Source organism: Podarcis vaucheri, assembly GCF_965113315.1.
Source record: "Podarcis vaucheri genome assembly, chromosome: 13".
In the NCBI taxonomy this organism is placed as follows: domain Eukaryota; kingdom Metazoa; phylum Chordata; class Lepidosauria; order Squamata; family Lacertidae; genus Podarcis; species Podarcis vaucheri.
This window is the reverse complement of record NC_138751.1, coordinates 27886425-28020472: the sequence shown is the minus strand read 5'-3', so window position 1 is coordinate 28020472 and position 134048 is coordinate 27886425. Positions and strand designations below refer to the sequence as shown.

The following is a 134048-nucleotide window of genomic DNA, read 5'->3' as shown; positions in this document are numbered from 1 at the left end:
CTTGTGCGATTGTGGGTAGTTGTGAAGATGGCGGCAGGCACGGTCTCGTTTCCAGGAATATTTGCTAAGTCCAGCGTGGCGGTGAGGTCGTGCTTACTGCGAGGCGGCAGGTGGCGGTGCTGTGGTGTGGTCTTGGGCCTCTGGCAGCCGGCGGGAACTCATGTATCCCATCCTCGTCACCAATGTTAAATGTTCGGAAGAAGTCAGAAGCCCAAGGCAATATAAGTTCCTCAACTACGTTTATTTAACATTTGTCAGCGACAACAGCTCACTCATAGGAAAACAAGAACCGAACTGACTGGACAACACAATAATCTACCGAGCAAGAACTGACTGTTGACAGTTGACAGTTGAAAGTCCATGCGCTTACTTGCCATTAGAACGTTCGTCTGCCAACGCTTACATGATTGGTTAGAACACGCCTTGTAACATAAAATGTGTTAAACCCAATACATAACACCCAGTAATAATGGTTGCAACATGTTTTGTCTTGGGGAGTCTTAATGTTCACCCACCCAGTAATTTGAAATCTGAAATAGAAAGTTGTACATATTAAGCCAGTCATAAATTGCTTGCTTTGTCCCAAGAGCATAGACTTCCCACTTGCTGTTCTAGCTTTGCTGTTTCCAACCTTCATTTCTTGCATCAAGGAAATCGGTTACACAAGCCCTGCGTTCACCAGGAGCAAACTACCAAGCCTCCAGCATCTGCTCAGTCCTCAAAATGCACAATGCCTTTGATTTGAAAGCAGAACAGAGCGCAAGTCGGAGGAGATATTTTGGCAGTGAGCCCAAAGCCTTGATGTGCCAGCTGCCCACACACTCTGGGGATGCACCTGTCGGAGTATAACTTCTCAAAAAAGTACAAACTTTTAATAGTTCCCAACTTGGGCTAATTAACCAGCTGCCTCCCAGGTAGGAAGGGGTGATGTAGAAAGCTCTCCTTCGGGGGTTTATTTACATGCTTAGGCTGAGAAATGGCTGGAGACACCTCTTTAATCAATCCCTAAGCAAGCTACTACAATTAAAGCTCATTATCTACAGTTCTGCCCCCAGGCCTGTTCCCCTTTGGAGAGATGTGGTTACTACTGAGAAAGCGGAGAAGAAAAAGCCTCTGGGGTCTGTTAGCCAGCGAAATTATGTCATCCAGCCTGCCCCAAGGGATGGTTGGTGGCAAGACACAGGATATGCCTGGACACGGATACATTATGAAAAGCAAAAAGATCTGCAAAAGTATTGTGGAAGAAGGAATGGACAACAAATTGGAGGATAAACAAAAGGCTTCCACTTGTGTTCTAGGATGTTTTCCACTGGTATTTGATCTTCTTATACTATAGATAGCATATTTTATATTGCTCTATGAACTGGTGAGAAAGGCTCTCGCATGCATTCTTGAAATCCTTAAAATACTTTAGATAAGGCAGTCTTCTTTTTACCCAAGCACCAGAGGTGGGGCAGATAGTGCTTTGTCAGAAAGCCACTGAGTGAATTTGTGGGTGGCTTGAGAGGACCCAGGAACATCCCGATTCATAACTCAGAAACTATGAGACACCTTCTCACAACTGCCATCATGCCACTGATGCTCTGTTCCCAGTTGGTCTACGGACCCCAGGGGCTTCACAGCGCCAATCATAAATCCTACAAAACCTGCCTTAAAGGCTTATTTTGTGTATGAATAGGGTAGGCCTGTGGCATGGATTCGACAACTAAGGAATTTACCATCTCCAAAGACTGGCTCAGACTGACCAGGTAATGCAATCAGTGATCATTATCAGCTGTCTTGTCAGGCAGGACACTCTTGTCTGTTGTAATTTCTGTTGTAGACCGCCTCTTTGTATGATGCTTTGGGGTGGTCTTTGGCTAAGGGGCGGGGCAATTTCTAAAGTCTTTAAAAGCTCTGGCACACCTTCTTGCAAGGGTAGAGGGGGACTCTGTTGCAGCATAAAAATAAAAACCTTCCATGTTTTCACTAGATCCTGCCTCCACTCAATTTTCTCTGACCGAAAACGGACTTGTGGGGGGGACGGGACAGGACACTGAATTCCTTGATGGAGAGTTGGGCTGTGTAATGAGTATGGGTTGCTCGTGCGTAAGTTGCCGCCTCTCCTGGCTTTGTTGCCTGGTTAAACCTTTCTGTCTGGACAGCCCTTCACTTCGTGGCTGCCTCAGTCGCTAGCAGAATCCGTCAGTGGGCATTTCTTAAACCTTTTCCAACATAAAAGTTGTTTGACGCCAAGTCTCCTCCTACTCTCCGTGCGCGGAAGTCTTCTGCGCAGGGAGGGCGTGGGTAGCGGAGGACCCGTGCTCTCCCCGCTGGTGTCCGGTGAAGAGTCCTGGAGCCCTCTTGCCGATTCCCCCATCTGCCCCCCTTTATCCCTGGTGTTGCGCTGATTTGCTTCCCCATCTGTTGAGCTGCCTCTCTCCCTGCTGGGCCCTTCTCCAGCATCATTTGAGAGCCTTCCCTCCGCCTCTAGCTCCGATGTCAGTTCCCTGACAGGCTGTAAAAGCCAACCCCCATTTTTTCCTATAACAGTGTGCAACCTCTGGATAGCGAGTGGATTATCTATCTTGCCATTCTTCCAGAAGAAGAATGCTGTGCAATATTAAAATGTAGCACACTCTTACACCTACAAAAATACATGGGTTTTTTTGTGGGGGGTTTTTTGTGGCTTTGCATTTCTTGGGGTCACCACCATGACAAGAAGTTCATTCAGCCCTGATTGCAATAGGTCTCAAAGGATGGGCTGTGGTGGGACCGTGACCAACAAGCTATGGCTCCCCCTGATGGGGGATGAAAGGAACTTTTACAAAGCCGTTTTGATGGTAATTCTAGACTGGAGCAGAGCTGGCAAAACCCTTTTAGGCCTGTGACCCCTTTTGCAAACCAGATAAACTATTACGGGCATCACACAAGCCCGGCCACCAAGCCTTATCTCAGGAGGGGTAGGGGACCCTGGGGAAAACTTCTGCAGGCACATATGCATGCTGGTGACCCCTACACTGAAGGCAGGAATTTCCCTTAAATGACCTCTGTCCATCCCTGATTAAAAGAATAAAGGTAAAGGGACCCCTGACTTTTTGGTCCAATTGCAGACGACTCTGGGGTTGCAGCGCTCATCTCGCTTTACTGGCTGAGAGAGCCGGCGTACAGCTTCCGGGTCATGTGGCCAGCATGACTAAGCCACTTCTGGCGAACCAGAGCAGCCCACGGAAACACCGTTTACCTTCCCGCTGGAGCGGTACCTATTTATCTACTTGTGCTGTGACGTGCTTTCGAACAGCTAGGTTGGCAGGAGCAGGGACTGAGCAACAGGAGCTCACCCTGTCGCAGGGATTCGAACCGCCAACCTTCTGATTGGCAAGCCCTAGGCTCTGTGGTTTAGACTACAGCGCCACCCACGTCCAGATTAACAGAATAGGTTGTACCTAAACTGGTAATGAACTGAGCATAGCCCATAGTCTTAAGAGGAAAGGAAATACTGGAGAGCACCATCACACATTTGACGAGCTATGGGTTAATAGGGCTGTCCCTTGCCAGCTGAGGATTGGCTTTACTGGGACACAGTATCAGGAATTACTGGCTACTGGGACAAAATACCTCCTGAGATGTGTGCAAACCTGGTAGCCACCTACCAGAAATGTCTGACCTCTATAACTGCCAACAGGGGATTTGCCACCAAGTACTAAGTCATCTTTTGCAAAGGGATCAAATACTTATTTCACTCATTATAATGCACATCAGTCTCTGACTTTTGTCTTCTGGGTTTCTGGGGGTTTTCCTGCTGTTATTCTGTCTCTCACAGCTACAGTAAACCTACCATTAAAATTATGGACTGGTCATTTCTTTCTCAGAGGGTAAACGGGCAAATTTAGCAGGGGATCAAATACTCCCCCCCCTCACTGTATGGTCCTGACATGTGTCTCCCAGAAGTTTGCCTAACCCTGTCCTAAACGGTGCCACAAAACTTACCTTACATCATAGTAGAACCACCTCCTAACTTCTGGTACTTTTTAGGGGGCAATGACTGGCAGTGACAGAATACAAAGTTGCCCCTTAACACATCAGGACCACATGGGCAGCAATGGAAAATGTAGAAGGATGCCGGAAAGAGGGAAAGATAAAGGCCATGCCAAATGGCTGTGGTTTGATAAAGGTGGCATGTAGATCGGCTCAAAGGCTGGCCCTTATATGCCACACCGTTCACCTGTTCAGTGGCCCTTTGGCCTCCGTTGAGTTACCTGAGCCACATCTCCACTGTAGGGCCTTTGCAGAGCTGCTGCAGATTTCCTTCAGCCTTTGGCAGGAATCTTCTCCCACTAAAGCCAAGAGTTGCAAGTGACACCACTCCCCTCTTTGACATCACACAATGAGGCTATTGTGATGTGGTGGCTTTGCCTGAGACACAGAGAGGGAGGGGGGAGAGCTGTGATTGTGAGGCAACCCTTAGCTTCCCCACTCAAACCTCACCTTTGAAAATTCCCCCCTTTGCCTACACCCCAGGCCAAGCCTCCTCCTCCTCCTATTATCTTTCTTCCCAAATCTTATTTCAGCGCATACCCCAGATTTCAGGATGTGACTCCAAAAGCTATTTTCCATCTTGCCTATTGCCTATACCTCATGGGTAGGCAAAATAAGGCCTGGGGGCCGGATCCGGCCCAATTGCCTTCTAAATCCGACCTGTGGACGGTCCAGGAATTGGCGTGTTTTTACATGAGTAGAATGTGTGTTTTTATTTAAAATGCATCTCTGGGTTATCTGTGGGGCATAGGAATTCATTCATCCCTCCAATAAAGTCCGCCCCCCCCAAGGTCTGAGGGACAGTGGACCGGCCCCCTGCTGAAAAGGTTTGCTGACCCCTGCTGTAACTTGTGTCTCTTCTATCACAGAATAGAACTCCCCAGTTGTGTGTGTATGTGTGGAGCAAGACTACCACACAATGAAGTCCTGGACCACAGACTTGGATGGCTTTCAAAGTGGGTTAGAAAAATTCATGTTGGGAATTACCAGTGGGAAGCTGGCTTATGTGAGAACAGGATGCTGCACTAGATGGGCCAGTGGCCTGATCCAGCAGGTCTCTTCTTAGGTTAGTGGAAATCAGGACACCTGAGATTGAATTGGACTGGGAATGCCTGATTTCATGTTCCTCCTTGGGGGCTTCCCAAAGGCATCTGCTTGATCGTTGTGAGTACTCAAAATGTGCTTATAAAAGAGACGGTGGAAGAAGATTGGAAGAAATTTAAAATTTATCTTAAGAAATATTGTAAAATTAATGAGTGTTAAAATGTTTGGTAATAGAAAGTAAGGGATTACAGCTGTAAAAGATTAAGTAAAAGAAAAGAAAAGGGAAAATTAGATAAAATTAAGGGGGAGAATTTGCTGAAATAAATTTGGGAATTGAAGAACAATTCTATGAAACAGTGGGTATATCCGGAATCACTGTTCACTACGTCTGTTTGTGGGACGCGGGACGCGGGTGGTGCTGTGGGTTAAACCACAGAGCCTAGGACTTGCCGATCAAAAGGTCGCGGTTCGAATCCCCGTCATTCAGTTTCTTGCAGAGAGTAAAGAGAATGGCCAATAATGACAGGGGAGTGACTCAATGAGCTATGCTTACAGAGTGTGCACAAAAAAACTGCATTGGAAAAAAAGGAGAAATTTGGGAAGTGCTGAAAAGTGCTTTTAATGCGGCAACTCAATCAGATGCGCAGCATATAAATATTATTATTATTATTATGGCTTTCAGCAAATCCAATGAAACTTGTTTTAGTTTGGATTGTTGAGACACTTCATTTCGAATCTGCTAAACAGAGCAAGACAGAAGATGATAGTGGGTGTCCTGCCCCCCCCCCATAACAAACCCTGGCTATACCCATGGAGTCCAGCAACAGTTGCAAGGCCACAAGTTTCCCATTCCTGTTCTAGATTCTCCGAAGCCTAGTAAGATCTGAGCTCCCATTGCAGCCCACGCAGCTAAACAGGAAGCATGGAAATTATTTAAACAGGAAGCTGTGCTTGAGGTCATTTCCAGGCCGCTGCTGGGATCCATAGCTAAAGGCGAACGAGGACTATCTTTTAATGCTGCCACAGTGTTCCAGCACATATGTTCTAGTTGTGGTGGGCACGATGGTGGTGTCGGAGGAGCGCAGCGCCCTGGCTGCAAGGGAAAGGCTCCTCCTCTGTGCATGAGACAGATGCATGGAGTCGCTGGTGGCGGGTGAGGTGGGAGCTTCGGCTAAAGCATTTGTGGCACTGTGGGCAGGCGTAGGGGCGCTCGCCCGTGTGGGTGCGCTGGTGCTCCAGGAGCCGGGCGCTCTCGCAGAAATGCTTGCCACACTGGGTGCAAGCGTAGGGCTTCTGGCCGGTGTGGAGGCGCCGGTGCTGCGCCAGATTAGAGCTCCAGGAGAAGCACTTCCCGCAGCAGTCGCAGGCATAGGGGCGCTCCCCGGTGTGCATGCGCCGGTGCTGCCGCAGGTTTGACAGCTGCGTGAAGGCCTTGGGGCAGTCCGCGCACCGGTATGGCTTCTCCCCCGAATGCGTGCCCAGGTGACGCATCAGGTGCGAGCTTTGGCCGAAGCCTTTCCCGCACTCAGTACACATGTAGGGTTTCTGGCCCTCGCTGGAAGAGATGGGGGCAGGTTTGGTGGGAAGCACTAGGGCAAAGTCTCCCACAGCCAGTCTCCCACGACTTAGTTCCAGGCCAGGCCTCTGGGGCTCCATCCCTCCAGGGATGTCTTCTCTCGACAATGTGCTTTTGGAGACAGAGGTTTCCTGCTCACGTCCCCTCCTGGCATCTGCTGGGACGACATCAGTGGATCTCAACTTCAGGAAAAAGTAACAAGACGTAAAATTAGATGCAGAGAAACATGGGAAGACTGGTTCACTTAAGTACATGAGAGCCCTGCTGGATCAGGCCAAAGGCCTGTTCTCATAGGGGCCAACCAGATGTGTGTAGGGAGCCCACATGCAGGAAATGAGAGCAACAGCACTCTCCACTCTTGCAGTGCCAAGCAAGTAGAATTCAGGCAGTGCCACACTGCCTCTTATCTTCCATTTTATTTTACTTTTTCCCCCTGAAATTGCTCCTCGGTGCCAGTGGCGTAGCGTGGGTTGTCAGCACCCGGGGCAAGGCAAGTAATTTGCGCCCCCTAGCCTGTGGATTTGTGCCCCCTAACCCTAACCCCCAGATGTTGCGCCCGGTGCGGCCGGCCCCCCCTGCACCCCCCACGCTACACCACTGCTCGGTGCACAATGACAGCAATATAGTCATACCTCGGGTTACAGATGCTTTGAGTTGTGCGATTTCAGGTTGTGCACCACGCCGAACCCGGAAGTACCGGAATGGGTTACTTCTGGGTTTCAGCACTTGCGCATGCACATGTGCAGACGCGCCACTGCGGGTTGCAAGCGCTGCAGGTTGTGAACGTGTTTCCTGCACGGATCATGTTCACAAGCCGAGCATCCACTGTAATCTAATGCATTAATAAAAGCAAAATAAAAGCCATAAGCTCACACACACACACACACACACACACCTTCAATAAAAACTAAAAGACAACTGCTAAACACCAAACACAGCTCCTTCAAAATGACAGGGCAAGCAAGGAAGTCTTAACCTGATGCCCAAAACAATGTAATATGCAAGTCGAGCCTCTCTAGGATGTTCCAAAACCAGGGAACTGTTTCAAAAAATGCGCCCTCCTTTGCACAAGCATAACACACTTCAAGTGATGATTTATTTTGGGAGGTGGGGGTGGTCAGGACACCCACTGGTCCTCATCTTCTGGCTGTCTAGCAGATTCGGAACGAAATGTTTCAACAACGTTGTTTCAAATCACTTTCTTTTGACCCCAAGTGCTCAGAATGAGCTCAAAATCTTGCTACAATTTCTGCTTTTAGTTCAGTATTTTTATTTATTGCATTGATGCTGCTCCCCCGCTCCCCCCTGGCTATGCCCATGCCCCCTACCCCTGCCACATCCTCCCTGAGTGTGCCCAAGCAGCCCCTGCCTCGCCCCCCAGCCATCTGCAGAAGGGGACGTCTTCCCTTTCCCCGTGTGCCATCAATCCCTCCCTCGGCACTCGCATCGGGCACCGCTCTCCGCCAGCTTCGCACAGTCCCTTCTGACCTCGCTGCTCAAAGCGGGGCTTGAGCTGGCGCCTCCTTGTTCCAGCAGCAGGGGGAGGCAGGGGGCAGCCCAACCTGCATCTTGTTTGGGGGGCGGGGGGAAGGGGGGCATTGGGGATGACGGCGGCCAGGGAAGCGGAGAAAGGAATTGGACCATCTGCAGCCCAGGGCTCAACACAGGCAGCCGCTCTGGCCACAGGCAGGGATGGCGCCTGGATTGCTCCATGGTTTTAACCCCTGGTTTTCTCCCTAAGTCTGGGCATGCTGTTTTAATTTTTTGGGGGGAAGGATTTGAATAAGGTGCTGCGCTTGAAGCAGCTCAACGACAGGCAGACATTCAACAGGTGTTGTGTGCCTTTCCTGCCCTCCCCCTTTCCCTCCTGCCCCCAATCAGAGAATTGTAGACTTGGAAGGAACCCCAGGGATCATCTAGTCCAACCCCCGGCAATGGAGGAATCTCAGCTAAAGCATCCATGACAGATGGCCGTCCAACCTCTGCTTAAAAGCCTACAAGGAAGGAGAGTCTACTACCACCCCCAGAGGGAGACTGTTCCACTGTTGAACAGCATACTGTCAGAAAGTTTTTCTGTATATTTAGTCGAAATCTCCTTCCTTGTAACTTGAAGTCGTTGGTTCGAGTCCTACCCTCCAGAGCAGGAGCAAACGAGCTTATTCCCTCTTCCATGTGACAGCCCTTGAGGTATTTAAAGATATCTCCTCTTTTCCAGGCTATACATACCCATTCAACCGTTCATCATAAGGCTTGGATTGCATATTGGTTTCTCATATTAATGAATTATGAGAGTGTTGCAGGAATTTATGTATAGGTTGGGGGAGGGTTGCCCCTCCAGCAGATATAATGCACATGCAGCCCACTACCAAAATCAGCATAATCACTTTTGTGATTTGTCCTCACAAAACACTTTCTTCATATCTATTCAAGGGGCCTTTGCTGCAGGATACCAAATGTAACAATTCACTGATAAATGTATCTATGTACTGGCTCACTGGGAAAACTTCAGAAATTCATGTAGGCATGTGAGCTCAGCTACTCAGCAGCCCCTCTGCCTGAGTGATAATCCCTGGCATCCTGATACCTGAGTGCCAGACAGGTAGCCATTCCAGAAATAACAAACCCAGATGAAGACAAAAGGGTGTGATTAACTTGGCTGGGAAACAGGGAAATGTAAATATCTTTTTTTGTTACACTTGATGGGTGTTTGGTGGAGGACGATGGGGTAGGGTCCAGGATGCTCAGATTACTGCCACCAGACTTCCCCTTTCATGAGGTAACTGTGATATATGAGTGATGTAGTTTGGGGGGTGTAACATGGGGATTAACAGCTGATAAAAGTTTGGGGACTCTTTTGTTGGGGCTTCCATCTTGTTCCACCTTGTGGCAGGTGGGAGTTCTATCGCAACAGTCTTCAATAAAGACCAAGCCTACTGGCTGCTGTTTTGCTCTGGTATTCCTGTTGTTTTTTTTTGTCCAAGGGAGCCCTCAGATTTCTCCGTTAACAAGAGCTGTGTTGAATATATGTCAGGGAGGCAGGAACCCTACCAGGGCATAAAAACAAAGCAACACACCGAAAATGGCACAGGGGTTGCTTTTCCAGATTGTGAGAGGGCTCCTGTACCCATCCATGCCCAGAGGAGGGAAAATTCTACCAGATGCAACTTTTCTCATATGAAGGTCTGGAAACAATCCTTTTTCAATGCAAGTTGTTGTTGTTGAAACCTGTGTATGTGGTTGTATATGTATGCACAGGGCCAGTCCCACTATTAGGCAAGCAAGGCAGCTGCCTCATGTGTGCCACATTGCCTGCCCCATGCCCACTAAGTGAATGTTACTGCCTGCCAGTGCAATAGGTGGCACTGCCGGTGCAGAAGCAAAATTCAACTGTAGGCCCATTTGGCTTCCATAGGTGGAATTGTGTGTGCTCCGTTCTGTTCTCCACAGGCAGCAAAATGTCTTGGGCCTTTCCCATCTGTCTATGTATATTTCACACACCCAGATGGGTGAGCCAGTTTGATGCAGTGGTTAGACAAGGACCCCAGGAGACCAGATTTAAAATCTTCGCTCGGTCATAAAGCCTTGGGCCAACTCTCAACAGTCTCTCAGCCAAACCTACCTCACAGCATTGTTGTGTATGTTGTGGGGAAGTGTGAGTGGGTGTTGAGGGGAGCCACCTTGAACTCTCTGGAGGAAAGGTGGGGTACAAACAAAGTAAATAAGCACAGCATCCGTGTACGCACCATACATTTAAAGCACACCACCCTCAAGGAATCACAGAACTGTAAGGTTGGAAGGGACAGCACATCATCTAGTCCAACCCCCTGCAATGCAGGAATTTTTTTGCCCAACGTGGGATTTGAACCCACAACCCGGAGATCAAGTCTCAAGCTCTACAGACTGAGCTATCCTGGAAGCTGTAGGTTGGTTTTTTTTAAGGTGATGGGAATTGTAGCTTCTGTAGAGGGGGTAAACCATGGTTTTCATTACCGTATTTTTTTCTAGGGGCAGGATGTGTTTTAAATGGGCTTGAAATGTATGACTTGTATGCAGCCACACACACACAACAGATAGCTCTGTTGGAGGGTATGAGAACAGAATTGCATCACAAACCATTCATCTGTCAGAGGAATGCAAATATATTTGCAAGGATTCCATTTTTAAAAGACGAGCTTTTTTAAAAAGAGAACATCTCTTTCATTTCTTCTAATTTAGATTGGTTAGTCCATGGGTAGGCAAACTAAGGCCCGGGAGCCAGATCCAGCCCAATCACCTTCTAAATCTGGCCCACGGACGGTCTGGGAATCAGCGTTTTTACATGAGTAGTATGTGTCCTTTTATTTAAAATGCGGCCTGCCTGGTGTTTTAACATGAGTAGACTGTGTGCTTTTATTTAAAATGCCTCTGAGTTATTTGTGGGGCATAGGAATTCGTTCTCCCCCCCCCCCAAAAAAAAATTGAGTCCAGTCCCCTACAAGGTCTGAGGGACAGTGGACCGGCCCCCTCCTGAAAATGTTTGCTGGCCCCTGAAAATAGTCTCTTCCCCACCCCAAGTGGTGGAGCTTCAGATTCTACCTGTGTGACCCACCCAAAACTCTCCCCGCCTGGGGATAGGTTTTTCCAGGATCAACATTACCCTTGCTGCTTAAGCAAACCTGGACCTCCAGCTGCTTTTCGTACTCTGACTGTGAACACCACGGAGTGTTTAATGGAGAGAGAAGGGGCAACTAACTTGCAGTCCAATGCTATACATGCCCACTGAGCAGTAGGCCCAAGTTCAATAAGACTTCTTCTTAGCGGAGTATAGAATTGCAGCCTTAGGAAAGTAGTTTATTTAAGGAAGTTACTTACTAATTATAAGTGGGTAAAATATCTGAGCTTAAAATAACTGTTCTTATTCAGTTTGTGCATTTCTAAATGCTAACAAGTCATAGGCCCTAAACAACACACAGGCATTTATTATATGGCAATAGAGTGAAAGAAACTGCTGGTCGTTATGATGAAATCACAGGTTTTCCATCTCCTGGGAGCCTTCTTCCTGGTGAGGAAGATTGGCTTCTCCCACGTCCACAGTCCTGGATTCAAATTGTCAGCCCACATTATTCTCCAACCTGCCGCTGCTTATAAACTGCAACTATTTCCCCTGCAACTTGTATCATGCAAATTGCAGTTCTGAAACCACCTCTGGTATTGCGTTCTGCTAACTACCTAAAGCCAAGGGAAGGCTCCTTCCATTCGCTGGCTAGCACCTAGCCTTAGCTTTGCTGATGGCTTTCTTAATGGTCATCCCCCTTCCCTTTGCCCTCTTATAATGGCCCATCCCTTCAGTTTATTGAACACCGAAAAACTGGTTTGGCCTGTATTTTGATGCTGCTAAATTCTGCCTTCTGGCACCCAGGAATTACAATGAAAGGAAATCTCACTGTCACACATAAACCTGCCATCTCCATTAGCAGAAGCAGGAAGTGGCTGTTAACTTTTGAAACAAAGGAGCTAATGAGAAGTACCAATCTTTTGAGTGGCGTGAATTACAAGATATTCCCTGTGGAAAGATGGAGTATGAAGAATAACTATACAAAGCCCTAGCCCCTTTTCCTTTGCCCTCCTTTTATCTTGAACATGTTTATTACAGTCAGTGGGCTTGTCCACATTTCCTATAAAGCCTGGGTCTGAGTGGTTTTCTGCTTGCCCCATGCTTTCTAGGCATGAGTCCAAGTGCTTTTGTCCTCGCCCCACTATGTTCTCCTGGAAAACCCATGGTTTAGCGCTAAATCGGAACCAATGGCAATATGCAGAAAACCCAACTGCTGCTTGTTCCAATTCAGAGCTAAACTGTGGGTTTTCCCTGGGGGCAGAGGAAGTGTGGCTGTACCCTGTGTTAAGTAAACCAAGACCTTCAGCAGCTGATGGGTTAAAAATAACCACACAAAACACCCCTGCAAAATTCTCTGAACTTTTAATATGCCTTGAATGAAGCCATGGAGATTACAGGGTGAGATGTTAGTGAGAGATTTGTGCGTGAAGAAATATAAACGACTGTTGATAATAAGGGAAAGCTACAGATGGAAAGGAAGAGCACCTAAAAACGGCTAAAATTCCTGTTAATTGAAGTGTTTTGACTATCTAACAACATCCAGACAATTAGAAATGAAACAAAAACGGGTGTTCTCCTTAGTGCTGTCGCTCTGCTTGCCCCAATCCAGGGACAGAGGCACCAACATGCTGACCCCCAAAGAATGAAGGGAGATGATCTGGGCTTTCCAGATCTAGGCCAGAGATCGTGTGCAAACTGAAGAGGAGCTCTGCTAGATCCACCCAAAGTCCCATCATAGTCCAGCATCCTGATCTCAGTGCCCAGCCAGATACCTATGAGAAACCGAGTGCAACAGCCTTGAGATTTTCTGCAAGTGGTGTTCAGAGGCATAATACCTCCAACAGCGTCCCTTTAAAAGCTAAGGAGTGTTGTATCAAACCAAAGACCGATCTAGTCAGGAGTCCTCTTTCAAGCAGCGCTGGCCAGATGCTTCAGGAAAGGCCACATGCAGGGCTCAAAGGCAAGAGCATCTCCCCGCTGTCATCTCCCAAAGGCTGGGACTCATGAAGCACGCATGCTGCTTTGGAACATGGATGTTCAAGGCATCCCCTGATAGGCTGTTCCTCCATGTATTTGTCCAATCCCCCTTGAGAGCCCGTGGCAACTGGCGTCATGCAACAATGAATTCTGTACGTTAAATGTGAAAGTTATTATTTAAGTCCTGTGTTTCTTCTGCTTTGCATCTTCTACCAATCAGTTTCACCGGATGACCTCAGGCCCTAATGCTGCCAAAAGAGAAATAAAAACCTATCTGCCCACTTTATTTACACCATGCATAATCTTGTAAATATCCACCGGGTCCGCTCTCTTAGTCTCCTGTAGCATCTTTCCTGTTCTGAAATCTCCCCCATATGAGAGCAGCAACTTGCAAGTGATCTCAGAGCCCTCAAACTTCCTATTTCCTTCAGGACGTCCTTGGTGAATCACTGAGATCCCCTGGGGTTACTGGGCAAATTTCCTTCTCTCTTCCCTCCTCCTTCAATACTTCATACTCCAAATAGCCTACTTTCCTGGCTCACCACCAAATTGTGATCCAGAGTTTCCTCGCTGTTCCTGCTGAACCTCCCACATGGAAGTGATACAGTGGTACCTCGGGTTAAGTACTTAATTCGTTCCGGAGGTCCATTCTTAACCTGAAACTGTTCTTAACCTGAAGCACCACTTTAGCTAATGGGGCCTCCCACTGCTGCTACGCCGCCGCTGCACGATTTCTGTTCTCACCCTGAAGCAAAGTTCTTAACCCGAAGTACTATTTCTGGGTTAGCGGAGTCTGTAACCTGAAGCGTATGTAACCTGAGGTACCACTGTACTTCCTTTTCTATCTATCTCTGTTCCTTCCAAATTGATGCTGCTCCTGTGGCTGCTCCCCCAACCTTTGACCCTAGATGTTGCTGAACTGCATCTCCCATCAGCCCTAGCAACAATGACCAATAGCCAGGGATGATGGGAATTGTAGTACGGAGGGCTGAACGTTCCCTGCACCTACTTTATATAGTATGCCAAGGAGGAACAGCACATCCCACACAGCTGTGAGGCTCCGTGGAGACAAGGTTCAGTTGCAGCCAGCCTTTGACAGCCATCTTTCTTTCCTGACAGAGCTACATGTGCGATTCCATTCTGTGTATCTGCTGAGGGCCCCCTCTGTCACTGTTCTCTCCCACTTTCTGCTGGAGTAAAAACAGCATTGCAGTTGCTGCATTGGCTGCAGAAGTTGAAAGAAACTCTGGCAAAGGGACCAAAGGAGTGATGGGATGGGAGGTGATGGTTCCGGCAGTGGTGCAGTCCGGTCATTTTAGCCTTTGGGCTTAATGGTCTCTTGGGAACTCCTCTCTTTAGATAGTATAAGGGTAACCAGATGTTCTTCAGATGTTTCTGGACTCCAACTCCCATCAGCCTCAGCCAGTACAGTCAATGGCCAGGGATGATGGGAGTTGCTGTCCAACATCTGGAGGCCACCACATGGGCTGCCCCTGGTGTATAACTTCACTGAGTCAAAACTGTGGGAGGAACATCAGAAGTGCCATGCTGGGTCAGACCAAAGGCCTTAATCCCCCACTGTGTTTTCACATAGGAAGCCCATAAGCAAGAAATGAGCACAACAGCACTCTCCTCACTTGAGATGCCCAACAGCTGGTATGCAGAGGCAGACTGCAATCCTGGAGGTAGCACACAGCCATCATGGTCAAGAAACCACTGATTGCCCTCTCCTCCATTAATTTGTTTAATCCCCTTTTAAACCACCAAGCTGGCAGCCACCTATACATCTTCTAGCAAGCCAGCTCTTCTGCCCCATCTACTGAGTAAGGCTGAGGACTTCTACCCCCAAATCCTGCCACTAGCTTTAGGACTTTTAAAAGGACAGAGCAGGGCTCTGAACACAATGTATATTTAAAGCACCTGACTTATCCCCCCAAAATTGTGGGAACTGTAGTTTAAGGGGTGCTGGGAATTGTAGTTCTGTGAGGGCTAAAGTACAGTTTCCAGGATTCTTTGGCGGAAGCCCTGTGCTTCAAACGTATTATGTGTACACAGCCTGGATCTCTACGTTGCAACCAGGCAGCCTTGCTGTGCTGGGATATTTTGTTCTTATTCTCATTTCTGTCTTTTTAAAACACACAAACACACACAGGAAATGTGTGCTCTGGTTCTAGCTCTGGACCACAGGGAAGACACACCTTTCATCAGCATCCCATTTGTGACTGATTATGCTCTATGCCGCTCCTCAGCCAAAGCCCCCCAAGAAAGCTCACAATTGTACAACATATAAAACCACCACCAATCACTGTATATAACCCATTGAAAACAACAAGCTAGAAAGGAGCAACTAAGCAAAAGAAAACGTTTACAAAAATGGCAGAGCATTGCTGTGGAGAAGAGAAGTCTACCCAACTCCCTTAACCTCCTCCTTTCCTTTTAAATTGTTACTGGAACATTTTCACACTTGAGGACCGCTCGGGGGGGGGGGGGGGACCGATCTAAGTTGGCATTGGCGATGTCACGGGAAATATCCGGTTAGTGTCTGTGACAGTTTCCACAAATTGCATTTCAGACAGCCCTCCAAACTGCTAGCTTGGGAAAGAAAGCCACGTTCCCCGTACGTAACACTGTGTTGTGGTTTGAAAGAAATATCACCCAAAGCGGAAGTGCTTTTTGGAAGGAACATGTTGGGATCTCATGAATGGCCCTAAGTCAACTGTGGTGGGAGGGTGGCACCCCTGAAGTACCTTTCGCATTAACAGTGCCCCCCAGCCCCCCACAAGTCTCCAACGAAGCTCATAAAATGCGGGGTGCCAGCCAACTCTCCCCTCCTTCTATCTGTCTGCAGCCACAGTCTCTTCACTGAGCAAAGCGTCGGGCAAGAAAAGCTGGTAGTTTGCGACCCAAAGCTTGGTTCCCTCTTCAAGGCGGGCACTTGTAAGGTCTCACAAGGACCATGTGGGTTTTCTGGTGTGTGCTGAGGCCAGACCTTTGCCGGAAACTCTTCCCACATTCCGTGCAGTGGTAGGGCTTCTCCCCTGTGTGGATTCTCTGGTGGATGGTGAGGTGGGAGCTGACGCTGAAGGTCTTCCCGCACTCGTCGCATTTGTAAGGCCTCTCCCCGGTGTGGATCCGCTGGTGAAGGATGAGGGTGGAGCTCTGGCTGAACCTTTTCCCGCACGCTTGGCATTCGTACGGCTTTTCCCCCGTGTGGACCCTCTGGTGCTTGGTCAGGTGAGAGCTCACTGAGAAGCACTTCCCGCAATCCACGCATTTGTAAGGCTTCTCTCCGGTGTGGATGCGGCGGTGGAGAACGAGGGTGGAGCTCTGGCTGAACCTCTTCCCGCATTCATTGCACTCGTAAGGCTTCTCACCCGTGTGGATCCTCCGGTGGATGGTGAGGTGGGAGCTCACGCCGAAGCTTTTCCCGCAATCGGAGCATGGGTAGAACTTATCGGCAGGATGGGGGGCTCTCTGGGGCTGGGCGACGCTGTGCCGAGTTTGGGCAAGGCTCTCCCCACACTGGACACACAGGCTTGGGCCAGGCCCCATATAGACCCGGGGCGGGAGACTGGGGTTGCCTTTTGGCAATGGAGGAGGAAGAGGCGGCTTGGCCCATCCTTTCCCCGGATCTTCGCTTTGCTGCCCAGCCTGGTTCTGGCCTGGGTAAAGGGAGCCTTCAGGGCGTCCTGGAACCTGCTTCTGTGTCGGCACAGCCTCTGCACCTCCAGGCTGGGGATTTGGGTTCATGGTTCCTCCATCTATCAAAGGAAAGAGAGTGAAGCAAGCATGGGAATATTTCCACCCCCTTTTTGCTTTGTTTCAACGTTTTATATCTGAATGGTTACCTTACCTTGTTGGTTTGATCATTTGCTGTTTTAAGTGGTGTTACCAACCTGAGATATTTTGATGGATGGATGGGGGGCAAGGGGCGGGTCAGGAGTCAAAATAACTAAATAAAACCCATTTGCTGGTGCCGCGGCTTAAAAGCATCGTTCCATACAATAGGTGAACTAGACCAACCCAGACCCAAGAGGTAGTGCTTCTAATTAGCACTAATTAGCTTCTAATTCCTGACATTCCATAGCTAACCAGCAGAATTCTATGGGAATTCCACCAGAGTTATTGGGTTTGGCCTCCACAACTATCAAACGCTCCAAATATTTCTGTGATGTAGGACTGCTGACTATACAGGGACAGGAAATTTTCTCATAACTTTCTATCTTCTCTCCATCTACCACAAGATGGAGTAATTCTAATCTTCTGAGGCTTTTCTGTGAGCTTACTAAAGAAGTGTCCTGACATATTTTCATTGGAGAGAGTTTTGCTGGCTTAGCAACACGCAGCCTTCTAGATTTCAAAGAAACTCTCCTGGCCTGATCAAGAGTTCCCTGTAATTCAAAAGGCTGCATATTCTTAAACCAGCAGAAGTCAATGTCAATGGTGCCATACGTTTTGGGACCTCTGGGATCTCAGGTTTGCAATAGCCATCTTTACTACTTAAAGCTGATTTTATATGAATTTTTTTTAAATATAAAAAAGAAGTAAAAAAAGAAAGAAATAAAAAGAAAAGTCCTTACCTAGTGAGAGTAGAGTCCCATAATTGTCCTGCACAATGTCCCTGTAGACAGGTCTCTGGCATGGGTCCAGAAGGGCCCACTGAATCTCAGCAAAATACATCAGTCACTTCTGCAGAAGGCTGTGGCCTCTGAAAAAATAAGTTTCCCCTGCTCAGAATCCATCACCAACCCTGCGGCTTTGGGCCTGTAACGTGGCCTTTGCTGGACAGCATTAGCCCCCCTGATCTCAAAGCTACAGGATTCCTGCGGCCCTCCTCTCTCTCCCCCCTGCAATATCAATCCTGCTGCGCCTCCCGTCTCCCTGGCAAGGCTGGTGCACTTTTAACAACTTTGGGCGACGTGCAGAAATTCAACAGGTGAAGAAGACTTTCCTGGGCCGATTTCTGCACGGCGGGCACAGTTCTTAAGAGGCACACGAGTCCTGCCAGGAAGGCGACGGCGGCGGGTGGAGGAGGAGGACGACGAGGAGCCAAGCTTTCCTACTTCCTCTTCCAACCCAGCCCAAGGTCTACGTCATTCTCACGTCTTGAAAGCTCTCTTCTTGTTTATATACACGTAGGGGAGATCCGGGTGTGTGCCCCCCCACCTTGTTTGCGGGGGGGGGCGGTTCGTTCGGAGAGCAGAGGCGCTGATGGAACAGCGGTGCGTTGGCTCCCCGCTGTTTGTGATAGGCTCCCCCTCCCCTCCCCGCCCCCCCTTTTTTAATGAGGAAGTTGCCTGGCTACGTTGCTGGACTTTTGGCTGGCTGCCCAAGCCCCAGTCGGCGGGAGTTACCTGGAAGTCTCTGGCTCCAGGATCGGGTCCCTGAGAAGCTGCAGAGTTCGCGATCTCTCCTTTAAATGATAATATTGAAAAGGGTGGGAGGGGAGGAGAGAGAAAAGAAAGAAGTGGGGGGCGGGGGAGAGAAACGCAACCGAGGCTGATAAAGGTCTCTCTCTCCCTCGAGGATGCGGCTGGAGAACGAGGAGATTTCTGAAAACTGGAGGCTCCCGCAGCCCCGTCGGGGTGGCGCCGGGTCTGGGGTTGCTGCTGCCGCTGCTACGCAAGCAGGAGGGGGAGGAGAAGCAGCAACAACAAGGCTCTCCGGCGCTGACCTGGGAAGTTCAGCCCCCAAAATCGTCAGCGGGAGCAGCAGCGAGAGAGAAAATGAGAACAGTCGCCTCTTTCTCTGCCTCTCCTTTTTTTGACAATGGCCAGAGCCCTCTAGCGGCATCGCTTGTTTTGCAACGCGGAGCAGCCGCCCCAAACAAGAGGCCGGCGCGGAGCCCCCCTTGCCAAGCGCCGCGGCGGGGGGCCTAGGACCGAAGCGGACGCGCAGCGCGGACCGGGGCGCTGGGCGAAGCCGAGGCGGCTTTCCAAGGGCTGAGCGGGATGCAGTGGGAAGGGAGGGCCGATTCCAGCGGGACCTTCCAGGTTGACGGAGGGGACATGTCACTGAGTACCAAATACCTGTGCCTGGACAACGACGGGCGAGCTTCCTGGCCCTCCGGATGCGCGTGCCTCTGGGGAGCAGGATGCTGCACTAGTTAGACGGGCCTCTGGTCTAACTGGCAGTGCATACATTTAATAAATAACATAAGTAATAAATAATCCAGCCTAAAACATCATTAGGCCAGAGGGGCATTGTGCACCCAAGACTGGCATGACATCAGAAGAAGAGAATCCCACTAGCATCTTCTTAAGGGCAGTACCCCCCTGACAATAATAAAAATAAGGCATTCCATATTTAACTTCACTCCTATATATCCCTGCCCTGCAGCTGCGCTACTCAGGCAGGCACCCTGCAGGTGCATTTAATACTTTTTTTTAAAAAAATATATATTAAATTTATATACCACCCTTTATCCGAAGATCACAGAGCGATTCGGTTTTTTATTTTAAAAAAAATGAGAACACAAAATATAGCAACAAACCAGAACCTCTGTCTAGTTTAAAAGACAAGGTGTTTTTAATTAGCCAAAGGCCTGGGGAAAGGGGGATGTTTTTGCCTAGTGCCTAAAGATATGAAATGGAAGGTGCCAGGCAAGCCTCATGTTGCCACCCTCCAGACCTTTTGTGGAGGAGGCCCACAAAGAAGGGCCTCAGAGGATGATCTCAGGGTCCGGGTAGGTTCATATGGAGAGAGGCAGTCCTTGGGGTATTGTGATCCTGGGCTGTTTAAGGCTTTATACGTAGGTCAAAACCAACACTTTGAATCTGGCCTGGAAATTGATTGGCAGTCAGTGCAGTTGGGCCAGGATTGGCGTCATATGCTCAAAGCATCTTGTCCCAGAGAGCAACCTGGCCTCTAAATTCTGCACTAGCTCAAGTTTCTGAACCATCTTCAGAGGTAGCCCTGTGTGTAAGGCACTGCAGTAATCTTAACACTGAGGTCCAGGACATCCACTGCCACACCTGCAGGTGTAAAGGAGCAGAACATATTGAAGGCTCCACGGAGCCCAAGAGCAAACGCCAAGCATCACCATCTGGAAATGATCATCCAAGTAGGACCTGAACCACTGAAAAGAAGAAGAAGAAGAAGAGTTTGGATTTGATATCCCGCCTTTCACTCCCCTTGAGGAGTCTCAAAGCGGCCAACATTCTCCTTGCCCTTCCTCCCCCACAACAAACACTCTGAAAAGCAGTGCCTCTCATCCCTAACTTGGACATCTGCTCCACAAGGATATGATGCTTGATATCAGAAACTGTTGAGAGGTTGGGAAGAATTAAAAGGGACACATTTCCCCTGTCTCTCTGCCAAGAGAGGTCATCAATACAGGGTGACCAAGACAGTTTCTGTGTCCAAATCAAGCCTAAACTCTGATTCAAATGGATCTAGAAAATCAGTTTCTTCAAAGAGTGGGTAGATCTGGTCTAGCACTTAATTTCAAAGTGTTGGTTTTGTCCTAGAAATGTGGCTCAGGGCCCATGTTTGCAGAACGCTCTCACCAAGGAACTTTGCCTGGCACCCTCATTATATATTTTCACGTGCCATGCCAAAACCTTCCTTTTTAATCAGGCCTCTGGCTTTTAACTAGGTGGGATGTTTTAATGGATACCCCCCTCACTTTAATGTATGCATGTATGTATTGTTTTTTGTAAGTCATTTTGAGCTTTGAACTGCCATGGCAACTAATAAATGTATTTTGTTAAGTTATGCGTTTTCATTTTGTATTTTTATGCTGTAAACTGCCCTGTGGCCTATGAATGAAAGATGGTATATAAATTTAATAATAATAATAATAATAATAATAATAATAATAATAATAATAGACATAATAACAATAGACTAGGCTTTCAGTGATGCAGCTCCAGCCTTTGGGATGTTACCAGCTGAAATTAGACAAGTGTCTACTACCCTAGTATCTTGATGTTTAGGCAGCTTTTTGTTAAGTGAAATTAACTATGCAATTAAAATTATAAAATTAACTATACACTTGTAGACCTGGTTTGATTGCTCTTAGTTTCTAGATTCTGTATTTTGTCTCATTCTACATCATTTCTGTAGCTTTGGTTGCAAAATGGTTTACACTGACAGCAGACAGACACCAGCGCTGTGTTCTTTCTGGCATCTGCTTAAAACATTTTTGTTTAGGCAAGTCTATCCAGACATGTAGATGTTGATGTGTTTTAATGGGTTTTTCTTTCTTTCTTTTTGCTGACCACTAGTTTTAATGCTTTCTAATCACTTACTTGTTTAAAACTGTTCTTATTGATAATTTTAATATTTCTTGTAAGCCGCCTAGAGATTTTGTTACAATCAAGCCATATATAAAATTTGCTGAATCAATCAATCCGCAAGTAAACACAACAAATTGTTGCCCTTTCCTGACACCCCTGAGGGTCAATGACACACTGTGTTTAATGTGGGTCTAGAGTAGAGTCCGAAGACACAGGGGGGCACCACCTTGATGAAACTAAGCAGGTCTGTGCCTGATCAGTTGGGAAGAGTAGACTACATGAGAACCACATATACACAGCCTTGGGTTCCATGGTAGAAGGCAGACAGGATTTCTTTATTTCTCTTTACTATTACATTTATAGTCCACTCTTCCTCCAAGGAGCTCCAACCGGTGTACACCATTCTCCCTCTTCCTATTTTATCCTGACAACAACACTGCAAGGTAGGTAAGGCTAAGGTTAGGCCCAAGGTTGCCCAGTGAGCTTCATGGCCAAGTGGGGATTAAACTCTGGTCTCCTGAGGTTCTAGACCAGACCTGTGGCCACTACGAAACCCTGACTCTTGTGTGGGAACAATGCCAAGCACAAGTTGTTCTGTATACTCCAAAGCTAAGCACTTAGGAACACTGAAGGCAAAACGGCTGGGACTCATCTTCTGCAAACCACCCAAAGATCTACCGGCACGTCCCAACCTACCTTCTGCCTACCCCCTGCTCTAGCATAGGAGTGTATTTTTGCACGTCGACACAGCAATAGACAGCTCACTGCGTTTTGCACCCACTCAAATGTCCAGGTAAGTCTCCTAGCCGTGTCAGGTTATTATACCCGAAAATACTGTCCTAGCTACTTAGGACGTCAACAAGGCATCTTGGAATCAGGAAAAGTGTTTATTTCATACAGTGAAGAGACAGACACTGTTAGTACGACAGGGAAATAGATTAAGATACCATGGGCAATACCAGGGGAAGTGGGAAGTTGGTGGTGGGCATTTCATAGGGGCGGGAAACCCAGGCTTAAGTTTGGCTACGATACTGATGCGATGGCATTTACAATTGTTTTGTTAAGGCATACCCATTGGCAGTAATAAAAATCATAGAAAGTACAGACCAAATAACCCAAAACATCCCTGCCCACAAACAATTCTAAAGCAAAGGAAACCTAAACCCCCCACCCCCAGTCCTCAAAAAGACTAAAACCGCAGAGCTCACAAACACTGAACTGAGCCAGAGTAAAACAAATACCCCAGAACTGGCTCCATAGGCGGCACCAGAGTGGGAAGATGGGGAGAAAGCTATGCCCCCTCCCGCAAACTAATAGCTTGCTCTTTGCTGGAGCCTCCTGTGAAATGGAAAAGGCTTTCTGTTATTCACTAGTAAGGAGAAAAAAAACACCACATACACTTTTGCCAGACAACACCTAAACAATATAACTAAATCATAAACTAGGAATTAAAAGAAGGCCACAATTCTAATGCATGCTTACTTGAAAGTTAACTCTATCAAAACTAATAGGATTGCAATCGCGTGAGGGGGGCATGGGACATTTACTCCAGGGAAAAACAGGACGGAAGCATGAAAGTGAAATACGCCATTGTTCCTCTTTCACAAATCTTAACATGTGGAACCGTGTTCCCACCACCCAAAATGCACTTTGCCCCTTCTGTCACCCCACAGAAGTGGTGCTGATGCTCATAAACGTGTTCAGAAGACTCAGCTGCTCTCAGGAACACCCTTATGAATGCAAGAACCTAAGAAGAGCCTTCTGGATCAGGCCAATGGCCCATCTAGTCTTGCACTGTTGTCACAGTGGCCAACAAGATGCCTGTGGGAAACCTGTAGGCAGGATTCAAGCATGAGAGCACTCTCCCCGGCTTTGGTGTCTGGCAACTGGTTTTCAGAATTATTGCTGCCTCCAACTGTGGAGACAAAGCACAGCCATCATGGCTAGTAGTCAATGATTGCCCCCTCCTCCTGAATGAATTTGTCTAGTCCTCTTTTGAAGCAATCTAGGTTGGTGCCCATCACTGCCTCGTGGGGGTGAGTTCCATAGTTTAACGATGCACTGCGTGGAGAAGTACTTTCTTTTATCTCTCCCAAATCTTCCAACATTCAGCTTCACTAGATGTCCACAAGCGGGTGGACATCTGCTCTCTTGTGGGTAGGAGTTTTAACAAATGTGAAGCACACCAATCCAAGCCCAATGACTGAACCGGTCTTCGACAAGCTGGTGCCTTTTAGATGTGTTGGACTATATAGCTCTTGTCAGCTCAAGCCAGCAGAGCCGTAGTTGGAAACATATGGAGGACACCAGGTTGGCAGAGGCTGTGAGCCAAGGAGTTCAAATGTACACTTTTAGTGGCCCCAGATCCTGGCATTTAGACACCGTTCTTGAAGCACCACAGGATCATTTTCAAAACGTCTGGTTGGAAAAGCCTGATGCAAAGAATGAGGCTGGGGGGCGGGCAGCGGAAGGTTCCTGGACCACTGCTATTTTGCACATGGAACTCAATCACATGCTAGCAAGTTCAGGTTGAGCAATTAAGAGTGGATTTAGAGCTCTTGTTCAAGACACTTAAAAAAGGAGAGCCACTTTTTAGCAGTAAGGAAAGTGATGGGAAAATGCACTGGAAGGTGTGCAATAATAACAACTGCTTGATGTTACATCCAAAAAGAAAAAGAATTGAAATAAATAAAGAAGAAACACTTTCCAGGTTGGGAATGGGAGAGAGAATGGTAATCCATAACATCACATCTATGGCAGCAGAGCTGGTCTGGCCACTATGAGCCAATTTCTGCTTTTCTCCAAGTACTGCTACTACAGAAATGACTGATTTCACCAAAGTCCACAATTGTACGGGGGGGGGGGAATTAAAAGTGTACCACCAGCAATGATAGTTCTACAATACTGCTGCACAACTTGAAAAATTATCTATATACAAGCTGTCGGGAGGTTGTTGTTTTTTTTAAGAAACTACCATTAGCAAAGTCATAGGCCAGGCATAACACAACAACATGATGGGTGCAGCGCAGTGAACTTCAGGCTCTGAAGTCGCACTGAAATCAACAGGCCTTTGGCATCCTTCTATCTGGAGTGCAGCCCTCACATGGGAAATGAGACCCTTTCCTGCTCCCCCAGAATCTACCAGTCAAAGTTGTACATGAGTCCACAGCAGACATAGGGTATATGCATGCAAAATGTCTAATGAAAGTGACCAATCAAGTGCAAGATCAAAAATACTTTTTTCTCCAACATAAACCCAGCAGAATCAGCATATTCCTTCCTTCCAAGATCAGGCAGCTGAGGTCTGCAACAAGAAACACAAGCCAGTTCCCTACTACCTGACTCATGAGGAGTCCTCTTTCTTGGATGGCAGGATTAGAATCAGGCCCTGAGCAGATGGCTCTTCTTTAGAGACCTCTTTATGCCCTACAGGTCTTCCACTCTCCAAATAATGGCTGAATTCTGCCTTCAGAATTTTCCATGCATTTGCACTTATGATAGCAAACAGCACCAAAATTATTTCCCCTCTGTACTCTCTTATACAATGGATTGGCAACAAAATGACTTGTTCACTTTAGTGTTTATGCGCTGACTTTACCGCTTAATCAAACTCCTGCTGTTTATGAGGATAGGTGCAAACACCCATAGGTTTGTGGGGTTTTATTGGCAGTGGAGAGTTGACCTCTCTGGCTGACAGCGGTTTAGCAGAATAATCAGTGGGCTGCATCCAGCTTAAATAACTTTACACTTTTAGTTTTGCTGGAATCGGTGGGACTTGATACAGTCTTACTGATTTCAATGAGCCTACAGCATGACCAAGAGTCCTATCGAATGCTATTCCTCTGTGTTCAATGGGACTTTATGCAAGATAAGAATATGGCAGATTGCAGCCCAAGAGTCTGGAGTCAACCAATATTATTCTTTTCTTTAACAGTTTGTTGTGTGGCAGAACCTCCACACTTGGGAATAGAGGCTGGCCCATTACGGTGAACAGGGCACTGCCCTACCCATCTCAAGTCTGCCCTCAGCCAGTCCTCCCTGCCTTCTTTCTTACTATGGTGCCTGGGGGGGGGGGTAACACCGTCTATCAGCAATCCTTAGTCTCTGTGTTGTCCTTGCCCAAGTCAGCAGGGAGAAAGATGGGAACTGGAATTACTTGGCTCTGCCTGTCATTGGCTGTGGCTCCACATTTTATTGATCTTACAGCCCCATGGGCAACAGCTATAACTACACACATCTAGAATGGGTGTGGGTGTGTGTAGGTCCAGATTTTTAAGCCATGGGTCAGAGGTGACATATTATTAGAAAACTGTCTTCCCCCACTCCACACATCTGAAAGCTTATTGATAGTCAGGAGGAGGACGTGTTTAAGCCTAGGTGAGGGAAGCAAGCAGTTTCACTTCCAGGAAAAGCTGCCTTCTGGTTGTGATGTATGAGGGAGCAGACCTGAAAACTCTACTCTGGCCCAAAGTGAACTGACTTAGCTTGTGCTTCTCCCTTGAAGAATTAAGGCTCAAATCAGACTCAGGAGCCTCGGCCCTAGTGGAAGGAAAGCCACACAAACTGACCACCCAAGAGGAAGGGAAAGCTATATCAGTCTCAAGTGTGTTGTTGGCAATTACCAGGGATATCCCCATTCAGAAAGGCAAAAGCCTGACTTTGGGGAGATAAACCCCTAAGGCAATTAAAAGGTTGCAACCATCATTTAGGGCACGGCAGAACATTCCAAGTATTTTTCTAGCAATTGCAGGGTCTTGGGAATCCCAAACGGAAAAAGTCAACCATCACGTCTGTACTATGCAGAATACTGAACAAATATAGGTTCACCATTTCAGTATTTCCACTGTTTGAGCACTCAGAGAGAAACCAATGTCAGGCTTAGTACAGTTTCAAATTCATAGGAAGCAGAATAAAATAAGAGTTGAAATAGAAGTATGAAACAGCTGCAGTTTTGACCCATCAACCTTAGTATTCTTTCCAATGACTCTTGTGGTTTTTGTTGCGCTACATCATGTTGGCCATTGAGATTCTGATGTACAGATGCTGTTTCTCCCATTTTATATTTAGAAAGAGTTCAGAAAAAGCAGAGGGAAAACAAGAGAGTCTGTGCCTGCATCTTGCTGGCAGTTCCCTTTGTTACGACCAACACGGGCTTCAAAGATTTAGACCTGTCATTAGGCAAACTAGTAAAGGTGTTATAAAGTATTTCTGCTCTTAGCCGAACAAATGGAGAGTTGGCAGGTTGCTGTCGCTCCTTGGCTCCTATTTCTTCCCTCCGCTGAGTTTCAATTTATTTCTTTTGTGTGTGTTCATAAACTCAAACCTTTCTCATGAGATGTTTTGCTCCATACTTGCTGTACTTCTGCACTGCTTCATCACCCTGGATTCCAAAGAGGCCACATCAAAAATGACACATGCAGAGGCCAAAGGCCACATAACTCAAGGCTGTCACATGGGGGAAATCCATGTCTTAGGGGGGCCCTGATACAAGACCATGGCTGTGCCCTTGTGCTATGTCTCTGAAGAGCCCGAGTGCCCAGGACCTTCAAAAAACCACACATCAGATTAGTTAAGAGCCACAGACAGCAAACTGGGAGACAAGCAAGACAGTATTTCCTAGGAGCGCAGGCTTAAGCAGAGAAAGTTTTGGGGACTCCAGCTAAGAAGTTTGCTGCCTCCGCATCTCTTTCCATATGTTTCAGAGCAGCAAGATATCCGACTCCCTCAAGAATCACCAAATGTCCCCTTAAATGTCTTCTATAGAGGAAAATCAGCTAACTATATTGTGTGGAAACAGCTGACAGTATCATTTATAACTTCCTCCTCCATTTAAAAAAGCACAAGTAGCTACATTAAAAAACCCAACTAATTTAAGGTTAGTTTTTTACCCTATCTCTCAACTACAACAGAGTTACGCTGTGAAATGTATCAGCAGAACTATAGTCTTGTCCAAGGAGAAGAAAACCGTTCCAGATAGGAGATTCAGCCTTACCAGGAAATGCCAAAGATTGGACCTGGGACACTATGCATACAAGACAGATGCTCTGCCACTGAGCTACAGCCCTTCTGAAGGGCGGCGGAGAAACCAACCCAAACAAACCCCAATGAGAACAGAGCATGCTCGGTGGCCACAGAACACCGAGTATCCGTCAGGTGGGGCAATGGGACAGAAAACTGGGAGGTGGGGAACAGGATGGAGTACTCTGAAAAGAGGCGTGGCTGGCAGGCAAAAGCACTGTAACATTTTGTTGCAGATCCCGCTTGCAAGATAAAAATACTGCAAAACTAGATGCACACACTGCCAAGTGCCATGGAAGAGACATAGACAAGTTCTGAGAATTGGTTCAGAAGCAAACCAATAGCCTTTCCCCCCAGCTGAAGGATACTGAAATGCTCAAAGGTCAGGCCCAGTGTTCCTGGTGTCATTTCCTGGGTACTGTGGGCAGATGAGAGTATGATATAAACTGCTTTTTCTTGGCCACGATGGCCGAAATGAAAAGCTGAGGGAAAGGAGGGTGGAAGAGTTACTCTAACTTCATTCCAAGTGAATCACCAGAATGATGCTTTTTTTCTACTCCACAGATTGGCATAATGTTTACATGCTCCCACATCCGTTGAGATGTTGGAGGTGTGCAAGGGGGAGGTGTGCAAACACCTCAAGTCTAAGCGTTTGTTCAGAGTTTCTTACTTTTGACGCACAGCATATTTCTTGATAGCCAAGTGGAAATTTTAAAAGGGTGGCTTTCATTTGCCATACTGAAGAGAAGGAAAAACACCCACCCCCACATACAGAGGGCGTCGGGAAGATTTGACACTGTCCTTCCCGCTCTGAAAGAAGTAGCAGAACAACCTGCAGTTCCAGCATTTAAAATTATCGTCATTAGGTCTGCAAATGAACTGAGTGTGAAGTCCACATTGCTTCGGTCTTTGTGCAGACCAGGGACCAACCACTGCTGAATTTGTTATCAATTCTCTCTCAAATCACAGCAGCTAAACACTCAGGTTATTTTATAGCGTGGAGAAAAGACATGGGGAAGGGGGGGGGAAGAGCCATTCTGACATAAAGACAAACATATGTCCAATACTGGCCATTTCTCACCCCCCGTTTGGATGGATATAGGACCAACCCAGCTGACTAAACTTTATGGGTTCTCTGGTGCCTTACAAGGTGGGAGGCCGCCCCAAACCCTTTCCCGCAGCTGGCACACTTGAAAGGTTTCTCCCCCGAATGTGTGGCACGGTGGCGCTCCAGGTGGGCGTTGCGGGTGAAGCCCTTCCCGCAGTCGCCACAGGAGAAGGGCTTGTCCCCGCTGTGGATGCCTTGGTGGCGCTGGAGATGTGCGCTGCGGGTGAAGCGCTTGCCGCAGCGTGTGCAGCGGAAAGGCCTCTCCCCGGTGTGCGTGCCCTGGTGTCGGGTGACGTGGGCGCTGCGTGTGAAAGCTTTGCCGCAAACGCCACACTCGTACGGGCGCTCCCCGGTGTGCGTGCTGTGGTGCCGGGTGAGGTGGGAGTTGCGCCCAAAGGCCTTCCCGCAGTAGGTGCACTTGTAGGGCCTCTCCCCCGAATGGGTCTCCTGGTGCCGCGCCAGGTGGGCGCTCTTGGCAAAGCTTTTCCCACAGTAGCTGCAGCTGAATGGCCGGTCCTCTTCCTGCACCTGCTGCCCGAGGCGCTTCCCGCCCAAGGGGCGCTGGAGCCCGGAATGGGTGGCCATGTGTCGGGTCAGGTGCGAATTGCGCCGGAAGCCTTTCCCGCAGTAGGGGCACGTGTGAGATTTCTCCCCCATGCCAGCGGCTGGTGGTGGTGGTGGAGGTAGTGGCGGCGGTCCGGGGAAGGTACCTCCGTAGGAAAAGGAAGCTCCTGCCTCAGCACACCTCACCTCGGCCTGGCCTGGCCAGCAGTGGTTGAACAGACCTCCTGCCAGCCCAGAGCAATAGGCCTGGCCTATCTCGGGGCTTCTCCCGCAGTAAGCCGTTTTGATAGTTAGGCTTTTTTCTTTCTTTATAAGCCTTCTTTCAACCACTTCTCACCTTCTCAGCCTTCTCTTGACTAACAGGTTTTGGACCTTTGCCCACACCACCTGCTCGAGAAACAGAGAAAAAGAAAAGAGGAGAGAGAGAGAAGGAACATATGAGAGTTGTGGCCAAAGCTGAGCAATAGGATGGGAAAGAGAGACAACGTAATGTAGGTCAACAAAGTTTATGAATACTTTTCACCTGCTGCACTCACCACCTTCACCCCCACATACATTTTTTTTAGTGGCTCATGTACTTTTGGGGAAATGTAGTAGATAAAAAGTAGCATTTTACATGTTTTATTACTGCACTATTGATGTGCATTGCGCACACTGTACCTTTAGATCTAGGGCATTTTAGGCTTGTTGTTAATAACACACTTCCAAAGAAATTGGTTTTTTTAAAAAAATGTCAGATTATACTTTTCAGGTAAGATCGGCCCCCAAATCAGCTTACAAGGAGAATCTACCAATGTAGAATCAGAATTCCATCTTAAAACCATGGCCAGCTGAGACACAGTGGCTTTGACACCAGTCCACAGCCACCTTTTCCTTCCCCACTCATTGTTTCGCTTACCATCAGGCCTGGTGAAGAGTCCCGGAAAACTTGCACACTATGTTGTGATGTTTAATAGTGAATGTGTATTTAGCTCCCTGCCCCACGTAACTTACGCTCTACGTTAAATCTTAAATGCTACTCAGAAAAACAAAACAATGGTTCTTGAACCTGTGTGGGTGTGTATGTGCAGGGCTTTTTTTAAACCTGAGCTCACAGGACCTCAGCTCTGGCACCTCTCAGGTGGGCGCCATTGCCATTCTAAGAGAATAAGGGAGAAGCTCGGGCACCTTCTCCCCCCCCCTAGAAAAATAGCACTGTGTATGTGTGTGAATATATGTATGTATGTATGTATGTATGGGGTCCCTTTACCTTTATGTATTTATATACAAAGAGAACAAGCCAAGCATTCCTATAACACCTCAGATACATCATTAGAAAGCCGCACCCACACAGCCTTTTTCTTTCTTTCTTTTTCATTACACGCTAAATCGCACAAATCCGATGGGTCTCAATGGGGCTTCCCCCCTCCCCCCGGTAAGTAGTTACAGGATGACCGCCTTCAATCTGCAGGAAAATAAAATAAAAAAAGAATAACCCACAACGAAAATCCCACCCGAGGTTGGGCCGCGCTTAGTCGCGGAAATGGGGCGAGTGGGAGAAAGACAATTAAAGGCAGAAATCGAGGCGGGAGGAGAGAAGCTCCCTGCTGCAAAAAAAAGGGGGGAATGTGGGGCACGGAACTGGGAGGCGGGAAGCGCCCTCCGGCGCTGGGGGCGCGCGCCGCCCTCCCCGGCTCCGCATCGTGGGCTCCGCCCTCCTCTCCGTCCAAGGCGCTCTCACCGATGCAGCCCCGCGCAGGGATCCCGGAGGTTCGCGCGCCCTTCGGCAGGCGCGTCCGGAGCTCGGGCCCTGGGAGGGAACCAGCCACCCTCGCAGCGTGTGTGGGTGGGTGGGTGGGCAGCGGCGGGTCCGGGCACAGGAAAGGACCCCTCGCTGCATCCTGTCCCCCACCCTTCGCTTCGCGCGGCGGCGGCGGCGGCAGCTCCGGCTCGATGGTTTTAACCCTGCTCCAGCCGACGAGGGAGGGAGTTCGCCCGGCTGGGTTGGGAAACAGCAGCAAGCGCGAAGGGAGCGGAGGCACTAAGGATGCGTCAGCATCATTATTAAGAAAAGGCACGACGGCAAGCTCTCGCCGCTCGTTTCCACAGACCGGAGGAAGATTTATTTCTTTCCGTTAAAAAAAAAAGAAAACCCGTTCCGAATGCAGAGGTCGCATTCAGCACCGGTTTGCAAGATTTGCTGCCGTGCGAGTTTCACAGCAAGGGCCTCCCTTGAAGGGCTGTGGTGTTGGTGGTGCGCGCACACACCGTATATTTAAAGTTCATTGCCCTCCCTCCCCCGCAAATAATCCTGGGAAACGTAGGTCGTTCAGGGTGCTGGAAGTTATAGCTCTGTGCGGGATAAACTGCGGTTCCCGGGACTCGTGCGTGTGCTTTAAATGCAGAGCGTGGTCGCAGCATCCTTATGCTTTATCCTTATCCTTATGCACTTTGAGCGCAGTAAGGTGCATAGTCTTATTAAATCGTTTGATGCGCACAGTTCGGCTTTAGCAACAGTTTTAAATATTGGCTCGGCTCCGATTTGGAAAAGGGGACAGGCGCTTGATAGCTTCCAATTTTATATTATAATACATTACGAAAGCCTAAGCTTATCCTTTTGGTAGCCTCCTTTGTGCCTCTTCTGCCTCCAGGCAAAACACTGCTCCTTTCCTTGATCCACCCTGCAGACTGCTCCCCCACCAAGAGATTTATGCTTGTCCTTCTCCTCCAATACTCCCTTTGTTCTAGTTTATGGCAGGGTTGATAAGACTGTGAGAAGGGAGGACGAGTCCACTGACCAATGCACTTCAGGAGTGATCTAAAACTGCTTTGAAGCTTCACTCCTAGAGCTCAGGGAGTGAGCAGCAGGGCCCCAGAGATATTATCTGTAACATTGATTTAGTGCCCTTTCAGCTTCAGCAACAAACCAGACTGGAGTAAGGGCATGGTTGGCTGCGTTTCTGGAATTTCTGAGTTATAAGTATTTATGGCCTATAAATTAAAATTTCTCCTCTGTCAGAAACCCACACAGATGGAATTTGTCCTGTCCCTCAAATTGTCCTATATGTCCAGTTTTCCATTTCTCATATGACCTATGCAACTCCCTCCTCCTTCAGCTAGGAGCCAGGCCATTGTCTGCTTATGTTTGGTTTTTTTATCTGTTATTTCTAGTCATTTTGTGTACGATTACTTTTCAGATAACTCTGTATCTCATGGTCTGAAGGTACATGATGCAGTTTGAAACGTAAATATGGGAGAAGGGCAGACAACAGTGAGGTGCTTTTGAAGACTCACGGTGAGGCGCCTAACTAGCTCTCACATTCCCTCCTAGTTCTCCTCACAAATAAACATATATTACTAATAGGAAGTGTACACAAAACCTTTAGTGGTTGCAATATACTTTCATAGCATATTTTCAATATATTTTCATAGCACTCAAATGAGAAAACTACTGCACCAGCATTTTATGAAGATTCAGCCCTCCTCCCCACCTTTGGAGACTATGTATTCCCTTGTCTCCTATGCTGGAGCATATACCAGTGCATATTTAAAAGAAAATAGCCAAACGACACACATTCCCAATCTAGCAATAAAATTCTCTCACTTGCTCTCTTATTGAATACTAGCTGGAAGAGCCCAGCATTGCTTGGGAATTCTAACAAGCTAATAAATACTGGGATTTATAAATGAATACTATATTTTCTTAGTTTCTAGGGCTATGCATGTCCACCCTCCCCCAACTAGGGAACACCTGACCAGCCCCAAATCAATTTGGGGGCAGGCCTCATGTTTAATTAGGATTTTAAAAAACATGATATGATGAGGAGGGGGGCAAAGGAAAGAGATGCTGCAACTCCTCCCCACCCCCCGCCTCCCCACCACACTGCAGAGAGCAGAAGGGTTCAATCTGCTGGGTGTTGTTCTGTTAGCATGTTCCCTGTAGTGAGCACTATGGCAAAGCAGACTCCTGCAGCCAAAAGGACTGCAGGATTGGTGGGAGGCTCTTGAACTGCTGATGCACATGCTCATACCTGCTTGATTTCCCCTCTGTGCCCTCCTGCCCTCCACATTGTTGCCCATGTGTCCTGACTTGTGGTTCAGGCCTCAGGCACACCCACTCCGATCACTACCACTGCCAGCATCGCCTTCTCCAACTCCCTGGCCACTGCTTATCTGGCTGCCATCATCGCTGCTGCTACCACCACATTGTGGGAAGCATCCGTCTGACCTGGACCCAGCTCATTTTCCCTCCCCATCTTCTGACTTGTGCATTAGTCATTGCCACCGGGGCCATAACTGATGTTGAGAGACCAACTAACTGACCTGCAGTGGTGGTCCAGTGACTAGGTGGTTCAGTCCTGTTCAGTTTGACTGTGTGTGTGTTCCTTTGCTGGGAATAGACACACACAGCCAAACTGCTGTGTGGGGCTGTTTGAAAGCCCTCTTGAAAACAGCCCCATGCTATTATTGGTAGAAGCCGCCTGTTTCACCTTCTTCTCCCATGACAGACCTGGCTTACTCCAGGCAACCTGACTCAGGGTGATTTGTAGCTGTCTCAACCCAACTTGGTTGAAGCTCAGATCCAAATCTGGTGCACAGCCATTTTAGTTTTCTGCCAAATTTGATTAAAATCACTGCAATTTTGAAAGGTTCAGCCCACTATCTTTATTCAAAATAGCACCCCATGATATCCAAATATAGACCAAAATGTTACCCTCTATCTCAGAAACCATTATGCCAACTTGGGGGGTGATATCTTCAGAGGTGCAGTTTGGAATAGTTTTGTCTGCCATCTTGATTCAAAAGGGGCATGGCAATTTCCAAACACAGACCAAAACCCATCTCCATCTCCATCCTGGGAACCATCACAACAAATTGAGCAATGATATCTTCAAAAGTGTCCAAATCAATGGTGCTTGTAACTGTTTGGTCTTTCATAAACCAAATCCCACTCCTCAATCTTGGGAACTGTCACAGCAAATTGGGTGACAGTATCTTCAGAAGTGCCCAAATTGATGCAGTTTGGAATGATTTGGTCCATTATTCTGATTCAGAGTGGCACCTAGTTTCTAAAAGTAGGCAGAAACTAACTCCTCCATCTTGAGAACCATTGTGCCAAGTTGGGTGGGTGATATATCAATAGGTGTATGAATGCATAGAGAACAGACAGACAGACGAACTAACTTGGCAAAATACTTGGTAGAGGGGAAAGAAGGAAGAAAAGGAGATAAAAAGCCCTGCTGGATTAGACCAAAGCTCTATCAAAGCCAGCATCCTGTTCTCACAGCTGGTATTCAGAGACATACTGCCTTCAACAGTGGACATGGTACACAGCCATCCTGACTAATAGCAATTAATAGCATTATATGAATTTTAAAGCCATTAAAGTTCTCTACCATTACTACCTCTTGCAGGAGCAAATTCCACAGCTTAACTATGTACTGTGCAAAGAATTACTTCCTTTTACCTGTCCTGAATCATCAAACATTCATTGTATGACCCAGGTTCTAATCTAGTATTAGAAGACAGAAAAACCTTTCTCCAATTTTCCCACACCATGCAAGTTACCAGGAAGATGTAGAAATGTATTTTCAAAGAGTTTTAACAATCAAGTGAAAAGGCAGGGTGACAGTGTTTCTATGGAAAAGAGAAAAGCACAAGCTAATAATCAGTTGTTCCTGATTGCTCTGTTTCAGTGTATTAGCATCTAAATGACCTATTATGTCTTGCCTGGAAAGTCAATGCAGGATTCTTCTAAAGGCTATCCAAAAAAATGTAAAGTTAAGTAGGATAGTTCAGGGAATAAATGTAATAAATAAAACTTGGGAAATCCTTCATTGTTATTCACTGATGAGAGATCAATGGAGCCACTAAAGCACTGGGCTGTGAATGAATGTGTAAGAAAGTATGTACTTGAGAGTCATTGTCGGGGGGGGGGGGGTTCCACTTCAGACTCCATTGTATGTTTTCAAAATATTGGCAGCAGAATCCAAGGCATGTCTACTCAGGAGTAAGTCCCCTTTAGTTCATTGAGGCTAATTCCTATGTAATTGGGCATAGGGTTGCAGCCTTACTGAGTAATTACTTGGGAAGAGTGGGAAATGAAATGCAGCGGTAGTTGTATTTTATGATGTCTGAATCAGTTAAACACAAATGCTGTGATCCTCTTCAGGTTTATACATGTCCCTCAAAACAGATAGCTGCTAAATTATTTCAGAGAGAGGCTCAAGCTTGGATTTTGACAAATCTGTGTGGGAAAAAGATGAATAACTGTAGGAAAATTGCTGGGACTCTCATGGTGTGTGTCTGATACTGGAACCTGGAATAGGGTCATCATGTGAGGATGGTATTGTATTTGAAGGAATATTGGAGTCACCAGACTAGTTACAAAGTAGCAACAAGAGACTCAGATTCAAAGCCCCCCATTATTGGGGTTACTTGGGGCTAGTCATTATCTGTTAGTTTTGCATACTTTACAATAATAATAATAATTTCATTATTTGTACCCCACCCATGTGACTAGTTTGCCCTAGCCACAACAGAGTGGCTGTGATCATAAAACAGACGCATGGAAAACCATGTACTCTTCCTGGAGGAAAAGCAGGATATACTGTAAATGTATTAAACAGGTTAGGTACTCTTAACAAAAACAAATAAAAGATAAAAAGATAGAATAATATATTGGAATGTGTCCTTTATTTGAATGGCTATCTGGTCCAAACCTAGTTTAAAGATTAAAAAACCCTTTAAGGACAGTAAAGAGCTTGAAGTTGCCCATCAGAATTTATCACCTGGGCAGCCAACAAAGCAGGCACACAGGTTACTTGATCCGAGTCTGCCACTATGGTCTCCCCCCCAGTCCCCCCCATCTATGCATATAAATCAGCATAAGCAAATTTTATGCAAATCTTTTTCTGCCAGTGTATTTGCATGTTTTTGGTGTTAGATAAGTGGCCACCTTAACGTGGAAGCTAGGTGGCTCAAATTAATGTTGGCCTAGCCTTCATAAGCAATAGCTGAGATGGAAAACTACAAATAAAAAAATTAAAAAAGTATTGTGACCAAGCTTCCAGTCACCAGAGTCCCCATCATGAGACACACCAAGTGTTATCTTCATTTCATATATCTAATAAAGTGAGTTCTAGTCTCGAAGGCTTATGCCATTACCTACAATATATTTACTGAACTAGGCTTCATGGGAAGGGGGGAAGGGAGGGGTAGCTGCCCCCATAAGCAATAAAAATACAGAGCTGAAGTTCTCTCCCCCCCCATCCTGGCCACGCCCATGCTAGGTTTTAAGGTGCTGGAAGATTTGTTTTTTTTTTTAAGAAAAACATGTTACTGGCTTCAATCGTACAGTATTAGGGCGAGATGTGTGTAGCAATACTTGCCAGCCGTTAGTGGTGGCAGGGACTGGCTAGCGCTTTAGGAGACATTTGTGAATCCGGAGTTACTCCCCATTATCTTTGAAAAATAAATTATCCGGTTCATTGGGCTGCCAAGGGGTTGGGTGTGTGTGATATCGGTGTCACTTCAGTGTCACTCCGAAGCAGCTACTCCAGAATTATCCTGACCTGCTTGCTTCGCTTCAGCCATTTAATGCTTTAAAGGGGAGCCTCTGTTCGGGCTTCAACATGGAGGATGAAAGGGATTCGGCTAAGCAAAGGGGCGGGGAGGCGGAACAAAAAGGATTGGCTGCTCCCAGACTTTGCTTCTTCGCAACTGGCTCTTCCCATGTCAATCCAAAGCCCATTCCCGCCTCTCCCGACCAGCTCCAGAGACTTCACGGTTGCCATGGTTTCAGCCTCTTAAATCTCCCTTCGCCCGCCCCGCTCAGGGAGAGGGCGGGGCCTGAGCCGACAGCATTCCAAGCCTTGATTTATTCGCTCCAATAAAACAGATCGGTGAAGCTGAGGTGCGCGGGGTGGACGGGGGGGGGGTTACAATTGTGAAGCGTACCGGATTTTGATTGGACGGCTATTTATTCCCTCCTTGTTTCTTGGAGGAGGAGGAGGAGGCGGGAAGAGGGCGGGCAGTTTACCAGTTGGCCGGTTTTAAGCATCGATCAAAGATTCCAATTGGCCTTGGAAGATTGTCTAGCTCCGCCCCCTGAAAAAAAAGAAGCCTGGAAGGCGCGCGTAACGGGGCTTGTATCCCTGGCCTTGTCTCCCCCCCCCCCCCAACTCCTGAAAACTACCCGTCGTTCACTCGGCCGAGTGGGCGGAGCTTCAGGAGGAGGAGGAAGGAGGGAGAGAGAGCGAAGGCAAGAGCGAGCTGTAACGGAGCCAGGCCTCTTGTCTGTCTCTCTGTGCTTGCTGCGCGCGCCGCTCCCCTTGTCTTTCTCTCTCATTCGCAGCGCGTGCGGGGAACAGGCAGGGCCCCAGCGGGTGGCGAAGCGTCTCCTTCTCGAGGCCGCCAGCGCCGCGCCCCCCCCCCCGCCAGCCTCCCACGAGGCCCAGCTTCTTCGCGCGCGGGCGCGTGTGTGCGGCTGTTGCTGCTTCTCCTGCTCCTGCTGCTCCTCCTCTCGGTGCAATGTCTGCTCCTGCGACGGCCCCTGCCCCTGCGGAAGCTGCTGGCGGAGGCGGCGCTGGGGACAAGCAGCGCTCTTCCACCGCCGCCGCCGCCCCGCTCAACGTGGAAGGCATCGACCTGCTGGAGAAATGCGGCGTGTGCCGGGAGAGGCTGCGCTCCGAGCGGGACCCGCGCCTCCTGCCTTGCCTCCACACCGTCTGCAAGGAGTGCATGAAGGTCGAGCCCGCCGCCGCCGCCGCCGCAGCAGCAGCCGGCGGCAACAACAAGGATGGCCAAGGTGAGGCTGGCGGGGAAGAAGCGGGCGGCGGGGGAGAAGGAGCCCCTCCTGGCAGGGGTCGAGGCGGAGGAAGCTTGCGACGGAATGGGAGGCGGGTGCAAAAGACGTTGGCTTCTCATCCCATCCCCTTTCTCCCTTTATCGGGGGGGGCGCTTTGGTGTGGGAGGGAACGACCTTGTTTAATCCTCGTGCTCGCTAACTCGATTTATATATATATATATATATTGCAAGAAGTGGCCTTGGGAGAGTGCGCTGGGGGAGGGGGTCAGGCGTGCTGGTATAAATGGGAGTAAAAAATGGAGGAGGAGACGTGAGAGAAAAAGGTGCATGAGAGGAATGCCTTGTTTTGTACACGTTCCCCGCTCAAGAGCATATTTTGGGGTGGGGGTCGTGAGCAGGAGGAAGCGAGGGGGAGTGGAGGAAGGGACGTTGTGGAGAAGGAGGAGGATGCGTGTATGGCGGCGGCGGAGGTGCAGCGAGGGAGGCGTGGCCACGTGCATTCCGACGAGGGGGGCAGCGACGCGTATCGCGAGAAGTGCAGCTGCTGGTCTGCCTTTTTTTTATGAGGTGGGGGAAGCGACGGGTCCTTCTCTCCCCTCCTCGCCATTCCCGCCTTTTCCAGGCCCGCCCTGGTTGCGTTGAGCATTCCCACAAGGAATTTCTGCCTCCTTATCAAGGATTTGTGGGAGGGAGAGGAAGGGAATTGTAACAGATGTTGGAAGCGTAACTTTTTGTTTTAGGCATACAGTACTTAAGGTGCCTCGTTACAAGGGGGAGCGTTCTGTGGAGCGGAATTTAATTCCCTGAGTTGAATGGGGTACGCCCACAAAAAAAGAAAGCATATGAGACTTCAGTCAAAGTTGGTGAGAGAACATATGGGAAAGCATGCATAGGAGGAGTACACTGCAATGGGTTCAGAAACATCTCTAAATGGGTTAATCAAAAAGGCAGCATGCTTGCTGTTGATGTCCCTAAGAAGAGTTTTTGCACTCCAAAAGCTTGCTGCTCAACACTGTCGAGCCAGTACTGTATGGTCATTGTTCTAGAACGCAATTCATGTGATAATTGTTTCTTCCACATTAGTGAAAGTAAACCGAAGTTACATGCCAAGCTAAGATGTGCTTTTTCTTGACCCATGCTTATATTCCCAGTTCTTGATAGAATCTGCATACCCCAAGTATATTTAGGTCATTTCACTCTAGCACTAAATGAAGGTGTCCAGGTATTGGTCATGGCTTCTCAGTTCCAAGCAGTCTTAAATGAAGTTGACTATTTCAATCCTTTCAGTTTCAGGCCTGGATATTTGATTGGAAACAGCCTCAGTCACCTGGGAGGAGAAGGGGTGCCTGCTGTTAGTTTTCCTGGACCTATTCATACCACTGACTGGGGTATCCTTCCTGGTCATTTGCCTGAATTAGGCTGGGAGGGGCACTGTTTTACAATAGTGCTATGGTTGTTGGTTTTTTTTTAATGTTATAAGCTGCTTTAGGCCTCCTAGTTCCAGAAAAGTGGCATATTTTTTTTTTAAATAATGTTTTTCTCTGCCATTGGACTTAGAGAACCTTTAAATCTGCTTTGGCCAATCTAGTCCCCTCCAGATGTTTTGGACTACATCTTGGGCTAGTGGAGCAAAGGCTTCTTTAAAGGCTTGTCTCTGGCCTTGAACTTCTTGGGATGGGGAATGTTTTGTTTCCCTTCATCCAACCTCATTCTGTAACATCAACATAGCCAAGTGTTTATGGTTAGCTGCTTGGTTTATTATTTTTTGTTTCCTGTAAATTCTTTTTAAAATACTTTTATTATTTTCCAAGTACAATTCAACAATAGCCTCATTATAACAATACCAATTTATAAATACAATTATTAATACCAATTGTTCAAATATGTTTTTCTTTCCCCCAGTTGTTGCTGTTATCCATCATGCCTTGGGAGAAGCTGATATCCCATTGTTCCAGAAATTTCTCCCTTGCTCGTCATTTTGCCACTTTTAACAGCTGCAAAAATCACTGTGTCCCAATAAATAACCTGTTTTCACCATTTCCCCTCTCAGCCTGGGAAGAAGAGTGGTCTGTCGAACTGCAGATGACTCAGTAATGAATCTTATCAGTTCCTTGGCAAGTTTGCGGATTTTTCATTTTTCATCCTTCCTTTCAACTGAAGATAAATGAGCATTTATGCTTCCAATTAAATTCCAAGTCCTCTTAGCGTTATTTAGTTCACTCACTAAATAATAAAGGGGAAGGGCCAGCTCTAATTTTCCATCATAAACCTTTTGCAAAATAGAGCTTTCCCCCCTTTTATTAACTCACAAAGTTCAGTTTAATGTTATATTCCATATCTTCAGTCCTCACTTGTACAAATATAATTTGAACTAAACATTCAGAGGAAGGTTGCCAAATCATAAATGTAGAGAAGAAAACTTTAAATAAAGAAACCATAGGCTCCCCTCCCCCCACACCGTCTTTTGCACCAAATGAAGTTTTATATCAAATTCAAATCTTAAAGTCCTTGCAGTTGTTTTTCCGTTCCAGAGTTTGTGATCTCACTTCTTGTAGCACGTGCCTGTACTTTAGTCCAATTAAACACTAATTAACAGGAGAACCTCTGCTTCATAATTGCGGTTTTGGAGGGCTTTTTGCAGGCGAAGTGCTTTTGCACTCAGCTGCTTGGTCTATCAGGCAGTCTATGCATTCTACTCCTACCTACTCCCACTTCTTCTGGCATGAAGAGGGGGACTTCTGGAAGAGATCAGGGTTTCTTTGAATTGCCTTGTGATGTGGACAACCTGATGTAGCAATTTGTGGTGAAATAAACCTAAAATGTGCCCCAGTACCTTTCTTCAGGGATCCTACTGCTTGTGAAGATGTGTGTTTCTTGATTCCACAGGAGCGCCGCATGCCAGCTGAACAATCAAATTAAGATAATGTTAGTTTATTAAGTTATGATTACTACATACAAAAGAATAAGCAATATATGCAAAGTTACTGGTTTTTATATGTAATGAACTTTTAGGACAGGCGATTTCCGATAGTGTCTTGGCCCAAATCCAGGTTCACATATGGGTTCAGTTCTTTGTCTTTTCTTCATTTGCCGAAAGCTCTGCCCGATAAATCTGTTCACATATGAGAGTGCCTTTTCTGAAAGTTTTCTTAAATCAAGTCTTCCTGTGGTGGTAACTTCTGCCCTATTCATTTCTTTGAAAAGAAAACAATGTCTCTCCCTCTCCTTGGTTCTTCTTTTTTCTTAGACATTTGTCAGACTGTGATGCTAAAAACCTTATTTTTTTGCGTCAGCTCTTTATTTAATGGTCTGGCCTAAGCATACTTTTAAGTACCGTATTTTTTGCTCTATAATACGCACCAGACCATAAGACGCACCTAGTTTTTGGAGGAGGAAAACAAGAAAAAAAAAATTCTGAGTCTCAGAAGCCAGAACAGCAAGAGGATCACTGCTTAGTGAAAGCAGCAATCCCTCTTGCTGTTCTCGCTTCTGGGACAGCTGCGCAGCCTGCATTCGCTCCATAAGACGCGCACACATGTCCCCTTACTTTTTAGGAGGGAAAAAGTGAGTCTTATAGAGCAAAAAATACGGTATGTGCCAAGTGGCATTTAAGCTATTTATTTGATTTCAAACTGCTTTTAGCTATGATTTTGCCTAGCCCTTAGAGCAGTGTTTCCCAACCTTGGGCCTCCAGCTGTTTTTGGACTACAACTCCCATCATCCCTAGCTAGCAAGACCAGTGGTCAGGGATGATGGGAATTGTAGTTCAAAAACAGCTGGAGGCCCAAGGTTGGGAAACACTGCCTTAGAGTAACCCCCTGTTTATCCAAAGTTTACCCAAAGTTTGATTGGCCTTATTATGTGAGTATGTACATCTTATTCTGATGCTGGAATAAGACAAATAATGGAAGCTATCTGCTTTGTTTTCTCGTCTTCTCCAAAATAGAGCAGGAGCGAGAGGATTCCTTTGCCCAGATGTCCTCTGGTGAGAATGCAGGAGTGGCCTGGAGCCTTGTCTGCTTACGCAAGGGAAGCATACCCCCCTTAAGTAAACAAACCTCCCTCTGAGAAATCTCAGCCTTTCTTCCAAGTCCTCTGGTAGTTCTGGAGGAAAAATGCAAAGACTTCTCTTACTCACAGAACACTTCGGATAGCTTGCTTTGCTTCTTTCTTAGATCCCTCTGGCAAACAAGAGAAACCAGAGTGAGAGGTGAGATCTTTCAGGACGCTTTGGTCAAGGAAAAGGAACATCTAGAGGTTTCTGTCCTCAGAAACTCACAGCAAACAAAGATTTATTATTCTGGTTCATTTTTATTCTGCCATCCTATCACTGGTGCACAGTGGCAGCCAGACAAGCTTTCTTAGTGGTGGCCCTCCCTGTTGTGCATGCAAATACACATAAGCAACTTTAGGATTGCATTCCTTGAGGGCACATCTTGGAGTAGAAAAGGAAGAATTCAAATCCCCCTAAACAATAAACAGTGGTGCAGTAATTTTGATGCTGGGCTTAGTGGTCTTAAGGGGTCCTTCTCTCATTAGTCAAGTGTATTGCTTCATTCACTCTAAAATGTGGTAAGCTAGCTCAGATGCATTTGGGAGTGGGACCCACCTTCCGCGCCAGAGTCCTTTCCTGACAGCTTTAATACCTCATATACTTTTTTGGGAGGGGGCAGACCTTCAAAGCAGCAGCTGGATACTCCTAGGAAACTAGGCAATTGAAAATTATTTTACCTTGAGTGCTCTTCTTTTTCTTTTTTGCATGATAAATTTTTATTGATATTTATACATATATACATATAACCCTATACAAGGTCCAATACTTAAGTTACGCATAATATATCCATTCCATGAATCATAAGTACATTTGTTTTAGGCTCTGCTGAGCCTTGGACTTCCTTCCACTCCTTTGGTAAGTATCGAATAGACTCTATAGTCACGTATTTTATCTCTTTTACATAGTAGCCTTTTACTGTTAAGAGTTATTCCAGACCCTCCAGTGTCGTTTAAATTTTGGTCCCAATATATATCCAGTATTTAATCCAGTTGTCGTGAAATTTCAGGACAGAGTGCTCTTCTTTTTCTTGACTTGAAATGCAGCTGATCTAAATGAAGAGTGGGGGGGAGTTAATTGATTTCTGTCTTTTACTGATTTACAAAAGGAAGGGTTTGATCTGCCTTTGATATGATCCTTCTGCCACCAGTGCAGCTTCAGTGAAGATAGAACTGAATTTAATTCTTGAGTAGAATGTTTGCCAAGTTGGCCTTGAATTGTGAAAGCAGAAACCACCAGCTACTCCCTCTGATAAGATTCTGCAGCAGTCTGGGAGCTAGACCTCTTTTCTCCCACATAGTCCTCCCCCCTCCGCCAAAAGAAACCAGCTATTGAATTGCAATTGGTGGGAAATGGTGGGGAAACTTAGCAAAAGTTAGCATTTTAACTGGTTTACCTCTGGTCTTTATACATTTGTGATCTCTATGCTAATGTTTTCTCTCTCCACATTTGTTTACAAACCTGGCAAACTGGGAAAGCATTGCATACATCTAGTCCCTGAAAGCTTTTGACATAATAAATTTGATAGTCTTTCAAGTACTACAAGTCCTTAGTTTTCTTTTTGCTACAAGAGACTAAAACAGTCACTCCAAAAGCTAGAATGTTATCAGTTTCCGGCTGCTATCCAAAAGAAGACGAATAGCAATTTTCGGCTTTGTTTATGAGAGTAAAGAACAGTGCTTTCTCTAAATAGGGGCCTGTTTATGTTGTATGTGGCACTGTTTTCTGATTAAGGAAGGGAGAGTATATTAGTACTGCTCTGTTTACTATAGAATTGGTAGTTCTTTTAAAGATGGAGAATTCTTAATTTTGTATCTATCCAGGATTCAAATAGTTCAGATGTATGGGAGCATAACGTTACTGTTTGCTCCTAAATACCATGCTCATGTTAACAGCTGTGTGCTTCATTACCTAAATGCTTTTTGGCTTGTATTTGAATCAGCTGTGACTGAAACCCTTTCAGCTTGCTTTGGGAGCTATTGAAAAATTGGTTATTTGGGGAAATGGAGCCAGAGAACTTCCAAATCCAATCTTCCCCATTGGGAAATGATGTTTCTGAGTGTAGTTGGGAGCATCATTCCCACACTAGTAAGATTTTTACCCTTCTGGTTAACACTCTTCCTGTAGGTTTCTCATTCCTCTGGAACACGTTTGTGGGGAAATTGGCTGGGAAGGCCAGGCAGCTATTGGAGAAACAGCTACATTTTGAATTGACCTGAATTCAGAGGTGTTTAGTTCAAAATAGGCTTTTCAAACTGGGGGGATTCAATTTGTGCCTCCCCCTGTCCCCAGTTTGAAGCTAAAGCTGCAACAAATGAGTCTATACAGTGGTGCCTCGGGTTCCGCTAACCCAGAAATAGTACCTCGGGTTAAGAATTTTGCTTCAGGATGAGAACAGAAATCGTGTGGCGGCAGTGGCGAAAGGCCCCATTAGCTAAAGTGGTGCTTCAGGTTAAGAACAGTTTCAGGTTAAGAACAGACCTCCAGAACAAATTAAGTTCTTAACCTGTGGTACCACTGTATATGAAAACAAAGGTTAGAGTGGTCTTTAAAATGTCGTCACAGAACCCCTTTTTTGCCATCCTTTGGCCCAGATGCTGGCTGCTTGCCTCTTCATCCTCCAGGCCAGGAACGGGGAACCTGTAACCCTCCATATGTTGTTTGACTCATCTCTCATTGGTCCTACTGTTTGGGGCTGAAGGGAATTGAGATCCTACAAAATTTGGAGGGGCATAAGTTTCCCATCCTAGCTCTAGGAGGTAAGAGTTTCTTAAGAACTAGGAGGTACCTTCCACTCTCCCGGTCTCTCTCCTGCCTCCACAATTTATTGTTATAGGGTCCAGGCTTAGTTGAAGGAGAAAACCTAATTTTCCTTGCCTTGAATCCATTTTGTAGCTTAGCGTATGTGCATGAATGTTAGCTAACTACTTTCAGGAGAAGTATGCTTATAGATAGTAACTATGTAGTAATCAGAATTCTGATGAACTAGTAGATTTTCTGAACTAGTCCCTAGATGTTGTTGGACTACAGCTCCCACCATTCCTAGCCAGCAGGACCAGTGGTCAAGGATGATGGGGAGTTGTAGTTAAGATGGGGACCCAAGGTCAAGAAAGGTGAGCTGGAGGAATGCAAGTAATCAGCAGGGTCGAATGACTGCTAATCTCAGAAGAATGGAATCTGTTGCAGAGGAGTTAAGTTAATGAATGAGACATTAATTAAAAGTTAATTAATAAGAATGGATGTGAAGGACTTTGAAAATTCCTGATTGGCTTCAGTTTGCCTCAGTGCGTTGTGATTGCTGTAATCTTGTTGTAGTCATATGATTGGCTAATAGTAGTGCATACAGAAATGCTTAAGAATGCTGTCTTCTCATACAATGAGCAGTCGGAGACTGTCATCATGTGCGCTCATCACAATAAGGTCTAGCTTCATTTAAAGCCTGCATCTGGCTTTCTTTTGGTGACCCCAGGCAAACGGATTCCTAATCCCCCCCCATCATACTATGATTTTAGTTCTAAAGGGCTTTGTCTTCCCAGCTAATTATTATTTCTGCATTTTGCCAATGTGGTAGGATGGTTACAGCACTGGAGTGGGAAGACTTGGGCTCAAATCTCTCTACCTGCCCATGAAGATGATTGAGGGACCTTGAGATGGATATTCTCTCTTCCTAACCTGCCTCTCAGGGTGGTTGTGAGGATAAAATGAGGGGTTGGCACACACGTACAATAGCACGAGCTTCTTGGAGTAAGATGGGATAAAAATGTAATTTAAGTGAAGCTTTTAAAAAGGTACCTTAAAACGTCTAGGACAGATAGTTTACAAGCTTGGCTTTCATTTCTCAGAAATGGGGAGCAGCCATTGCCTCTTCATCCCAGAATCCTTGGTGGGTAACCTGATACCCTAAACACCTGGGAGGGATTTGCTTATCCTGCAATCTTCATCTTGGAAGTGAGCCTACAAGCTGACCCCATGGCTACAATAGGCTGTTTAATTTTTCTACCTTACACCCTTGTGCAAATTAATTGAAACAAAGCAAAAGCATGTTTTCTATCTTACTCGTAATCCTGTACTCAAAACAAACACGGAAAGTCAGTTTTAATAATGCAATCGTTACGTCAGCAGCTACTGTATTGCATTCTGTCCGACCACTGTAGTGTATGATGCAATCATTACGTCAGCAGCTACAGTATTTCAGCTTTTAGAAACCTGACCAGATGTGATTCAACCGCTGTTTGAGATGGATGTGACACCTAGGAAACGTATGAAGATCGTAACTCTGCACGAACACACAGCTAAGACGTATCGAGAGATTGCTTCAGTAGTTGGTGTGAGCTTAGCAACTGTCAGCTGTGTCATCAAGTTGAAGCAGGAAACCGGATCGGTTTCTCCTAAACGTAAAGGAAAGTGTGGTCGTAAGTAGAAATCAACTCCTAGAGATGATGCTTACTTGCTTAGACAAAGCAAAAAGGATCCCCACAAGACGAGTGATGCATTGAATATGGATTTGAAGGAGAAAGGAATTAAAATCAGTTCCTCTACAATTCGCAGACGCCTTATTGTGGTCAAACAAAAAGCCGGAAGACCAGTCAATAAACAGCTTTTAACCAAAAAAATGAAAGAAAAGTGGTATAAACGGGCAAAAAAGTACAAGGAATGGATGAAAGACCAGTGGAGAAAAGTCCTCTTCACCGGCGAAAGCCATTTCTTTGTACAGGGTCAGCGAAGTCCACATGTTCGAAGCTCACAGGGAGAGAAGCTTCATGGTTGCCACATTGGACCTAGCCTCCTGTCACACATCGAAAGTGGTGAAGAAATTCACGGCAGAGTAGCAAATACAGGTGCTTGATTGGCCATGGAATTCCCCGGATGTAAATCCTACTAAATTCATTGTTTGTTTCAATTAATTTGCACAAGGTATATATTTCACTTGTTTCTTCCCAGCTCCTGCTTTGTGTAATATCTTGCCGAATGAAGAGTTCCAGAGAACTCTAGCATTCTGTAGTTTTGTGACATTTTGTAAAGTACTGGTGAGCTGCAGTTTGTAAACATTTCTGAATGTTCCCTAGTGTGATAGTTCCATGAAAACAGGAAACAAGTGCATGAGGGGGAAGGCTGGGCTAGAAATTGGAGTCTAATTTTTATATTTGCAGGCTTTTGTGTTTTGTTTTGTTTTGTTTGCACGAGGCAACATTCAGAAGCCGTATCCCTCACCTACAACCTGAAATGATACAATTTCTCTTCTGCCTCATTCTCCATATTTCAGGCGCAGTAGAACATGCTTTTGGGGTTTGTAGTAAAAGTACCCTAAATGTTCAGGACTGCACAAGATCACCAAGTCAACATTTAACTTTCTATTTACGCTTCATACTGGAGAAATGGAAATATTTGTAAAATATTTTAATATCTTAAGTGCTTTAAGATCAACAAAGTTCTTGTGACACTTTATGCCTTAAGAATAGTTTATTATAACATTAAGTTTTCATGGATATCAGTAGACTTCATCAGACACATGGAGCATTATCCATAGTTTCTGGTATATACATATGGTTTGGAGTGGAATTGTAACTGGTGAGTTTAGAGGGCATTAAATGCAGAAACTCAGAAAACACTCTTTCAAATTGTATGTATAAAGCAGGATGTTTCTGGCACATGGTGAAATGGACTGTAATCCATGAATGCTTGTGCCACTATTAGTTCATTAATCTTTAAGTTGCCAAAAGGTGGTTCTTTCATTTTGCTGCAACAGTATGGCACAGCTATCCCCCAAGGAAAATGCTTTTAGGAAAGGAGTGCGGAACTTTGGGCCTTCCAGATGTTATATGACTACAACTCCATCCCTATTTGCTGAGGTTTACTGTGAGTTGCAGTTGTCCATTGGCTCCAGTTAGCATTAGGAGAATGTTTAGTGGTGGTGGTCCAGAGATGATGATGTAGTTCTGCAACATCTTGTTGGGTAACAAGTTATGCAGAACTCTCTTCAAAAATGAAACAAGACTCTTGAGAAATGTGCCTTTGTTCCCTGAGCTTTCTCTGTTCCTAAAGGAAATGCCAAGGTTTTCATGTAGGGGGGTTTCCTTATCACCCAGCCATTCTTTCTCCCTGTAGCTTAAGGGCAACTTTGTGTTCCTTTAAGTGTGTGAAGATTGATGACTCCCACCTCAACCCCATGAGTTTCCTGAGAAGTGGAGAGAAAGGAGATAAGGGCTTTCCATTAAGAATTGCTGAGCAATTGTAAAGCAAATGAAGACAAGATGGGGGATTTAGCTGAAGATGAGGATATCTTTAGCCAGGGCTCCCATTCAGCTGGAGTAAATGATGTGGACAAAAGACTTTGGAATGGTCTTCACTAGCAAAACACAGAACCAGTTAAATTGAAAAGCAGCCTACAAGAGTTGTTTCCTTCTAGCAAAAGTCAAAACCAAACCAAACCAAACCCCTTCTACTCAATTAGAGAGGGCAATTTGACAAAACCCTGTGTCTTTATAAATGTGTGAACAACTTGTGCTTCAGAGAATTTATTTGGTTCTTTTTCAGTTTGTGGTATATGGATGGTTATAACCAGCCATAGCAAAACAGAAGTACCAACCTTCTTATTTGGCAGGGCTTTGTGTACAAGACAGGGAAAAGGGGGTAATCTACCACTGGTGGGCTAAAATTGTATTTTAGCACATGCCTTCTTAAATAGCTTATTTTTTTGTGGGGTGGTTGTGGTGGTGTTGCACATACCATTTGAACAAAATATATTTTTTTTTGTCCTGCACTAGCTAATTGACTTACGTGCTATTTGAACACATGGTAGCACCACACAGAATTATAGTCCTGCTGTTGTCCCTTTATGCATTTTCTGCTCTTTTCTCTCTCTTTTTTGGGCTTGCCCTCAAGCTAAAATAGAGGGCTGCTTTGTCTACATTTCAGTAAATTAGTCCTTATTGCTTAAGAGCCTGAACTAACTTTCCTATTGACGACTTCTAAGAATATAAAATAAATGTGTAAGATTCGCTCAGCTCAGGAATACTTCCTGTGTTCCACATATTCAGAAAGCAGAATTGAAGCTCAATGTAAATACAGCCTTCTTGTTATCTCAGTGGAAGAATGATGTCATGCTTGGCCCAGGGCCATTGTTTCAAAGCGCTGTTTTTTGGTCTTGTAGTCTAGCCTTTAGAAATAATGGTGAAACAAAATTCATTGAGAGTACAGACTTGCATTTTATTAAAAAATAATTGAAATGGAAAGATCCATCTCTGCTTACTATATCCATCAGCTGCCATGTACCATCATTTGTCCCCTTGAGGCTTTTGAACCCAACTACCCTGTTAGGAAGACCAGGAGGACAGTCTACCCTGGTGGGCACTGGCATCTTCTGGGGCTTTGTAGCCCTGGCTGCTGTGATGGGAAGTGACCAGCCAGCAGATTCCAGCTAGGCCCCAGATGGCCCACTGTATCCAGTATAAGTCATGCTCTGAGGAAGCTTATTGAAATGAATAGAAATAGCAAGCTTAGGTCTGGGCTGAGTGGGTTTTAGATACAATCCTGTAAGTTCGTCTCAAGGCTGTGTTACAGCTACTTTTAGAAAGGTTAGATTTAAAGCCTGTTTTTAAAGCTTTGAACAGCATGTTTTTCATCAAAGCTGGTTGTTAAAAGGACCTTGTAAACATTTAAGAATTTGTAGCCTGGCCTTGCTTGTCCTCTTCCCTTCCCAATACAGTTGTACCTTGGTTTTTGAACAACTTAGTTCTCGAACGTTTTGGCTCCCGAACGTTGCAAACCTGGAAGTGAGTGTTCAGTTTGCGAGCAATTTTTGGAAGCTGAACGTCCGATGGGGCATCCACACCTTCTGACTGAAGCTCCTGCAACCAATCAGAAGCCGTGCTTTGGTTTTGGAAGTCGAACAGACTTTTGGAACGGATTCAGTTCAACTTCCAAGATACAACTGTAATACCCGCCCCCGGTGCTTTGTGTTCTTTTTCTGAGATTGTAAGCCTGAGGGCAGGGACTGTTGCCTTGTTGTTTTGTTTGTCAATCACTCTGGAAACCCACTCTGGCTGAAGAGTGGGTTATAAAATGCTATAAATTATGTATTTAACCCTGAAGATTCAGGATGAGTTGGAGCACTAAATTAAAACAGACGTTTAACAGTGGTAGTCGGTAGGCCTTGTGATGTTAGCGAAGGAGCCTGACCTTTTCCACTTTAATCTGTAGTCCTGGGAGCATCTTGGTGTGGATCACAAAACAGGCCAGTGCAGAGAGGCCTACTTTTGAGTAGGCATAGGCAGGATTGTGCTGTGAGATTTACTACCCAAGGGCACTCCTGGATTATACCTTCATTTCAAGTTTTGTGTTGCCATGGTGGCTAGGATCATTTTCAACATAGCACATTTAGGGCTGCTTTTGGTCCATCTCTACTAGGGATTGATGCCCTTCTCCATCTCAGAAGCTTTGCCTTTAGTTTTTCTCCCCCTTTCCCCTCCACGTTTCCTCACCTCAGCTCAGCTCTGTAGCCTCATGAATGCTTCCTCCCCTGTTCATATGGTGATTGCACAAATGCTCCTGCTGCTGATCTTTTGGTTTGCAGCAATAAAATTGATAAATTAGGCTTCCTTTTGTTTCCTCTTGGTGGGTGGCACTCAAGTGTTAGAAACTCAGGTATGTAAGCTAATAACAAAATGGCACTTTAAACCTAGGGTGCAGTTGTCACCACAGAATGCCTAGGCACATTTTTTTTGGTGAATTTTTTTGGTGAAATCTATTATGTATTATTGCGGTGTGGGTGGCACTGTGGTCTAAACCACAGAGCCTAGGGCTTGCTGATCGGGAGGTCGGCGGTTCGAATCCCTGCGACAGGGTGAGCTCCCGTTGCTTGTTCCCACCTGCTGCCAATCAGTTCGAAATCACGTCAAAGTGCAAGTAGATATATAGGTACCGCTCTGGCGGGAAGGTAAATGTGCGCTTATTCTGGTTCGCCAGAAGCAGCTTAGTCATGCTGGCCACATGACCTGGAAGCTGTCTGCGGACAAATGCCGGCTCCCTCGGCCAGTAAAGCGAGATGAGCGCCGCAACCCCAGGGCCGTCCACGACTGGACTTAATGGGCAGGGGTCCCTTTACCTTTACTTTTTTATTATATATTATTATTCATTTCATTTCAATACCACTTTATATTTTAAATGAAATAAAATCTCAAAGCTGTTTATAACACATTAAAACATCAAATGAAGCAATCTAGAATGAAATGAATTCAAGCTTCAAAGAAAATATTGCTTTCCCCATATTTATTTACCGTCTTAATGTATATAGCTGCCCCATAGCAGAATTACTCCAGGAAGCCAGTGTAGTGGTTTTAGAGTGTCGGACTCAGACCTGGGAGATCAGGGTTCAAATCTCCACTCAGTCATATAGCTCACTGGGTGACCCTGGACAGGTCACAATCTCTTAACTTACCTCACTGGGTCATTGTAGGGATTAACTGAGAAGGGTGGGTGGGTGAACCATACACTCAGTGAAGAAAAAGGTGGGATATAAATGCAGTGAATAAGCTCTTCTGCATACTTGCTTAAGAAAGCTGGAGAGGCCAGCCAGATGGAGATGTCAGCCGCCAACCTGGCATCGAGAGATCGCCACATGTTCACAATTGGACCTGTGCCATGGGTGTGGCCAAGGGGTGTGTGTGTGTGGGAGCTGCCCCCCTAAATCCATAAAAACATAGCTAACTGAGGTTCTCCCCCCTTCTAACAAAAATGCTGTCTAACCCATGACCCGTGCCAATTGGAGAATGTACTTGGCAACTGGCTACTTTATAAGACCGTGGCGACTTCTGTTCTCTGGCCTGTCTCCTGAACCGAGGAGGGCAGCCTTCAGCAGGGTGGCAAGAGAACATGGGTTGAGTGGCAAACAATAGTCTGCAGGCATCATTTCTCTGCAGAACTGAATTCATTCTTGGAATCAGATGCTTCAAAGACGCCCTGAGAAATTACAGCTGATAACTTGCAGGAGAAAGCTATATATTTATCCTCAAAAGTATATAGGGCTCCTTGAGGGAGTGCTCCCCTTCATTATTGCCATACTTTTGCTTGGCGCCTCTGCCCCCTCCAAGCAACCTGAGTTGCCCACTGTTTGCATCGGCCAGATAATTCTGGGAAGTTGGCCTATTGTATGTTTCTAGAATCTTTTTGGAGGTCTCATTTAAACTGGTGGCTATTGCCCATAGTTGTATCTCATGTTAATGCTAAGCTTTGCAGAACAAAGGTTTGTACAGTAGCTTTCCCTTAAAAGAGAATTGTTTTCTAGTAATATCTGCTAGTATAAAACAAAGGCTGTGCTTACTGACGATCTTGTCTGTGATTGTGCCTGGAGAGTACTGAGGTGTATGGTCAGAACTAGCCAAAACATTTTTCCCTTAATATACTTGCTTGCATATTAGTTGCTAGACTTTCTTGTTCCAACAGGCTTTCAGGAATTGACAGCTTTTAATCAAACGGCTGGTGCTGTGCTGTTTTTATTGTAATTATTTGTATGCTTTAAGCAGATTTTATAGAGTGTTTGTAGTTTAAATTCTATCAATATTTTATTGTTTTTTTAATTACTGTCTTCCAACGTTTTTAGTGGTTCTTTTTATCTGTAAACTGCTTTCTGTCTGTCAGGGAGGAAAAAGGCGGAGAATAATAATAATAATAATAATAATAATAATAATAATAATAATAATAATTAATAGTGTATCTCAGTATGAAATAGTGTGGCTTAGCTGCCAATTGTTGTCATTCTGGCTGTTACTTGGTTTTGTAAAGATGACAACATTGTGAATACTTTGATGGTGAAATAAGATGTGGTAAATATACAAGTATTTATTGATTCTAAAAATTTTGCTTTAATGTTGGAATTGTGGTGTGAACTGCTCTGGAAATAACAAAAATTTACGCAAATATGTTTCACATTTTTTAAAAGTAAGTGCAAACTGGTGTATAGTGGTACCTTGGGTTACAAACTTAATTCATTCTGGAGGTCTGTTCTTACACCGAAACCGTTCTTAACCTGAGGCACGCTATCGCTAATGGGGCCTCCTGCTACCGCCACGCTGCCAGTGCGCGATTTCCGTTCTCATCCTGGGGCAAAGTTTGTAACCCAAGGTACTACGTCCAGACTAGCAGAGTTTGTAACCCGAGGTACGACTGTAGTTGGTTATAGGTTGTGGGGGAAACGTGGATTGTGAAATGGGCAGCTTTGGAATCTTGGGTTAGATGGATCCTTGCACACACGCATGTGTGAAATACACGCACAGGGGAAATGAATGAAAGACTTGACTTGCTTGTTGTACTAATAACTGGTTGCTTATAATTTGTATATTGTGGTCAGTGCTGTACACAAAACAAGACAGTCCCTGCCTATGATGTTAGTCTAAAAGCATGAGATGAAAAGGAAAGTAGGATAGAGGGGCACCAGTTTTTAAAGTTTCTGAGTCGTTAATATGACCACCGAAATGAAAGCAGTTGACCTAATCTTTACATGTGAGCTGCTGGTGTGGCTCTTCCATTTCATCCTCTGTAACCATTTGTAAAACAGGTATATTTGGTTATATCTTTCTGATATAGAGGGAAATCAAGGCAGCAGGGGATTTGGGGAGTGTGTGAGAGAGAGAGCATTTGCGCAAGCGAGCACCCCTCCCCCACTTTTCAGGTTGCAGTGATGGCTGCTGACCTGGCAAGGCAGATGAGTAATGGGAGAACAGTTCAGAAGCATTGACGTGTGTCTTATCATTGCTTCTCTCTTATCTGCAAACCCACCTTATCCTGAAATGGCTGCACAAATATGGCTAACAGGCTAGACAACGTAGAGGAGACTGGTTCTGCAAGGTGCTTTTGTGGGTCTTCCATTTTTATTTCTACAAGGCAGTTTACAAGCATATATCCTTTTGTTTAAAAAATGTAAAAATCATGATAAGCACAACCCCCCAACCCCCGCAGGTAGGCTTATAAGCAATACAAAACGTAGATTCTCCAAGGCAGAGACTTTTTTATCTAGCTGGAAAAGGCTGTTAAAATTAAACAAAAAATGTCTTAAATTGTTTCCAGAAAATACAGATAAGTGTGTTCCTGTGGGTCGTGCCTGATGTTTGCGTTGTGCTTCTCTTTGCAGTGGTTGACTGCCCAGTGTGCAAGCACCAGTGTTACCTAAAAGACATAGTGGAGAACTACTTCCTGCAGGATGGTGCAACAGAGTCTTTTGGGGATGCCAGAGAAGCTAACCAGGTAATAGGGTCACCCCCCCCAAAAAAGTATCTCATTCCAATGTTTCTTTGCTCGGTCTTTGGATGTTCCTTGGCTGTTTCTGCCTCTACGATTGGGGTGGTTGGAGGAAAAAGACTCTGTTGTTCTTAATGGATAATTAACCATGTGCCTTTTCCTATCAGTGCTGCACCAGCTGTGAAGACAATGCCCCGGCCACCAGCTACTGTGTGGAGTGCCAAGAGCCCCTGTGCGAGACTTGCGTGGAGGCTCACCAGAGAGTGAAGTACACTAAGGAACACACTGTCCGGTCCACAGGTAAGTTGTCAGCATAGGGAGAAGGTCTTTTGGGCTGCAAAGGTTCACTGTCATGGGTGTTTGGTGGAAACGTCTGTCAGGCTTCAGGGAATCTGCTTCCTCCCTTCCTTGGCAGCAGAGAAGCAGAAAAAAGGAAAAGGAGTCTTCTTACCAGTTAGAAACTTTTAATGATCACAGCGAGAGAACAAAGAATCCATTGGGGTGCTTCCATTTAAGAGTTCCACCCCATGACTCCCTAGTCACCCATGTCACTACTGCATCTTGTAACCTGAGCTCATACCCTCTGTGCTTTCTGTTCTGCCACCTTCTGAGCTCTTATTGTTCTTGGCCTGAGCAGAGGAATGCTTTCCAGAGACAGTTAATCTGTTAACCCTCTCTCTCCCAGTTTTTCTTCTCCTAGCTGTTCCCCATCCAGTATTTCCCAGCTTCTCCCTTCTGAACTATGTTCCTCTGCAAACCACTGTTCCAAATCTATACTGTCTTACTGTTCCTGGGAAGATTCAGGACCCTGATCAGGAGCAGGGGGAGGCTCCCACTATTCCTCCTCCGTGCGGCCCTCCTCAGCACGGTCCCCGACAATGTCCAAGGGAGTTGAGAGAAACATTGTTTGTCTGAAACTAGTGCTGCTGGCCCTGGCATGGTGGGCGCAAATGCCATGGTTTTCTCTCTCCCACCCACATCATGCTGCATCTGTTGAGGTGTGTGCCTTGCAAGTGTAAACAGGCTGTCCTCTGCTTCTTGCTAGGCTCTTCCAAATCCCAGGAGAGAGAGAAGACAGTGTACTGCTCCGTCCACAAGCATGAGCCCCTGGTGCTGTTCTGCGACACTTGCGACACCCTCACCTGCCGGGACTGCCAGCTGAATGTGCACAAGGATCACCAGTAAGCATTCCTGCTGGCTATGTAGAAACATACCTGTCAATCTAGAATGATGCCTTCTGCTGCTGCTGCCTGAGATGAACTGTGGAGTTCATCAGCCGACGCCACCCTTCTCCAACCCAGTGTCCTGCAGATGTTTTGGACTGCCACTCAAATAAGCCATGTCTGTTTGGTGCACTGCCTGGGGCTGATGGGGAGTTGGTAGCCCAGAAACCTCTGAAGGGCACCAGGTTAGGGAAGGCTGTCTTGGCTGTAAGAATGCCATCCATGCCCACATGTGGAAGTTCCATCAAGAAAAACCGGCTGCTCCTGTCTTGAGTTAGGCTTATTTCTTCACCCTTTTCCTCCCCCTGCTTCTGCTAAATTGGTCTTGACAATAAGTGGGGAAAGCCAGTGCCATATAGGTGTTGACCCCCTTCCAGCCTGAGAATTTAAGATGCAATAGGTTTTGATGGTTAATCAGAATATAGAAACGTATAATTGTAGAGGGTCATCCAGTCCAACCCTGTGCTATGCAAGAATCTCAGTATGTTTTTTCACCACTACTATACCCTGCCTTTCCTCCCGTAGGGAGCACAGAAGGATTACTGTAAAAACAAACAACAATTCTAAAGCAGTAATAAAACAGCTGAATGTTTGTCTTTTCTATAAATCCTTTTAAATAATAATTTAAAAAATTGCTAGAGAAAATGCGAGCACACCTTTTACAATAGCTTTTTAGAATCCCAGTACTGTCACCAAATGAAGGCTGTACCTTTCTCCGCAGGTACCAGTTCTTGGAGGATGCAGTCAAGAACCAACGCAAGATGCTGGCCTCGTTGGTGAAGCGCCTGGGAGATAAGCATGCCAACCTCCAGAAGTCAACCAAGGAAGTGCGAACCTCGTAAGTGCCTCGTTTGCAGAAGACCTAATTCTTGGATGACCACAGTTGGCATCCATTAAGCTTTCAGGGTCGTCATGTGGTTTTGGGTCACAGACTTTTCAAAGGATTATGGGAGAAAAAGCACTAGTAGCAGAATTGCACAGAACTTATTGGCTTTCTGGGGACCACAGCCTTATGCTACCACCTGCTTTAAATCCACAGGATCCGGCAGGTGGCAGATGTGCAGAAGCGAGTGCAGGTGGATGTGAAGATGGCCATCCTGCAAATCATGAAGGAGCTCAATAAGCGGGGCAAGGTGCTGGTTAATGATGCGCAGGTGAGAGACTGAAATGACTGCTTCTGGTTGCGAATGGGCATGGCATGGCGTGGTGGTTTGGAGGAAAAACGGGAGAGTTTGGGGTAGGGAAGAAAATTGCATAAAGAAAACTTGAATGCCACCAATCAAAGTAATCTTCACTTATTAGCGTTCAGTCATTCTTTATCTAATCAAGGTTTTAAAAAAGCAGAACAAAATCTGACTCTGGGAAGAACTGCTCTTGAGGGGGTGGCCTTATTGCACAGGTCACCATCACTGCAAATATGCACAGTAAAGGCCTTAGCCACAGTTTCCTCACATGTGGCAGCCAAAGCTTAACTATGACTATGTCACTGCCAGTATTGGGTATAGTAAGACTAGGTAAAGCTAATAGTGGCTATGATGATAATGAATCAAGTGTTCCCTTTTTTCCTTCCCCTTTACAGAAAGTCACTGAAGGGCAGCAGGAGAAACTAGAGAGACAACATTGGGCCATGACAAAGCTCCAGCGCCACCAGGAGCATATCCTACGCTTTGCCAATTGGGCCCTGGAAAGTGACAACAACACTGCCTTGCTGCTTTCGAAGAAGCTGGTAAGAGCTCTGGTGCTCTTTTCCCACATGCCCATGCAGGACATGTTGAGAGCTTTCAAGCTGTTACTTGGCACTTCTCAAATGTTTGATATTTGCTTCATGTTTGAGGTTAATCTACCTATCGATTTTTGCATTTTGGTTAAAGGAAAAGATGTATTACAAAAACAGAATTCTCTGGGTGCCTAGATCCAGGTTTGGGACAAGTACTCTTTGGTGAGAGAACCCCAGCAGAGATTTAAAATCTCAAAAGATGCAGCAAAACAAAGCGTGGAATACGGCCTGTTAGAGCTTTAAAATAGCCCCTTCTAAGTTACCGTATTTTTCGCCCCATAGGGCGCACCTAGTTTTTTTGGGGGGAAATTAAAAAAAAAATTATTCCCCCCCCCAGGTGTGGGGCTGAGGCGGGGGAAGCCAGAGCTTCCCCCGACCCCAGCCCCCAGAACAGGCTGCTATCCGCAAGCCTTGGGAGCCCCAGGCTTGCGGATATCTGCCCGAAGCCCGGGGCGTGTTCCACTGCGCTCCCCGGGTTTCGGGCTGCAGGCTACTGTCTGCAAGCCTTGGGAGCCCGGCGGGAACTCCTGCGGGCTCCCAAGGCTTGCGGATAGCTTCCTGAAGCCTGGAGAGCGAGTGGGGTTGTTGCGCACTGACCCCTCTCGCTCTCCAGGCTTCAGCGAAAGCCTGCATTTGCCCCATAGGACGCACACAACATTTCCCCTTCGTTTTTGGAGGGGGAAAAGTATGTCCTATGGGGCGAAAAATACGGTATTTCCAAAGTTCCCCATTTCCCCAAGCATAGTAAAAGATGATACATTTTGTAGTTAAAAATGGTATACAGTGGAACCTTGGAAGCCAAACGCCTTTGAACTCGAATATTTTGGCTCCCGAATTTCGAAAACCGGAAGTGATTGTTCCGGTTTTTGAATGGTTTTCAAAAGCCGAACATCCGGTGCGGCTTCCAATTGGCCGCAGAACCATACCATTACTGCATTACTGTATTCCATTACTACAGCCATCAAAACTTGTTTACCCTGTTGAATTTATCTTAATGCTGCCAGCGGTTTTAGCTGTACACAGTTATTTTCCATATAGTCAATAAATGTTTTCCAGTCTTCTTTAAACTTATGTTTTCCTTATTCTTTATGTTAAGTCTGCAAGCTGTGCACAACACAACCCATGCTGTAATTTGAGCCCTTTTATACATAACGTTAGGTACCTAAGCTGCTCAGTAACACTGATAAGGAAGTCTTATCACAAGGAGCTCTTTCCTCACTAATGGAATTGACCCATTAACTGCATTCTTTAATAAACCTGCCATGGTTCTCTGCTGTTTGCATTAAAACCTCTGCCCTCCTTGCCACTCCATATGGGTATCCATTCTGGGTATCCAAAGGCAGTGCAGAAGGATGGTGACTGACCAGCTAGACTGCACTATATTGATAGTAGTGAATGAGCTTTTAATGGTTTCCTTTTGGTACAATTAAGCTTTCTTCTCTCTCACCCACTTCTGCTTCAGATTTACTTCCAGCTGCACAGGGCTCTCAAAATGATTGTCGATCCCGTGGAGCCCCATGGAGACATGAAATTCCAGTGGGACTTAAATGCTTGGACCAAGAGCGCAGAGACATTTGGTGAGAACCGGACTACTGGAATTATTTCATTTATTAATAAGATTGTAGCCCACCTTTTCGGACATATACCTCCCCATGAAATCAATAAAATACAGCAGAGCAGAGCAACGTGGTGACCCCCCCCAGGTGTTGCACCCAACAGTTGTAGCTCAGAACATCTGGAGTGAGCTATGTTTATTACCCTGCAGTATAACGTTCCAAAACCTTCGCCTGTAAAAGCAATTAAGAACATGAAAAACTGGCTTTATTTGTTACCATTTTTAAAGAACAGTGCTTTCCATTCAAGTAATTCATGCTTTTAAGAGAAGGGATGGAGGCATTAGCATGGGATCCTGCTGTCCTATTCGCACAGTGGAATCTATGATAATAACTTCGGTTTGAAATAATTTTAGATCTCTATTTTACATTTTAAAACAGTCTTGGATTTTATTCATGGTAAGCAGTATACCATCAAGTAACTAAAATAAATACTAAACTTCTTTCCCATTTCAAGGGAGTGACTTGATTGGAACAGAAAGTAACACACTGGTTAATTCTCCCCCTGCTTCCAGGGAACCAGATTTCTGATACCCCAAACTCTTAGGTATAGTCAGTCAGCGCCCTTTTTGTGCATGGCTTCTCTGAACTGGGACTTCCTGAACTTAGAAGAACTTGCTTCTGTTGTCTGTCCTTCTCTTTAGCTACTCCATAGACTTCCTTCACACTGATGGTACAATAGTAATGCTGGGTGATGTGTAAGAAGGCCACAAAGGAAGGTGGGGAAACCATAAAAAGCACAGTGCTGTCTCCAAACATCTTGCAGATATCTGTGTTTTCAAGATAAAATCTACTAATGAAATGTGTCTCTGTCTGTCAGACAGACAGAGAACAGAAAATTCTTAAGTGCCTTTTTGGCATTCAATAGGTGGTAAGGTTTATGTGATCTAATGTACAGTGTTGCCTACCAACCTGCCCAGGGGTAACAGCATCTGGATGTGGCTCTCTTGAGCTGTTCTGTGCCAGCTGCCCGGCCTCTGTGCCTGGATGCTTTGCTTGCCTGCATCACCGTTCCGGCCCTACGTCATTGTGACAATTTTTACATTATTGCATTGAGACAAGTGTAACAAATGCCAGCCCTTGAGAGACATAACCTACCTTTTCTACCCCACCATTCCTCCCTTAGGTCAGATAGTCTCGGAGCGGAGTGGCTTGCTGGCGACCCCTAATGCCCAGACTCCCCAACAGCGGGCCAATGCTACCTCTGCTACATCTGGAGGAGTGGCAGTCAGGCAGGGCTCTGTTCCTCCTTCTCAGGTACCGGCTCTCCTTTGTACCAGTTCTTTCTCCCCGTGATTGTCTGTCTCTGTAGATCCACAACCCTTGGCTGGTTGGTCCACCTGCATCCTGGGAGTGCCTGTCTCAGTGGCGGGGAGGTGCATTTTATGCATGAAGCTGTCACAGTAACAACACACCATGCGTCATCAGTCGTGTGCCTTCTACAAGTAGATAGTACGTTGCTGCATGCCTTGGGCTAGCCTGCCGGGGCCCCCATAGTGGTCGATGGTCCATGAAATGCTCCATATCCATTGGCTTAACGTGCAGTAACAGGCTTCCTGGTCCACCTTTCCGTGTAGGGTGTCCAGCAGATGTCTCTGCAGACAAGCATATTGAATAAGGGAGCTCTGCTTCAGCCTGTGCTGCCTTCCAACAGCCAGCGGCAGGCAATCCCCGACTGCTATATCAATGATGCTAGTGCCTCTTCTGCTGGACAGGTGAGCAGGGAAGGATGAGGAAGAAAGGGTCTCTAGAATGGAGGAGGGCACCTTTCCTGGCACTGCTTACAGGAGATGGAATGTGTCTTTGTGGGTGCTGATTTCCCCCAAGCTGTGCCTTTCAGTTGTAAGCCTGCAGTCGAGGGCCACTGTCTTGCACAGGACCTGTATCTTGACGGAAAGTGGTGAGGAAGCAGCTTAAGCCTTGTGTTGGGTCTCTCCCTTGACTTTTTGCTCTGTTCTTTTGCAGCCAATGGACATGGGTGACGGCTTTGGCGTAGGTAAGCAGCATGAAGGGAGCTGAAGGGGTGTTCAGTGGGAGGGCAGGTAAAAGCTTTAAGGGCAGGCTGAGGAGCCTGTGGCCATCCAGATTTTGCAACCTCCATGAGCTTTGTTCCGTTGTCTGGGATAATCGAGGTTGTGGTTTTAATAGCTTCTGGAGAGCCACGGGTTTCTGATCTCTGCGTTAAGGGGTCCTTCCACTTCTAAGATTTAGAAGAAGCATCAGGGTGGGAGGTGAGGGCATGGGGCAGTCCCATGGATTATGACAGATTTGTTCTGCATTTGGGCCAAGGGGGGCTGATGGAATCCAATTTGGGGTGACTGTCTTCTGACACTTGTTTCCCCTCACTACAACAGAAGGATCATACTCTGGTGAAGCCAATGTTTCTGGAATGAAGAGGTAAGTGCATTCTTTTTTTATATGCTGCCATGTCTTCCTGGGGCGCTTGGGCCCCATTCTGCAGTAGTTGACTTCCAAACCACACTCCGTCTTCTCTATTCCCACACACATGTGCCATTTCAGAATCTGGTGCATTGTTGAGTGCTAAGAATCTGCCTGCTCCAAAGGAAAAAGATCTTGGCCATGGATTTGTAGATTTGTAGGCTACTGTGAAAAAGTGGAGTGGTAACTTACCTAAAATATAGAGATACTCTATTTACTGCCTCTTGACAGTAAATGTATGAGATGGTTATTGAAGGGCAGCATCATGTAGTTGCTGGGTAACTCTTTCCACCCCCCCCCCCCGGTCGCAAAATGCCTGGAACAAGAATTAAAGTATAACCTTAGGAGTTCTTCAGAATAAGACCTGAATAACCTTTTGTTGTGAATCTAAAACTGAGCCAGCAAGCATCCTTGACTGCAAGAGGTAATAGGTATTAAAACTGGTTGTGTTGCTGGACTGGAATTCTTGGTGCAAACGAGAATTTTATTTTGCCCATCCATGTGACACATTCCAATCAAATTTCCATGCAGATGGAAAGCTTGAGAGTTGCCATGTTCTGGGATCTCAGGTCTAATCATTAGGAAGTGTATTTTGCCTTGAGCTGGACTAGATAGAAGGCTGCTGTCTACTCATTAAGCATATAAAACCAGTTCCATCCTAGATAACACTACAACAGCTGAATGGGGTTGTACTCTTGCAGGAGTGTCATTGAATAGGTGTGTTGAAAGGGTGGTATCAGTGGGAGACTTTCTTTTCCCACCAGGTATTGTAGACTTCAGCTAGACCAGGGGTGTCAAACTCAAATTCATCGGGGGCCGCATCAGCAGTTTGGTCACCCTCAAAGGGCCGGTTGTATCTGTAGGACTTACAGTACAGGAGAGAAGGGTTCAGGCAGCTGTTGGATCTGTCACATCACAGGATGGCATGCGCTCAATATAAAAACAAGTGGAGGTTTCCTGAATGCATGTAAAGTGGTTTCCTGTGTAGAACGGCCGGCGCCGCTAGAGGGCAGACGTTCTCTGGCTTGTAGGCTGCCGCGCATGCACTGAAGAGTCGGCTTTCTTGTGTCAAAAAAAAAAAAAGGGAGAATAAAAGGTGAAGGCTGGCGGCCGGCGGTGGCTACACGGGCCACATGACGAGGTCTGGCGGGCCGGATTCGGCCCGCGGGCCTTGTGTTTGACACCTGTGAGCTAGACCTTTGTAATTTTTGAGGTTTAACATACACAATTTTCAACTTTAAATCTAAGGCAAGAGGGCCTAGGACCTTAAATTTCCTAGACTTTACTGTGTATACATGAAGGCCAGGCCTGCAGTTCCTAACATGGGTTTCCTACTATGCTTCAGGTCCCGTGGCCAAGATGGAGAGGGTGGCACCGTGCGCAAGGTGCCCCGTGTCAGTCTGGAGCGGCTGGATGTGGACCTGACATCGGACAACCATCCACCTGTCTTCAAGGTGTTTCCTGGTTCTTCCACTGAAGACTTCAATCTCATTGTGATCGAACGTGGGGTTCAGCAAGCTGCGGCAGCTGCCGCCGCCCATTTAGCAGGGCTGCCGGCAGCAGTGAAGGTCAGCGTTGCCCCTTTGGAGTTAGCATAGATCTGGGTGGGGTGGTGAGTATTGCTATCCTGCTCATGTAGCGATCCTGCTCACCTGTGAATACCACCCACTTTAAAAGCCACCACCATCGCTTCCTGTTCAGTCCATAAGGAGTTCCAAGTTTTGTACACAGTCAAGCAAAGTAAGTCCGTCCCGCCCACCACTGCTGAAAGTGTGGGCCAGAGCATGCTGCTGCAGTGCCCAAGGGGTTGAAGTGTGCCTGGATGAATTTGACCAGTGAAGCAGGGATGCCTGCTGCAGATTGACCGATCTGTATTCAACCTCTCCCTCCAGCTAGTAAGGAAATCTACTTGGGCATCTTCAGTCTGCGTTAAAGCTGAAAGACATAAGGAGCTCCTAGAATATCATCAGTGTCCAGAAAATAGCGCAGTCTTCTGACCCTTTGTCATCTAGGCAGTGGGGAGGCTGGATAATAGGGGGACAGGTTTAACTGGCCTGTCCCGGGCAGCTGCAAGGTGGATACCTGTCCATCGTTCTAGGAGCTGTTCAAGGAAAAACCAGTGTGCTTCTTGAGTTGAAGAATACTTGTGTGCTCCCCCCAATTTTAATGTAGGGAGTAAATTCCTGTGCGGTGTTGGTCTAGCCCAGGCATAGGCATACTCGGCCCTCCAGATGTTTTGAGACTACAATTCCCATCATCCCTGACCACCGGCCCTGTTAGCTAGGGATGATGGGAGTTGTAGTCCCAAAACATCTGGAGGGCCGAGTTTGCCTATGCCTGGTCTAGCCCAATATTGACAATGTGGACATGATCTCTGGGATGTCTCCTGCATCTAATAAAATTAGCTTTTAAATATATATATATATAATCAGTTTTCATTTTTTCCATTATGTCAGTTACACATTTTTAGATGTATGTTCAGAAATATTTCTAAAACATGAGACTATTGCATAATCTGCACCACTAAATTCATTCCAGCTGGTTTGTTCGAGCAGATTTATTTCACCCTGTTCCCTAATAATGAGGGGGTGTTCTTTATTCTTTGCACTGCTTTCCCTGCACATTTTCTCATTGTGCTTCTGTCCTGACTCCCTCTTTGTCCTCCTTCCTCCAGGAGGAGCAGATGGAGGCAGCTATTGACCACCCAGCTTCTCTTGACGCTAAAGACACTAAGCCAGTGGTGCTGCCCCAGGATGCTTTGCTTCCAGAAGGCTCCTTAGCGCCCCGGCTCATCTCCCCCAGTGGCAGCACCAGCTCTGCTATGGAAATGCAGTCTGTTCACAGCCATGATGGCACTGCCAACGGGGACGAAGCTGCTTCCTGCAGAGTCTGCATGAAAGCTGGTGCTGTGGTCATGTGTGATGGCTGCAAGAAGTGCTACCACCTGGATTGTCACCTGCCTGCTCTCCTGGAAATCCCCAGGTATGGGCTTCCCTATTCCTGAATGTCATCTTGTGCATCTTGGTGTTTCTCCCGCTGGCTCTGGAGGAGAAGACAGGGGTTGTAAGTCAGGAATGGTGGTAGTGGCACAAGCAGCAAGCCTTATGAAGATAACTGTGCCCAATATCTCTATTCTTGTAGCGCTGCAGAAGGGAAGTCCTTCAGCAAAACACTTGAGTGCTCAGAAGACATGGAAATAGATGCTCCCCCCTTTGGAAATCATCAAAATGAATTTTCCTCTCTCTGTGTTATATGATCTGAAGTTAATGCAGACTTAGTGTATCTGGGAACATTCCTTTCCTGGAGGGCCACAGGTTCCCCACCACAATTCTAGAAGGTGTTTGAATAGTAGACTTCTTCCTAAGCCACCCACAGCTAGTCTTCGCAAACGTGTGGTGGGGAGTGCATGAGGACTATCTAGATGATGGAATGGAACCTTAAATCTCTGCACAGAGATGCTTGTAGAAACTAAAGGGTGAAGCCTGTAGGCAGCTCTGATCTCTTAACTTCTCCACTTCAAAGGTAATGGGTCTGCAGTGACCAGCCAAATGGAAATAAATACCTAGCACCCTTTCAGGATTAAAAAATAATAATAATGGGGTGGGGAATGGAACCTTCTATGCCATATTAAAAGTAGCAAGAATGGAAACGAAATCACAAAATAAAAATTCCCAACGCAAGTTGTCAGGATTTCTCCCTAGCTGTACTGTAGCGGTGGCCGGCCTTGGAACAATACCTCTCTCTCACTTTGCCCCTGCAGCCAGGAATGGAAGTGTCTGTTGTGTGAGCAGCCAGTGAGATCCATTGAAGAGGATGGGACCGACTTGACTCCAGTCTCCATAGATGGGGAGGTGAAGATACTGTCAGCTGCTGACCAGCAGGTACTAGTCTGCCCTGTCTTGAGAAGAAAAACAGCTTGCTCTGGCTGATGGTGTGGGCAGAGCTGACATGGGGCTTTGGAGAGCTGAATGCTTCGTTTGGGGTTGACCTGACCTTTAAAGCAGACAAGGTCTGGAGCACATATAATTATAACAGCATCCAATCCCAGGAATGGGTTAGGATGTCCAAGTCCCATTTTCCCTGACCATTGGTTTTGCTGGCTGAGACTGGAGTTCAACATCATCTGCAGGGCGTCGCCTTGGCTAACCCTGAGTTAAACCCCTCCTTACCTGGGAGTAAGGCCCACTGAACTCAGTGCGGCTTTCTTCTGAGTAGACAGTTATTTACTAGATGCAAGTCAGCAGCACCAGGCGGCCCTGCTCGGCTAGGCGCTGGGGTGGATTGCACCCTGCAGTGTCAGGCCCAGGCTGCCACCAGGCCCAGAACTGGCAGCAGCAACAAGCAGCTGTGGCTCGCTCCCAGTCCTACCCGTTGCCATCCCACCACTGCACTTGCCTGACCTGGGGGTTCTGGATTGCAGGCTCTACTAGTTAAAGGGACCCGCCCTCTTACCCAGTTGTGATTGGCCAAGCGGATAGCCAGCCAATCAGGATTTTTTTTTAAAAAAAACCCCTACGCTTCTCATTTTCCTCTGTGGCCCCCTAAGCTCATGGTTTCACCCAGGAGCCCCAAGGGGGCCATATGGACCATCCTTCCCCAGTATGGCACCTTTTGGCAGCAGCTCCTGTCAGCCTGCATGACCCAATGTTCAGGGGTGATTGTAGAAATACGATCTGAAACATCAGGTTGAGGTCAGCTAGTCCTGGACCCTGCCAGGGCTAGGGCTACAGTGAGCTGCATAGAGGTATGATTCCACCAGCTGTGTAAGCTTAAAAACCCTAGTAGAAAGGGTGGGCAAAGCAGCACTAGCCTTCCAATATGGACCTGATTTAGCCAGCTGATTCCTGGATGTCACAAAGCACTGAAATGATAATGGAGAGGACTTGACAATAAACCTACACATCCATGTATCTTGCAGGCTTCTGATTGGCAGCTTAGTCACCTTAACTCCATTTGCCACTAACCACCATCTCCATTTTGTCTCCCACAGAGATGTGAGCAGGTTCTCCTTGAGTTACTGTGTTATGAGCCATGCAGGCCTCTCCACCGACTCTCCAATACCATAGTGAGTATGTTGTATGTGATGTAAGGGGAATGTTGAATATCTAATCACCGCAACAGTGCTTCATTTAGTTGTAAAATGTTAACACGTTTATGGCAAGTATTATCCCTTCTCCTTTCGCCCCCCCCCCCACTTCCAAAGTATTGGGCTGGTTTTATGGATTTAAATGCAATTTGTTTCCTGTTCTTTTTCAGCTCTGATCCTCCCCACACCCACCCCTTTCCTTCCATGGAGAAGGGTATTTTGCAATACAGGAGGAGCTAATGTAGCCTCTGGAAGCTGTGGACTTCAATTCCCATCATCCCCAGCCAGCATGGCTAATGATAAGGGAAGATGGGAGTTATAGTTCAGAACAACTGGAGGCCACCATGTTGGCAACCCCTTCTCTTAATGGACTTGCTCCTCCCATTTGCTCTAATAGGCAGACCTGCAAATCACCCTGGTTAACCCCCCCCCCCGGTTTCACCCCTGCTTAGCTCCAAGGACACATTGGTGGAGTTCGGCCAACTTTTCAATTTGCCTATTTCCACCCTCTTCACAGGCTGGAAGAGTGAACCAGTTAAAAAAACCAAACCCAAAAGGGGTTACATGCATGGTTTTAAAGGCCTACAAATGCTGTGGCTGTATTGCTTCCCAATTCAGCAGGGAAAACACAGTATTGCATTATATTGGGAGTGTTTGGGGGATCCCTTTGAAAGAAGATGGGGCAGAGGAATTCCCACCTGCTCTTAGGTAGCCATTCACATAACAGCAGGAGCACTCTTCCCAAAATGCCACTATTTGCATTGCAAGCTATTTGCATTGCAAGTCTTGTGGACCATGTACCTGTGATAGCTTGAGAGGCGCTGGAAGCACCTCATCAAGACAGCTTGGTTTTTATTCCCGTCTCCTTCTGTACTGCAGGAGGGGCAGAACACCATTGACTTGACCTTGATCAGAGCCAAGCTGCAGCGGAAGCTCTCCCCACCCTATGGCTCTCCTGATGAGTTTGCAGATGATGTCTGGAAGATGTTCAGGCAGTTTAATAAGCTGACAGAGGTAAGGCTTCCTCTTGCTCAAAAGGGCAGAAGGACGACAGGTTTAAGGGGGCTAGAATGGTGGCCGGGGGGGGGGGGCGGGGCGGAAACAGCTGCAACATTTCCAGCCAACCAACCTGCTACAGGACTAGCCCTAGATATGTAGAAGGTCTAGGTGTGCTGTGTTTGAATCTGGGGTGGTTGTTTTTTTGCTTACCAACGATATTGATTACTGTTTGAATGTTTCTAAATAACTTTGTAATGGCAATTTTAATTGTTTCACTATTTTGGTAAACTGCTGTAAAGTTTTTTTTAACAGTCAAGCAGTATATAAATATTGTGAAATATATAAACTTTGTAAATACTTGACTCTTCTCCCCCACCCCCCTTTCCCTTTTTAACAGTTTATATATTTCCTTTCAAAATATATCCCTGGGTCCCCAAATTTAGGGTTCCCCAAGCCAAATACAGATGGCCTGTGGTTTATCTGGATTTGTGGCTGAAGATGGGAGTTGGCACATCCACCACATCCAAATATTTCTACTGCTACTCAGTTATATTTTTATTGCTTTTTTATTTGTTATATTGCTGTAAGAGCTCCATATAATTACAATTGTAATAACAGGCAGGGAAGAAAACAATTAAGGGGTCTGCCAAGACCACCAGCAATTTTCAGGTGGTTGGGGTGGGGTGTTGAATGTTTGGGAATCATTGATATTTATTGAGTATAACAAAGACAAGGAAACCTTTGTAGTTCTCTACTTAGTGTTAACACTTCCTGCAAATGTTTTGGTTACTATAAAAAACCTGTTTTACAGGTTCATTAGTGCCCCTTATTTAACATAGATAGATAGATAGATATTTATTAGGTTTCTTACCTGCTCTTCACTATGAGGTATCGGGTTACTGGTGACACCAATTTAATAACGCGTTATTTAACACCAGTTAAAACTAACTGCAGTCATTAGAATAGGATGAGTTCTAAATGGGCTAGCTCCTTTCTGCCATTAACGTAAGTTGAACACTATTTCTTCTGCACACAAACAGGGCTGTGCCTGGTTGTGTTCACAGGTTGAATTGAGCCTGTTGGCTGACAACATTGGGCATCTAAATCTGTCAGCAGCCTAACACCGAATAGTTCAGGCAACAGTACGGCTGTATGTAATCCTGGGTGGATTCCCTCATGTGGCTTGTACTTGGAGGATAATGAACACTCTTGCATGCTGCATTCCCCAGCTAGTGTGTCAAGTGGGCAATAAATATCCCTGATGTCTCACTTTTGAGTGCTTGCTTGCTTTTTCCACACTCTGGTGGTTTTTTTCCCCTCATCAGGACAAGGAGGATGTCCAGTCCATCATTGGGCTGCAGCGCTTCTTTGAGGCCAAGCTGAGCGCTGCCTTTGGCGACCGGAAGTTCTCGGCACTCCGCGATCCCATCAATGTGGATGAGCCGCAGGAAAGCGGCCTTCCAGCCACCGACCTCGGTGAGGCCACCTCTTCTAAGCCTGATGGGAGCGGTGAGGACGAGGGAATGGCCACCTAAAAAGAAGTGAAGAAGCTGCTCCTATCAGACGGACCAGCATTCCACGGAGGAGGGGAAATGTGTGGGGGGGCATCCTCTTGAAGCTGCCTTCATTTTGTCTCTGCCCTCCACTCTTCTGGTCTTTCTTGGGCAGCCCTTCTTTGTTCCCTTCTGCACCTCTCTGCCTTTTTTTTTTGAGAGTTATTGTAGACCTCGACTGCTTAGATAATGGTTATAAATCGTCTGACCTGTTCTCTCTTTTTTTTTCGCTTGGAAAATTTTATGCCCTTGTTCTGACAGATACACTTTGTGTTTTGTTTTGTTTTTGTATTGGAATGGAAATTGATTCGGGGCAACCCAGGACCCTATAACTTGCTCTCCTCTTGTATTCCTTTCTTGCTCCAAGTGGGAACAAAGTTGTAGTTCCCTTTTTATTATTTTTTAAAATTCTCCCACTCCCACCCCCCAGTCCTCACCTCCGCACACCAAGGAGGGAGGTTGTTGTGGCCCAGAAACAAGTTGGATCTTGTAACAGAAAATCTCTGCCCCTTATAAGATACTTGACTGCTCTTGTGGGGTGCCCAGTAGGCCCCCAACTGCAGTGAGAGTTGAGGGCACAGACTCTCCTCTTCCTTGTCTGTTTTTTAAGTCTATGAATTTTTGAACATAGTGTTTTTTCTCAATTTATATGCGGTCCTAGTGAAAATCAACCTGGACATCTAATAGATGCAACTGTTGTTGGGCCTTCATGACAGCTGTTTTCTGAGGTGGTGGTGGTTTGATTATATATTTTTTTATTCCTGTGTCCAAATAGGACTCCTTGCTTTTTCTGTTGAGTTTGTTGAAGAGGAGAGATGTCTGTTTTCATAAGTCAAAGTAGTTGTAGGTTTTTAAATCCAGTTGTCCCCTCCGTGTAGCCGTACTTTTTGGCTGTACGTATCTTCAAAAGCTTTCTGTCCCAGTAGTTTATCCTCACTATCCCAAGAGCCATTCTCATGAAAATGTGCTTCTTTTTTTTTTTTTTGCTTATGTATATTTTAGACTTTGCTTCTTTCCATGTTCGAGAAAAATAAAAGATGTTTGCAACTGGTGTGTCTTGTCAATTTGGTGGTGGTGGTGGTGGGAAAGAGTTTGATTTTCGATTTTCTGCATCACAGTGGGGTTATAATACAGTGAATTTGATAATCTCTGCGCAGTTGGCAGAATTCACAAAGGCATACTCTGGTGTTGTTTAATGCCTACTCTACTGTTGTCCCCATCCTTCCTTTTCAGTTCTACAGGGGTAACACTTAGGCTGAGATGGGATCTGAAGGTGGTTCAATCCCGTGGTGGTGGTGGTGGTGGCAGCCTGAATTTTGTGAGGCAGTGCCTCACTAGCCCTAAAGAGTTGGCCTCCACTGGGCATAATGCAGTCTGAAGCTGTACTGACTGGCTCAAAAATTGCTCCCTTCCTGCTGTCCCAAGACAAGTCTTCTAAAAGTGGGGAGTACACAAAACAAACAAAACTGGCAATTCACTTGCATGCACTAAAAGCTCTCATCGTAACTGTAGCAAAAAAATAAGCCACAGTTTATTCGTGATGAAAAAAAATGAATGGCTGCTTCTGTGATTAGTGAAAGCCCCCAGTTCCAATTGTGGAGGACCAAACAAATGAGCAGAAACCTGGGATACAACATTCTTTTGGAATGTTCTGCGATCCAGATTTGGTCCTACAGGAGATGACATTGATCCTGTGGAGTCTTGACTTTATATCCAGTTTCTTGGGAAAGTGTGGCTTAAGTGCCAAAATGAGATTTCCTGGCAGTTAATGGGTGGTCATAAATATGATCTGAACAACTTGCATTAAATTTAATGAACGTGGGGAGGGGTTAAGGTTAGGAGGGAGCAGAATTTAGTGGGTTTCTAAACAGATCGGTGTGTGCCAGGTTGAAGGTACTCAAGAGAAGAGTTAATGGTCCTGGTAAAAAAATAGGCCCCTAAATGCACCTTTGGAGTAAAAATGAGTTCTGGGTTTGAAAATAACCTGCTCTGGAACACATCACTAGTGGATGATTGGTTCCCTAACTGCTTGGATTAATTTTTTGCTTGTTGAAAACACAGCTGTTAATGCATACAAGATCTTGTACAAACTTAATTTCTGTGCCAAGAAACCGATGGCAATGGTAATACATGTACAGTTATGTTTCAGAGTTTTGCTTCTGCTAGTCAGGATGGGATCAAAGAGCTTTTTTCATACTTTCTTTTTACATATTTTAATTGTTAATATCCTCGCTCTTGAAAGAAGCAGCAGGAAGCTATTTTAAAAGGAGCGGGTCAGGTATCCACCCCGCATTAGAAGTATTCCAAACTGCGCAAGAGGCATTTCTCTTAACCTTTTAATTGCATCAATTAAAACTAATACATGCGAACACGGAGCGACTTTCCTCAACGATGCAACTGATGGAAATAAGATCTCGGTTAGTAAAAGGGGGCAGAGAGGCAGCTGCGCGCTCTTAATAGAAAAAACCACCACACTAATGTGCCGATAGTGCAAAGCTGATCCACGCCTGAGTACGCGAAAATAAAGGCTATGGGTTTCTACGAGGTTTCTTCCCATGGAAGCGTGCAAAGAATTGAACCCGTGGGGATGGAACTCCTCCCCCGTTTATGCACAAAGGAGGCGGCGCAGCTTGCAGAGAACCGCCGCTTTCGCTCATGCGGCTCAAAGGGACAAGAACAAAGGAGTTCCACGCTATTCCCTTACTGCCGGTTCTCGTGCGGGTGCCTCCTTTTGCGGGGCAGGGTGCATAGCGCAGAACAGAAGGTGGGAGTGCTCGTTGCTTTGCCCTCGCATTCTTCTCCGGTAAGGTTTTAAAGAACGGAACGGAAGCTTGGACAGTGTTTCGGGGCAGCGCCGTTTCTTCGCACAAGTCAGCCAGCAATATCCCCGCGTTCAACTGGGAGCCGGACGTGCCCATCGATCCTACTGCTCGGAGCCCGAACGCCGGCCGGAAAGCGCCGACGCCGTTTCGTCACACACACCACGGCTCGTTGAGATAGGGGCGGGGGCTCCCCCCCCCCACTACCCTGAGCCTTGTGGTAAAGAGAAGAAGAGGAGGAGCCGGAAATCACCGACGGCCGCTCCGGAGAGTTCCGAGAGCTTCGAGCGAGCGTCGGGAGGACCCGAGTGCTTCCGGAGAGACGGCGGGCGGAGCTGGAGGGCGTGAGGCGGAAGTTGCCGACAGTCTTCCGGGAAGGGCCGAAGGGGGCTGTCCGTTGCCGTCCGACACACTCACACACTCACGCACGAACAGAGCCCGCAGTAGGGAAAAGCGGCGGCGCTCTGAGGCGGGGCGGCCCCGGTTTCTTGGCCCCTTCGCTCCTTCCTTCTCTTTCTCTCCTCTCTCTCTTTTCTCCCCCTCGCTCTTTCTCCTCTCCCTGCCCCGCTCCCTCCCTCTCTCCCCCCCTCCATCCCCGGCCCGTCCCTCGGCCGACCCCGGCGGGCCAGACCAGGCCAGGCCTCGGGAGCCAGGCCGGCGCCGGCGCCCCCTCTTCCCTCTTTCCCCTCTCTCTCCTCCCCCCTCGTCCCTCCCTCCCCTCCCTCTCCCCCCCAACAAGACGGGCCAGGCCGGGCCTCGGGAGCCGGGTGGGAGAGGCCCCGGCCGGAAGGGCGAGAGACCCGCCAGCCATCCCTACGCCGCCGCCAGCCAGCCAAGACAGTCAGGATGATCAAGCTTTTCTCGTTAAAGCAGCAGAAGAAGGAGGAGGAATCGGCCGGCGGCACCAAGGGCTCCAGCAAGAAAGCCTCCGCCGCGCAGCTCCGCATCCAGAAAGGTTGGGGAGGGGGGAAAGGAAGGAAGGAAAGGGGGGAAAGTACCTTGTCCTCCCCATCACACAAACACGCATAATAATAGGCACTCTGGGCTGTAGATCGGTCCTACTACGTAGTCTCTGTGCACACAGCAAGTGAGAAGAATGTTTTAAGAGGACGGTGCCCCTCTCTCCTGGGGATATGAGGGGCTTGCAATTTGGGGGGAAAAGAAGAAGAAGCTAAAATAGTTTATGCACTGCTGATAAAGAGGTGCTCACTTGCTTTATTAGTAGGACAGTATGACTAGCGTGGCAGAGCTGGGTGGGCTTTCCAAATGCTGCCTCTTTATTGTTGTTTTAGAGCATCTGTACCCCCACGGTGCAAACTACAATAAATGCCGCCTAAGGGAGTGGCAGAGGTGAAACTTGGAACTGGAGAGTGCCCACTGTCTTAAGTGACTGTGGGTAAGAGATATTGGGGTACATACTCCGGGTTGGAATTCTGAAATTCAAGCCTGAGGAAGTGTTGGATGAGCAGTGCCTCTTTGGATGATGATGCCAAAGCACTGTTTCATGCCCAAGTGGTCTTGTGTTCGTTTGAGTCCTGGGGCCCTTGATCAGACTATATATTTACTTATTTATTACTGCTTTTTTTCTATCCTGTCTTTCTCCAGGCAACTCAGGGTGGCACCCATTGTGTCTTCACATTTTTACCCCTATGGCAAATCTATGACTTCAAATAGGCTAAGAGAGGCCATCTTTAGGGAGCTTAATGGCTGAGCAAGAATTTGAACCTCATTCTTCTTGGGCCCCATCTAACAGAGAACTAAGTATATAGTTCTTAAAATAAGCTCTTCCCCCGTTTTGTCTTAGAGTGAGAAATGAAACAAATCTTCAGGTCCCCTTCCGTGTTTGATTACTCATAGGTAGTTGCCAGCTCTTGTACATACACACCCGTCACTCTTTTTAATTTTTGCATACGGTTCCATAGATCTATATTTCCAACATGCTAGCATGGACTTGTATTCAGATGGAAGCATTTCTTATTGTTCATGACTTGTGACCAGGAAGCTGATGGTATTTCTGTGCCCCCTTTTTCTAATTTTTAAAAAAATGAAATGGCACCTCATTTCAGCAAATCACAAAGATTGCAAGGCCACTGGGAAAAAGAGATAGGAATAGATTTTGATTTAAAAAGTGGGAGGTTTATTTTGGTTTTGGTCTGATCACTAGTCTCACGAAGTAGTCTGTCCCTGCAACTGACCACTTCTGCTTTTCCTCCCAGATATTAATGAATTGAATTTGCCGAAAACATGCGAAATAGACTTTTCAGACCAGGATGACCTCCTCAACTTCAAGCTAGTTATCTGCCCTGATGAGGTAAGTGAGAGAGGAGTCATGTAGCCAGACGCTCTGCTGGGGCTTGCCATTCTGTTTGTCACCATAGAAAGGCTTGGTGGGTGTGCCAGGAAACTCCATTGCATAATAGCACAATTCTAAGGTACAACTAAAGCAGGGAGGAATCTTGCATCAGTTGACAGGAGATGATATCCACCACCATGAGGTTGACAGAATTCTAAGATCTGGCTGCTTTTCTTTTTATTCTGCCTGTGTAAGAAACCTGTGCAAGGAATCTATTGTTGAACTTGCCTGCATCACCGTTCCGGCCCTACGTCATTGATTTTTCTACTTTTAAAAAATGTTTCTAGTCGGGGCTGTGGTGGCATTTTGAATTGCTTAAGGACTGTGTCTTAAGTGACACCAGTGATCAGGGATGCTCCAACCTTCCCTCTCCCATAGAACTCTCTTATGTTTCCTATTTTTAAATCTATCTTGACCTCTTTCTTACCTATACCTTTTATCCTCATTCCGTACCATGGAGGCTGTAATCTACCTGCCCAGCCTCTGTGCCCACCAGCTTGTTGCTTCTAGGTAAAATAATTGAGATGCTCCCAAAACTTAAAATATCAGGTACAAAATGCATGCCAAGTAAGTGGGTATTTTATTTTATTTTAATTTCACTTTGACATCTTACAAATTTCAGGGGCACAAGTTAGCTTCCTTGATCCAGAATACAAAAGTCCAACAATATCACATGAAGCTACCCACACTTTAAAAGATCTTTTTCAGAAGCACTGTCCAGGATCCCTATGCTGTCTAGGATCCAGAAGAGTCTTGGCCGTGGGAATGCTCTCCAGCAGGGGTGATTAACTTATGGTTCTCCAGAGGGTGATGGATTAAAACTTCCATCATTGTGGCCAGGGATGATGGAAGTTGTAGTCTGACAAAAACTGAAAGACCACAGGTTAACCACCTACCCTGTGGGAAGGTTCCTTCTCTGCCCCTTTGCTCCTCATTCTTAGATTTAAAGCCAAGATCTCTAGAATCCTGTTCTATCTGTTAATGTCTGCAAGGAATTACTTAAGTTTCTACTGCTTATTTAATTTTGCTGTTTGTTACCTTGTTTTTCCTGTCTTGTAGTTGATTGTGTGTTTTGATTGTTTAATTTTTCACATTGAGCCACCTTGGAGACCTGCTAGGCCAAAAAGAAAGGATAAAATGTTTTAATACATCCATATTAGTGCAATATATATTTTATCAGCACGAGAGGTAAGATTAACCATACCTTAGCATTTTGTAGTGCTTATTTTTTATCTGCCTTGGCATGCTGTCCCTAAAGGGGAGTTCAGCATGTTTTATACACTTCATATGTGTGTTATTGAAATGATCAAGATGAATTACAGTGAATCTTTATTTTCCTGTTCTAGGCCTTTGCTGTACTCAAGTGTGCAGACTCTCCTGGTTTAGCTAATTCCATGTAACCAGAACTAATTGGCCATATTCCCTACTATTCCGTTGCATGTTCATATGAGCATTTTTTTCAGGCAGTACTGCTTGCAATTTCAACTACATACACATACTCTGGCTGCAGTTCTCTCTTATCTTGGGCAATGGTTGATTTGAGCACAGGTGTACTAAACTTCAGACAGTGGTGTTTTTCTCTACCTGTGTGTTTGGCATTGTAACCCTGCGTGTGGTGGGTTAAAGTGTGAGCTGTGAGATGAAAGAAGGAGATGAATTATGCGTAACTGACTTTGGGCCACAGACCATCAAATCTGGCATTTGATTTGCGCAGATTTCAAGTATTGGCTGATACAGTGGTGCCTCACAAGACGAAAAGAATCTGTTTTGTGATTCTCTTCGTCTAGTGGTTTTTTTGTCTTGCGAAGCAAGCCCGTTGATGGATTAGCGCTATTAGCGGCTTATCAGCTTATCGGATCAGCTGATAAGCGGTTTAGAAAAAGGGGGGAAGGGGAAAAAAACCTGCAGGAACTCGCAAGACGTCTTGCGAAGCAAGCCCATAGGAGATTCGTTTTGCGAAGCACCTCCAAAACGGAAAACTCTTTCGTCTAGCGAGTTTTTCGTCTAGCGAGGCATTCGTCTTGCGGGGCACCACTGTATGATAAACTTGGTACATGGAACATTTTTGGATTGATTCTTATTTTGAGATGTCTGTTGATAGCACTTCATTTTAGGAAACTTCTTTCAGAATGTACCTTTTCCTCATGGTGATATGGCAAACGAACAAGGCCCGGGGTTCCTCAGAGTAGGTGTCACATAGGCGCACATTCGGTTTTCATGTTTTTGTGAAAATTACAGGAGGAAGCTGCCTTGTGTATATTTACTGTTTCAAAAACTGGGGCCATGAGTCACCATTCATTGTTGCCTTCCACCATCTGAAGCAAGCACTGAAAGTTGGAGCCCTGCTGGGGTGGCACAATAAGTAGTAATCTGTGATGATTGGTGCTGGCCATTACTGAAAGCCTCAACTAAAAAACCTGAGAATCTTTGTTTGCATTTTCAGACAAAGGGTTTTTTGCAGTCAAGGATACTGATAAGTGTTGGTAGATGGTGGAAAATAGAGAAAAAGCACCTCTGCTAAACACAGTCCTTCCACTATGGTTCAAAGTCTCTCTTCTGAGCTTCTGTGCACATAAACACATTTTAGCACATCAGAATTTCCACCCACGCCTGATTTCCCAAATAGTTTACCATTTTGTTTTCTGGTTTGGGAAAATTAGCTGTACATTCAGAATACTGGGTTTGCAAAAGTGCAGAGATTTATGAAGCGTTAATCACCTTGCTCTACACATTTAATTTTGACTGTTTGGATGAGGGATTCTAGAGTTGATTAAAATGTTTTATCATTAACTTGCCTTCCCCCACCCAAAAAGGTGAATCTTGTTCTCTTTTATATGGAGCCAAAGTTGCTTAAAATGTTTAAATTTTTGCCTTGCAGGGCTTCTATAAAGGTGGGAAATTCGTTTTCAGTTTTAAAGTAAGTAACCACCCTGTTTTCTCTTGTCCAAGCCCCAGGCTTTTAACGGGGTGGTGTGGTGGAGGTATACGTTTGGTTGTAGGAGTTTGTCTTGGCACACTATCAAACTGCCTGCTTTTCACTGCATTTTAGCCACCCTTTTTTACTCAGGCTAGTTATAAGAGGCTATATATTGTGTCAACAGCCATGTAGATGAGTAAAAGTACCAATGTGGTCGATTTTATGAACGTAGATCCAAGCATGACTGGGAATGAGGTGGGGCAGCAGGACAGGGTTTGTCCTTGTTTTTCTGCCTCAAAGCTGCCTGGTTCAGGGAAAACCGCTTGATGGGAAAGAGAGACCTTTTTTAAAAGAAATAAACACCCCCAAAAAACAACAACCAAGGGAGAATGATTGGGGAGGGATTGAAGGCATGTCCTAAATGGGCTGTATCCTGATATAAGACTTCCTACTTAGAGAACCTCAAACTGGGGGATGGTCTGTGCTTGAAGACATGGTTGCTGAATGATTTATAAATTGAAGAAATTCTGCTTCTTTGTGTAGAAGAAATTCTGCAGCTACATGCATTGTTTGGGATTTGGGGGCTGCTTGTTTGTTTGTTTTTTACTGTTGCTGCTTTTACCAAACTTAAAAATATATATTTTTTTAGAGTTTGAAGTGACTTTAGCCAAGAAATGTGCTGGATTGAGGAGCCCTTGTGGGAATTCTCTTGTTCTGCCTGCTGCCCATCAAATGTTTTGGACTACAGCTTGCATCATCCCTGACCATTGGCCATGCTGTCTGGGGCTGATGGAAGTTGCGATCTGAAAACATAGAAGGGAAAGGCTGCCCTGGTTCTGATCATCTAGTAAACATTGTTTTGTGTTTTCAAACTTTCCAGCCCCTCGAAACATGAGGTTTATAAACCAGATTTTTAAAAAAAGTGATCTAGGAAGTTCTTCTCACTTTAAAACATACCTGCTTCCAAATCGGGGTATCTCATAGCACCTAATGTTTAGCCCCATTGGTCTTGAGTTAATATATCTGGGGTGCACATTCCATTGCTCAGAATCTGGCATCCCTGCAATCTTTGCTTTCATTTAAACTTTCTGTTTCACTTTTAAAAAACACCTAGTTCTGAGAAGATCAGTGAGCACACAGGCTACTAATGAATCAAAACAAAAGGGTAGCTGAAATGTATCCTGTACAGCTCTGACCCTCTTTATTTATTTATTTATTTATTTGTTAGAAGTTTTATTTTTTTTAACCCTGCCTTTCCAGTAAAAAGTACTCAAGGTGGATCTTCTCTCTCCATGTCAGGGCCATTTCTGTGAAAGCCCAGCAGCAGCTGGGCTAAGTGATGCAAATGAAGAAAAATGTTGGGTGTGTAGCTTGGCAAGGAACCTGGCTTGTTTTGAACTTGGAGGTGAAAGAGGAAAGAAACTCGGTGCTGTTTAGGCCTCTGCGCTGTCTTGGCAATTCTTAAAATGTACTGAGAACTTTCCCAATGAGCCAGAGCTGTCAGTAGAAATTAGGAGTTCTGATGAGGATGTAGAGGAGTTAGAAAAGGGGCTGCCTGCCATGGTGAAGGGTTTTTCTGCTCATTATTCATCTTTCTTGACTAGAGGGGGAAAGTGACAAAAGTATGAAATGTAAACAATTAAAATTAGCTTTAATTTTGGCTATTTAAAGACAGCAGTAATGGGAAGAACCCTGGAACGTTTCTAAAAATGTAGTGAGGGTGTTCGTAATTGTGTGTGGGCCCCAAGATTTCCCTTCCTTTGTCAGTTGGGCTTGATACATAAATGTTGGCTGTAATTGTATTTTTATGCCACCCTTCAGGGTGTTCTGCATGGTTCTTCTTCCTCCCTCACCTGCTGTTTGATTATTGTAAGAGCCACGTGGGATAGGCCTGGCTGGGTGCTGGTTACTCGTCATAAGGCACCCATGGAGCTGCTTGGTTGATTGAGGGATTGTTCCTGGGTCTCCACAATCCAGTCCCAACAACATGCAGTGGTGCCCCGCAAGACGAATGCCTCGCAAGACGAAAAACTCGCTAGACGAAAGGGTTTTCCGTTTTTGCGTTGCTTCGCTAGACGAATTTCCCTATGGGCTTGCTTCGCAAGACGAAAACGTCTTGCGCTTTTTTTTAAAAGCCGCTTGAAGAGGCGCAGTTGCGACGGACCATGCTTCGCAAGACGAAAAACATCGCAAGACGAAAAGACTCGCAGAACGAATTCTTTTCGTCTTGCGAGGCACCACTGTATTCTCTATATAGCCCATTGGTTCTTGAAGCTTAATCCACAATAAAATCTGTCACCAAGGTGGTTCCTTCTACTATCAAGCTATCAAATTTGATTTTAAAGCTGTTTCTTTCCTGAAGACATTGGAAGCATTTCTCTCAACCTAATTTAAAACAGACATAGATCTCTGTATTTTGAGAGCATGTTGGGCTTCTTCCCTTCACCTTTTCTGTTGGAGCCTCCCAGTGTCTCCACTCACAAAGATCTGGATCTCACCGTTTCAGCAACTCAGCAGTTTCCTTGATTTTATTTATTTAAAAGTGTTTGTTTATACGATCCTTGAGTCATATTCCCCAGGCAATTGACAAAATAAATATACACAATTACTGTCTGAAAGGCATTCTATAGAAGCACCTGTTTGCTTCTGGAACCAGTGTTGCACTGCACACATGAATAAGAGATGCCAGAGATTTCTAATAGAAGATGGTACATTAAGTGCTTCGAGGAATGACTTGATTACAGTCATACCTTGGTTTTCAAACAGCTTAGTTCTCGAACGTTTTGGCTCCTGAATGCTGCAAACCCGCAAGTGAGTGTTCCAGTTGGCGAACTATTTTTGGAAGCCGATCGTCCGACAGAGCTTCCTAGGAGCAGCCCATCAGAAGCTGCACTTTGGTTTCTGAATGTTTTGGAAGTCGAACAGACTTCCGGAACGGATTCTGTTCGACTTCCAAGGTACAACTATATTTGCATGTCTTTGGGACAAACTTCCTAGAGGAGAGGTGGGGAACCTATCACTCAGCAAATATTGCGGGACTACACTTCTCATTGTTCCTCACCATTGGGCATTGTGGCTAGGTTTGATGAGAGTTGTAGTCTTAACAAGATAAGGAGTCTTGCAGGTTCTACACCCTGTGACCTAGGGCAAACAGGTTGCAAAACCTAGAGTGTATGAAGATAAGATACCATGTTAGGAAATTAGCTTGTTGGTATGAGAGAAGTTGATCTGCTAGGTATGGCTTATGTGTGTCCAGGATTTTGTGACTGGTAATCTTAAGCTTTTGCTGTGCATTATGGAATGTCTTATAATGAACCCAAGGAGGCCAACAGCTCTTATTTTTCTTGTATTTCATTTGCAGGTGGGACAAGGGTACCCACATGACCCACCCAAGGTGAAGTGTGAGACCATGGTGTATCATCCCAACATAGACCTAGAAGGCAATGTCTGCCTAAATATCCTCAGGTACAGAGACTGCTCTGCTGTCCTAAGCCCTATATTCCATTCACTTCTATATATTGTTTTTCTGCAGCTGTCGGTGAACTTCTCTAAAATTATAAAGTAACCACATATGCCAAGCATCATCACTATGTCTCCCTATTGATTACCCTAACATTTTTTCAATTGGATATGAAAACATTATTTTCATTTTGGGTCATCAGTAACATTCCCTGCTTTTGCCTTCGTAATAATAATAATCAGTTGATTTGCTGGACTTTGATAGAACTGCATTGATGTGAACAAACAACTGAGAACCAAGGAGAGTAAAAGTTCGGAACTAGCTTGACAGTACTGAGGCCTGTTCTTGCGCTATTTTTTATGGGGTTTAAGAATTTTATTCAAATGTGTTTCGGTAATAGAGTTCTACTATATGTCCCTTCAAGCATTAAGATTTTAAACATAATGTTCTGGTCCTTAGGGAAATTGCTTCTTCAACCTGTTTGGTGCAGTGCCACACAGTGATCTTATTATTTATGACATTTGTTGTTTGCCTTATACAAAAAGCATCTCAATATGACTTGACTTAAGATTAATTTTTTTTTAAAAAAATAAATAAATCCTGAATCCTACCCTACATTTCAGTCTGCTGTTATTACTCCTTTTGGGAGGTTTTCCTTTCCGTACACTCACTTTTTTTTCTCTCTCTCACACAGAGAGGACTGGAAGCCTGTACTAACAATAAACTCTATAATTTATGGCCTGCAGTATCTCTTCTTGGTGAGTATGTGTGAAGTTGAAAGTAGAAAACGCAGGAAGAAACATGTCTTTCCTCACTTGAGCCTGAGCAGAAAGTGTGGGTGTAGGTATGGGAGACACACGGCACAGAAGGTAGAAGAAATGCAGCACTGGCTTGATGATTCTGTGGGTGTTAGTGTGAGACAGGGTGTGCATAAGGTAAAGGCAGTTTGGGCTTTATATGTGTGTATTGTGCTGTCTGTCAGCCTTCAAGAATAGCTTGAGATGGGGATTTGCCTTTGCACAGCAGTGTACTTGACAGTTTTGACAAAGAAGCATTATGAGGCCTTGCTCTGACAGCCTCTGATCCAGGGTAGCTTGGCGTAAACCAGTGTTCTTCATCCTTGTGTCACCTGATGCCAGTAGACTGCAGCTCCCATATTCCGCAGCCATTTTCGCCAATGACGAAAAATAAGAGTTGTAGTCCAGTAACATCTGGGAACCCATGGTTGAAGGGCACTGACTGAAATCTTGTTTTAGCTTCCTAATACATTTATTTCCTAAACAGTTATGCATATTAATATGTGGTTGTAACAGTGAAAACATACCTGTTTGTAATAAGATGAAGCCCCAGGAGCATAATCTGGAAACCTCTCGTCATCCACCCCCTGATGCATTTTCCACTACAAAATCTATTAGTGCAGTCTTGTGCATGTTTACTAAAATGCAAGTCTTGCTATCTTAATGGGGTTTTCTCCTAGGTAAGTATACACAGAATTTCAGTCTCTCCTTAAATCAGAGACAGTTTGTAAAATTAAGTAGTTTTGTTTAGCTTTCTGTACATGTGTAAGGGCACACAAATTACTTCCCTGGTGACCAAGTACCACCAACTTTCCATATGCAGTAAGTGGTAGTTACTGGGCAGAAAGTCTATAAATACTCACCGTGCATACAATAAACACATTCCAGGAGCAATGAGGCCTGTAATGCTGGTCTGCAAGGTACCCACATTTTTTGCTCTTGGATTATAATTTTACATAGAAAATTAAGCTTTAATTCATTGCTTTTAATCGGGGATCCAGCTTTAAAAGACCTGTTTGTATTACATCAATATTTATTCTATTGTATTCTGAAAAACCAGGTTATTTTAAAGGGGTGCTTAATATAACTTTTTTTAAAACTCTGATTTAAAAAGTTTTTGCCGTTTTAAGGCATTTAAATCATTTTTTATACAGCCTGACTTGCGTGGATTTGCAATATAGCTGGTGCTGCTGTTCCTCCGGGTTGTGTCTCTCAACCCTTCTGACAACTGTAGATCTTGTTGTCATGCTCCCTCCCTGCATAGTTGTCAGAAAGTGAAATGATATACCATAATGTCTCATAACTCTCAACCCAGACTTGCCATGCTTTTTGGTCTATTCTGTGCTTTTGGAGCTGAATTGGAGAATGGTGATCATTTTTTTACTCAAATAGGCTTGGAGCTTCTTTGCTTCAGGGCATGGGGAAGCTGAAACTGACCCAGTTATTCGGTTACAACTCTCATTGGCAGGGTGAGAGGCAGAGGAACATTTGAGGTCATGTGCCCTGGTAGTTCTAAAAGCCTTAGTTGACCTTGTGTCCAAAGAGTGTAGAGGAAGAGGGTGTAGCACACTGTCTCCTAGGAGACAGATTCATGGTGAGAGGCTGGCATCTCTCAGGTGGTGTGGGCTGTTTCTAGGCAGATTCAAGCCTCTCCTGGAAACCATCCCTGCAAGTGCTTTCATGAGGTCAGGAGGCAAAGTGCCAACGTAATGGGGAAACACAGCGTGTTGCTATACATCAGTTCCTACATTTGTGATTGTTGCTGAGGTTGCTAGAGGTTATTATGCTATTTCTGTAGGCTTGCAGATGTATTCCTGCCCTTCCCCCCGAGTTCCTTGCATGAAGCCTTTCAGAGGCTTCTGTGGACTTACTTTGCCCCACTCCTTTTGTATTTCCCTCCCTGCTAAGTGCAAGAGGTGATGCTGGAAGGTGATGCTACAATAGGATAGCCTCAAATGTTCTCTCTGTTTGACGGGGAGGGGAAGGAAAAGGAGGAGGCTTGCTATAATAACAAGAGAACCTCAGCCCCTGGAGCAATGCAAACCCAGAGGTTGGAAGCCTCTTCTCATCACTGAAACTGAAGGCCACTTCATGTGATTCACTAGAGACAGAACCCGGGGGACCTTTTGTGCCGTTGGCGGTATCAAGTTGTAAATGGTGGCATGGGAAGGGCTTTTGCCACATGATTATGCTGGGTTATCCATTGCCTGCTATAGCTGTTGCTGTGTCTTTTCTAGCCGCTTATCCAAGGCATGGTTTTAGGGAATGCCTTCATTTTCCTTCATATTGGAGGGAAATTGCTTGAGGAAATGCAATCTTTTAGGAGAAGTTGGGCATCAGCCACACTGATGAAAATGGTGTGCAGATGATGTTAATAAGATATCAAACAGGGTTTGACATGCTGTAGAGCATGTAGTCAAACCCTGCTATTAAACTTGTATGTTTTTTCTCTGTAGGTGGGCCTACTCTTGGGTCTGGGTTGATCTGCCAACCAATTGATCTTCTTGCCCTTCAATGCAGGAGTTGAATGCTACCTTTTTAGCTAGTTCCAGTTCTGTGGGAATAATTATTCTAAAAGCGGTGATGCCCCCAGTTCTTGTTTTAGCGCACCAATCTTAAATGTGCTTTAGCTTCAATATTTATCTTTCACTTCTCCAGCTGTCTTCCCCGAAGCCCCTCTTGTTATTCCTAGAACAGGCAAGGGGAATCTCCAGCCTCTGTGCTGGACTAGGTGCTCCAGGGTCCCTAATTCCATTTCAGAGATTGCTTTTCCTCAGCCATATCCACATGTAGTTGAGTGGCATTAACTGTTGGGTAGCTAAAGCATGTATGCAAAGGAACAACCAGGAGCCTTTGATTGTGCTCCTGCTTTTCTCCATTGCCAGCATGGCTTGTGCTTGGTGCCTTTTGAATTCAGCACTGAAAGTTAGCTCTGCTGAGATAAGCTCCATTTGGGAGCTCCCAGTAGGAGTTCCTGAGTGGAGCCGATCACTGCCAAGAGCGGGACTTTAATTCAGCTCTGAATTTAAACACTGCCAAATGCAAGTTCATCTGACAAGCAACAATTGGGAGCGCATGGCTTAGAGCACGCTCCCTGTTGTTTCTTCGCAGTGGGACTTGGGTGCAGTTCAGATTCAGTGTTCAAGTGCAAGCCCTGCTTCTTCCTGGTAAACACTGGTCTGCCTGATGTCATTTGACTGGTGATTGACAGCTGGATGGACTTGCCCACCCCTTAAAAGTGGCCCACGTAGGGATGGCTGCTTTTGGATTCACCCTGCCTGCTCAAAGGGATTCTCCACCCCTGCTCTAGAACATCAGGTATTCATCTTGGACCATGAGTAAGGCATCTGCACTCTATTATGGAAATGGGGATTTGTGATGGGGGGGGGGGGGAAGAGTCGAGTGAGCCCCAGGCAGCTCTGTGAACAGGTAACAGAACAGGAATGCGGGTTGGCATTTAATCTTGCATCTGACGAAGTGGACTCTGCTCCATGAAAGCTTGTGCCATAATGAGTCCTTGTCTTTGAAGGTGCTGCAGATCTCTTTGGCATTTAATAATAGAGGTTTTCATCCCTCCTCACAGGAGCCAAACCCTGAAGACCCCCTGAACAAAGAGGCTGCTGAAGTCCTCCAGAACAACAGACGCCTGTTTGAGCAGAACGTCCAGCGCTCCATGCGGGGCGGCTACATTGGCTCCACCTACTTTGAACGCTGCCTCAAATAGAACTGACCGGCTCCGGGCACAAACCTGCCCTCCCCATGCCCCTTCATCTCCCTTCCAGCTCTCCTAAGGGACTCTGCCAACACCGCTGCCTTCAGCCACCAAGGGGGGCACAGGAGTCAGAAATTGGCAGGAGGCCCCCTCCATCCTCCTTTCCCTGCTTCCTCGCCCCACCTGCTCGCCTTCCTCTCCCCCCCCCCAACTGCCATCCTGGGGCCCCAGCAGCTGCCGCCTCACTAAACCCTCGTACCTTTCTTGCCACTCTCCCTGTGTGCTGCTGCGGGGCGAGGGGTGAGGTTACTGCTGCTTCTCTGCCATGCCCCACCGCATTGGGGTAGCCACCTGCCCCATGGGGCTGGGTGTGCGGGACCCCATGATGGTACCCGTTTGCCTTTCTGGGGGCTGTGGTTTTGCTGCTAAGAACAGAAGGCTCCCTCTGTGCTCTGGTACCCCCTGCCTGCAGTGTGGTATAACTGCACTGCATGATCCGCAGGCCATTTGCCTCTCCTTTCCTCCTCCCTTGCTGGGCACCACGGCTTCCGAGCATAACTATTTATTACACAGGGGAGGCTCTCGAGGGCTGGGTGAGTCTGGGAGGCTGAGAGGGGGTGTTGAGCCATCTCCATCCTGCCCCAGGCGCCGTGGCTCTGGGGAGGCTGGGTCAGGCCTGGAATATTCCTTTTAGAATCAACTCACTTGTGTGTCTGGTTTTTAAGGAAAAATAAAAAAACCACAACCAAAACAACCAGTGCTAATAATAATAGTAGTAGTAAAAATGTAATGGGGGGCAGCGCTGTCTCCCAACTGTGTCCACCAGGGCCTGCCCAGCAACGAACACTCTCTGCCTCTCCAGTGACTCCTGCGAGCCCCTGGCCAAAATAAAGCCACTGTACTTCTAGTGTGTCGGGTTATTAAAGGGGAATGTTAGCACACTCAATTGGCCCCTTGCCTCTCTCTCTCTCTTGTCTTCTGCTTCCTTCTGCCCTGGTGAGCGGGAGGGGAAAGTGAAGTCCAGTGTCCATAGGAACGCCTTGCATAGGATGCAGTTTTCTTCAGCCCCCCATGTGCCATCCACTGAGACAAGCAGATCCTGTGTGCTTCTTGCATTGCTGGAAACGAGATGATCCAAGGAAGGAAGGGTGGGGGGAAGAGTTGGACGTGTGTGCCGAAGAGGGGCTATAGAAACTATACCTTTTGCGAAAAACTTCACCTCCCCACCTTATTTTATTCCTTTGAAGACTTGGTTCAGTTCTGCGTTAGGACACCTTCAAAAATTAAAAGCAAATCAAGGGTTGGGTCTCTCTCTATGAGCGAGATTCAGGACGATGCCTAATTGTGTCAGTCTGCTCAGGCAACAGCCATTCTGCCAGCAAGAGCCTTGCTCTTGGCATAGCGCAACAGCCAAATCCAAATATCCCACGAAAGATGTATGATTCCTAGTGCAAACACTTCTACTCTGACAGTTAAGCTTTGTGTGGTACGTCTTGCGCTGCTGCTTGCAGAACAACGTCAGTGCTCAAAGCTCCTTGCATTGGATCTGGTCCTCAGTTGTTGCATGATACACAGCTAAGAAGTGTGTGTACGCTTTGCATTTGTCTACATAGAGCATTGTGACCACAATTCTTTGCATATATACACAGAAGCAAGTTTTGTCTTGAGTGGGGCTTATTACATACTTAAAACTGCTTTGCTGTTAACCATTTTGCACAGTGACCATAATGTTCTCCCTACTTCCCATTTTACAGATACAAACACTTTCCCAAGTATAGTCTAGGGATGAGTGTTGTGAATTCTGATTTGATTTTGCTATGATAATTTCAGATCAGCTACTTTGGTGCAGCTATGCAAAGTGCAGTTGCAATGTAACTACTCTTCTTGGTGCTGGTTTCAGTGAAAGATTATGAAGGAATCTGCATGTAAAAAGGAGTTCTGCTCAAATTTTCTGTGGAGATTCCTGGAGTAGTTATTCTGAATTCTTGGGTGCTGTTTCTTGCACTGGGATACTTGCAAGCACTACTTTTTGCTTCAACCACTCCCGTTGAAGTGTGGCTGGTATGCTTGGGACATTTTAGCAGGAACGTGCTATGGTGAATACAACCAAAGATAAAAACATTTGGCAATCTTAGGTTGATTCATTCGGAAATTGAGGACGTGAGAATTTTATTTGCAGGTAAAGGAACTGCATGTTCCCTAGTGTGTGCTATTCATTCCTGTCAATCAAAAGTGGACAGAAATTATAAGGCACCTCCCAAGTGTTGAGACTGAATATGGCCTGAGTGTTTTGTGCAGGAATTGGAAATTTGGGGCCCAAATCTCCCCCCCCCCAAGAAAGAATGACAAACGGACTCTAAGCAGTTATCTTTATGCTCTTTGTATGCCTTATACTGTTGAAACATCTTGGGTGCATTGGCAAGAGTTCTAGAATGATAAGTAGTTGTGGTATACCAGAGATGGCAACTCTGATCCCTGACCATTGACCATGCTGCCTTGGACTGATTGGGCGTGTAGCTTAGTCACCCCTTGATAAGGCTAACATTTCTGATGTGGGCAGGCTTAGCCCTCTTCCACCCCACTTGTCCTCCCACTGAAATCCTAGTTATTTATCAAGCCTAGTTTGTCAACACTGGTTTGTGATTGCTTGGATATGGGGAGAAATAGCCCCATGCTGGCCACCGGCTTTTTTGTGTTCTGTATTTTTGCCTAGCTGATCTCAGTTTCTTATGATCTTGCTGGAGACAGTTCTGGCTGACATCCCCCCCCCCCCATGCACTAACACATGGACAACTGTGACAGCTGTTGTAGAAATCTCTGCATGTGTTTCTGGACATCTGCACTCACAGCATCATGACCCTCTGAGCAAGGCTGACTTGGTGACCACTGCTATGGGGACTGAATGAGGAGCTGAAATTTCACCCTAATTAATCCTTGTTTGGTGACATCATTCCCTTTCCACATGATCTTTCTATTTAGGAAGTTTAGTTTTTCAGTTTGAGAGAGTTGCCATCTTTGTGATGGTTCCAAGTAATCCAGGGTTGCTATGCTGTGAAACGTGTGCCTTCTAGGAATACATTAACGGGGCGGATGTCATCTGCTCTGCTGCAATAAGTAAACACTGGCAGTGCAAGGTGGGTGATGCTGGTTTTTTGCATAAAAATTACAGCCTGCAACCTTGTTGGTTGATTCTGAAAAATACTGAGTTTACAGTGCCGGTAAACTGTTTAGTAGGGAGTTGGTGTATGCTCAAGACGTGTGAAGGTAGAGAAGGAATAAAGGTAAAGGTAAAGGTACCCCTGCCCGAACGGGCCAGTCTTGCCAGACTCTGGGGTTTGTGCGCCCATCTCACATCTATTGGCCGGGGGCCAGCGCTGTCCGGAGACACTTCCGGGTCACGTGGCCAGCGTGACAACGCTGCTCTGGCGAGCCAGAGCCGCACACGGAACGCCGTTTACCTTCCCGCTGGTAAGCGGTACCTATTTATCTACTTGCCCCCGGGGGTGCTTTCGAACTGCTAGGTGGGCAGGCGCTGGGACCGAGCAGCGGGAGCGCACCCCGCCGCGGGGATTCGAAGGAATAAAAGGTGGTAAATATTTGAAGAGCCTTTGCTAGTAGGAAATCTTTTCTGCAGTAGCTGTCTGGCTGACTTTCTGATCCTTGTCTTTAAATGCTGCTCTTGGAAACAACAGCAAACCACCGACCAGGTCTGACAACATGCTATTTATGGAATAGAAACTGCAACCCTCTGGGGTCTGCCTAGGTTAGATAGCACAATGAAACATCACTCATCATAGTGGTTCCTGTGCATAGAATAAGCCTGTTAGAAACCTAGTGCTTTGTGGTGCTGATTTTTGTGATTACCTGAGGTCCTCTGAATTTCTCAACTTAGAATGTTGATGATTTTGTTTCAATTGATATAAGTCTCATTTTTGGTGGTAGTGTAATCTTTCATCCTATTTTCTTGGCTGTTGACTGGGAGGTAGTGAGTCTACCAATGGAACCTGGGGTCAGCAGCTAGAATTCTTGGCTGCATCTTCTTTCTCCAGCGAGCAGTCTGTCTGAATACTTCTAAGCAGTAATCTAGCCCACAGGAACGACCTGAGACATAACCAATGCACAGCACCATGCAGACTGAAAATGTTAAGAGTTCAAAGGAGCTGAGGGGTGGGGAGAAGAGGGCTTATGAAAATTGGTTTCCCTAGGCTATAACCCTGAAAAAAGGATTGTTTGAGGGCTGAAATGTATGCTCAGCTCCATCTGGCACTGAAATTTCAATAGCTACTAGGCAACGTGATAATGGAACACATCTTTTATTATCAAGCTGACCCAAATTGCAGACATTAAAAACAACAGTCTGTGGTTAAAATAATGCTCCATAAATTTTTAGGTGCTTTTTGCAGCTGCATCTCAAAAGGGAGTCTTTCTAGCTTCTTATTACCCTCCCTTTCCTTCCACTGTCATTGGTCCGCTATCCTTTTGTGCTGTGTCTTTAGGACACATGGAGGGGGGTGTACTAGAAGGGAGAGCTGATGCATTTAGGTCCTGCTCTTCCAATAAACATCTGGCTTAACATCGTAGGAAATTGTGTTCTCGGCTGGATAGAACCCTTTGTCTGATTTGGCAGTGCAGCTCTTAAATCATCCCTTACACCGAATATTCAGTGTGGTTAATTACTATACACACCAACAAAAGCATTTGTTGTGCCTGTATGTAACCTGCCACTGCTTGTGCATATCACGAATCCCTTGAATTAATTCAATGGTGTTTGTAAGATACCAAGCTTGTGTATAGGTGCTGCCCTCAGGTTTTTTTGTCCCTCTAAAGCACTGCAGTGGTACCTTGGGTTAAGTACTTAATTCGTTCCGGAGGTCTGTTCTTAACCTGAAACTGTTCTTAACCTGAAGCACCACTTTAGCTAATGGGGCCTCCTGCTGCCGCCGCGTCACTGGAGCACAATTTCTGTTTTCATCCTCAAGCAAAGTTCTTAACCTGAAGCACTATTTCTGGGTTAGTGGAGTCTGTAACCTGAAGTGTACGTAACCCGAGGTACCACTGTACTGCCTACTCTGACAGCGAGTCTTCAGGTGTGGTTTGCTAGGACTTTGATTTCGGACTTCCCCAAACAACTGCAGAAACATTTGTAGCATTTATGAAAGCCATACTTCCTTTGGATCCCAGCATAGCATGAATCAGCACAGTTGCATAGCATGAATCACATTACAGAAATGACATAACGTGTTGGTCTAGAAAAACAACACCAAAGGGATTCTGCTGGTTTACCTCCCACCTTGCTGCCCAGTCTCCCTGACAGAGCTGGTCTCAGGTGGTGTTGGGGGCTTCTAGACTGCTGGCTTTGGGGTGACTCAGGACCTAGTGGCAGTGAAGGCAGCAAAGAAGATTGCATTCTCGCTATACCATCAGAACTTGCCCAGGTAGTGCAAGGCCTCTTACAGCCTGGCCAGAAGGAGGTGGTGGAACAGAGGGTAGCTCACTGTGACTTGTTTGCAAAGCATTATGGAGGAAAAAAATCACTTGCATCCACCAGGATCTTGACTCTGCTATTATAGCAGATTAATCTCAAGCGGTTGGCTTTGTTCTTGTTGCTCTTATTATGAATTTTTCGTTTTCATCTTGTATTTTTTATGCTGTGAACTGCCCTGAGATCAGCAGATGACAGGTGGTATGCACATTTGATAAATAATAATAATGCAGGGAGTTGGGGCACCCTGAGCCATGAATTCTCCATGCAGGCTAGGGCTGATGGGAACTAAAGTCAAACAACGTCTAGGCTGGGGGGGTCCTAGACCCCTCGCCCTTGCAAAGCACGTTTCTGCACGGTAAAACATCTTCCTTTCTTAATCTCTAGAGCCTAGACGCTTGTCCCGAGCATTTCCACGAGGCAATTCTGAGGTCTCTACACGGGAGAGGGAACAATAGATCGACCTTTTTCATTATCTGAACAGGGGATTTCCGAGTAAACACAGAAACCCACATTTAATTCCCCTCGCCTCGAAGCTATTCATTGATACTAATGCAGAGATTAATTTTAAAAAAAAACATCCCCCCCCCAACTGAAAGAGGACGAATTCCTGCATGTGGCGCTATCGCCACATTGTTCCATTGTTCTGCCATATAGACAACCCTCACTTCCGGCCGCACTCCCCCTAAAAATAAGTAAATGTGGGGAATATTTAAATGTGGTTTCTCGATGGGGACCCGGAAAGGATACAGGAAAATAGTGAGATTGCCTTCTCTACACTTTTCTAACTCTGGCGCGATAACAGGCTCTATTAGAAAACGGCCGGCTGTGTTGGACTCTCTAGCCGTTCCCTTCCCTCTGTGTCTATGGTTCCTCCGCTGTCCGGCTTCCTCTTCCGCCCTCCCTCCGCGTGATCCTGACGCGAGAACCCCGCCCTATGACGTAAACTCGGCCAAGGCGGAAGAAGAAGGGGAAGAAATAACAAGGACTGGAAAGGAGGGGACTGAGGCTGCTGCTACTGCTTTTGTTGTTGCTGTTGGGTAAGGGGCTGCTTCCCTTTTTCTGGGTTATTATGGGGAGGGGGTGTCCTGTCCTTTTCCGGGAGAGGGATTGGGAAAGCCCGCAGGGCTCGGGGAGAGGGAAGCTGTGCTGATGGTGTCGGGTCTGGGGCAGCTGGTGGATTTAGGATTTAAGTGAGAGGATTGGGTGCCTTATGTGGGGCTCTTCTTCCCCACCCTCGCTTATTTCCTGTTGTATTAACATAGCATATTATAGTACAATTATATGTAATGATATATGTGTGTGTGTGTGTGTGTGTGAGAGAGAGAGAGAGAGAGAGATTTACGATGGAATTATTATTATTATTATTATTATTATTATTATTATTATTATTTATTATTTATACCCCTGCCTATCTTGCTGGGTTTCCCCAGCCATTCTGGGCGGCTTCCAACAAAAGATTAAAACACATTAAAACATCAGTCATTAAAAACTTCCCTAAACAGGGCTGCCTTCAGATGCCTTTTAAATGTCAGATAGTTGTTTATTTTGTGGACATCTGATGGGAGGGTATTCCACAGGGTGGGTGCCACTACCGAGAAGGCCCTCGATATAACTTTTCTGGTTGTCCCAGAGTCACACAAAGTAAAATTTAGCAAATGCCCCTCCTTTCAGCCCGGTAAATCTCACCACATTATCCCATGAGTTGACATTTAGTAATTATTTTACAGTGCTGCCCTTTTCCCTTTTACTCTCCCCTCCCTCCCTTGCCAGGAGGTGTATCGCTTTCCTCACAATGTAGATTTTCTAGATAACCTACAGTCAAATCTCGTAGATGCTGTCGCCCTCTGTTGTGGTGGTCAGATAGTCTACCATAAGCCTTTTATTTATTTTTTTGGTATTGCATGCTTTGGGTGCCATGGCAGAAAGACAACATATAAATGCAATAAACAAATGAACAAACAAATAAGTGTGGTATTACAGTAAAGAGTGTGTGGATCAGGGTGCAGAATCTTTTTCAGAGTGGGGGGGTGGGCACATTCCCTTCTGTGCAATCAGTGATGGGTGAGGTCAGAGGCAAAACTGGTCAGAGCAACAGAAGTAAAGTTTACCTTTGTACAGTAGGCTATTATCTACACATCTGTCCTTCATCTTGGCAAGCATGAGGCATTATCAGAGATCAAGGACGCATTCCAGTCAGGTGAAAACACTCAAGGAAGGTGTAAAATATGGCCAGGAAAGTTGGTATTTGTGATCTTGGGAGAGGGATGTGTGGCTGTGGAGGAGCTGTGGTCTGGTGATGGTCCTTAGGGCCAGCTAGAGATGCCCTAGGGGCCACATTTGGGCCTCAGACCTGAGTTCCTCCACCCCTAGTATCAACCAACCTCCCTCCACCCGACAGCATAAAATACTGAACAGCAGAGTTCTGTCAGTTTGTTGGTGGTCTCAGTGGAGCTTAATGACAGGAACCCCTTGGCCAGGTTTCATACCTGTCAAAATCATTGTCTGTTTTTCACTCCTGTTTCTATTCTGGGAGAATCCTCTCTTGGGTAGCTTTTATAAGGAAGTTTAGTTGCTTTTGATCCTTGAATGGGAGACACATTAATGTATAAATTTACATGAAAGTGGTAGCAGTAATATGCTCAACATAAATACTTCAAAATGCCTTCCAGGTCTTGTTTATGGGTTTTCTTTTATATTAGAGTCATTAATAGGGTCATTTTATATTTTTATATTAGAGTCATTATATTTTTATATTAGAGTCATTAATAGACCTTTATCCCCTTGTCCCTCCCCTTTAATAATTGAAGAATTACATTCAGAGCCAAAAATGCTTTACAGGGTAATTAATTTTTGTTAGTTATGCAGTCTATATGAATGTGATGCTAATGCAGAAGCTCTGTATGAGTATGAAAGAGATGGAGATCTCCAGGCTGGTTGCCAAGTGACTCTCTTCCATGCCTGGCTTGTCTCTTTGGCAGCATCAGTCCTGTGCCCCTATCATTCTGCCTAGGTATGTATTCATTCTGGATTTGTATCACTGATCTGCATGTAACAGTAGACTGACAGAAAGAAGTCACACACAGAAAGAAGGGAGAAAGAAGTAAAGGAGGGTGTTATGTGTGTACAGTTTGCCTCTGAGATACCTCGTTTCCTTTCCTCTCCAAATCTCTACTGCCGAATTTGCCCTGGGCTTTCCCAGATTGTGGCATGTGTCTGTAGACATTAAGGAAGCCAACCCCTACCTCCCTTGCTCCACCCCTTGATTTACACCTCTCTTGGTCATACTAGAGAGTGGCAAAGAGACACAATGGAGGGCCATGCTGTGTTGTGTGTGGTAGTCAGTTAAAATAATAGAGTTGAATAACGCATTAAAAGGACACCCTACATTTTAACCTTGGTAAGACTCTGCTCAACTAAAGTTATTTCACAGCTTTCTACCAAAATATACAGTGATTCAGCTACCAGTAAACCTTCAGGGGAAATTTTTTTGTAACTAGCTGCAGGTTACAAAAAGAAACTTTTGGATAATCATGGAGGTGAGAGGGTAGTGGTTTCTTAGATATGTTTGGTGCATGAACCATGTTATGGGATTTACCACCAATAGACTTCTGTAAGGGTAGGCATAGGGATCTTGTGTGTGGCATTTCTGAACATTTGTTATAGACCAGGCTTCCTCAAACTTGGCCCTTGAGATGTTATTGGCCTACAATTCCCATGATCCCTAGCTAGCAGGCCCAGTGGTCAGGGATGGTGGGAATTGCAGTCTCAAAACATCTGGAGGGCAGAGTTTGAGGAAGCCTTTTATAGACCCTCCTCTCCCTTTCATTTTCCTCATATTGCTTGGTGGGCCTCTGGCCCAGCTAACTACAGCATTGTGATGCTAGCATTGTGATGTCACACAGGCTGTGTCTTGGGCTCTGCCACTAACCTTGAGTTAGTAGTCTGCAGCCTATGACAGACAGAAGTTTGCTCAAAAATATGCCTGTGCTTTACTCCAGAAGTTCAGTATGCTGTCAGTGGATGTTCAAAACATCAGATTGTGCTTTGGAACCGGGTAAGGCTGGCTGATACTGGGCGTCTGCTCATGCCTAGAAGAGTGTTCCCTTTTTATTTTTCTTCTTGCTTTCTAGAAGTTACATTCTGTTTCTTTGGTTCTTTCATTCCACGCCCCTTCACTCAATTCATGAAGTTTCTATTATGTGCGCACAGCAGCAGAGAGCTGGTGCTGGGATGCGAGATTTGGAGAGTGTTAATATCATTGGTTGAGTCAAACTGATATTTATTATTTTATTTTAATTGGAAGATTTCACCCTGGCCTGGGTCAATGGCCTGAGTGGCTTATAAAATTAAAAAATAATTCCACATCGAACTACATAGCAGGTGCTTAGGTGTTTCGTCATTATTATATTGAGTATTGGTAAGCAGTAAATGACAGCAGCCCCAAAAACTGAAACGGGGCAAAAACGGGGGTCAAAAACAGGGGTTAGTAAGCCGCTGTTGGCTCAAGCCTGTTAGCAAAGCATGATCAAAGCAAGAGGAAAAAAATGTGTGTTTGCTCCTTTCAGAAAGGTGTAAGGTCAAATCACCCATAGCTTGCTTTCTCTCTGTGATATTTTTATGGTCAGATATATTGTTCAGCCCTCGCTCTCTGGGCTTTTCTCAGTTCCCAGTATAATATGTTTATCATTAGGCTCTGGTAGTCGTTCCCCTTGTAACCCATTATTCCTCTTTTTAGTGGCCATCTAGTGGTCAGATCTCCCTTTCGCTCTTACCACAAAGCACTTCATAAGGATAGATGTATGTATCTGTCTCAAGTCTCTCATCATCTGACTCTCTGCCTTGACAATTGTAGGCTGACTCATCTTCTGCCACAATGGATATGCTGTTTGGACGCCGGAAAACCCCGGAAGAGATGCTCCGGCAAAACCAACGGGCTCTGAACCGTGCCATGCGAGAGCTGGACCGAGAACGGCAGAAGTTGGAAACCCAAGAGAAGAAAATAATTGCTGACATCAAGAAGATGGCTAAACAGGGGCAGATGGTGAGCTTGGAAGTGCAGATGTGCCACCGGAGGGGAGGGCAACCCTTATCTCCATCTCTAACTTGTTTCTCTAACCACAGGATGCAGTGAAGATCATGGCGAAAGACCTGGTGAGGACAAGGCGCTACGTCAAGAAGTTCATCATGATGCGGGCTAATATCCAGGCAGTGTCCCTCAAGATACAGACCCTCAAGTCTAACAACTCCATGGCTCAAGCAATGAAAGGTGTCACCAAAGCCATGGCTACTATGAACAGACAGGTGGGTTGTCCCCAAGCCAGTCCAGCTAGGGGTCTGCAGTGCCAGGAGAGAGAAAGAGAAAGTCCACTTGAGGGGCCATAGCCTGGTTCTGGAGCACCTTCTTTGCATGCAGAAGGTGCCATGTTCCCTCTTTGGTATTTCCAGCATAAAGGATCCCAGGTAGCAGAGGATGGGAAAGGCCTCTCTTCCTGAGACCCCTGGGAGCTGCTGACAGAGTAGACAATATTTGACTATATGGACAAATAGTCTGGCCTGAGAAAAGACAGCTCCCTGTTTCTTGCAACAGGATGTGCAGTAAGACAGACTTTCTTAAAATGGGGTGTCCTTGGTGGACACATGATGGGAGGATGTCAAGGGTGAGAATCGGCTGTGGGTGCCTAGCAGAAAACAACAAGTGGAAAGGCCTTTTTCAAAAGCTCCTGAATCATCAAAGGATGGGAAAAGATGTTTCTAATGACCTAGACAGGGCACAGTTCTTCTTTCCTCAGTTTCCTTAGCTTACTTCTCCCAGACAACAGCAGCATCTGGAGCAGTTGACTTGCTTGCACTAAGGGAGGATTCACCAGACTGGATGTAAGGAGTTCTGGGCTGTTTATTCTGTTGTCTCTAATTATTGCTTCTTTAGAAATGAAAATTCAACCTGCCTCTTTCTTGGTAAGACAGCTTTCCATGTTTAGTGATGTGATTGTGCTCCTACAAGTTCTTAAACCTACTATGGCTTCCACCTGTGTGGAAGACAGATGACTGCCTCTGTCTCTTTCTGGGATGCTGTAACAACAGGCTTCACGGGTTTCTTTCAGCTCAAGTTGCCGCAAATCCAGAAGATCATGATGGAGTTTGAGAAACAGTCAGAGATCATGGACATGAAGGAGGAGATGATGAATGATGCCATTGATGATGCCATGGGAGATGAAGAAGATGAAGAAGAAAGGTGTGTATACGATGGGGGACGGTTATGGGTCCATAAGCAAAGACAGTGGGGAGTGGGCGCCTCTGTGTCCCCATTGCTGCTTAGCTCTTAACTTCTGTAGGTAGCTTAGGTTTTGGAATGACGCTTGTCCTTGGTCACATGAAGGCAGCAGCTTCCACACCAGTATTCCTGCTAAACCTCTATGAAATCTGGGCTTGCCCACTCTGATTTCTTGATGAGGTTCCTGCAAAGGGTGTGTGCATGTGGTAATTGAGACAGAGGTTATTGGTGCTGCTGCTGCCACCATCACTGAATGGTGGACATTGAAGGGAACAACGGAATGAGTTTGAGATCATTCAGATCATCTGTGGCATGTTAAATCAAATGGAGAAGGAAGTGGGGATGAATCTACTTGTCTTTCTCACTCTGTTTCATTTCTGGCCATCAGTTAGAGAGCAACTGCTTTACTTTGTGCATTCTAGAACTCTTGTTTTCTATTGTGTGGGTTTCTTATGAGTTCTAGAACCCTGATTTTCCAAGGTTCTGAAATGCATCAGGTGTCTGCATGAGTAGAGAGGGCTCTGTACTAGAGCAGTCATCCTCTAACTTGTGGAGCACCACTGTGAATGCGACGGAGGGTGGGGTGAGTTGCACCCCTGGTTGCACCCTTGCTTCCTTCTCCACGACATCATCACTTGAAGGGCAAGCTCCTCAATAGGGATATTATCCATGAGAAATATATACTCTTTGCCCATCTGTGCATGCACATACAAATTTATTGTATGCTTGTATATTTGTGTGCGTAGCTGAGCAATACTCAAATGCAAGGGACATGGGCAGACTGCGGATAAGACATTTGAGGGTGGTTGGGAGCAGCAGAATCCCAGCTGCTGTATCCCTCCTACCTCTGTGCATAGCACAACAAGTGGAGCCCTGTTCACAATGAAACAAAATACATAATGTCAGAGCTGCTACCAGGTCCCAGCTCACATAGGACCACGCCACACAGCGTCCACTTTAAAAGAGTCTTTATTGAGTTACAGGTTTCATTTCCGAACTGCAGCGTGCAGCTCTACACCTTCTGCCCTAGGTCGGCGAAGACCCATCTGAGTCCCCGCCTCTTGCACACCAGCTTAATACCCTAGCCTTGCTCCACCTCCTTCGCCTCTCCCTACGTCTCTGGGTCCTTCTGCCCCCCTGGGACTCCTCCCTTCTACTCTCCTCTGACGCTGACCCCCCTGATCCTTCCGCTTCCTTTCGGCGGGCTTTGGGACCTGGCTCACTCTCCGGGCTGCTTACTGCTCCAGCTTCCGCTGCATTTGAACTTGGCGCGCGCGCCCAACTCTCTACTTTCCTCTTGACCGTTGCCTCGCTCTCTGAGGAGGGCGTGACCACCCCTGACTCGTGCCCTCCCTCCTGCTGACGGCCTCCGGAACCCGATGCCTGGCTGCCTTCCTCCCTGCTGCTCTCAGTCTTGAGCGTGGGTCCCGACTTCCAGCTGCTGCTCTCTGAATCTCCTCTGTTCCCTTCCTCCTGGGGTGTCCCCCCGGATCCCCCCCTTGCTCTGCTCACTGGGGCTCCCTTTTGGGAGTCCTCTGACTCACTGCTTAGGCTTGGAGATCTCGGGTCGTCATCATCACTCATTCTCCCTTCGGCTTCCTCCCCCTCGCTCTCTGTTTCCACCCTTCTCTGCTTCTCTGCTTCTGAACCCCTGACATCCATCCCCCCCTCGAAGCCCCCCCTTCCCCCCTCCCCGCTGTCAGGTGTGGGTGCTGGGTGCTCCATCATCATGGGAGGGAATGCTGGATACAGGTCGCTCCCCGTGGGTGGCCGCCAACTGAAGACCTCCGAGTCTTCCCCCTCGCGGTCGTCGACGTTGACTTGTTGCTCTTCCATCTCTGTACCGCCGTGCTCGAACCCGAGGTCCTCCCCGAACACGTCCATGTCAGTCTCTGCGTCGGTCGCTCGACCTGGCATCTCCAGCCACTTCCTGCGCCATTGCTCCTCTGGTCGATCGTCCCACCAATACGAGTTGCCTGATGCCGAACCTGCCGGTGAACCTTCTGGGGAACGGGTGCTCCGTGCGGGTTCCCCTTCTGAGTCGAATCCATGGAACGTGCTGGAAGAAAGTGTGGGTGTGAACAACCAGTCGTCGAAGAAGCTCGCTGGCATGGGTTGGTGTGGGAAGAGGGCATGAAACTCGTCCTTGAGCAGGGGTTCCTCCAAAGCGTAGTCTGGTACCCAGGTATTGGCGCTGGCCCGGGTGCCCTCTCTGGCTAAGAGGTATTCGACTCCCTCTTCCCCCCATCTGGAGTCCAAAATCTCCGTGACCTCGTTGATGTGGTCCTGGTGCTTCACCTCCCGCGTCTCCGTCCGTTCCCGGAGCGGACTTGGCGCCGTCCCTGGCTCCTGGAACCTGTGAGGTGCCTTGTAGGGAGTGAGCACCGACCTGTGGAACACCGGATGCATTCTGGAACCCTCCGGCAGCGCCAGTCGGAAGGCTACCGGGTTGATCTGCGCTTCGACTTGGTACGGACCGATCTGCTTGTGCCCCAACTTCTTCTTGGCAAGTGACCTGGTCGGCACTGCGTGGGCTGCCAACCAGACCCAGTCTCCCACTTGGATCACTTCGCCAACCCGCCTGTGCTTGTCAGCTTGCACCTTGTAGGCGTGCTTAGCTAGCTCCAGCTGCCGTCTGAGTTGATCGTGGACCGCCTGCAGCTCTGACGCGAACGCGTCCGCCGTCTGTGGTTCTCCTTCCCCCACTCTCTCCAGTCCCGGGAAGGTTCTGGGATTCCTCCCATTGTTGGCAAAGAACGGCGTCACTCCTGTGGACACGTGCTTCGTGTTGTTGTAAGCGAACTCGGCTAGCGGCAGGTAATCCACCCACGTCGCAGGCTGTTGATTGGCATAGCATCTCAGGTACTGCTGCATGATGGCATTGACCCTCTCTGCTTGCCCGTTGGTCTGCGGGTGTCTTGCTGATGCCAGATTGACCTTGACATTTAGAAAACCCATCAGCTTCTGCCAGAAAGACGAGATGAACTGGCGTCCGCGGTCGGACAGGATAGACCGTGGCAGGCCATGCACTTTGAACACGTGATCTATGAACAGTTTGGCGGTTTGTTCCGCCGTGGCCACCTTCGCACACGGAATGAAATGTGCCATCTTGGTGAACAAGTCCACCACCACTAGCACAGCTGTCTTGCCTCTCGAGCTGGGTAAATCCGTCACAAAGTCCAGGGCCACCCTCTCCCACGGTTCAAACGGTGTTTGCAGCGGTTCTAACAGTCCCGCCGGTGGTCTGTGTACCGGCTTGGCCCTCTGGCAGGTGTCGCACCTTGCGACGTAGTCCGCGACCTCTCCTCTCAGCCTGGGCCACCAGAAGTCTCTCGCGACTAATTCCATCGTTTTCTCTGTGCCAAAGTGACCGGCCGTGGGTGCGTCGTGCAACTGTTGCAGTACCTTGGCGCGAAGGTCGTCTCCTGGTACATAGACAGCCCCTTTGCGTAGGAGCAAGCCGTCCCGCACCTGGAACTCGTCCGTGGTAGCCGTGCCTCTGAGCAGTTCCGCCATCTTGTCTTGCGCGAATGAGTCGTCCCGCAATGCACGTCGCACCGCATCCAGGTCTACTGTAGCTGAGGCACACGCCCACGCCGTCGGTGCGAAGATGTGCATGGCCGCCGCTGGCGTCACCTCTTCTAGGTATTGCGGTTTTCGGGACAGTGCATCCGCCATGATGTTGGTGTCGCCTGGGACGTACTCTATTCGGAAATTGAAGTCAGCAAAGAACTCCGCCCAACGTATCTGCCTCTGGTTCAGGAACTGAGCCGTGCGCCAGTGCTCCAGATTCTTGTGGTCCGTGCAGACCTGCACCGTGTGCTTGGCGCCGATTAGGAAGTGCCTCCACGCCTTGAAAGCTGCATGAATGGCCAGCAACTCCCTGTCCCAGATGGTGTAGTTCTGCTCCGACTTGCTGAGCTTTCTGGAGTAGAACGCTCCCGGCCGCCACACCCCCTGCGGGTCTCGCTGCAGCAGGACAGCTCCCACGGCTCTGTCTGACGCGTCTGTCTCTACCCTCAACGGTTTACTGGGGTCGATATGCAGCAGTTGCTTCTCCGATGCGAAGAGATGCTTGAGCGCTTGAAAGGACTGTTCCGCCTGCGCCGTCCAGATGAATTTCTTTTTTTTGGAGCTGAGCGTGTCCGTAATTGCTGCCGTCTGCATCGCGAACCCCTTGATAAACTTGCGATAGAAGTTGGCGAAGCCGACAAACCGCTGGACCTCCTTCCGGTTGCGCGGGCTCTTCCAATCCAATACCGCACGAACCTTGGTGCTGTCCATGGCTATCCCCTTGTCCGACAACTTGTATCCCAGGAAATCCACCTCCGTCGTGTCGAACTGGCACTTCTCCAGCTTGGCGTACAGTCTATGTTGTTGCAACCTGCTGAGCACCTCCCTCACGTCTCGGTCGTGAGCTTGCTGCGAGTCAGAGAAAATCAGGATGTCATCCAGGAAGCAGACGCATGTCTTGTAGAGGAGTCCCTCCAACACGTGATGCATAAAAGCTTGAAAACAGTGAGAGCCATTTTGTAATCCAAAGGGCATAACTCTGTATTCGTAGGTGCCCAGCGGCGTGAACATGGCCGTCTTCCACTCATCGCCCTCCCGCATGCGGATGAGATTGTACGCCCCTCGCAGGTCCAACTTGGTGAACACGCGTCCCTTGCGCACCGTCGCGAGGAGGTCGTCAATCCTGGGCATGGGGTAATCAGACGGTTTGGTCATCTGGTTCAAAAGGCGGTAGTCCACAACGAGTCTTTTTTGGGGCGTGTCTTTCTTTTTCACGAAGAAAACGGGACTGCCCCCCACTGCCTTGGACTCTCTGATGAAGCCACGCTCCAGATTATGCTCGATGAACTGTTTGAGTTCCTGCATTTCATCTTCAGACATGGAGTATAGCCGCCCCTTCGGCAGCGTCGCCCCCGGTAGGAGGTCAATCTTGCAGTCATATGGCCGGTGAGGGGGTAGCTTGTCCGCCTCCTTCTCGCAGAAGACCTCCAAAAAGCTCGCGTATTTGTGGGGGACCGCTTGCAACGTTCCCAACTGCAGTTGTGATTCCTCCTCCTCTCCCTCCCGTCGGGGCAGGATGCAGTGTTCTGCGCAATAAGAGGAGCCGAAGATCAGTTGTCTCTGGTACCAAGCCAGTGTCGGACTGTGCCTGTCCAGCCAACTCATGCCCAACACAATGGGCGTGTCCGACAGTTGGGTGACATTAAAACTGATGACTTCCCTGTGGTTGCCAAGGCGCATCACCATCGGTGGCGTCTGCTTCACCACCTGCCCCCCTAGCAACTCTCTGCCATCCACTGTGACGACTTGCAGGGGCAGAGTGGCAGGCAATAGCTGTATAGCGTGCTGCTCCACAAAGCTCTGCGCTATAAAGTCTGCGTTGCTTCCAGAATCCACAGAAAGCGGCACTTCGATAGTGACGCCGTCGGGTAGCTGGAGAGATGCTGTGAGCTGCACTACTGGTTTGGGTGGGAGGGGATCCGTGGGTTGCAATATCGCTGGGGACTGCTTCACAGATGCGTCTGGCTGGGCCCCAGTGCCTCCGTCTCCAGCCAGACATCGTCGTTTCCCTGCTGTGGTTCTCCTTGCTGCGTTGCTGCAGTCACCATTGCTGAGGCTGCAGTGTGCTTGTGGAGCCTCCGGGGACACTCCTTCGCCAAATGGCCTGGATCCTCGCAGATGTAACACTTCCTGTTCCCTCTAGGAGGCTTCGCTTTCACTGCTGCCGGTGCTAGGGCTCTGGCTGCTGACTGAGCCCTTGCACCTCCAACCTCCATCGGTTCCCCTCCCCCTCCTGGCGGAGGTGTGGATTGCGCACGCGCTGCTTCCCTCGGAACGAAAGAGAAACTTCTCGCTGCTTCGCGCCCTCCACGTCCTTCATCTCTGCACCATGGACGTTCTTCCAGCCTCACCCCCACAGTCAGCGCCCTTTGGACCACCTCCTGCGTGCTTCGGGGCCTCTCCCCCCTTGCAATTTCATCCTTAACCGCAGAACTTAGACCCTCCCAGAAGAGGTCTCTGACAGGGGGCGAATCCCGATCCCATTCTAAAGCACTAACCAGCGCAAAAAATCGGGCGTGATACTGCCGGACGCTCGCCCTCCCTTGTTTTAGTCCATGAATCTCCCGTCTGGCAAGATCCACATCAATAGTAGACAAAAAACACGCATCCATCGCTTTGATAAAGGCATCTGCATTCTGAAGCGCCGGATCTTTATCCCTCCACAAATTGCGCAGCCAGGCTTTGGCATCCCCATGCAAATGGGACAATATGAACCCCACCTTCTCTTCCTCATCTCTAAAGTCTTTTGCCAGCAGTTGCAGTGCGCACATTACGTCTGCTCTAAAATTAGGGTACTGTTGCAAAGTCCCATCGAAGTGAGCCACAAGCCCTCCTGCTCTCCGTGCCAATCCCACGCCCTCCGGTCTGGGTCCCGGTTGCCCTTGCTTAACAAGCATTTCAAACCTGGCGTGTAGGTCTCTGTAGGCGGCTGTAGTCTCCTCCTCCCGTTTCTTGGAAGCCAATACCTCTGAGGACAACTGGGTCACTGCCTCTTGCAGCGCGGAGATCCTCTGTTCTTCCGTCATCTTGCTAACCTTTGTGAGCTTGCTTACAGACACCCCTCTTCCTCCCCTAGCGGCTTCTGCTCCCGCTGCGAGGTTTCAGGTTTCTGAAGCTTTGATGAGATGGGTCTTACTGTCAGAGCTGCTACCAGGTCCCAGCTCACATAGGACCACGCCACACAGCGTCCACTTTAAAAGAGTCTTTATTGAGTTACAGGTTTCATTTCCGAACTGCAGCGTGCAGCTCTACACCTTCTGCCCTAGGTCGGCGAAGACCCATCTGAGTCCCCGCCTCTTGCACACCAGCTTAATACCCTAGCCTTGCTCCACCTCCTTCGCCTCTCCCTACGTCTCTGGGTCCTTCTGCCCCCCTGGGACTCCTCCCTTCTACTCTCCTCTGACGCTGACCCCCCTGATCCTTCCGCTTCCTTTCGGCGGGCTTTGGGACCTGGCTCACTCTCCGGGCTGCTTACTGCTCCAGCTTCCGCTGCATTTGAACTTGGCGCGCGCGCCCAACTCTCTACTTTCCTCTTGACCGTTGCCTCGCTCTCTGAGGAGGGCGTGACCACCCCTGACTCGTGCCCTCCCTCCTGCTGACGGCCTCCGGAACCCGATGCCTGGCTGCCTTCCTCCCTGCTGCTCTCAGTCTTGAGCGTGGGTCCCGACTTCCAGCTGCTGCTCTCTGAATCTCCTCTGTTCCCTTCCTCCTGGGGTGTCCCCCCGGATCCCCCCCTTGCTCTGCTCACTGGGGCTCCCTTTTGGGAGTCCTCTGACTCACTGCTTAGGCTTGGAGATCTCGGGTCGTCATCATCACTCATTCTCCCTTCGGCTTCCTCCCCCTCGCTCTCTGTTTCCACCCTTCTCTGCTTCTCTGCTTCTGAACCCCTGACACATAAGTTCACCCAAAATTTTACCAACAGTTGCTGCAGGGGGCGGGGCAGATAGGGGAGCAGGGAGAACAGGATGTGTAGACACAGATGCATCTTGAGGTCTCATGCTGTCTTACCCTTCCATTCACAGTGACGCTGTTGTCTCCCAGGTGCTGGATGAGTTAGGTCTGACGCTGACGGATGAGCTATCCAGTGAGTATCTGTGCATAGTGAACACAGGAGTGGAAGGAACAGTTTGGCAAAGGCAAGAGGCCACAACTCACATTGCCCTTGCAGACCAGTGCAGTTCCCAGACAGGGAAGATCAGGCCCGTTGGCAGGAGGGAAGGAGTGGAGTGGTCCTGTTTAGGACAAATGGGGAATGACCTTTTAACTTCATGCCTTGATGAGGAGCTTCATGCCTTGATGGCTAGGCTGGGCATTGGAGCCCAACAACATCTGGAAGGCCACACTTTTCCCATTCCTCTTCTACAAGAATTTGCCTTACCTTCTATAGGGAGCAGAGTGCTGGACTTAATGGACCTTGTTGCAAAAGGCTTTGAAGGGGCCTCAGCATCCCTGATTTTGAGAGAAACGCACACACTGATGTTCTTGTTCAGATGAGTCAGAGAGCGCTTCTAACAACAGGGTTAGGATCAGCACTGCAGAAGTTGTGGGGTGCGTTTGATTTTCAATAGTAGGTCTGCTGCCACCACTTGACCCACATGCTTACGTTCTGGTAGGCAGGGATACCAAGTCTGAGCAAGCAGAAACTGGACTGTTGTGAAATTTCTCTTGTTTAGCCCAGTAAGATATCAAGTCTCATTATTTACCTCTTAAAGCATGGGTGGGTAACCTCTTGCCCTCCAGATACAGGGATGGTGGGTGTTGTAGTTCAACAACAACAACAGTTTTATTATATATATGCCACCCATCAGACTTCGTTGCTCTGGCCACTTTGGGCAGCTCCCAACAAAATATTAAAAACACAATAAAACATCACACATTAAAAACTTGATATACAGGGCTGCAATACCTAGAGGGCTGCAAGTTCCCCATCCCTGGCTTAAAAACACCCTGTTAGTGATGTAGAACCCAGAAGGGACACAGACTGAAACATAGTAAGGAAATGAAACAATGTACGTTAGAAATGAAAGAAGTTAGGTTAGAGACTTAAGAGTCTTTAACACCCTCCAGGTGTTGTTGAGCCGCACCATAAATTCACAGCCACTTATACTACCTTAGCGGTCATGGCTTCCCCCAATGAATCCTGGGAACTGTAGTTTAAGGTTGCCCTGACAACTCTCCATACTTTTACGAACTACAGTTCTTATCTTAGGATCCTTTGGAGGAAGCCATGATTGTTAAAGTGGTAGAAGAGGTAATGTAGGGAGTGGTTGTGGCCTACATCTCTTGCATGCATATGTAGTTCTACCCAGTGCCCAGGGTCCTTACTGGGTATGGGGTGGGTGCTAAGGGTGTGGCGAGAACTGGGGGAAGGGCGGGGAATGGCGTCCCTTCTGCCACCTCAGACTTTCCTCTTCTCCCTTCCAGACTTGCCTTCAACTGGCGGTTCTCTGAGCGTGGCGGCAGGGAAGAAAGCCGAAGCCTCCTCTGCAGCTCTTGCCGATGCAGATGCTGACCTGGAGGAGCGCCTCAAGAACCTGCGGCGGGACTAGCGGGCATGGAGCTTGGCTCTCCTCCCTCTGCCATCGCCTGGCTCTTTGAAACCCTCCTGGCGTTGGGATGACTTCTGCTGCGGCAGGGAGCAGGGCGTCACGGGCTCCTGAGGGGTGTGGCTGTGGGCAGCATGAGGGGTGGGAAAGGGTTCCATGGAGCTGTGTAGTGCTCTTGCTCCCCCCTCCCTTTCCTTTTTTTTTTTAAAAAAAAGGACTTTAAGCATCACTAGGTGAGGTCGTGGAGGCAAAGGGTTTTCTTTTTCCTGTAACTTGTCAGTGCCTCCATTCCACAAGCCTGGGTGGTTTGGAGACTGGGGCGAGCTCTCCTGAATGGTGGGGGAAAGTGTGTTTGACATCCCCTACTGTAACCCCTGCCCAGACCCTGATAATAACCCCCCCCCCTTGGTGGTGACGGTGAGACGAGAAGAGAAGCACCAGGCAGCACCTTGGCTGATAACCTCCTGCTCCCGCGAACGGGGAGAGAGACACTCCGGCACTTTTCCTGGCTTAAAAGCTTTATATACAGCCCTGCTCCCTGGCCTCAGGTGGGCGTTGCCATTGCGTCTGTCTGTCTCTTGTAATAAAGGTTGTAGATTTGTATTGAACGTTCCTGTGGCGTCTGCTCTTGCTCCCATGGTGGAGTGTCAGAGCTGGGAGGCCCAATAGTCTCAGTCAGGCATAGGCAAACTCGGCCCTCCAGATTTTTTGAGACTACAATTCCCATCATCCCTGGCCACCGGTCCTATTAGCTAAGGATGGTGGGAGTTGTAGTCCCAAAACATCTGGAGGGCCGAGTTTGCCTATGCCTGGTCTTGGCACTTCTGTTGATGTGTATCTGGCTTTCTGACACAACCCATGACTTTTGGAGAAGTGTACATAGGTGTTGCATGCAGGGGATTGTTGTAGGTTTTAGGTGCAGGCGTAGAGAGTTTTGGCCCTCCAGGTGTTGTTGAGCCACAGCTCCCATCAGCCCTAGCAAGGAGGGCCAGTGGCTGGGATAACGGGAGTTAGAGTTTGGCAACATCTGGAAGGTGAAAGGTTCCTTGCCCCTGGTTTAGTGTGTTGACTATGTTTGCTTGCCTCTTAAACATGACCACAGGCGCTGGTTGTGGAGCAGCCGCCAAGTTCCACTCTACCCAGCCTGCCCATCACCTTGAAATTCTCAGAATGGACAACTTGAGTTGAAATGCAGCACTCTTGAATGTTTAGCAGGGCCCTGTGCCACCCACTTCAGCTATGGTGTGACTGGAATATTGTGGCACCCTGATTGTCTTTCGAATTGGAGAGGCTGGAAAGTATTCTGCAAACATGAAAATTGGCAAGAGGCAACTAAGACGAAAAGCCTGGACGTCACAAAGCTTTTTGAGCAATCCTGAGTGTGGGTCTGGATCAGATAGGGCAGGTTTCTAACTTGTCTGATTTGTGTTTGTAGTGTACCTGCCTTATGTCTTTCTACTTATTTATTCATGTCCTTGTGAATCAGACTTCGCGAGTTCTGTGATGGGATCCAGATTCTGAGGTGCGATAAGTTCTGCTAGTAAGCAAGAGTGCGAACCCAGCTTTGAAATCTCTGTGCCACACTGGTAGAAGGGCTGTTGCTAGTATCTTGAGCAACAAATGTAAGAATCTGCATGGGCAAGTCTTACACCCTGAAACACGAATCCCCAAATCCTACACAATCCTAGGCCGCAGTGGCCCCTAGAGAAGTTACCGTATTTTTTGCTCTATAAGACTCACTTTTTCCCTCCTAAAAAGTAAGGGGAAATGTGTGTGCGCCTTATGGAGCGAATGCAGGCTGCGCAGCTATCCCAGAAGCCAGAACAGCAAGAGGGATTGCTGCTTTCACTGCGCAGCGATCCCTCTTGCTGTTCTGGCTTCTGAGATTCAGAATATTTTTTTTCTTGTTTTCCTACTCCAAAAACTAGGTGCGTCTTGTGGTCTGGTGCGTCTTATAGAGCAAAAAATACGGTATGTTTGCAACATGCTGTAGGTGGAGGAAGGAGCTGATCTCTTCCTATCCTTGAAATAAATGTGCAAAGCAGCCATGTGGGCTCAGTTGCCTCCCAGACTGGGCCACAGTGAGTGGCCCGGATACAGGCAAGAGAACGATCCCTTCAAAGGTGAGGGAGTGCACTGTGAAATATCCTTTTACACCCCCTTCCAGGTCAACACATTATTGTGTTGCATCAGCGTATGCAATTGTGCCAGATGTTTCCTTGCTAAATTGGCTGGTTGTGGCTGGATTAAAGAACCCCGGAAAGTAAAGGAAACTTAGAGATGGACTGAGTTTCTAATATTTGCACCACATTTTACTGGAAAAAGAGCTTCCCATTTTCTTTGATTATATGGGCACTTAACTCCTGCAGGCTACATCAAGCCTGTTGAACCAAGGTCCACAGAGGCAGTTCCCCTTTTCTTGTTTTTGTTTTTTTACTGGTTTGCCCCAGAAGTTTAGTTGAAATGTTTTCTGAGATCCGGATGCAAAGTTCTGTCTGCATGTGTGATGGCTAGGATTGGTTGTGGCGACAGCAATGAGGAGAAGTAGAAATGGACCTCTTTCAGGGCTGGCTCAGCCGGGCACTTGAGGCAAGAAAGGATCATAAAGCACTTTTCCAAACTTTCCTTTTAAGGTGCTATATATAAATGATACATATTCGAAGCAGATACAGCAAAGGCAGGGTCAACAACCTTCTGGGGGAGGCAGGGATTTCAAGGTGGGCTGGGAGCACCCTGATGTGGGTGGATTAAAGAGCAACGACTCGGTAACTAATGCAGGCCCAGCCTGTGTAAAATAAAAGGGCTTTATTGCACTTGGGAGCCCTTGCTCCAGCAGCTCCAGGGAGCGTCGCCTCCAGCTCTGCGCAGTCTCCACCCTGGAACTTTGCTTCTTGAGTGCCACGGAGTTTCCGGGAGCCGGAAGACTCAGTCAAGCAGGTCCGTCAGTGACTTGGCGGCTGTAAGAATAAAGAAGGGAAACCATAGGGTGATACAGCTGGGCGTTCCTCCCCTCGGCATTACAGTCTCCAGCTTCTCTCTTTTTCCCAGCCCCTTACCTATTCTATACCTTTCACAATTTCCGTGAAGAATGAATATAGCAAGGTGGCGCTGTGGTCTAAACTACTGAGCCTCTTGGGCTTGCCGATCGGAAGGTCGGCGGTTTGAATCCCTGCGACGGGGTGAGCTCCCGTTGCTCTGTCCCTGCTCCTGCCTACCCAGCAGTTCGAAAGCATACTAGTGCAAGTAGATAAATAGGTACCACTGCAGCAGGAAGGGAAATGGCGTTTCTGTGTGCTCTGGCTTCCATCATGATGTTCCATTGCACCAGAAGTGGTTTAGTCATGCTGGCCATATGACCCAGAAAGCTGTCTGGAGAAACGCTGGCTTCCTTGGCCTGAAGTGAGATGAGCGCAGCAACCCCATAATCAAGTTTGACTGGATTTAACCATCCAGGGGTCCTGAACTTTTACCTTTACCTTAGTATTGCTGACTGCAAGCCTCCCCCTAGCCTTAGATCTATGGCTGCTCACTCTTGTTTGGCAAGGCTCCTCTGACTAGCAGAAATCCAGCACGTGGAGCTTCTCCCATCTTGTCATCTTGGGAGGAAAAGCTTTGATGTGCTAAAGGTTTTGCCAGCCGGGGCTCCTGTATTAAATGCCCAGACACCCTTTAGGGTGTGTGTGTCAGTACTAGTCCCCAGGGTGAGCTGATATGTTATTCTTCCCCATTCCTCATACTGCCTCTCATCTATGCCATATTATCCCTGGTCCGCAACTATATGTCCCAGAAGGGCCACTTTTGAAAAAGAGCTAGGAGTGGAGAGCCTAGGTCTTGTTGCCACAGCCGCCACTACCTCAGGGACTTCCTTTGGTGGCAGGTAGTCCTGTGTCTCAGGGTGCTCCAGTTAATGCATCCCATTTACTGCTGAGTCCAGAGTATTGCTATTGTCTCTATACCTTTTAAATTCAGCACCCACCCCTTCATTTCAACTGTTTGCGCTGTATAGGACAATATCTTACCAAGGGGTTGGCTTCTAGATCTTGGTGGGCCATGCCCAGCGCCCGCAGACACGAGTGGTACGCCTCCAGCAGCTCCTTGCATGCCTCTCCTCCCTGTTCTTTAACGCTACAGGAGGTAAATGGAAACAGTGAAGAGCCTTTACATTTCCTGCCCTGTAAAGGTTTTGACTTGCAAAAACCTCCAAACAAGCATGCACACTTGCAGCAGCTTGGAGTGGTTCAGTGCCTAGATGTTGTGCTTTGGCAACCCTTTTTTATTCTAGGTTTGCAGGACTACTCCATAATGTGCTTGTGAGCCTATTATCTGGATAGATCCAAGGCAGACTTTTGCACCCTCAAAAACCGTAACCTGGAAGCTCATGCGGGAAGCACCCCAACCAGTGGAACGTGATGGAAGGAATTTAGCTTAACAAAGTGCATTTAAACATGCTAGAAATTTGGGTTTGTGCAATTAAAGTGGTTTAAAACACTATTGCCCCGACCCTAGTGCAACAACTCCACTTAAACAACAGTCTTCTTGTTAGGATAGTGAGGGGGGGTGCATGGCAAATGAATGGTTAACAGGAAGTAGTCTATAAACGTGTAGCAAGCAATGGGATGGATGCCTGTCACGTAAATCTCCCTGTAACCAAATCAGAAGTAGTGCTTAGGAATGACTGGGCATGTTCTAACCTGTGTAAGCTTTGTTCGTGTTCAATAAGCAGGTCATCTAGGACACCTTCAAGGTTCTAAGGGCAAAACAATAATGTGATTTCTCCTGAAGAGCGATAAAAAAGAAACGGCCATCATTTTGCCATAACAAAGTCTTGGGTGTCTGAAGAGAAAGCCAATTAACATTTCCTCATGCAATCAGCAAATTAGGCTATAGATCAGGAGTGAAGATTTAAAAAATAGAGGTTATGAGGAATTCAGAACCTTGCTACCATTATAATCTGAGTGCTTTCGATGAGCAGCAACAGCACCTTCCCCTCACTTGTAACTTTCACCTTCCATATTTTGTGCCTTGTGTCAATTAACGTTAGATGGATTGGCCGCCAGGTGGTAGCAGAGGGCCACCCATAGCCAGGAGAGACTCGCTGCCTGCTTGATGCTTGCTGACCTTGCTAAAGGTGTCTTTTTTCTGTTTTTCCTACTATGTGTTTTGATCAGCTGGATGGCTGGCCAAAATAAGGCAGCTGAACTCTTTTCTAACTGCAATGCTGGGCAAAGTGTCACCTATTTTCTCCTTCCTTTAAAACAACAACAACAAAACACATACTATGCAGTTGTTAATGGAAGAATAGTAAGCCCTCCCAGATAGAAAGGTGGTAGCCTGGAACAGGCTCATTCTCAAAAGGCCGCAAACTGCTTGCAGATGCTACCTACCACCAGCCAACCAAGAGACTCAAGTGCCGGCGGTTAGGCCTGCGGGCCAGAGATAGCAGCAGCAAAGCTGGCAGAGGGAGGGTCGCTCCTGAGATAAGCATAGAGAAAGGTCATGCTGGAGCCTGCAGCTCTATTTGGCGCCAGCTCTCATTAAATGCTAAAAGAGAATTGCTGCCTGTTTGCCCTGGCCCTGCCCTGACTCTCACAGAAACTTAGCAGGTGAAGCTTTTGACAGCAGGGAGAAGAATTGCAAGTTTGGTGGAGCTCTCCGTGGCACCAATTGGGAATTTTAGAGACCTAGGTCAGTTCTGTACCTTTTGGAGCTAAAGCGATTAGCAACGGCTAGTTTCCCTTTCTTCGACTCGTCTACGCCTTAGCTGTTGTAGTATTTCAGTTGTAGCAGCTTGAGCTTGAAGTCACACACACTATCTGGTAAGTACATAAGTGCATCAAGCTTACATCTCATTTAGCTCACGTAGTCTCTGTTTTCGAGGGTGGCCCCATGCACAGGTTGGTTGTTCTTGACGCCTCTGAACTAGTGACCCTAAGATAGCAGCATGCAAGGTAAGCCGCTTGCGAGAAAGAGTCTGGGTGTTACTAGACAATGCAAGATATCTCATGGAGGAAGTAGACCTGCCTGAGCTTCACTGGGTTCTGGCAGAATTGACACTGAAAGAATATTTTTGAATAAAAAAGACTCGAGGGAAGGTCTTTATAAGAACACTTGCTTCAAATTATCAAATAATATTTCCATAATGGCAAGAGACGAGAGTGTATAACACAGATAAAAACACAATGCGGTTGCACAGTGATAAACATGTTTCAAAAGCCTTTTTAAAAGATTATTAAATTAGTTGTGCCTCTCCATAAAGAATCTTAACCGAAGTTATATTTATGAGTTTTTCCCCCTCCAATGGAAAAAGCTCTGCTGAAATGTTAAGGATTATTCCTGGCCTCAAAGCCAGGGAAGTTCTCTTGGAAAGAACCTAATTTACAACACGAATATATATTTATAGAGGTTTCCAATTGGCTTATGTACAACCAATTTATGTGCGTCCAGCTGATTGCGCACATGTGCATCACAGCAACCCAGAAGTGGCTGGAAAAGGGGTCAGAACAGGGGCGTAATGGGCTTATGCACACTCAGCCATCATGTGTGATAACCCAAAATGCAATGCCTGTGTAAATTGGGGGGTGGGGGTGGGCTGTATCGCAGTTAACAAAGAAAGGGAATAAGTTTAGCGTACTTTAACAATGAACTATTAATTTTATTACAAGTTTCAGACCTTATCCTGGAATATTTTCCCCAGCATCTTCGAAATGACAGATTTCCTTTAAGTTCCAAAGTAAGATACTGTACTTGAATTTCTGGTTATTACTGAGTTCCCTTCCTTTGACTCCTGTGGCATTTCAGCAAGCCTAACTGGTTTAAAGTCCATTCATTCAATAAACCATTCCATCTACACCCATTTACATCACATGAGAAGTATCAACAACGCTAACTTTACTAATCAGCCGAGTTTCCTCTGAATTCCTGAACTGCACCACTTTTCTAGACTTTTTGTCCTTCTTAGTGCTTTCCCCACCTCTAAGGATTGTTGAACTTCTGCAGATTTTGATGTCTGCCTTCCCTGCACAGCTGAATCAACTGAGTCTCCACAGAAGAGAGAGGTCATCATGCAGCAAAAAGTCAATTATGGTCAATCCTAATGTACACTTGAGTGTAAGTAAGGCCCTTTAACTTCAGTGGGGCTTCTCAGTAGTAAAATGCATACCCACCAACATTTCTCCGATGAAAATAGGGACATTCCATTCCATAATGATAAGTTTACTATTTATACTCCCTGCATCTTACTGAGTTGCCCCAGCCACTCTGGGCAGCTTCCAACATATATAAAAACGCAATAAAACATTAAACACTTCTCTATACAGGATTGCCTTCAGCCGCCTCGGGGGTCGGATAACTCCATACCCTCCAACATTTCTCCAATGAAAATAGGGATGTCCTAAGTAAAAGTGGGACATTCCGGGATCAAATCAGAAACCGGGATGGTGTTTCTAAATCCAGGACTGTCCCTGGAAAATAGGGACACTTGGAGGGCCTGAAAGTTTGACGGGTTTTCATAAAAGGTAAAGGAAGAACACCCCCACCTCATGAATTGAGAATATTAAGTGAATTATTCTGCTAACAATGAGACCATGATGGCACCTCCATGGTAACTGTCTCTCTTGGCATGGAGGGCATCCAGCCCTTTGTGACCTGAAAGGAGAGGGATCCCACTGAGATCAGAATAGTCTTCACTGCTGTTTCTGCGCCTCTCTGCCTGGTTCAGTTGCTCAAATTCCTCCTCACTTGGGCCCCTTTCCTGTCTGCTACAGCTGAGCACATTCCAGACAAAAAGAGCCTCAGGGCGACAGCTTTGTCCCTTTATTGGAAGCCAGTAGGTATGGACCATTCTTGGATGTTAACTTATGGTTACCAGAATTTTTTCAATGAATCTGGGGACACTTTTTTCTTTTTTTTTTTGAAGCTGAGTAGCAACAGGGAGTCAGCAGTGGGGATGGTGAGGCAAAAGACCCTGGGCCCAAGCACACATGCAAATTGTATAAAGGCGCAAAGCCCTTCTTTCGCACCCTGTGAAACATAAATGTTTTTTAAAAACTGGGCAATGGCTGGCTGCCTGTGGCTGCTGAGCCTCCCCCGATCTGTCAAAACAAAGGGGGAAGGGGACAGGAGATTGGGGGAGGCTCGGGAGTCATGGGCAGGTGACGGGTCATTGCCCAGCTTTAAAAAAACACTGCACATTTATGTTTCACAGGGTGCAAAAGAAGGGCTTTGCACCTTGCCCGGCAGAGAAACCGCGTGCCTTGCACCCCTCCTGGGCAACGGCCGCCTGCCCGCAACTCCCGAGCCTCCCCCATCAGTAAAAACAAAGGGGAAAGGGGGCAGGAGATTTGCACCACTACACGCCCCCAGTTCCCCTTTGGAAGTGGTGAGCAGTGAACAGCTCCTGAAGCCAGCCAGAGCCAACTGCGCTACCAGGCTGGCTCCAGGCTACTGAGGCTGCCACTGCCACGTTTCCCAGGGACAGATTTGCAAATCTGGGGACATTCCGGGGACGGAATTTGTCCGGGGACAGATTTGCAAATCTGGGGACTGTCCCCAGGAACCCTATGTTAACTTCTTGGCATGTGTTTCTGAAGAAGGTGGGGTTAATCCAGCCATGCTCATCCCTGTGTAGCTCATATCAGGCGCAGACAGATGTCAGGTTTGCAGGAACTTCCAGAGTGGCTGGCGCAACCCAGCTGGATGGGTGGGGTACAAGTACTTATTATTATTACTGTGAGGTCCACCAGTCAGAGCCAGGTGCAAAATGGTGTCTTGCAGGGGCCCGAGCTGGATGCAAAATGCTGGAGTGGGTGGAGTTAATTATCTCCTGTATTCCATAAGCCATACTCTGGGGTAAGCTATTTATGCAAGTTTGTATCTTCATTGATATAGCTCAGGGATTCTAACACCTAACTGAGCACAAAGGAGATATACCATTAGATGCAGAGATACCGAAGGATCAGAAAAGACTGTTTATGACTGCAACAACAGCTGCAAGGAAGTTGGTTGTCCAGAGCTGGAAATACGACAAGGTCCCTACCAGAGTGGAATGGCAGAATGGGCTGTTGGACTATGCCGAGATGGCAAAAATGACTGGGAAAATCAGAAACCAGGAGGATCAGAACTTCAACAAAGAATTGGGGAAAATTTATATTACACTTGAGAGACCACTGTAAACACTTGAACTCTTTAGCAGGTCTTAAATAACTCTTGTAATATTACATAGACTTTGGACACAATGGAAACCTGAAAAACTAGTGATTTATAATATGCAGTTGAAAAAGTTAACTAAAGAACCAATGGAGGGGACGAGGGAAGTCTAGAGATTCGGAAGAATCTTGTGTAATTTTTACTATTAGTGATTTTGAATGTGAATAAATTTGTAAAACCAAATAAAAATTATTTAAAAAACAAAACAAAAAACAAAGGAGATATACCATTGATTCTAATAGCCCCTTGAGGACTGTTAGCCCCTTGTTAGGTCAAGGTTTGGTTTGCTATCTTCTGCCCAACTTGACTTGCATCCCAAAGACTTTCTACATCTGTTTGGTTTGATGTATTGACTGGCAGCTCCTACACAGCGGTTTTAGATAGACTGCAGGAGAATGCTTTGCAGGCCTTAACAGCACACACAAAACACTTCACCTTCTATTTATCCCATTACGTTGAGGCTAGCACAGACATGGCATAAGCTAACAAGGAATGGCCAAGTGTGTTTGTTCTCTAACCTCCGAGTTTTGTCAGTCCCTCCTGGTTCAAATTGCATGGAACTAACAACAGTCAATTTTGTGTGTGTTTAATTCGGACGAAGGAGCTTTCTTCATTATTTTAAAATTGTGTGAGCGGAAGTGTGTACAGGGACACTGCGGCAAGTAAAGGGTTACTTGCGCGGGGCTAGACAAGCCACATTATTGCCGCATGGCTGTCCACTCTGTTTGGTCCTAATGAAGCCTGTGCTGAGTCAGCTCCTCTCCTTCTCCATGCCTCTCTGGTTGCCATGCCATAACATCCTTCTCCATTTTGGACGTTCTGGAGTTAGTGTAGAAAATGGAGGTGTGTTGCCCCATAGGGCGCTATGTGCTGGTTAGACCTGCCGCCTGGCCCCCTTTGTGTTTTGGCAGGAAATGGTGGGCGAGGGAAAACTTAGAAGCTACTTTAAAGCGCTGGGCGTATTTAAGAGTGCCAAAAGATGCAGAACAACTTGTAGGATGGTTGGTGAAACATTCAGCAGAACTCTACCCCTTCCCTGCCGTCCGCCCCACACCTGGCTCTGTTCACTGAACAGTATTAGCAGGCAGCAAATCAACCACTGACTCTTCTTCTGATAAGGAGATAGGGGGAAGCTTCCTCTGCTGAGCAGTGTGCTGGCACACAGGGAGTTATCACAGACCATCACACCAATCCCACAGTTCCACGCAGGGCCTGTTGCCAGGGAAACGCAGCAGGAAGAGCCCAATGTGGGTCAGGGATGTGCTGCTGGCAGTGGATTAGTTGGGATCCACGTGGTTGTGCAGGTGCCAGCCATTGGAGACGTTTGCTGTGTAGAGATAGGAGGATCTGGCCGGCTGCCTTTGCCTGTCGTCTCCCATCAGGTCCACTGATTAACAGGATTGAGCATGCAAACATACAGTGCAGAGTTCTTTCTTTCTTTCTTTCTTTCTTTCTTTCTTTCTTTCTTTCTTTCTTTCTTTCTTTCTTTTTCTTTACAAAGTACAATTTTCAGTGTTCATAGATTTAAAAGATTCAGCACCTGCAGTTTTTAACACTGCAAGCCCAATATGTCAGAAGTAAGATATTTGGTAGATGCTCTTTTGGTCCCTTCCAACTCTACAGTTCTATGATTCTTCATTAAAAAAAACCCCAAACTCAATCAACTTGTATTGAATTTGGCCCAAATGCTGCACAGCGATCAGAGATCTTTCCTGTCTCCCCCTTACCATAACTGATAAACTTAAACTGAAACCTACCTACAAAGAGATTTTAAGTAGTAAGATCTCAACTTAATTTCAAATGACAAGAGATTATTTATTATTATTAACGACTGAACTATTATCACCATCATCGTCAAAAATCCTAAAACTGAGTACTTAAAAAAATGCATTTTAAGGTTCTTTTTTGCCTTTTAGTCAGCAAAAGCTATGCTTCAATCTATCTGTAGGATAGATCAAGTTGATAGGACTTCCCCAAGCCAATACAGTCATACCTTGGATCCCAAATGCCTTGGTACTCGGATGTTTTGGCTCCAGAACTCTGCAAACCCAGAAGTGAGTGTTCTGGTTTGCAAACGTTCTTTGGAACTCAAATGTCCGACAGGGCTTCCGTGGCTTCTGATTGGCTGCAGGAAGCAGCCAATTGGAAGCCATGCTTTGGTTTCTGAATGTTTTGGAAGTCGAACAAACTTCCAGAATGGATTCTGTTTGACTTCCAAGGTACGACTGTATAGTCAAGATCTGTCAGCCTTGTCGGCACCAACATCACAATAACAAACATTGATATTTATACAGTGCTCTCTTTCTCTTGACCACAGCTGCTCTAGGCCCACAGCTTGAGACAGGTTGCTCGCTAGACCAGGCCATGTGTCCTACTTTACAGAGGACAGTCCTCTATTTGAAAGGCCATCAGTCCTCTTGCCACAAACCTTTTTTTTCTGCTGGAACTTGCCGAAACTCAGTTCCAGCACCTTTCAGGTGGGTGCCATTGCTATAATAAAAGAACAAGGGAGGAGGTGTTCATGGTGAGTTCCGGCACCTCTTTTTCTAGAAAAATAGCACTGGTGACATATACTGCATTTCTATTTGAATTACTATATTATTTCTAAATTTTGCACTGGTAGATATACATTGAGCTGTGCATGTGTTATATAAACCTGTATCTTCTGTCTTGGCAATTTGTAAGCGGACACATCACTGCTCTGGCTTTCCTCAACAAGGTTCAATGACGGGGACCCCACAACTTCTCTAGGTATCTGAGCACACATTGGATGTGAGTCATGACTTGTACGTATGAAGAGCGCTGTTGGATCAGGCCCATGGCTCATCTAGACCAGCTTCCTGCTCTCCCAGTGGCCAGCCCAGATGCCTATGGGAAGCCTGCAATCAGGACTTGAGCTCAGCAGCCCTCTCCCCACCCATGACCCCCAGCGACTGATATTTAGAGACATATGCTGCCATTCCTTGTCCTGCCCCTTTGCTGACCTTGGCAAGTGTGCAGTGTCTCTTTTCCCTCAATAGCCCCCCCCTCCCTGAGTCCAGTTATGTAATTGATTGTCCCCTGCTGATCAAAAATCCCTGCGGCCTCATTAGTGGCAGCTATGTCCCCATCCCCAACACAGCCTAGCAGATGGCAAGTCACAGGGCGTTCTTGTCATCCTGCATTAGTACCAACAGGCAGATCAGAGCTGCTGGGGTCGATTGGAGTGTGTTGCAACATTTTTAATTCACAGATTTATTTACATGAAATGCACCCCACTTTTCCTGTCCAAACATAAACCAGTCAGAGTGACTAATCTTAAAACCACGAAAGCACACACATAAGACACACCTATGCTAGGGCTGCTATAGGTCCGGATTTCCCCCTACATTACCAGGATTTCAAAGGTGGTGCTTTGTACTGGATCTTAGACAAGTCAATAAAAAAAAAAATCAAGTCAATAAAAAATCAAGTCAATAAAAATGTGTTTTGGGAGGTATTTTGGTAAAAAAAAAGAAGAAGCTCAAAAACTTTGAGGGTTTCCTAAAAAAAAAAAAAAAGGTCAACAATTTTTAGGGTGTCCTTGTTGAAATATAGCAACCCTAAACTACACCCACAAGGTACTCCAAAAAAATATAACAAAATACCGGTAGTTACACAAAGGTCTGCTTACACAAAGGCTCCATCTGTGCTATAATGTGGGGTGCGATACACCCTGAATTCCTGGGTCCAATAAAAGCTGGAATTGAGGTTTGGGAAGTTACACTGTGCCATGCACTGAACCCTAAGTTAAGAAGCGAGGCTTGCCTGGTGATAGCTAGCTGAGTGTGGGTTGCTAAGGGGACAACGACCAGGGTCACCCATCAAGAAAGTATTTGAGAAGGCAAGGCTATACCAGATAGCTATATCCAAAAGAACTGGATGACCACCATTTTTCTCACCAAAGAAAATTGTTCCATCAAGAATGAGACATATGTGAAGCCATCTTTTATTGCTTTTGGTTTATAAGTTGCCTCAGGCACTTTGCTTTGGAAAAGCAGTATAAAGAAAAATATCTTAAAATAATAAACAATAATGGTGTATATTTGTTATATGCATGCAGTATTGCAATACTAGCACTTTTTGTTTGCTTGAAGTGTGGTGGCTTTGCTCTGGAATGTATGTACCGGTATGTATGGATGTGCAAAATGACTGCTTTTCATTAGGTGTCTGCCCTGCCTCTAGAGAGCAGCGTGTACCCTGCCAGCTCATCTTTTCTAAGTCTTTTTTAGCTCAAGCCACCTGGTCATTAGCAAAAAAAGAAAAAGAAAAAAAGGGGAATGAGCCTGGTAGTGTATTATTTCTGGTAAATCCAAACTATCATCTTCCAAAAGAAAATCCCCTCTGCAGGCATTTTAGGATTAGCCTGGCAGATGGAAACAAGTGTGTGTGTGTGTGTGTGTGTGTGTGTGAGAGAGAGAGAGAGAGAGAGAGAGAGAGAGATTATAAAATCACAGTGATGTCACAAAAGAAAAAGCAGGGGACAGTAGGGTAGTGGTGAAGGGAGAGGTGCTTAAGGAAAGGAGAGAATATCTCCAAAATTACAAAGGGGTGCAGGCTTTGTATTTGAGATTTAAAGCCTAGAGATCTTTAGTAGGGTTGCTTTATTTCAAAGTGAAAATCCGGACAGAAAAGGTTATTTTTGACACCCTTCCAATGTAGTTTTTGAGCTATTTTTAGGGAAAATAACCAAAAGCAACATTGTCAATATGGGTTGTCACATGTCCAGATTTCCCCGGACATTTGTCTTTTAATCGATTTCCGCCTGGTCACTGCTTCTAATAGCAGTATTCTGGATATATCTGGGAAATTCTGGACATATGGCAACCCTGTACTATAACTTAACAGAATTCTCAGCATTCCTCACTGGATTATAATTGGAAAGTGGTGTACACAGAGCATTAGCAACAATCCATATCTATCCTATCATTTATTATGAAATGCTGCATTTATCCCAAACCAGCTTTGACCCGAATTGATAAAAAGAACAACCTAGTCATGTTCTAAGCCAACAATGTGTCTACACAGCTTGTTTGTGGCTGCCTTGAGAGAGCTGTCGCTCTGGAAGATGGCATCAAAATACAGAAAACAAGCAAACAAAATAATTGTCCAAGATTATTTACTGAGCAAGAAGTAGGTCTTCTGGGTGCGTTTGAAACCAGAGCTGAGACTAAGTAAGACTATGTTGAAGATGTCTAAACATAATCTGCTGCCTCTCCCTTCTCTATGGTTTCTAGCTGAAACATAGCCAGGGCAGAGGTGAGGAGTCTGTGTGTATACATAACCCTTTCCCCAATTACGATTCCCTCCAACTACTGTGGTGGAAAAATACAGGTAAAACCTGTGCCTTCCTATTCCTAAAACCACTGATCTAACCCAATAAATAAGGCTGCATACACAGTACACCTTTTAAAGCACATTTGAAGCACATTCGTTCACTCAGATAATTCTGGGTATTGTAGTTTGTTAAGCGTTGCCGGGAATTGTAATTGTGTGAGGGCTAAACTACAGTGCCCAGAATACTTTGAGGGGCGAAATGTGTTTTGAAGGGACTTTAAAGGTATACACAGCTGTTTTGTGTCCTGAAGCTAGAGTGTGAACTTACAAAGGTAAATTTATTTACCCACACCATACATTTAGAAAGCACATTGCTTTCCCCAAAGAATCCTACAGACTCTAGTTTACCCCCTCAGAGCTACAGTTTCCAGCACGTTTAATGCACAACAGTTCTCAAGATTCTTTGTGAGAACTTTCCACCCTCCCAAATCTGGGATTTAATGCGCTGAAACTTCTTACCTATTAATATTAGGCAGGCACCCTTGCTATACTGTTTTAGGCACTTGCCAAAGCCTTAATTTGGTTCGGCAATTGTATCCAGACACATACTTTAGTTACACATGGTCATTTTAAACATTTGCTGATTAAATCTGTGTTATTTGGTTATTGTTTTATATTCAGTGGTACCTTGATTTTCTGATGTCTCCATTGTTGAACATTTCAGTTTTCAAATGCCGAAAACCCGGAAGTAAATGCTTCCGTTTTCGAACGTGCCTTGGAAGTCGAACGGCTTCCACTGCGTGTATCTGTTGTTTTTCACAATTGTCTCTATTGAATTGGCAGACTGCCCTTTGCACCTTGGTTTTTGAACGTTTCGGAAGTCAAACGGTCTTCTGGAATGGATTACGCTTGAAAACCGAGATACCACAGTATATTGTGCAGAGGTTTTTCAATGTTTTTATTAAGTGGGGTGTGTGTGTATGCGCAAAATAAATTAAAGGATAGGCTTGGTTGGAGCCCTGTATTTTAAAATTTTGGTGCATTTGGCAAAATCCCATTACCAGGAATGGGTCAGAGTGCTAGTTCCTGTGGGAAGCTTTGTGGGGCCAAATGCATCCGTCACAGAATCACCCTGGCCTTTGGCCCAAGAGGAGGATTTACTCCTTACCCTCTAATCCTCCTAGTTGAGCTTTAGCTGCTTGAGTTAATTGAGGCTCAGGAGGCTCAGGGTCTGAATAGTATCACTGCAAAGAAGGGCAGAAGAAATGCAGAGCTGTCATTTCCTTTCCATCAATTGTCTCTCTCCCCCCCACCCCACATAGCACCTTTCATGTGCAAATACAATCTTCTACCTGTCTCCTCACAACCACCCAGCATAAAGTTACACCCATTTCACAGAGAGGCAACTGAGGCTCCAAGACTAGTTCAAGCCACTCTGGGACTTGAACCTCAGGACAAATGCTGCACGTTGGTCCTCCACCAGACCAAACGCAATTGGCTGCTGCGAGATGGTCTTCTACAGTGAATAGTGATAACTGGCCACAGTTATGGACAACAGAGTACACACTGGAAAGGCAATTACAACCAGAAACCTGTCTGTCTGATACGTGTCTTTCTTTTACTCATTCATTATATTTTTAAGCATACACTTCAAATAAAATTTTAGGTTCACATCTTTTTTCTCTCTTTTAAAGAAAGAGTAATATGTGAATTGGCCTTAGGAAATGCAGGACGAGTACTCCAGTGTCTTATTCAGCCATTATCTGTTGGTGTTTGCAAGCTTTTGGGTGTGGTGTTTTTGTGCCGATGAACTTTTTCAAACTGATAGACAAACCTGTGTAAATTGAAAACTGACATCACTGACGTCGGCCTAGTAAAAGACATTGCCTTATTAGTTTGTATGATTATGATGATGTGTTGTGCTATTTGTTCACAGCTGTGCTAAATAGTGCACACAATGTAAGTGTGAAATCACCCTTACCTGAAAAGTTGGCAGTTTTATTATAGGAGTCCAGGCCCCGTTTGTTTGTTTGTTTATGTATTTATAATTTACACTTTCATAAAAAAAAAATCAAGCCGGTATACAACATATAAGAATAAAATCAATAAAAGGCGCCTACAAAAACACCATTAAAAATTAGTAAATGCTGATCGGTTAAAAAGAGAAGAGGAAAACCAGCTGGACTTGGTAAGGAGCACTCCTTGCCACAGACTTGGACCTCTGGTGACAGAGAGAGATCAAGGAGTCTGCCTAAAATGTGTCCCTGCTCCTTTTAGAAGGAGTGCAGCCCCATTCCAAACAGGCACTGGGCTTATCTCCCATTTAAATCAAATGTAGGTGGGGAGGTGACAGTCTGGAAAAAAACTGGAAGGAAAACCCAGAAGAAGGTAGGGAAATGGAAAAAAACGCCACAGGAAAAGTAAAAACCACATCTTTCCCCTGGGCTTTCACAACTCTTAGTACTGCTCCACACGACCAGTATAATGTTTCAAAACTGCTTTATGTACCCCTGCCTCCATTTCCCTTCCTTCTTTCTCTGTTTCCCCCCTCTTGTGCTAAATTTGAGATGGTAAGCAGGGACACATCCTCCTAGCACTAGAGCGTACATGACACCTTACTGTCTCCAAAGGCAGGCAAGTTGGGTGTGGCTGAAGTTCATTGGGCAATGCCCCACTTGCTTTAATGGGCAACCTCTACTGAATCTCAAGCTTTCTCTCTAGATAGATATACAGTGGTACCCTGGTTCCCAAACGGCTTAGTTGTTGAACAAATCGGCTCCCGAATGCCGCAAACCCGGAAGTGTTCCGGTTTGCGAACTTTATTTGGAAGCCGAATGTTCGTTGTGGCTTCTGTGGCTTCCGATTGAGTGCCGGAAGCTCCTGCAGTCAATTGGAAGCCGCGCCTTGGTTTTCAAACAGTTTCAGGAGTCGAACGGACTTCTGGAACAGATTAAGTTCAAGAACCAAGGTACTGCTGTAGATAAAAATAAACAAAAGGATGCCCCACATATATATAGTGTGAATACAGCCAGTGAGAAACACAGACACCACCAGTAACGTATATTCAAGGCCAGTCTGCTGCTCTGGAAGTTGCTACTTCTTATCCCTACTACTTCATTTAAATCAGGGAAACTAATAACTATTAACACATGCTCTTTCAATGTATGCTGGAAGCAAAACATATCATGTTACTTTTGCAGTTCCTCCTCTCCTCACCTTTTTATCCCAAGTTCTCGTTGAAAGCCGGGACTAAGCCATGGCCTATTTATTATAAATATATACACAGGTTTCTGATCCAGAATACTGACATCTGTGTGGCCTACAACTGGTAATCCCCAAGCAGTCACTTCCATTCCCTGCAGCCGTTCTTCCCCTACTCTGCTCCATATATATTTGAATGTGGTTATAGCTGGCTGGCAGCAGAAAGCCTAAGGTATTGCATCCTCATTTTTTTCCAGGAGCTCCGAGCTAGCTTAACCAGCAGCTCAGGTCTTGCAAAGTTTTTATGTGAGTGATTTAGCTGAGCAGGCAAGGTTTTGCAGAGCGCTCGGCTTTGAGCTAACAAATGAAACTCTCAAAAAACGCACCTGCCTGTTAGCTATGCTACACTTGATCTTAGCCAAAAGCCCGAGAAGCAATTAACGTGGTTTAGGAAATCCCATTGAAGTGGAAGCTGATCAGAACCAGAGGTGAAGCCAGGCGATTAGATGTCGAACCAGGTGGGTGGAGGAGGAATCAGTGTTAAAACTGTCCTAAGAGTTGGCAGATCTTTATACACAGCTCTGTGGTTTCAGCCACAAACTATGCCATGACCAGGCATAAGCCTGGCTTGCTTAGGGCTGGCCTTTCTTTGAAGCTGAGTGACGCAGCTGCCTCTGGTGGCAGATTTTAGCTATCTTGATGAAATGGTGGCACACTGGCATTCACCCTTTTAAAAAATGAACCTTGCTTGATCATTTGCAGCCAATGAGGCAAGGACGCCATTTGCATTTTCTGCATCAGGTGCCAAAATATGGGTAGCTGCCTCCCTCTAGGCATGTGTGTGAACAGTGGGGGCCTCTAACAATTTTCTGCTAGCCCAGTTTCCCAACACACATGCCTTTGGAGTCTAAGCGTGCTCCCTTTCTTGATTCAGCAGAGGTCGCTTGTATCCGTTCGTTACTCTTCCCAAGCTTTTGCCTCTGGGCATCCAACCCGCCCTGTCACTCATCTGACCTAGAATCACCCTAGTACAGCTTCCCTTGGAAAGACAGATGGGAGTCAGGTTGAGGGGTGGGTGTCTTCCCACTCTTGCCTTCAGCGACCCACCAACCACATCCCTTCAGTGCATGAGTGCGCCACACTCCACAGCATCCTTCCTCAACTTCCCGGCGGGCTTTTGAAACTGACATGTATCTGCCCTCGGGGGCTGTTCACTGCCCACTTCGCCCCTCAGTCCCCTTACCATTTCTCAGAAGCGGCTTTCAGCTCGGCGCAGGGTGGCTCTTCCGTGGTGGGGTCAGGGGCGCCCTGTCCCTCTGCAGCGGCATCGCTGTGGCTCTCTGACATGCTGGGTCTGCTGGTTGTGGGTGCCTGTGTCTTCTGCACTGATCGAGGAGAGCAGTGCTGACAATTCCTCTGGCTAGAGGCAGCCGGAGCCCTGCCCAGTCATGCGGGATAGACAGATAGCTGGGCGTGTATTTGTGTGTGTGTGTGTGTGTATCTTCTTGGGTATTTGAGATAGGCTGCAGCCGCTGAGGTTTTTTAATTCGCAGAGAGGCTTAGCTGGGACAGAGCACCCTCCCTTCCCCTTCCTGCAAGAGGGCTGGGGGCAAGCAAGGAACAGGAATCAAATCGCCTCTCTCGGTGAAGGGTGGACGCTGACCTGGAAGGTGGCCACAGAGTCAGGGCCAAGGAGATCAGCCGCAGCAGGGAGTGACAACTGATGGGCACTGTTCTTGCTGCCCACACAACTTAAGGATAATTGGCTACAGAAGGTGTGAAGCTCGATGAGATCTGTGGCCAGCCAAACCAGCCGTGACCTCAGAGGGGCTTGGAATCTTTTCAGTGGGCCGGGATCAATAGGTCCATCTCTGAGGAAGGAGATGGTTTGGTTTTGTGGAGCTTGTCTCAGGGAGTATGTGTCTTGCAGTAATGCAGTTATGTACACCTGAGTGGCACATGCGAGTGGATCTTGTACAAGTCCCTCTTCAGAGGCTGGAGTGGATTTAGTGTGGCGGAGAGGTGCTGGGGTTCAATCAAGCCCTGCTTCCAGATGTGTGGACACTGGCTGGGACTGCTCAGTGGTCCACTCTGCATGTGCTCAGAGGAACTGAAAGAAAGATACACTTCAGGGTTTGCAACCTAGCACTGAATGCAGGGACTTAAGCTTCAGAGCAGGTTAAGCTCTGGCACCATGGTTGATACGCCTTGATGACAGATGTGGAGCGTTTTCCTGCATGCATAACACAGCTGGAACTGTTTTTGGGAACTGAGGTGGCTTAAGGGCATGGTGGGATGTGCACCAGGGTTTGGGGCATTTCTGTGCAGCTGTGAGGGGGGTGAGTCAGAGGCTTTTGACACTAATTGTGTTGTTGCATGAATCCTGACTGTCAAATTGCTTGTGTGGAAGGGAGAGAGGTGAATGTGGAAGTTTTGGGTGGAAATGTTGGTGAGCTGTTGCATTGCACATTTGACTCTGGCAACAGAGAGCTACTGATGCAAAAAGGCACGGCATATAGCTGGCGTGTGTATGGGTGAAGCAGGACTTTTGGTAGCAAGATTGATCACATCCTGGTAGGAGAACTAGATATATATTGCAGCACAATCCAGTGCATGTTGATTCAAAAGGAAGTCCTATTGGTTTCACTGGGGCTTACTCCTGGGAAAACGCATGATTTCAGTGGGACCTGTTTGCAATATAGAATGTGGCCAGGGGGTGCATTTGTGTGTGTATGTGGGGGGTGCAGGATATATGCCTATCTGGATATGCAAAATGTTTGTATGTGTTCAGCAGGGCCAGCCCTACCCTTAGGCACTTTGAAGCAGCCACCTCAATCCACTGACTCTGGAGGTCATGAAAGAACAGCAAATGGTTATTTCATTTATTAGCCTTGTGTTTTTACTGTTGGGTGTGGACGTAGGTTTTTTTGTTTTGCCTTAGGCGGTAAAGCAGATTGGCCAGTCTTGGCTCGAGAGTGTTGTGAAATGTCTTGAGCCAGCACTGATGTTTGATGTAGATATTTGGGGGTTGTTTCTCTGTGTACATAATGGTGGGGTTTGTTTTTTTTGTTAGTACAAGAAGAGGGTTTGCTGTGTAAACTGTGTGTGGAGTGTGCCAAGTGTCTGACGGCGCCACCCCTATGCATGTCTTCTCAATATGTAAGCCCCATGGAATTCAATGGAACTTACTCCTGGGTAAACACAAATAGATTTCCAGCCTTGGTGAGTCATTTGAAGAAAGCAGGACATTGTTATGCCTTGTGTGTGTGAGTGGGGGGGGGGGGAGAGCAAGCGAGATAGTATTTTGTGGGAGGAATACAAATATATACCCTACACTGGGCTTTGAGCATTTAAAGTGGATTAAAGCGTTTTGTAAAACACACACACTAATATAGACAACTGCCAGAATTTTAGCAGTTAAGAAAGTGATAGGGAAATGAAGTAAAAGTTTGGGGCTGTGGCATTAAGACTGAATGAATGCTTAATGGGAAGATGTATAAACACCCATTATGCAAATCAGAATGAATGCTCAATAAAGACTAGACTATGGCTGTGTACATGCTATACCTTTAAAACACGTTCAAAGCACATTTCCCCCTCAAAGAATTCTGGGTAGTGTAGTTTACCCCTCTCAGAGCTGCAGTTCACAGCAAACCTTAACAAACTGCAGTGCCCAGAATTCATCAAGGGGGAAAACTGTCCTTGGAGTGTGTCGTAAAAGTATAGTGTGCCTTCCATGTTAGTATTGTGCAAGCGAATCAGGATGAACCCTGAGTGAAGAGGTCATGCGGTCAAGCTGTGAAACGGAGCACAGATTAGTTATTCGAATATACCTATTAATTCAAACATCTGTAAATCGCAATAACAGAATCTTAGAATTGTAGGGTTGAAAGGCACTTCAGTGGTTGTCTAGTCCAACTCCTTGCAAGGCAGGAATCTCAACCAAAGCATCCTTGGCGGATAGCTATCCAAACTCTGCTTAAAAACCTTCAAGGAAGCAGAGCCCGCCACCTCCCGAAGGAGGCTATTCACTGCGAGTTGACCATTGCCTAGCAGTGCACTTAAGCTGAGCCAAACAAACAAGTTCAGGAGTAGTTGCAATAAACACCATACATTAAAAGCACATATTTCGCCCAAATAACCCCAAGACCTGTAATTTGTTAAGGGTTCTAGAAATTCTCATTCTGTGAGAGGTAACCAATAGTTCCAAGCAATCTTTGGGGGAAGCCATGAGTTTCAAATACCGGTACATGGTGTGCCTACAGCTTTGGTAGTACCAAAATACAAGGACAAACAGACAAAGAAAATAATAAAAGATCGGGGGGGGGGAGAATTGCGTAAGTACAGTGGTACCTCGGGTGACAAACACTTTGGGTTACAGACTCCGCTAACCCGGAAGTATTGTTGTTGTTGTTGTTTAGTCGTTTAGTCGTGTCCGACTCTTCGTGACCCCATGGACCAGAGCACGCCAGGCACTTCTGTCCTCCACTGCCTCCCGCAGTTTGATCAAACTCATGCTAGTAGCTTCAAGAACACCATCCAACCATCTCATTCTCTGTCGTCCCCTTCTCCTTGTGCCCTCCATCTTTCCCAACATCAGGGTCTTTTCCAGGGAGTCCTCTCTTCTCATGAGGTGGCCAAAGTATTGGAGCCTCAGCTTCACGATCTGTCCTTCCAGTGAGCACTCAGGGCTGATTTCCTTCAGAATGGAGAGGTTTGATCTTCTTGCAGTCCATGGGACTCTCAAGAGTCTCCTCCAGCACCATAATTCAAAAGCATCAATTCTTCGGCGATCAGCCTTCTTTATGGTCCAGCTCTCACTTCCATACATCACTACTGGGAAAACCATGGCTTTTACTATACGGACCTTTGTTGGCAAGGTGATGTCTCTGCTTTTTAAGATGTTGTCTAGGCTTGCCATCGCCTTTCTCCCAAGGAGCAGGCGTCTTTTAATTTCGTGACTGCTGTCACCATCTGCACTGATCATGGAGCCCAAGAAAGTAAAATCTCTCACTGCCTCCATTTCTTCCCCATCTATTTGCCAGGAGGTGATGGGCCCAGTGGCCATGATCTTCGTTTTTTTGATGTTGAGCTTCAGACCATATTTTGCGCTCTCCTCTTTCACCCTCATTAAAAGGTTCTTTAATTCCTCTTCACTTTCTGCCATCAAGGTTGTGTCATCTGCATATCTGAGGTTGTTGATATTTCTTCCGGCAATCTTAATTCCGGCTTGGGATTCATCCAGCCCAGCCTTTCGCATGATGAATTCCGCATATAAGTTAAATAAGCAGGGAGACAATATACAGCCTTGCCGTACTCCTTTCCCAATTTGGAACCAATCAGTTGTTCCATATCCAGTTCTAACTGTAGCTTCTTGTCCCACATAGAGATTTCGCAGGAGACAGATGAGGTGATCAGGCACTCCCATTTCTTTAAGAACTTGCCATAGTTTGCTGTGGTCAACACAGTCAAAGGCTTTTGCATAGTCAATGAAGCAGAAGTAGATGTCTTTCTGGAACTCTCTAGCTTTCTCCATAATCCAGCGCATGTTTGCAATTTGGTCTCTGGTTCCTCTGCCTCTTCTAAATCCAGCTTGCACTTCTGGGAGTTCTCGGTCCACATACTGCTTGAGCCTTCCTTGTAGAATTTTAAGCATAACCTTGCTAGCATGTGAAATGAGTGAAATTGTGCGGTAGTTGGAGCATTCTTTGGCACTGCCTTTCTTTGGGATTGGGATGTAGACTGATCTTCTCCAATCCTCTGGCCACTGCTGAGTTTTCCAAACTTGCTGGTATTACGTCAGGTTAATAACTTTACCTCAGGATGAGAACAGAAATCGTGAGGTGGCCGCGGGAGCCCCCATTAGCTAAAGTGGTACCTCAGGTTAAGAACGGTTTCAGGTTAAGAACGGACCTCCGGAACAAATTAATTTCCTAACCAGAGGTACCACTGTATTCTGAACTTTAGTAGACCTGAAACTACCCACTCGTCTGAAGAATATCAGGCAGCAAGTTATTCATTACTGGCAAACAGCAGAGGTGGGAAACGGAAGGCTAAAAGGACTTAACGTCACTCTAGTTTGCCAGCAGCTTGTGCCTTATATAAAAACATCATGCTTTCACTCTCCTTGCAACCCTTTGGCTGCCCCTGCCCTAGTGAAACCGCTCTGCCACCTGCCTTGAGCTGGGGAAACAATATAGGAAGAATGTAAGTTTTTGTATGGGCCTGCAACGACCCCTGGTGGTCCATAGTCAAAAAGGCATTATGAAACTAAATGGGGTTTTGTGTGTGCCTGTTCTAGGTTTGTGGTGATGTGCTGTTTTTGTTTGTGCATTGCCCTGCGTGCTCTGGTAGGCAAAAATCCAGATCAGTGCATATATAGTGAGGAGGCCCAAGTAGAGGCAAACTCCTTTATTTTATGTGAACTGTGAAAAGCAAACATTTCTCCATGGTTGAAGAATGACTTGATTTACATACCCTCCAACAGTGCTTTTTCCCCTGTGGGTACACAGGGGTACACATACCCCTAAACATGTTGTGAATCTAAGTTTGGCCTCATTGAGGGGCAGTATTTCAATATGACTAGGAAAATGAGAGTAACCCTAAATATTTTTTTTAAAGAAAAAAAGCACTGTCTTCCAACATTTCTTTGATGAAAATAGGGAAGTCCCATTCCATAATGATAATCTTATTATTTATACCCCACACCTCTTACTGGGTTGCCCCAGACATTCTGGGCAGCTTCCAACAAATATAAAAACATAATATAACCTTCAACATTTTGAAAAACCTTCCCTATACAGGATTGCTTTCAGACGGCTCAGGGGTTGTATAACTCCATACCCTCCAACATTTCTCCAGTGAAAATAGGGACATCCTTAGGAAAAGCAGGACATTCTGGGATCAAATCAGAAATCAGGATGGCTTCTCTAAATCAGGGACATCCCTGGAAAATAGGGATACTTGGAGGGGCTGGATTTACTAATTTAACTTGTTATATCAGAATAAGTATTAATACTCTCAACTTGACTTTGAAGCTGGTAACTGACCTTCTCAGCATTCATGCTTAAAGGAAACTGTGGTAGAAGAGGATTTTTTTTGAAAAAAATCTGGAAACATCTACGAGACCTCAAAATAAATATTGGTTTGGACATTACTTTCAAAGATCCCAATCTCGCCCTGCACTAGAGATTGTGAAGTCCATAGCAACTGGTACCCAGAGGCTTACTGCCTGTGACAATGGAGGAAGAACATAGCATTCATGGCAAGTAACCACTGACAGCTTTCTCCTTCATGGGCGTGTCTAATCCTGTTTTGGAGGTTGGGTGCCCAACAGGGGCTAGGGGTAGAGGATGTTTTTCACCCTCTACTCTCATCAAACCCTCGCTGCTGGAGACGGGCAGGGCACAGGGATCTCTGTGAGGGCTGGGGGCACTTGGTTCGTGCCCCCCCAAGATTCTGCACCTGGGGCCTCAGTCCCCCTGCCCCCCCACACTATACCACTGCATTTATAACCAATATACTGGACTCTGTGTGTCCACAGAATCCTGTAAGATAGACTATGGGAAAACACCTGTGAACCCAGCACACTTAATATGTTTAGGAAAATCTGGGAATAGCCGAGTATAATAAAACGAACAGTGATCTCACTATTAGAACACCACTTTCCGGCGAGGTTGTACAAAAACCAGGACAGAGTAGTGCTACATTATCGGGTGCTTATTTCCCCCCCAAAGATCCAGGCAGATGGCCTAAAACATAGTGGATTATATCCTTCAAAATATATATTCTATGTGGTGCCTGGTGTTTGAAGAAATAAAACATTAGCAAAGTCAGCGCCATAAGACATTGGATGGTATAATTTTCTGAATTTCTTCTGAAATGTGAAGCTTCTTAAAGAGAGAAAAGATACATAGACACTGGCTTCTTTTGGACCTCTACCAACGAGCACTGGGAGGAAGTGGTTGGCAGTGCTGCTTTGGTGGCCCAAGCTATAATGTCGTGCCACTTTTAAGTTTATCTGTCACAGATTCTCCCCCAAGAATCCTGGGAGCTGTAGCTTGTTTAGGCTGCTTAGTGCTCTTGGCAACTCCAAGCCAAAGCAAAAAGAAGAAGCTGTTGGGTGGTGGGGTGGTGTAGTGCTTCAAGTTTCATACTATGACGGGTTCAAATCTGAACTTAGCCGTGAATCTCACTTGCTAACATTCAGCCTAACCCAGTTGTTAGGAGGATGGCATAGAGAGAAAAACCACCTGTACTGCCTTGAGATCCTTGGAGGAAAGGCATGGATATAAATTGGAGGAGGAGGAGAAGAAGAAGAGAGGAAAAAAAATAGACTATACATATCCACAATTATTTTCAGGGATTCTCCTTTGCACCCGCAACCGGATTCAAATAGCAGGTCAAGAGATATGGCATAAAAGCTGTTATTTACCTTACCATACTAAAACATCCAACAGCTACAGTACAATATTCAAGCAGCAGGTCAAGAGCTATGGCATTCAGCACAGGCAGGTGGAACCAATAGGGTCTTTATAGCAACTGTAAGAGTCTGGCAACCAGCCAGCCCAGTCATGAGTTTACATTTAAAAGAGCCTCATTATCAGCACCTGCCTCTGCTGGTCAATCAATTCCTGACAGTTACATAACATCAACATGTTCTTCATGCAGCTCCATTGCACTCCCAATGTATTCTTTAATTTGGAAAGGGTTGAGTGGAAAAGGCTGCATGGACCTCCTCTTCAGTGCTACTCCCTCCTATTTAATGACTCCCTTTTGTTCAGCTCAGGCCTGAACAAGATAATGTAGCATTTGGGGAAGAAGATGCAAGTCAGCAACCCAGCACTGGAGGCTAAGATGGAGAAGATCTCCACAGCCACCATGTATTTCCCTTTGGTGCTCAAGTAAGTTGGAACAAAGGACAACCAAACACTGCAAAACACCAACATGCTGAAAGTGATGAACTTGGCTTCATTGAAACTGTCAGGCAAGTTCCGGGCAAAGAAAGCTACAGTGAAGCTGGCCATGGCTAGCAAGCCCATGTAGCTCAGGACACAGTAAAACATGATTGGGGATGACTCATTACATTGCAGTACAATCTCCTCAGTCATTGACTGGGTGTCAGTATCTGGGAATGGAGGAGAGGTGGAAAGCCACACCAGGCAGATGCCTGCTTGGAGAATGGAGCAAGAAACCACAATGGAGATGGCCAGGCTTTTCCCCACCCACTTCCTGATCCTGGATGCTGGCTTGGTGGCCATAAAAGCCAGAACCACAGTAATAGTTTTTGCCAACACAGAAGAAACAGCCATTGTGAAGACAATGCCAAAAGCTGTTTGGCGGAGGAGACACGTCACCATTGTAGGTTGGCCAATGAAGAGCAATGCACAAAGGAAGCAGAGCAGGAGGGAGATGAGAAGGATGTAAGTGAGGTCCTGGTTGTTGGCTTTGACTATTGGAGTATCCTGGTGCTTCATGAATATTCTCAGCACCAGAGCTGTGGTCAAAGAAAATGAAAGAGCAGAAATGGTTGAAATGATGCCCAAAGGTTCTACATAAGACAAGAAAGTTACTGTTTTGGGAATGCATAAATCCTGGTTCTTGTTTGCATATTGCTCATCTGGACATTTGAAGCAATGGGCCATGTCTGAAAAAGAAATGTTATATTGTCTGTACATAAATATGAGTTATATTTTTCTTTTAAAAATAGTTTCTTGGGGAAAGTAGTTCCAATGTTTTTGGAGTTTTAAAGCACAATGTGGGGCTGTTTGAAAGCCCTTTTGCAAACAGCTTTTTGCTGCATTCTGAACCTCCAGTTTCCAGAGGATTAAACAGCATTTCAGAGCTGTTTGTAGAAGGACTTTCCAACAGCCCTGTGCTGAAATTTGTGGTACTCACATTTGGGACTTCAATGTGCAGCACCATCTGATGATGTAGGGATGTCAGAGGATAGGCAAGGTGTATAGCCCTACCGAAAGTGGGGAGATATGATCTGGTCTACCTGCCAAATAAAGTTCCCCTGCCTCTGAACACATTAATGAATAATTCTTAGGAATGATACAAAGCTGTTTGTCTTGCTCAGGTATTGCATTCTTTGCTGATGCTGTGAAACATACCATTCTTTGCAGGGAATAATGGTTATGGGTTATGGGCCCTAGCCCTTTTGTTTTTGAGTCATTTCTTTGGTCCTTTTTGGTCCCCCCCCCCTTTTCTTTTTTTTGCTGAGGGGAATAGTGACTCACCACCAACATTATATTTTGTTATTCTCCCCACCCATCAATTTTGTGTCCCATTTTCGGCTAATGTAAAAAATAAAATAAAATGCAATATTTTTGCAGTTGTGGCAGTTTTGTGCATTTTGTTAAACTTGTTTTTTAACTATAGCACCCCAGGATCTAATGAGTGGTCATAGTTTTACCCTTTTGGTCTATGGAAAATGGGATTGGATATCCTTTTAAGGGCGAAAGGGCATTAAATTGCACAAAAAGCCAGGACCCACACCACAAACAATGTTGAGG

General features: G+C 46.4%; 7 protein-coding genes across 14 annotated transcripts; 3 read left to right on the top strand and 4 right to left on the bottom strand.

Moving 5' to 3' along the window:
• Positions 1-6001: 6001 nt before the first annotated feature.
• Positions 6002-8373, bottom strand: LOC309515930 (uncharacterized protein). Of its 3 annotated transcripts, XM_082194244.1 has the most exons (3): positions 8126-8373; positions 7270-7469; positions 6002-6819 (listed from the first exon to the last, which is right to left on the bottom strand). In XM_082194244.1, the coding sequence occupies exon 3, from the start codon at positions 6715-6717 to the stop codon at positions 6106-6108; it is 612 nt and encodes a 203-aa protein (XP_082050370.1). In that variant the 5' UTR covers positions 6718-6819; positions 7270-7469; positions 8126-8373; the 3' UTR covers positions 6002-6105. The 3 variants fall into 3 exon arrangements, with proteins under 3 accessions (XP_082050370.1, XP_082050369.1, XP_082050371.1); XM_082194243.1 differs by lacking the exon at positions 7270-7469; XM_082194245.1 differs by lacking the exons at positions 7270-7469; positions 8126-8373 and adding an exon at positions 7533-8113.
• A 4203-nt stretch (positions 8374-12576) lies between these two features.
• LOC309517265 (uncharacterized protein) lies at positions 12577-19032 on the bottom strand. 2 transcript variants are annotated; one of them, XM_082196407.1, is made up of 3 exons: positions 18563-19032; positions 17789-17916; positions 12577-16969 (listed from the first exon to the last, which is right to left on the bottom strand). In XM_082196407.1, the coding sequence occupies exons 2-3, from the start codon at positions 17886-17888 to the stop codon at positions 16131-16133; spliced, it is 939 nt and encodes a 312-aa protein (XP_082052533.1). In that variant the 5' UTR covers positions 17889-17916; positions 18563-19032; the 3' UTR covers positions 12577-16130. The 2 variants fall into 2 exon arrangements, with proteins under 2 accessions (XP_082052533.1, XP_082052534.1); XM_082196408.1 differs by lacking the exon at positions 18563-19032 and adding an exon at positions 18312-18447.
• A 3284-nt stretch (positions 19033-22316) lies between these two features.
• Positions 22317-31092, bottom strand: LOC309516734 (uncharacterized protein). 3 transcript variants are annotated; one of them, XM_082195549.1, is made up of 2 exons: positions 31030-31092; positions 22317-29525 (listed from the first exon to the last, which is right to left on the bottom strand). In XM_082195549.1, exon 2 carries the CDS (start codon positions 29229-29231, stop codon positions 28584-28586), a length of 648 nt encoding a protein of 215 aa, XP_082051675.1. In that variant the 5' UTR covers positions 29232-29525; positions 31030-31092; the 3' UTR covers positions 22317-28583. The 3 variants fall into 3 exon arrangements, with proteins under 3 accessions (XP_082051675.1, XP_082051674.1, XP_082051676.1); XM_082195548.1 differs by lacking the exon at positions 31030-31092 and adding an exon at positions 30859-31020; XM_082195550.1 differs by lacking the exon at positions 31030-31092 and adding an exon at positions 30632-30736.
• A 6237-nt stretch (positions 31093-37329) lies between these two features.
• TRIM28 (tripartite motif containing 28) lies at positions 37330-69945 on the top strand. 3 transcript variants are annotated; one of them, XM_082195721.1, is made up of 18 exons: positions 37330-37926; positions 54102-54214; positions 54376-54508; positions 55254-55389; positions 56153-56269; positions 56471-56585; positions 57011-57157; positions 58671-58785; positions 59948-60078; positions 60399-60536; positions 60787-60817; positions 61176-61218; positions 62606-62714; positions 63935-64242; positions 65021-65141; positions 66251-66325; positions 67226-67360; positions 68671-69945. In XM_082195721.1, exons 1-18 carry the CDS (start codon positions 37650-37652, stop codon positions 68878-68880), a joined length of 2454 nt encoding a protein of 817 aa, XP_082051847.1. In that variant the 5' UTR covers positions 37330-37649; the 3' UTR covers positions 68881-69945. The 3 variants fall into 3 exon arrangements, with proteins under 3 accessions (XP_082051847.1, XP_082051846.1, XP_082051848.1); XM_082195720.1 differs by having other exon boundaries at positions 62606-62828; XM_082195722.1 differs by lacking the exon at positions 60399-60536 and having other exon boundaries at positions 37331-37926; positions 62606-62828.
• Positions 69946-72413: 2468 nt separating this feature from the next.
• On the top strand, positions 72414-85902 carry UBE2M (ubiquitin conjugating enzyme E2 M). Its single transcript, XM_082195626.1, has 6 exons — positions 72414-72672; positions 73934-74028; positions 76949-76987; positions 80349-80452; positions 81142-81205; positions 84828-85902. The coding sequence occupies exons 1-6, from the start codon at positions 72564-72566 to the stop codon at positions 84966-84968; spliced, it is 552 nt and encodes a 183-aa protein (XP_082051752.1). The 5' UTR covers positions 72414-72563; the 3' UTR covers positions 84969-85902.
• Positions 85903-95314: 9412 nt separating this feature from the next.
• CHMP2A (charged multivesicular body protein 2A) lies at positions 95315-106439 on the top strand (the record flags this gene model as incomplete). The annotated part of the gene is made up of 5 exons (XM_082195723.1): positions 95315-95482; positions 95563-95742; positions 96543-96673; positions 104308-104369; positions 105710-106439. The coding sequence occupies 5 exons, from the start codon at positions 95315-95317 to the stop codon at positions 105832-105834; spliced, it is 666 nt and encodes a 221-aa protein (XP_082051849.1). The 3' UTR covers positions 105835-106439.
• Positions 106440-108617: 2178 nt separating this feature from the next.
• On the bottom strand, positions 108618-125015 carry LOC309516812 (uncharacterized protein). The gene is made up of 3 exons (XM_082195724.1): positions 124775-125015; positions 109851-109956; positions 108618-108788 (listed from the first exon to the last, which is right to left on the bottom strand). The coding sequence occupies exons 1-3, from the start codon at positions 124876-124878 to the stop codon at positions 108774-108776; spliced, it is 225 nt and encodes a 74-aa protein (XP_082051850.1). The 5' UTR covers positions 124879-125015; the 3' UTR covers positions 108618-108773.
• Between the last annotated feature and the right edge of the window lie 9033 nt (positions 125016-134048).

Excerpts from the sequence above, each read along its gene's own strand:
- LOC309517265 (XM_082196407.1), bottom strand. The coding sequence starts at position 17,888 with ATGTATTTTGCTGAGATTCAGTGGGCCCTTCTGGACCCATGCCAGAGA. Across the intron at positions 16,970-17,788 it reads TGGGACTCTACTCTCACTAG|ATGGAGGAACCATGAACCCA; the intron begins GTAAGGACTTTT and ends TTCCTTTGATAG.
- TRIM28 (XM_082195720.1), top strand. The coding sequence starts at position 37,650 with ATGTCTGCTCCTGCGACGGCCCCTGCCCCTGCGGAAGCTGCTGGCGGA. Across the intron at positions 65,142-66,250 it reads TGTCAGCTGCTGACCAGCAG|AGATGTGAGCAGGTTCTCCT; the intron begins GTACTAGTCTGC and ends TGTCTCCCACAG. Across the intron at positions 66,326-67,225 it reads ACCGACTCTCCAATACCATA|GAGGGGCAGAACACCATTGA; the intron begins GTGAGTATGTTG and ends TCTGTACTGCAG.
- LOC309515930 (XM_082194243.1), bottom strand. The coding sequence starts at position 8,350 with ATGGAGCAATCCAGGCGCCATCCCTGCCTGTGGCCAGAGCGGCTGCCT. Across the intron at positions 6,820-8,125 it reads GCCCCGCTTTGAGCAGCGAG|TTGAGATCCACTGATGTCGT; the intron begins GTCAGAAGGGAC and ends TTTTTCCTGAAG.
- LOC309516734 (XM_082195549.1), bottom strand. The coding sequence starts at position 29,231 with ATGGGGGAGAAATCTCACACGTGCCCCTACTGCGGGAAAGGCTTCCGG.
- LOC309516812 (XM_082195724.1), bottom strand. The coding sequence starts at position 124,878 with ATGTCAGAGAGCCACAGCGATGCCGCTGCAGAGGGACAGGGCGCCCCT. Across the intron at positions 109,957-124,774 it reads AAAGCCGCTTCTGAGAAATG|CGTTAAAGAACAGGGAGGAG; the intron begins GTAAGGGGACTG and ends TACCTCCTGTAG.
- UBE2M (XM_082195626.1), top strand. The coding sequence starts at position 72,564 with ATGATCAAGCTTTTCTCGTTAAAGCAGCAGAAGAAGGAGGAGGAATCG. Across the intron at positions 74,029-76,948 it reads TAGTTATCTGCCCTGATGAG|GGCTTCTATAAAGGTGGGAA; the intron begins GTAAGTGAGAGA and ends TTTGCCTTGCAG. Across the intron at positions 76,988-80,348 it reads AATTCGTTTTCAGTTTTAAA|GTGGGACAAGGGTACCCACA; the intron begins GTAAGTAACCAC and ends TTTCATTTGCAG.